Source organism: Salvelinus namaycush, chromosome 3 (assembly GCF_016432855.1).
Source record: "Salvelinus namaycush isolate Seneca chromosome 3, SaNama_1.0, whole genome shotgun sequence".
In the NCBI taxonomy this organism is placed as follows: domain Eukaryota; kingdom Metazoa; phylum Chordata; class Actinopteri; order Salmoniformes; family Salmonidae; genus Salvelinus; species Salvelinus namaycush.
The window spans coordinates 16,981,934-17,125,632 of record NC_052309.1 but is presented as its reverse complement, the minus strand read 5'-3'; the positions used below and the strand labels follow the sequence as shown (position 1 = coordinate 17,125,632).

The following is a 143,699-nucleotide window of genomic DNA, read 5'->3' as shown; positions in this document are numbered from 1 at the left end:
CCTCTCTCCACTGGGATTTTCTTTCTCAAACCCTATTACAGGGGCTGAGTCACTGGCTTACTGGTGCTCTTCCATGCCGTCCCTAGGAGGGGTGCATCACTTGAGTGGGTTGAGTCACTGACGTGATCTTCCTGTCCAGGTTGGTGCCCCCTCGGGTTCGTGCCGTGGGGGAGATCTTCGTGGGCTATACTCGGCCTTGTCTCAGGGTAGTAGGTTGGTGGTTGATGATATCCCTCTAGTGGTGTGGGGGCTGTGCTTTGGCAAAGTGGGTGGGGTTATATCCTACCTGTTTGGCCCTGTCCGGGGGTATCGTCGGACAGGGCCACAGTGTCTCCCGACCTCTCCTGTCTCAGCCTCCAGTTTTTATGCTGTAGTAGTTTATGTGTCGGGGGGCTAGGGTCAGTCTGTTATATCTGGAGTATTTCTCCTGTCTTATCTGGTGTCCTGTGCGAATTTAAGTATGCTCCCTCTCTTTCTCTCTTTCTCTCGGAGGACCTATGCCCTAGGACCATGCCTCAGGACTACCTGACCTGATGACTCCTTGCTGTCCCTAGTCCACCTGGTCATGCTGCTGCTCCAGTTTCAACTGTTCTGCCTGTGGCTATGGAACCCTGACCTGTTCACTGGACGTGCTACCTTGTCCCGGACCTGCTGTTTTGGACCCTCTCTCTACCGCACCTGCTGTCTCTAACTCTGAATGATCGGCTATGAAAAGCCAACTGACATTTAGTCCTGAGGTGCAGACCTGTTGCACCCTCTACAACCACTGTGATTATTATTATCTGACCTTGCAGGTCATTTATGAACGTTTGAGCATCTTGGCCATGTTCTGTTATAATCTTCACCCGGCACAGCCAGAAGAGGACTGGCCACCCCTCAGAGCCTGGTTCCTCTCTAGGTTTCTTCCTAGGTTCTGGCCATTCTAGGGAGTTTTTCCTAGCCAACGTGCATCTACATCTGCATTGCTTGCTGTTTGGGGTTTTAGGCTGGGTTTCTGTACAGCACTTTGTGACATCGGCTGATGTAAAAAGGGCTTTATAAATACATTTGATTGATTTAATGATTGAACACTTTTTTGGTTACTACATGATTGCATATGTGTTATTTCAAAGTTTTGATGTCTTCACTATTATTCTACAATGCAGAAAATAGTAAAAATAAAGAAAAACCCTTGAATGAGTAGGTGTATCCAAAATTTTGACCGGTACTGTATATAAAATATAGGAAAATCCCTTTTTGACTGCACTGGGCTTTTAATGTCAATTTGCTTCCTTGTGCTCTTATTTCCATCCTTCTATTGAATTGGATGCAATGGTGATGCTAACTGTTTATGGTCTTTTATATATACGTTTTTTTTAATCAACTGAGGGTCTCCTTTTCTTGTTGTCATTCCCAGGTGCCAATGCAATGTGAAAGCAATAAAAGCACATTCCAGTAATAAAAGCACACTCCAGATTAACCTTTGTGATGAGATCAATTGTCTACTTTCTAATTCAATCTGACTGATGATTTGCAGTGAAATTATATGAAACACAGAACAAACGAGGGACAGAGCTGAAACCACCTTTTGTGAGAAACAGCAAGGAACATTGGAGTGGGCCTTGTTTTCTCTGTCGTACTTCACACCTGAGGGATCACAGGGCACATTTGTGCAACGCTATTGTTCAACGTTATCCATTACTAAGAGGGTCCCGTCACCACAGCCATTTCATTTTGTGTTACACTGCCCTCTGCTGGTGTAATACCTGGCTCTTTGAAAACCCTTTGAGAAACCAGAAACATGCCTGTCAGTAGAGGGCAGCACAGGTCTATCCCATGTCACCTATTGTGCTGTTGCATCAAGTTGTTCAACCTTTAAATTGTACCTTTTACTTCGGGATAGATTGTTTAACCACAGCCTCCACGTTATCCTGTATAAATCTTTGTTTATGCGCACATTGCACAACATCGATCAGAAATACCTGACAGAAACGCTTTCATCAAAATAATATTGTCATCTTTAGTTAAACGTCCAATGCAGCTGTTTTTATCTCAATATCTAATCATTTCTGGGTAACAATTAAGTACCTTACTGTGATTGTTTTAACCCTTGTGTGATGTTCATGTTTTTGTTATTCACGCAACGTTCGCGGGTCTGATGGACCCACAACATTATTGGGTTTTTAAAACATTACAGCCATAAAAATTTATGTAAAATACTTGATACTTAGATGTTGACTTATATCAATTACAAGCAATATAGACAGCATACATGGTTAATATTTGCCATTTACCTCTGCTAGATCACGTTGACCAATAAAACCGCTATTCGTTTTTTTAAATAATGTGATTTTTGTAAACAGAAATCTATTATTATCAAGACATGGGTGAAACAAATATTAATGAAACAAGGTTTTCATCACTGTTGATATTTATTGGTTTGAACTGAACAAATTGGAACAACAAATTTTACATACAGTATTTTATGGAAATGATAAATGAGCCACATAGAACACAAATTAAGGCTGGTCTACACACGGGTCTACACACGACATGAGGGACAGAGTTTTACTCTGTGTGTTGCAAATGTATTTCTTGCACTTGATGCGTATACTGTGTCTTCCTGTCCTTCTTGGGTCCACACACATCACAGCGCTTCTTCTTGTTGCTACTGGCTGCAATCTAGAATGATCAAAATAATTAGTTCAGAAATTTTACCAACATTTCACTCACTCACATAAATTGTTACAGCAGGCCCAGGTAGGAGAGTCAGACACATACATGCAACAACATCACTCACACTTACTTCCGGTACTGGAGTTGTTGGTTCTGTGGGACAGGCGGATGGGGAACCAGCATCCTCCTCCTGAATCCTCCTCACGATGGCTGCAGAAGCTGGCGTCCTTGGGATATGTTTCCTTCTCTGGATTTGAGGTCTCACCAATGCCTTGCCCAGCTCCTCAAGAAAGAGCCGTCTCCTCTGGAGCTTCTCTCTGTTCCAATCAGGGTTCAACGCCATCCAGATGACAAATGTGTTGTACGCCGAGATGTCCAAGATGTTGAAGAATATCACAAGTGGCCAGCATAGGGTTCTTCTTTTGCAGCTGTAGCTGTAAATTGTCCACCCCTCCTTTTGTTGCATTGTAATCCATTATTATTTCTGTTTTTCATGTTCCTGGCCACAGATTATCCCATCCCTATGCAGCGTACTCATGAGTACCACAGTTTTGCCTTTCTTTTGCACATAGGACACTAGGGACGTGTCAGCCGTGAACACAAATTTAGAGGAATTGATAGGCCTGTTCAACAGCTGAGGTGGGAGCTCTGGCTTGTTTTTTCGTACTGTTCCTACCATCGTCAGCTTCCTCTTGAGAAGCTCCTGTCCCAGCTTGTACAAAGTAAAAAAGTTATCACATGTGACGGAGTCCCTGTGTCAAGTCCAGGACATCCCACATCCCTTGGTTCTTCTCAGGGGCTCCTCCATCTGGCTTCCCCATCTACACTTGCAAGTTCCATGCATATGATGAAGCAGCATCACAGGCAGCCCAGATCTTGATTCCATATTTTGTGGGTTTAGACGGTATGTACTGCCTGAAGGGGCAGCGGCCCCTAAATGGCATAAGCTGCTCATCAACAGTAACGTTAGCCCAGGGTTGTAAAACAGGGGAAGGCGGTCCACCCACTTGTCCCACACTGACCTGATTGCAGCTAGCTTGTCTCTTTGCCGCCGAGCTGGTCTGGTGTCTCGGTTATCGAAGCGGATAATCCTGGAAATTATGTGGAAGTTTTCCAGAGACATTGTTACACGGAAAAGTTCTCTACCAGTTTCTGCATCCCGCAGGCATTCTGTGGATTCCCCACTGGATCTGAAAACACCAGCAAGGATAAGAACACCAAATTATGCATGTAAGTGAGTTTGGTCCATCTCCTTCCATCTCTCTCCAAAAACACACCTTCTCCATATTAGTACAGTCCAGAATGATTTTCTGGATGGTGTCTGGGATGAACAGTTCAAAAGAAGACTTTATGTCCTGCACATGAGTAACCGCCATCCGCGTCGGCCCTGGTTGCATCCTTATCACATTGGCAGCCATGCGGGGTGGCTCATTCCTTGGGCAAGAAGACCATTCAATTTCACAATTTTTTCACAATCCATATTTCTCCTCCTGCAGGCTGCTGATGAGCTGGTTGCTGATGGGCTGGTCCTGGGGCTGGCTGCTGACTGGCTGGTCCTGGGGCTGGCTGAGAGTCAGACTCCGAATTGACAGACATGATCCTCATATTCAGAAAATTCTTCATCTTCCAAAGTGGAAGACGTTCTTTCCACACTAGCTTCTCTCTCTACAAAGATTATTGAGCAGAGATTATTTTTGCCATACTAATTGATTGTGGTAAGGAGCCACACATGCAAAGCTATTTATTTGTTGTGTCCCTCCCCAAATTTGTACATCGCTGGGGTAGAGTGTGGGAAAATACTGAATTTTTTAATAATGTATTGAAATAATGTATTATAATAACATTGTGCAGGTTCCTGCAAGATATTGTGTAGTTTCACATACTACAGAGGGTAAAGAGTGCGAGAAAAGCGGGAGACAGGCAGACAGGTAGGGAGACAGACAGGTTCTTGGGGCTATGTTGAAACAGCAGGCCCTGGGAGGAGGAAGAAAGAGTCAAGGCACACAGCAAACCTTTTTGTTTCATTTTTACATGTTTTCACCTACACACACATTTTCCCACACTTTTATTACCCTCGGTTACAGTGGACCCAAACACCACATATGTACTATAAATGTGTAGGGGGGTGCACAGTGTGCACTCAATGAAAATGTGTTCTTTTAAATGTTCTTTACAGAAAATGAGCCAAGGCCAATGAGACTAAGGTTAAAAAAATTATTGATTGTATCACTTTTCTTTTAGTAAACATTGAAAATGGGTCCCATAGACCACCACACAAGGGTTCAATTAAAACAGTAAAAAATAAACAAAAATGGCGTCTTAATAAAGAGCAATTTCTCAAGCAAGAAATTTGCTAGGACTGTCTGGGAGTGGTCTGAGTGGGGAAAACTGAAAACTAGCTGTTATTGGCAGAGAGGTTTGGAACTCTCTTTCTTATTAGCCTATTAACTAATTTACTGCCAGGCAGGCCAAAACTCCATTCCACCAAAACAGGCTGAATTTGCAGGCCTCATTTTCACAATTTCACAGTATTATTTCAACCTCAAAGTGTGGAAATATATGTAAAACACAGCAAAATCATTTTGGACTCCACTGGGCCTTTAAGGACGATATGGAATGTTCCCATATGGTAGAAATATGTTCTAAGCAAAAAAACAATACATTTATTACAAAACTCTGATCAAGGAAAAGAAGATAGAACTTCAGATTGTCTCCCACCCCCATCTCAGAGTTCAAAGAATTAAAAAAAATTGAAACATGTTAGGCAGACTTCCTAAACAATGTTTGCCTATTGCAATGAGGCAAGGAACTGTTTTATTGTTATTCTCCCCATCGTTCTCCTGCCTGTGATGTGCTGTATAATGTGCTGTATGACCACAGCAGCTGCAGCCTGATGGCTCTCATGAAGCTGTTAATCTGGCTAAGAGAGCATGTCTGGCACTCAGGCTGCCACTGGCTCTGAATAGGATGTGATGGCTTTGAACATTTCCTAATACAGAGGCAGGATTGCCTGGGAAATGTGTTTGGATGGATTCAGTGGGAAGGCCAATGAGAGAGAGAGAGAGAGAGAGAGAGAGAGAGAGAGAGAGAGAGAGAGAGAGAGAGAGAGAGAGAGAGAGAGAGAGAGAGAGAGAGAGAGAGAGAGAGAGAGAGAGAGAGAGCAGCCATACCCAGTGTCACCTCCGCGGTGGTTTTTTAAGATATACTCAGGGTGGTGTTGTGAGTTTCCATGGGGTATTCTTCAGCAATGAGGTGTAGTTTTGGTTTACAGAATAGCTCCTAAATGGAAGGGCCGGGATATTGCTCTTGAATGGTTTAAGATAGAAATGCCAAGCCAACTTTAAAATGTGCAGACAGGCTGCCTTTCGCTAGTGTGCAATATATCTTAAGGGACACTTTATGTTGCTAAAGGTCAGTGTATTATATATATTTTTTTACAATAACAAGTTTAATGGAAGATTCTTTGCCTTGGCCTATTGTCCTGTGCCCTTTATCGCATGATTCTGTAAGAAAATATAAACAGTTGGCATTTCTGTGCAGACATTTTCATTCATCACTTTGCTTAAAATAAATAGTGCTTTGGTCCCAAATCAACTTTTGTTAGAAACATTAAGCTGCCCTCAGCAGTTTTTAACCAACATGTAAAAGATCGTATGAAGTCAGATTTATGCTGCTGGTTGTTAAGCTGTACATTAATATTCTTTATGGACAATTTGGTTTGTCTGCATTTCCATGTGGTCAATTTCACCAAGCAAAGGAATAACAGTTTTACTAATGTCATTAGATGCAAATAAGGGATTTGCCAGATCCACCTATCAGATTGTAAAGATTACATGATTGTACTCCATGACATGAATGTACTCAGACCATGACAGTTCTTGGATAATTCTGGTCAAGTAAATAGAAGTATTGCCATGTCTCTATTTTTTCTTTTTCTAGCTTACAGTGCAGCTTCTTCGATGCATAATGGCATAATGGTAGCATTGTTTAACAGGACACGGCTTCAGTCCTTTATTACTGCAATATCATTTACTTCTAGCTGATGTATTTTATAATGTAAAGCATTATGCAATTTTACACATGGGGATATTTATTTTCCCTCCTTGGATGTTTGTTATTATCTTTGGATATCCTGGGACAAGCTTTATTTATTCTATATGATTTGAGGCCCCACATACTAGTCTAGACTATTGACTGTTGCCCTGAGGAACAGTTTGGCCTCTGGGTGGATTGTGTAATTATAGCAACGCACATTCAGCACCCGCCTGCTTTATGTGGGGTGCCCTGGGAAATTAGTATACAGCAAAAAACAACAGCAGCAAAACGACACAGATTTTACCTTTATTTAACTAGGCAAGTCAGTTAAGAACAAATTCTTATTTACAATGATGGCCTACCGGGGAACATTGGGTTAAGAGAGAGAGAGAGAGAGAGATTGAGAGATTGAGAGATTGAGAGAGAGAGAGAGAGAGAGAGAGAGAGAGAGATAACTGTAACAGGGATGCTTTCCATCTCTCTGTACAGAAACAGAGTGCATCGGGGCGATATCAGACATACCTTGGTTACTGGTAGCCTATATAAGCCCTTTTATCTTTACTTAACAGTCTTCATCAAGCGAGCAAGGTAACATGCGATTAAGGATTACATTCACTTCTCATTAGTAACGCCTTGGTGTTTTGTTCATGATTTTATGAAATCATCTCAAGTGGGGTGACTGAGGAGACCCAGATGGGGTATTAGCCTAGGCTACACTCGCTTCTTTTGTCCTCGATTGTACTACTGGCATCTGGAAACAAGCCCCGCGTTTAGCGCACTGGAGCGAGATATACTGCCATGCTGCTAAGGAGTAAGCAATCAGTCGCTGAGTAAGCAATCAGTTGGGGGGCAGGAGTTCGCCCGACAATATCTTCTCTCTTGAACCAATTTGGAGAGGATGCCCTGGGCAATAGAATGGAAATGTGATTCTACGTTGGCTTATTGTTTTTGACAGCCTTCTTGCCCACTCTTATCCCTGCGGCGAGGATGGTGCTGAATGAACAGCTCCTTTTATGCGCGGGAGCACTGAGGTGGCTATGACGAGACTACGTGCCAATACACATACACAAAGATTGGCCACTAAACTTGGAGTGCACGTGTTATTCTTTCATGGGTAGATGCTGACGGATTCCTCTCGGTTTCATGGCTGGGGCACGGCGGATAAAAACTTTGTTGACTGTAAACATCTGCGTTTTTGTGGGCATTATACTGTTCTCGATTTACTGCAGAATTCAGGATCGCTCAGAGGAATTCATGAAAAACGGCAGGACCACTGAGCAAAGATCTAACCGTAGAAATGGAAAAGTCACTAACTTTGTGGACAAGCAGGCTATTCTTCAAAGGCTCGAGTATCTTGAGGACGTGGTCTACCATCAATTAAACGGTAAATGATTGATTGATGTGATCATGAACATCAAGAGTCAGCTTGGTGTAACTTTATTTCACCCCATGTCTGGGCTTTATTAATGAATTGTATAGTGCTTCGAGTAAATCATGCATTTTACAGTGTTTCGTGGATTTGCCACATCTCAGGTGCCATACAACCCAATGGGTATCGTACTTATCTTATCTTGGAATAACTGATCAACGTGGCCTGCATCTACCTCATCCATATTTACAGTACCATTCCCAGCATCACTTTCAGCCCACATGTCTACCCTGCTTTTCAATCATCCAAAAATAACCTAGACAAAGGGCTGTTTTCCTTCCAAAATACTAGCATTATACAAGTCTAATCCATATGGAGAGTTATAGTTTGTTTTATATAACAATTCATTGTGGATCATTAAAACTATTACAGCATATAGACTGTGTGACTGGCCATAATTATATATTTTTCATTAGATCAGGGGTGGCCAATACTTACTGGAAGATACTAATAAGGTGCTCATCAGCAGCTTGATTAGCTGAATCAGATCAAATCAAATTTATTTATATAGCCCTTCGTACATCAGCTGATATCTCAAAGTGCTGTACAGAAACCCAGCCTAAAACCCCAAACAGCAAGCAATGCAGGTGTAGAAGCAGATGTGTTTTAGAGGACTGTGGAAAGAAAAGCCTGCACATCCAGTAGCTCTCCATGGTTAATGTCCTTGGTCCCTCTTTTTAGCACTGAAAATATGTAATAACATTGTCTTGAGGAGTATAATTAAAATCCATTACAAAGCAGTTTAGAAGGATGGATGGTGTGTCAGCCTTAATAGATGGGTCTCAATCTTGCTCCAAACAATTGTAAAGGACAACATCACCTCTTATTTTACTGCACAAGGACTAAGGACTAAAATTAATGAATAACAAAGTCACCCAAGAAGAAATCTCTATACCCCACTGTCCTGAGGTTATATAATAATAAATAATAATACATTTAATTTGTTTACTGCTTCTCATTAGTGTTATCTCAAAGCTCTACATATAGGCAAAAATACAAACAATGAATACATTTTTTTTTAAACGATATAAACATCACACATTTAGAATCAAAGCAGGAAATAGCAATTCTGAATCCTAAAAGGACTTTCCAGATTAGGACTATAAAATAGAAAGTCAGTAGAAATATGTTGTTTTAAGCAGGGGTGCAACGTTCACTGGGGACGGGGGGACATGTCCCCCCCCACATTCTGAAATGGCATTTTTGCCACCCCCCAGTTGTATCATTGAAATGTGATACAAAACAAAGTAACGGTGTGCTTTAGGACCATGCGGACTCCTCAGAGCGGTCGAGGTAGGCTGTTTGGAGTGTTTATCTGGCTGGATAAAAAAACAATAATAATAATGTATGTCCCCCCACTTCTAAAACCAAAGATGCACCCCTGATTTTAAGGCCGTTTTAAAAGATCCGATTGATGAAGCAGCTCTCAGATGGTCAGGGAGAGCATTCCATAGGCGAGGGGCAAGGGAGCAGAAGGCTCTGTCCCCCATAATATGGAGACGTGTCTTGGGGACTTGAAGAAGTAGGGAGTTGCTGGAGCGAAGAAGGCGAGGTGGATCATTTATAGAAATGAGGTCGCTGATAAAGTTGGGAGTCAATCCATTCAAGGCTTTAAACACTAGGAGGAGGATTTTAAAGTCAATCCTGTAGTTGACCGGTAGCCAGTGGAGTTCAGCAAGGATGGGGGTGATGTGGGCTGACTTCTTGGTCCTGGTCAGCACTCTGGCAGCACTATTCTGGAGAAGTTGTAGCCTCTTAAGTGATTTAGCTGGAAAACCCCGATCAGAGCGTTGCCATAGTCGATCCAGGAGATGATGAAGGTGTGGATGAGTTTCTCTGCATCTGACTGGGAGAGCGATGGTTTGAGTCGTGCAATGTTTCTTAGATGGACAAATTATGTTTTGACTGCAAAGTTATATACAGTTGAAGTCAGAAGTTTACATACACCTTAGCCAAATACATTTAAACTCAGTTTTTCACAATCTCTGACATTTAATCCTAGTAAAAATTCCCTGTCTTAGGTCAGTTAGGATCACCACTTTATTTTAAGAATGTGAAATGTCAGAATAATAGTAGAGAGAATTATTTATTTAAGCTTTTATTTCTTTCATCACATTCCCAGTGGGTCAGAAGTTTACATACACTCAATTAGTATTTGGTAGCATTGCCTTTAAATTGTTTAACTTGGGTCAAACGTTTCGGGTAGCCATCCACAAGCTTCCCATAATAAGTTGGGTGAATTTTGGCCCATTCCTCCTGACAGAGCTGGTGTAACTGAGTCAGGTTTGTAGGCCTCCTTGCTCGCACACGCTTTTTCAGTTCTGCACACACATTTTCTGTAGGATTGAGGTCAGGGCTTTGTGATGGCCACTCCAATACCTTGACTTTGTTGTTCTTAAGCCATTTTGCCACAACTTTGGAAGTATGCTTGGGGTCAATGTCCATTTGGAAGACCCATTTGCGACCAAGCTTTAACTTCCTGACTGTAGTCTTGCGATGTTACTTCAATGTATCCACATAATTTTCTTCCTCATGACGCCATCTATTTTGTGAAGTGCACCAATCCCTCCTGCAGCAAAGCACCCCCACAACATGATGCTGCCACCCCTGTGCTTCACGGTTGGGATGGTGTTCATCGGCTTGCAAGCCTCCCCCTTTTTCCTCCAAACATAACAATAGGCATTATGGCCAAACAGTTCTATTTTTGTTTCATCAGAACATTGGACATTTCTCCAAAAAGTACGATCTTTGTCCCCATGTGCAGTTGCAAACCGCAGTCTGGCTTTTTTATGGCGGTTTTGGAGCAGTGGCTTCTTCCTTGCTGAGCGGCCTTTCAGGTTATGTCGATATAGGACTCAGTTTACTGTGGATATAGATGCTTTTGTACCTGTTTCCTCCAGCATCTTCACAAGATCCTTTGCTGTTGTTCTGGGATTGGTTTGCACTTTTCGCAACAAAGTACGTTCATCTCTAGGAGACAGAACACGTCTCCTTCCTGAGCGGTATGATGGCTACGTGGTCCCATGGTGTTTATACTTGCATACTATTGTTTGTACAGATGAACGTGTTACCTTCAGGCGTTTGGAAATTGCTCCCAAGGATGAACCAGACTTGTGGAGGTCTACAATTTTGTTTCTGAGGTCTTGGCTGATTTCTTTTGATTTTCCCATGATGTCAAGCAAAGAGGCATTGAGTTTGAAGGTAGGCCGGGAAGTAAATCCACAGGTACACCTCCAATTGACTCAAATAATATCAATTAGCCTATCAGAAGCTTCTATAGCCATGATATCATTTTCTGGAATTTTCCAAGCTGTTTAAAGGCACAGTCAACTTAGTGTATGTAAACTTCTGACCCACTGGAATTGTGATACAGTGAATTATAAGTGAAATAATCTGTCTGTAAGCAATTGTTGGAAAAATGACTTGTGTCATGCACAAAGTAGATGTCCTAACCGACTTGCCAAAACTATCGTTTGTTAACAAGAAATTTGTGGAGTGGTTGAAAAAACGAGTTTTAATGACTCCAACCTAAGTGTATGTAAACTTCCGACTTCAACTGTATCAGATATAAAGTTTATATATCTGTGATGAAATTCAAGCCAGATGGTGACATTTCTGCAGCAGGTTTGGTATTTGGTATTTTATTAGGGTCCCCATTAGCTGTTGCAAAAGCAGCAGCTACTCAACCTGGTGTCCACACAAAATACTACAATATACTACTGACTACAATAGTCATTTACAACATTAACAATGTCTACACTGTATTTCTGATCAATTTGATGTTATTTTAATGGACAAAAAAATTGCTTTTCTTTAAAAAACAAGGGCATTTCTAAGTGACCCCAAACTTTCAAACGGTACTGTATGTGTTATGGCTTTTCAATCTCTGCTTTATCGTGGATTCAGAGCTATCTATCTAATATAACTCAAAGGGTTTTCTTTAATGGAAGCTTCTTTAATGTCAAACATGTAAAGTTTGGTGTACCGCAGGGCAGTTTTCTAGGCCCTCTACTCTTTTCCATTTTACCAATGACCTGCCACTGGCATTAAACAAAGCATGGGTGTCCAAGTATGCTGATGATTCAACTATGTATGCATCAGCAAACACAGCTAATGAAGTCACTGAAACCAGTAACAAAGAGTTGCAGACTGTTTTGGAATGGGTGGCCAGTAATAAACTGGTCCTGAACATCTCTAAAACGAAGAGCATTGTATTTGGTACAAATCATTCCCTAAATTCTAGACCTCAGCTGAATCTGGGAATGAATTTGTTGCTGTTGAAGAAGTCGAGGAGACTAAATTACTTGGCGTTACCTTAGATTGTAAACTGGCCTGGTCAAAACATATATATTCAATGGTTGTAAAGATGGGGAGAGGTCTGTCTGTAATAAAGATATCCTCTGCTTTTTTGACACCTAACTCCAAAAATAAAGTTCTGTTTATTCCAACAGTTTGCTAAGAGCTGGCAGCAAAATTATAGGTCTGCTGTTTGAACCAGTGAAGGCCGCTTTACCACTCTTGGGTAGCGGAATTACTTTGGCTTCCTTCCAGGCCTGAGGACAAAGACTTTCCTCTACGCTCAAATTAAAAATGTGGCTATAAGGGGAACAGGATAACGTTTTTAGAACGAATTCCTCGAATGCAGTCCTTGAGAAGATCACAAAGTTGAGATATGAATACAATACCATCCTTTCAAAATACCTGGGCTCTTTACTTGCTAGAACGCAACAAAGTTATTTTGAACTGGGTGACAAACCACATAAATTATTAGCAAGACAGCTAAGGCATGTACAGGCATCTAGAGCTCTTCACAAAATAAAAGACAAGAAGGGTAAAATAGTAACAGATCCGCAGGATATTAATAAATGCTTTGTGCAGTTTTACTCAGAGCTATATCAATCAAAATGCGATGCTACTGATCCACAAACTATGGAACGCTTTCTCACTGAATGTGAACTTTCTAAACTAGACAGGGGGGCAGCTAATTCACTCGATGCTGGGATAACTTTAGAGGAGATTAACACAGCGATAGCACAATTTCCAAACAGCAAGGCCGCTGGGCCTGATGGATATGTAATAGAATTCTATAAGAAGTACTGCGCCATTCTAGCTCTACTTATGTTGCGAATGTTTAAACAATCCAAAGAAAATGCCAAACTCCCGCAAACACTGTATGAGGCTACAATAGCACTGATCTTGAAAAAAGATAGAGATTCCATGGAGATGTCGTCTTATCTCCCCGTGTCGTTATTCCCCATAGAAAATAAGGTGTTGACAAAGATATTGGCAAACCGATTGAAAAAATATATTTCTGACATCATACACCCTGACCAGACAGGTTTTATCCCTCGCCGACATATATACTACAATTTGAGACGCCTTTTCAACGTAATGTATCATGATCATAAAGTTGAGGCAGTGGTAATAGCTCTTGATGCAGAGAAGGCGTTTGATCAGATTGAGTGGAAGTATATGATGTTGGTTCTGTAGCATTTCGGGTTTGGAAAGGAATTTATTAATTGGATAAGAATTATTTATGCACATCCAATGGCGTCCGTGGTAACCACCCAGGAAATGTCGCAGTCATTTCAAGGGCTGCCGACAGGGGGTACCCTATTTTGCCTGCTCTCTTCGCTATGGCCATGGAACCCCTTGCTACGACGCATTCGTGCATGTGCCGATATAGCTCCGGATTAAAATGAAAGACACGCAGCACAAAATGTCCCTATATGCAGACGATATTCTTTTGTTTTTATCCAAGCCTAAAACTTCTATTCCTCCTTACTTAACTTGATAAACACATTCGGCTCCTTCTCTGGCTACAAGATAAACTGGCAAAAAAGCGAATTGATGCCGATATCCCGGCCTGTGGATATGCAATTTCTGCAATCTACCTCATTTAGAACAGTGATGGACAAGTTCACAAGCCTTGGCATTGTAGTGACAAGAGACCTTGTTCAGCTATTGAAAGCAAATTGGGACATGAATATTTATCAGCTTAAACAAAATATAGATTTTTGGAAAACTCTGCCTATCTCCTTGGTTGGTCATATAAACACTATTAAAATGGTTGTCCTACCCAGGTTTCTTTACCTCTTCCAATGTCTACCCAATTTCATACCACAAAGCTATTTTAAGAAACTGGATTCAATAGTAATTCCATTTTTATGGGATAACAAGGCAGCCAGAATTTCAAAGAAGCATTTATGCAAGTACAAGATAGAGGGGGGCTTTGGCCTTCCTCACTTTAAACTGTATTATTGGGCTGCTAATCGGAACATTGTGTCTTTCGGGAGGGAAAGTTTACCTGGGAAGCGACAGAATGATATGCCTTCATGGCTTTTGATTGAGCAGGCCTCCTGTCAACGTTCCTCACTCCCGGCACTTGTTAATAGGCCATCATATGTGAAAAAAGCCACTTATGAGTCTAATCCAGTCATTTGTCATACTCTTAGGATCTGGAAACAGATGAGGTATTTTCTTAACATACCCACTGTATACATTGACAGCCTGATTTGCCTGAATCACGCTTTCCACCCTGCATTGGATGAGGGAGAAGGGGTGGAGGGAGAAGGGGTTCACAACAATTGGTAACTTATGCATTGATGGTCAGTTAGCTTCATTTCAACAACTTACAGGATAAGTTTAACATGCCAACAACACATTTTTTCAGATACCTCCAAATCAGGAATTTCTTCAGAACACATATCCCACAGTATGGCATTAAGCCAAATAGTCCTACATTAGATAGCCTGATCCTTGTCATACCTCATTCAAAAGGGTCGGTCTCTAGACTGTATGATGTGCTACAGGCCCACATAGAGGTATCCACAGACACCATTAAAAGGGCTTGGGAACAAGAACTTGGTTCAGAAATCCCAGATGAGGACTGGGTAGAAGCTCTCAGGAATATAAACCACAGTTCAGTGAATACCAGACACAACCTTGTACAGTTTAAGGTGATACACAAGTTACATTACTCAAAAGTAAAACTGCATAAAATATTCCCGGACACCTCACCACTGTGGGAGAGGTGCAAGCAGGATGAGGGGACGTTGACCCACTTATTTTGGACATGTCCTAAGTTAAATGCTTACTGGGCTCTCATTTTTGATTACTTATCCTCAATAGAGTTATAGCCCCAGACCCATTGATCGCACTGTTTGGTACAGTTGATGGGAATAACCAGGAGGGGAAGGCTGTCTCTCTTTGTACTCTATAAGCCGAAAGGCTCATATTGCAATTTTGGAAATTGGAGACTGTACCTACCTTTGAAATGTGGTTACGGGATTTAGGGAATGTAATACATATGGAAAATATTTGATACAATACCTCCAATAGAAGTCCAATGTTTTACAAAATATGGCAGCCGATACTGGATATATGGTCTAGTCCCGCTTCATAACTGGGTTGATGATCTGCTGCTACTCTGTGCTGTACTCCACTCAATATTTATTTTTGGCTTAACTACACTGCTTGTAATGACTATATGCTGTCTTCTTATACATGTACCACCTAATAGGATTTAGTTTTATTTTACGTATGTGTGAGTTAAGTTTTGTCCTCTAAATTAGCCATCCCATTCAACAGTACAATGAATGTCAATGTCTGTATTGCTGTCTTTTTTAAAGATTTTTTTTATTGGAAAATAATAAACATATTATTAAAGAAATGTGGCTATAGAGTCAGCTACCATCCTTAGTAGCTTTCCATCTAAGTTGTCAATGCCAGTAGGTTTGTCATTATTGATCGAAAACAATTTTTCCACACTAACTTTACAAAATTCCAACTTGCAATGCTTTTCTTTCATTATTTGTTTTTTTATGCATGAATACAATGGCTTACTGTTCGTTATTGGCATTTCCTGCCTAAGTTTGCCCACTTTGCCAATGAAGAAATCATTAAAATAATTGGCAACATCAAATGGTTTTGTGATGAATAAGCCATCTGATTCAATGAAAGATGGAGTTGAATTTGTCTTTCCGACAATAATTTCATTTAAAGTACTCCACATTTTTCCCCCCATCCTTCTTTATATCATTGATCGTGGCTTCATAATACAGTTTCTTCTTCTTTTTGTTGAGTTTAGTCACATAATTTCTCAATTTGCAGTAAGTCAGCCAGTCAGATATGCAGCCAGACTTATTAGCCACTCCTTTTGCCCCATCTCTTTCAACCATACAGTTTTAACATCCCTCATCAATCCATGGAGCCTTAACAGTTCTAACAGTCAGTTTCTTTACTGGTGCATGTTTATCAATAATTGAAAGAAGCAACTTCATTAATTCAAGTGCAGTGTCTGGATGCTCCTCATTAATTACATCAGACCAACAAATATTTTTAACACCATCCACATACTGTAAGAGTCACAGCTACATCTTTTGTATGATCTCTTATACACTATTTTAGCCCCAGCTGTTGGAACTTTGGCTTTCCTGGATATTGCCACTATATTGTGATCACTGCATCCAATGGGTACGGATACAGCTTAGAACACTGTTTTACAGTATTAGTAAAAATGTGATCGATGTGGATGATCTTGTTCCTGTAGTGTTTGTAAACACCCTGGTAGGTTGATTAATAACCTGAACCAGATTACAGGATCTGGTGACAGTAAGAAGCTTCCTCTTGAGCGGACAGCTTGATGAAAACCAGTCAATATTCAGGTCCCCAAGAAAGTAGACCTCTCTGTTTACATAACATACACTATCAAGCATTTCACACATATTATTTAGATACTGACTGTTCACACTTGGTGGCCTATAGCAACACCCCAAAATACAATCCTTTAGATGTGCCTGCAACCACAACATTTCAATAGCACTTGACATAAGATCTTCTCTAAGCATTACAGTGATATGTCTCTATATACAGCAACACCTCCCCCATAAGCATTTCTGTCTCTTCTGTAGATGTTATATCATTGTATTGCTACTGCTGTATCATCAAATTAATTATCTAAGTGAGTCTCAGAAATGGCTAATATATGAATGTTATCTGATGTTAGCAAGTTATTGAATTCATTATTTACATGGGCTGTTTTCAGCCCTTTCCCGGGTAGCTTATCAGAGATAGACATAATACTGAAAAGAGCAAACAAAGCAAGAGAGAAAAATATGTACATTCAGCTGTCCATTAATCAATTAATTTATATTTTTGTCCATTTAAAAGATCCTTCACCTGTATTAGAGAGACACCACTGTCCTCAACGGTACTCCCGCCGGCTTTGGTCTTTGTCATGGTAGCTAGCAAGGTAGATTACTCTGTTACTCCTCGCAGTTCCAGACAGGGCAGGTCACAGGGAAGATTGAAAACAGCAAACAGCAGGGATCTAGGCAGCCACAAAACCGGGACTATACACGGTCTCAGCCACAATGGCTAACAGCGTCGCGGGCTGTGTTCAAGCCCTCAAGAAAACCCAGCTAGCTTGATATGCAGCTAGCTAGCTGCAACGCATAGCTGCAATGCCAAATAGCTCATCAGACCTGTCCTTGATTGGCAGGATCACTGAACAGAGACTATCAGTCCCAGCAACTGATGCCAACTGCGTCGCGGGATCCAAAGGGTTTGACTATTAAGGATGTAGGATCTTAATTTGATCACTCTTTTGAAGCTGAGAATTTTCCTGAACTGCAGGATATGCAGATGAGCTTTGGGATTTACATAAATTCTCTGAAAACCCGCACTAACACACGGTTATATTAACAGTATTGCACTGTTCATGTAGCCTACTTTTGGCCAGCTAATGGCCTAACCACCGGTCAAGCAACATTATGGACTAAATGTTCAAATCCTGTTGCTGCAGGATTATTTTACTGTGACAATATAGGTCAAATTAAGATCCTACATTTGTATACCACATTTACAGATTCATCTTCAGTATCCAATGTGGTGTTTGTCTGATCCATTTGCTTTCTAAAATCCACCTCAAGGGACAAGCTAATTGAATTAATTAATTAATGCAATAATTAAGTTTCGACTATGTCACTTTGACACTTATTATCAGTGTTTAAATGTATAATCAGTTCAGAAATTGGATTAGCAAGATGCCAGGTCCTGCTGTAATACTGACAGTATAAGCCATTCTACTCACATTACAAGTCAATCATCCTGTCCCCTTGTTGTGTATTCCTCTCCACTAGTAGAGTCTAGATAAAGAATAATAATAACAACCTTGAGCTTCCTTCTACCTGGCTCTCCTGTTTGTCAGTCAGACTGGGAGTTTCTGAAGATGACTTTTAGTATTATTATATACATCCAACGGCATCCTATCTTTAACAGGGAACATGTCAATTATTTCCCCTGTCTACACTTCAATTGCCAACTCTCCAATTCATCTAGATGCTCACATTTTGTTTAGTTTCTCAACGGAAAAGAGACAGCTCAAATTATTGACGAATTGAGATGAAAGGTGTAACAGCTTGCTGGCACCTCAGACAGCAAAATAAGTCTAACATTTTCCTCTGAATTTCCACAGGGCTGGGAAAGCCGGTTGGATTGCTGGAGGGACAAATGGGTCTGAGACAGGGGCAGGCCAGGAACCCTGCAACCCTGAGAAACCCTGTCCGTGACCCAGATGGGGGAAAGTACAAAGATTATGGCTACAACGCACAGCTGAGCAATCAAATCCCGCTGGATAGATCCATTCCCGACTACAGGCCGAAAAAGTAGGTCCTAAACCCTGCCCTCACAGCTTGAAAACCAGAAGATAACATTTGAGTTTAGGGCACTGATGTGACAGCTTCTCACTAAATTGTGTTGACAGGTGCAAGCTGATGACTTACCCAGATGACCTCCCTCAGATGACGGTGGTGTTCATCTTTGTAAACGAGGCCTTGTCTGTGATCCTACGGTCAGTCCACAGCCTGGTCAATCACACACCTGCATACATCCTCAAGGAGATCATCCTGGTGGACGACAACAGTGACAGTGGTAACTCAAGGGCTTTTCCAGTGCGTGTGTGTGTGTATATGTGTGTGGACGTGTTTAACTATACTTGTGGGGACCACAAGAATTGTAAACTAATAAAAATGGACCATCTGGGGAGATTTTGGTCGTCCCCACAATGTCAAATGCTATTTGTAGGGGGTTTAGGGTTAAGGTTAGAATTAGTGTTAGTGTTAGAATTAGGTTTAGGGTTAGGAGCTAGGGTTAGTTTTAGGGTTAGGCGCTAGGTTTAGATTTAGGGTTAGGGTTAAGGTTAGGTTTTGGTGTTAAGGTTAGAGTTTGGGTTATGGTAATGTTTAGGGTTAGGGTTAGGGGTTAGGGAAAATAGGATTTTGAATGGGACTGAATTGTTTGTCCCCACAAGTTATAGTTATACAAGACTGTGTGTGTGCGTGGGTGAGTGTGTGTGTGTGTGTGTGTAAGCGTGAGAGAGATAGTGAGAGAGACTTACCTGAAATTATTGTTTTCTAGTTTTTGCTCCAACACTTGATTCTTTGTTTGTTTGTTTTTTCAGTGGACCTAAAGCTGAACCTGGATCAGTATGTGAATAAGAATTATCCAGGCCTAGTGAAGATTGTCAGAAATAGCAGACGAGAGGGACTTATACGGGCCAGAATCCTTGGATGGAAAGCAGCCACTGCACCAGTTGTCGGCTTCTTTGACGCACATGTTGAGTTCAACACAGCATGGTGAGAAAGAGATTCTTATTTTTCATGCATTATCAATCAATCAGATGCAGATTCTTCCAAACATTGCGGTGCAACACTCATATGTCCTCCAATATGTAGCAACATACTATACTATTATAAGCCTGGAATTCATTACACTGAGACCTGCTGATAGAGTTTGTGCGTCTGAGTCTTAAGACAGTCTGACAGAATAAGAGCACTCTTATTTGAATATCAGAGGTATTCCTTTCCTTCAGTAATGGAAAGACAAGGAGGTACAGTAGTCACTGCAATCCATCTTCATCACGCAACTTTGGAAAGAGCAATTCATTCAGGAAAGGTTACACTAACTCTCAGAGGTTATCCCTATTTGTTCTAAAATGATATTGCAGCTGTGAAATGTAGACTCCTTATTGGCACTCTTTGCTAATGTTATGACCGCATTGGAAAATTCTCTCTGATTGCATCAGTAAATTAGTTTTACACTTACAAAACAGAACCATGTGTCCCATGTGAGGCCATCAGCCTGAGCGTTTCACTACGTGTCCCATGTGAGGCCATCAGCCTGAGCGTTTCACTACATGTGTCCCATGTGAGGCCATCAGCCTGAGCGTTTCACTACATGTGTCCCATGTGAGGCCATCAGCCTGAGCGTTTCACTACATGTGTCCCATGTGAGGCCATCAGCCTGAGCGTTTCACTACATGTGTCCCATGTGAGGCCATCAGCCTGAGCGTTTCACTACAGCCGTAATATAGAGAACTGCTAGCTACATACATTAATATTGATTTGGTTTTGATCTCTGGAACAGGCGTGAAATGGGAAAGGAGGTGTCAAGTGTAAGGAAAGATGAGAAGTGCACCTCACTCTGCTAGCAGTGAGACGTCAGGATGTTTTGATGATGATGAAATATTTGAACAGACTGCGGTGGTCCCGTTTTCCATCTGGGAACAGATGAGATGACAGAAACATGATTTACTGTCATGCTTTCCTTTTATGTCAGCTCGTACACTACATCTACAGCAGAGGTACTCAAGTCCGCCCTTACAAAAAAACGTGACATTTGAAAACATGTCAGATTTGCAGTTTCACATGTGAAAATCAATCACGTGAAAATCTAATTTGCAGTTTCACATATAGAATTGCAACTTCACATGTGAAAATCGTATTTTCAGTTTCACATGTAAGAAACATTCACATGTGAAAATCTAGCTTTCACATGTGGAATTGCAATTCACATTTGGTGGTGAAATAATGCTATTCTCCTCACATGTGAAAAGGTGGTGTTAACATATTGCTATGGAATTGGAATTGCAAATTCTGTAATGTAATTCTGTAAAAAGGTAACTTAGCCTGCCTGAGTATAATAATAAAGTAAATAGGTAACTATAATAATAAACAATTATTTCTAATTTCTGAGCCATCAATTCAGGGTGTTACTGCTGCAGGCTCACGCCTCTCTTCTTCATATGTTGGTCAGTGACCTTTGGAAGAAGCTCAGTGAAAAGAACAGAGAAGTTAGCGCTCCGTGTCTCCTTATTTATCCTGTTTAACATGTTAAAATTAGCGCTGTCAGAGTTATCTCAAGTTAACTTTTTGCAATTTTTGTGTAAAAAAAAGATGTATTGCATTGTCTGAAAGTGTTCAAAATACCCTGAAAACATTCAGAATACATCGTCTATACAGCTATGTCAAAACAAGTCGACTTTGAGGATAAAGAAAGTTACCTGATTTTGCTAACCGTTACTTTGGACAAAATCAAAACAGCAATATTCTTGCAATACTTTTTGTATAAAACACCTTAAATTACAGCTACATTTGAGCGAATTATGAATTTGCGATTAATAGTGATTAATCACAGCAAATCCTACGATAAACTCAATTACGTTTTTGAATCGTTTGACAGCCCTAGCTGACATTAAAATGTAAAAATGCACATGTGAAAGTGTAGCGGACATGAGTCAGTCAAGTTGCTCATGGTCACGTGATGAGGTAGCCCAGCCAGCAACTTCAAAATTATTGTTGGCCCTCTTGGTCGAATGGTCAAGATGTTGACTTCTCCTGTGGTAGACTGGGTTCTAATCCCACCAGTTACAAAAGCACATGTGAAATTTATAATGTCACATGTGAAATGTTGGGAAACCACATGTCTGAGTCATGTGAAAGATTAACATGTGAAAAATCTATGTGAAACTTCACACTTGTCTGAAAATCACCTGTCTGACTCATGAACATTATACATAAAAAAATAAATAAAGATGTGATTTGTTCACACGTGTTCTTTTATCAGCACAGTAAGAAACCCCCAGTTTTAAAATGTTGGTTTTAAAGCTAATTTCCTGCAATTCTACATATTTTGCCATATCTTGTGTGTTGATATGATACCTGGCTGACTCAGCAAAATCAATGGGGTCCCCTGGCAAGGCTCCTGGGCAATTAATCTGGCCAATGTGGCTATGATACATAGCCTACAAGATGAAGATAAGTTAGGCCTACCTATCTAACATGAGGTAGTTGATCAAATGGACATTTCTGACAGGCTATAAATAGCTTTCTAAGGTCTGTCAGTGAATGGCATAACAAGAGGAAAACTGCCCATGCCCTACCACATTGTGAAATTGCACCCTGTTCATGATACTATTAAAACGCTCAACAGCAGTAAGTTGAAAGTCCGACTGAGTTCCTAAAAACATCCATATTGACCCTGTTCTGGGTCTGGATCCGGACCACTTGTTGAGTATGGTTGATATTGTACAGTTACCAGTAAACATCTCAAGCTCCTGATATTACAACATTTATAGAGGTACAACATGCGACTAAAATGTGTCTCCTTTCCTCCTTTGATAGGGCAGAGCCAATCCTAACAAGAATCATGGAGGATCGAACACGTATTATTCTGCCTTCGATCGACAACATCAAGCACAACACGTTTGAGGTGCAGCAGTATGCTAACGCGGCCCATGGCTACAACTGGGGCCTGTGGTGTATGTACATCATCCCCCCTCAGGCCTGGCTGGACAGAGGAGATCAGACGGCCCCCATCAGGTATGGGAAAAATATATATCTTAGATATTATTGGGGGCTATAAGGGCACAAGGCGAGACCCAGATGCAGACACAATATTTATTATGATCCAAAAGGGTAGGCAAGAGAATGGTCGTGGACAGGCAACAGGTCAAAACCAGTTCAGAGCCCAGGAGGTACAGAGTGGCAGGCAGGTTCGAGGTCAAGGCAGGCAGAATGGTCAGGCAGGCGGGTACAGAGTCCAAAAACAGGCAAGGGTCAAAACTGGGAGGACTAGCAAAAAGAATAGAAAAAGCAGGCGCACAGGAAAACCCCGCTGGTTGACTTGAACATACAAGACAAACTAGCACAGAGAGACAGGAAACACAGGGATAAATACACCGGGGAAAATAAGCAACACTTGGAGGGGGTGGAGACAATCACAAAGACAGGTGAAACAGATCAGGGCGTGACAGGGGGCAGGTGCTTTGGCAGCACTCTGGTGCAATACTCTGATGTATGTTGTTTTACTGTAAGGGCTTGAAAAACATGTTCTTAAAATATACAATATTTTACAACTCGCTTTTGTACTGGGTAGTTATACAATATGTAATTTCTCCTGTTCAGGACCCCTGCCATGATTGGCTGCTCCTTTGTGGTGAACAGAGAATACTTTAGAGAGATTGGCCTTCTAGACCCAGGCATGGAGGTGTATGGAGGAGAGAACATTGAGTTGGGCATGAGGGTAAGTTTCTAAGTGGTACATGCTTAAACTAAGAACTGAGGAAAATGTTGTGTAAAGTAATCCGTTAGTTTAAGCTTGGTAAGATGCAAACCCTGTGATCCATTATGTGTTAGCCTAGTACAAAGATATTATAGAGCAAGAAAATCATTAGGTCTTTGTGACTGGAGAGTTTAAGTGTTTGTGTGCTGGAAGTCATGAATGAAGTTCAATTAAGCTCCGTCACAGTAAAAAGGATGTGGGTGTGATTTAATTTGAACGTAACTACAGCAAATTATTCTCTTGATTTTGGCCTCATTTTCATTTGAGTGATCCAAACAGATTTCAAAATCTTTAAAAGGGATCGGCTGCCAAGTATGACTCAGAACAAGTTCAGTTTTACTAGAGAACAGAATGGAAAAATCCATCCTATCATTGACCTGAGGAGGTCCAAAAATAACTTAATCCTGATAGTTTCTGGTGATTTGGTATCAATGTCTTGTTATTGAAACATATGGGGCTGTTCTGACTAATGTCTCTCCCTTCATGTTGCAATCATGTTTTCTGTGTGGCTCTGCTGAGATCATTAAGTAGTCATTAGGCTCTAAGCATACAGGGAGACCAGTTGGCATGAATGTGGATGAAAGTTATCCTGCACCGTGCACCTGGTATTCTGCTGAATAACAAAAACATGCCCTTGTAGTGCACCAAAAACATTTGTGTCAAGTTATTTGTGAATTATTTATTTCACAAAAGGCCTGTACCCATTTGGATTCCTTAACTCTGCAATAATATTACTGAGATAGTTTAATTGTTTTTGGGAGAGGACTATTTTGGTTTGTAGACAGTCAAAAAGTCTGCAGTGACATTGGTGTGGAAGTTGCATCCCAGTGTGAGAATTGAATGTGATCCAGAACTCTGCAGTCACCTACCAGCGTCCCACTGGCACACAGGCTGGTGCGTTGGCATATTTTACACTTCATTGCCCCAGACATGATCGTTATGACGTGAGAGGCAGTGTGTGGGAAACGAGAGGACACACAGGAGACAGCAGGAGAGAGATGGATGTGGAGAGAGGGAGGGGTACGGAGAGGAGGAGAAGAGCCCATGTTTGCACCTATTACTGTCAGCGGGGAATACAATTCTAAAAATGTGGTCCAGGTAGAAGAGACAGTGGGAGTGGAAGAGGGAGACAGCACAACAATAGAAACTCATTGAGAGAGAGTTGATTGTATCAAAAGAGATTTAAGCCATATAATACTATTGTGAGGTACCTCTCTGTGCTGTGCTCACAGCGCTGGAGTATGGAGATGTACTCTAAAACCAACTCTCTGTGCTGTGCTCACAGCGCTGGAGTATGGAGATGTACTCTAAAACCAACTCTCTGTGCTGTGCTCACAGCGCTGGAGTATGGAGATGTACTCTAAAAACCAACTCTCTGTGCTGTGCTCACAGCGCTGGAGTATGGAGATGTACTCTAAAAACCAACTCTCTGTGCTGTGCTCACAGCGCTGGAGTATGGAGATGTACTCTAAAACCAACTCTCTGTGCTGTGCTCACAGCGCTGGAGTATGGAGATGTACTCTAAAACCAACTCTCTGTGCTGTGCTCACAGCGCTGGAGTATGGAGATGTACTCTAAAACCAACTCTCTGTGCTGTGCTCACAGCGCTGGAGTATGGAGATGTACTCTAAAACCAACTCTCTGTGCTGTGCTCACAGCGCTGGAGTATGGAGATGTACTCTAAAACCAACTCTCTGTGCTGTGCTCACAGCGCTGGAGTATGGAGATGTACTCTAAAAACCAACTCTCTGTGCTGTGCTCACAGCGCTGGAGTATGGAGATGTACTCTAAAACCAACTCTCTGTGCTGTGCTCACAGCGCTGGAGTATGGAGATGTACTCTAAAACCAACTCTCTGTGCTGTGCTCACAGCGCTGGAGTATGGAGAGGTACTCTAAAAAACAACTCTCTGGCAACACCACCAGCACAGTATAATAATACACACAATGAAGTGACCCTTTGTCTAAAAAATGTCCAAGCAATTCAGCAACTAGACAATTGCTGATTGTTAACAGCTCTCCATGTGCCTGTGGGCAATTGCCTCTGCAACTCTCTCAACAAGATTCATTTTTAGAATACAAAACTATATTGCACTTGTGCTCAGGGCAGGCTTTGGTCTTTCTTTCTTTCTTTCTTTCTTTTTCTTTCTTGAACTGTCTATGTTATTGCTTAGGTATGGCAGTGCGGAGGGAGTATGGAGGTTTTACCTTGTGCTCGGGTGGCACACATTGAACGCACCAAGAAACCCTACAACAACGACATTGATTACTATGCCAAGCGCAATGCCTTGAGGGCAGCCGAGGTATGGATGGATGACTACAAATCCCATGTATACATGGCCTGGAATATCCCCATCAATGTGAGTCTAGTGTAGTTCCCTAAAGGGGAACAATATTTTACAGCTCAATTGCGTCTACTAACTTCTGATCTTAATTGGTCATTGTTTTTGGTGCTGTGAATTGTTTTCTAACAAATCAGAACCCTGGGGTTGATTTTGGAGATGTTTCTGAGAGAATCGCCTTGAGGAAGAAATTGCAATGTCGCAGTTTCCAGTGGTATTTGCAGAATGTGTATCCAGAGATGCGAGTGTACAACGACACCATCACCTACGGCGAGATGCGGAACAGCAAGGCCAGTGGCTATTGCTTAGACCAAGGACCAGATCATGACAACAGTCCAATTCTCTACCCGTGCCACGGCATGACATCTCAGGTCAGGGGATCTTATGCTGTTTAACAATAAATTAAGTTTTTTTTTTTTACTGTGACACAGGTAGGGTATATCCCAGGATTTTTCCTGTTTAAATATAGCTGGGGGAAATATGATCTTCTGGCTTTCTCTTACACAAGCGCTTACATTAGAAAACATAAATCCCTTCCCCATACACCCTGCCCCCCTGCCCCCTCACACAAAACCACAATACATCCTCCATCCCTGCACTTTTGCTTTCAAGCCCTTCCATTGTTCATCTGACAGTGGTTGTTTGTGATGTTATCTAGCTTGCATGGTATTTCTGTGAATTCCAAATTAATATGCTTGACACAAACCAATTATACACTGTAAGGTTAGGCTATCCCTCTACTCAGAATAGTGCAGCAGCACCTGTGATGGGCTCCACCATCCTCTCTGGCATCTAGTTTCCTGAGTGTTGTTCACTATGAATAATTAAACCTTGGCTTTTGTAATCATCTGTGCCCTTCACTGTGAATGGATTGAAGCTAACTTTTGGCTTATGAAATTAAATATTAGGAGTTGTGTGAAATAACTCGGCAGATAGGATCACCGGGTGTCATTTATCAAACATTCACTCAAACAAAGGTATGTGTGGTCCATTAAACTCATAAACAATTGAGCTTTCACCTGCATGGAACATACAGTCAACGCCATATATACAGTGCATTCGGAAAGTATTCAGACCCCTTGACTTTTTCCACATTGTTACATTACAGCCTTATTCTAAAATGTATTAAATAACCCCCCCCCCCCCCATCAATCTACACACAATACCCCATATTGACAAAGTGAAAACAGGTTTTTAGAAATGTTTGCAAAAAACGGAAATACCTTATTTACATAAGTATTCAGACCCTGTCTGGTGGATGAGGGAGGAGGGCGAACGCCAAGTCTGTGATGGAGTGTCACGCTCATCACAGAGGCGTTGGGACTTTACTCAGGTAAAACTCGAAAATGTCATGGCTTGTGGGGAAACAAGGAATCCTGCTATGAGGATCTGTTATGAGACTCGAAATTGAGCTCAGGTGCATCCTGTTTCCATGGATCATCCTTGAGATGTTTCTACAACTTGATTGGAGTCAACCTGTGGTAAATTCAATTAATTAGACATGATTTGAAAAGGCACACACCTGTCTATATAAGGTCCCACAGTTAACAGTGCATGTCAAAGCAAAAACCAAGCCATGGGGTTGAAGGAATTGTCCGTAGAGCTCCGAGACAGGATTGTGTCGAGGCTCAGATTCAAATCAAATCCAAGATGCTGTAGTATAATTTTGCTTTACTGTCCAAATACATATGGTGTTGATACATGCACACATCCCTGTGATACCAAGGATACATTATCATTAGCTATTATTTCAGCCAATTACGCAGCAAAAAATTCAAGAGGCACTATTACTTACATTTGTTTATACTCAATGCGTCAAGAAAGATCTTTCTCATGAGACAGCTCAAGTATTCTGTACACAATAACATGTACCATTTTTATGTACAGATGTATTAGAAACGTTTTGTAGTGTCCAACGACTATATGGGTGCTTGCATAGGAAGAATTTGTGAAAAAAACCTTTTATGTTGACGTTTACCTGGCATTGACGTGATTTTTTTTAGCTGGCCCGTTACACCTCAGCGGGGCTTCTGCAGCTTGGTCCCCTGGGCTCCACTACGTTCCTGCCCAACACCAAGTGTCTGGTGGACGAGGGACGAGGGCGGACGCCAAGTCTAAATAAATGTGAGGGAATGTCACGCTCATCACAGAGGCTTTGGGACTTTACTCAGGTAAAAAATGTAATGGATTGTGGGGGGGAAACAAGGAATCCTGCCTGCCAAATCTATATTGCTTGTTAATACTGCAATAATAATCACAGCTTGTTCCTCTTCCCTCTGTAGAATGGCCCAATAATCAGCAGAGACACTGGTCGTTGTTTGGAAGTAGAGATGTCTAGAGAGGCCAGCTTCGGCCTGCGCCTAGTGGTCCAGAGGTGCTCTGGTCAGAGGTGGACTATTAGGAACTGGATCAAACCTCCACGACACTGAGGGCGGTCTCACACTCGAAAAGGAGGTACACCATGTACAGGCCAGCTGATGTCTACAAAGGGACATGGGACCCCTGTAGCACTTGTACTATCCTCTTCACAAAGATTGTGTTCCTTTGGATTGAGGCTATAGACTCTGTTGTCTGTCCCTAGAAAGGTCAAGGAATTTCAAAAGCATCTTAACACCAACCTTCAACATCTCAAGCACCTCAAGACCAAGTCATCACAAAGTATGGAGGACACATATCCCTACGAAGAACCATAGAATGTACCATATCCACTACAGAGATTGTCTTAGACAATGAGATTTGTGGTCTGTGATACTGAAGGATTTAGTATAAACGAACTGGCATCTCTTCACAAACCTGCACAGCAAAATCAATGGTGTACATTTAACTCTGAAATGTAAAATTTACACTATTTTCAGTGAACATATGAGTCCCACTGAACTGGTGTTCAATTAACACGTTTGAAAGTGTTAAAGATTTAACACTGTTGCAGTGCTCCCCATTCAACTCTTAAAGTGTTCAAATGAACTTGATTGTGGTGTTTGCATAGCTCTATTGTAGAAAAATAAGCAACACCTACAGTGTAAAACATAACACTTGGTTCAGAGCAGGGCTCTCCAGCGCTGTTCCTGGACAGCTACCGGCCTCTCGATTTTTGCGACAACCCTAATCTGGTGCACCTGATTCTAATAATTAGCTGGTTGATAAGATGAATCAGGTTAGTTACAACTGGGGTTGGAGCGAAAACCTACAGGAGGGTAGCTCTCCAGGAACAGGGTTAGAGAGCCCAGATTTACAGTAAACTGGACTCCCTTTGCTTAGTGCTGATGCTGTCACACTTTCTCCGTGTAAGAAATGAACAATTGTTACAGTATATCATTTTCGGGTTTTAACACTGTTTGGTGTAAAGCCTAATTTGCATATTTATTTGAGTGAATTGTAGAGTTACTACCCATGACTGTATTTGTTAGTGATTTGTTAGGGTATTGAATTCTTTCATTTTAAAGGCATGTGGCTTTCACCAAGTGAGTACCTAGGCAAATGCAATCCTTAAAATTGGACTCTATGACAATACAATACATACAGTGAGCTCCAAAAGTATTGGGACAGTGGCAAATATGTTGTTATTTTGGCTCCGTACTCCAGCACTTTGGATTTGAAATGATACAATGACTATGAGGTTAAAGTGCATACTGTCAGCTTTAATTTTATGATATTTGGATGCATTTGCTGTTTGTTTTGGTTGTGTTTCAGATGATTTTGTGCCCAATAGAAAATAATGGTAAATAGTGTATTGTGTCATTTTGAATAATTTTATTGTAAATAAGAGTGGTGTTGTAGTACTCAAGACAGTCCGGTTTCCGGACCACATATTGAGTGTCTCAGTCTTGTCTCGGTGTCGGATACATTTGTACTCGGTCTTGACTCGGTCTTGGACAGTGAGGACTCCTAATTTCTTCCCGAGGCCAGCCGAGACCAGCGGATTAAAAAGCTTCCATTCAGTCAGCGCATAAAACCGCTTTGCCAGGCCAAATATATACACTTCTTTCTTGAAACACTAATACAGTGCCTTGCAAAGTATTCGTCTCTTGGCATTTTTCCTATTTTGTTGCATTACAACCTGTTATTTGAATGGATTTTTATTTGGATTTCATGTAATGGACATACACAAAATAGTCCAAATTGGTGAAGTGAAATGAAAAATAATTACTTGTTGCAAAAATATTTTTTTAAATTAAAAAACGGAAAACTGGTGTGTGCATGTGTATTCACCCCCTTTGCTATGAAGCCTCTAAATAAGATCTGGTGCAACTAATTACTTTCAGAAGTCACATAATTATTTAAAGTCCACCTGTGTGCAATCTAAGTGTCACAGGATCTGTCACATGATCTCAGTATATATACACCTGTTCTGAAAGGCCCCAGAGTCTGCAACACCACTAAGCAAGTGGCACCATGAAGACCAAGGAGCTCTCCAAACTGGTCAGGGACAAAGTAGTGGAGAAGTACAGATCAGGGCTGGGTTATAAAAAAATATCAGAAACTTTGAACATCCCACGGAGCAATATTAAATCCATTATTAAAAAATGGAAAGAATATGGCACCACAACAAACCTGCCAAGAAAGGGCCGCCCACCAAAACTCACAGACCAGGCAAGAAGGGCATTAATCAGAGAGGCAACAAAGAGACCAAAGATAACCCTGAAGGAGCTGCAAAGCTCCACAGCGGAGATTGGAGTATCTGTCCATAGGACCACTATAAGCCGTACACTCCACAGAGCTGGGCTTTATGGAAGAGTGGCCAGAAAAAAGCCATTGCTTAAAGAAAGAAATAAGCAAACACGTTTGGTGTTCGCCAAAAGGCATGTGGGATTTTCCACAAACATATGGAAGAAGGTACTCTGGTCAAATGAGACAAAAATTTTGCTTTTTGGCCATCAAGGAAAACACTATGTCTGTTGCAAACCCAACACCTCTCATCACCCCAAGAACACCATCGGCAGTGATTGGGAAACTGGTCAGAATTGAAGGAATGATGGATGCCGCTAAATAGAGGGAAATTCTTGAGGGAAACTTGTTTCAGTCTCCCAGAGATTTGAGACTGGGACAGAGGTTCACCTTCCAGCAGGATAATGACCCTAAGCATACTGCTAAAGCAACACTCGAGTGGTTTAAGGGGAAACATTTAAATGTCTTGGAATGGCCTAGTCAAAGCTCAGACCTCAATCCAATTGAGAATCTGTGGTATGACTTAAAGATTGCTGTACAACAGGGGAACCCATCCAACTTGAAGGAGCTGGAACAGTTTTGCCTTGACGAATGGGAAGAAATCCCAGTGGCTAGATGTGCCAAGCTTTTTGAGACATACCCCAAGAGAGTTGCAGCTGTAATTGCTGCAAAAGGTGGCTCTACAAAGTATTGACTTTTGGGTGAATAGTTATGCACGCTGAAGTTATTTCTTGTTTGTTTCACAATAAAAAATATTTAGCATCTTCAAAGTGGTAGGCATGTTGTGTAAATCAATCGATACAAACCCCCCAAAAATCTATTTTAATTCCAGGTTGTAAGGCAACAAAATAGGAAAAATGCCAAGGTGGTGAATACTTTCGCAAGCCACTGTACAATATCTTAGCAGCCTTTATATCTATTACAGACGTTTTTGCACAGTGGCAAACATATAGGCCTTAAGTGTGTGACAGGTTTGTGATTCTGAAAGGACAGCAACCGTAATACCAGCTCCCTCATGTATGAGAGTGCACTTTTTGTAAAACCCAATGGGCCAGTGGTGTAGTGGAGGGTATATGCAGGTACAAACCGTACACCCACTTTTTTTTTCATTGAGCATTGCCTATACTCACTTCTTACACTTCGAACACACCGACAGCATCATTTCGCAAAATAGTACGCAGCACCATCTGGATATATATCCAACAAAAGTTCAACATTCACCTTTTCTGTCTTGTCTGTCTACGCGTACAGTTTGACGCATATGTTTGATAAATTCAACATATGCACCACACCAAACGCACTGCAACTACCTCTGCAACGCAATGCTACAAGGCAAACGCAGCGTTTCATTGGAAATTAATGTAATTCTGGTGTACCAAAATGCAATGATGCTGTCAGTGTGTTCAAAGCGGTATGCTTCGAACACACCGAGAGCGTCATTGTGCAAAATAGTACGCAGCATCATCTGGATATGTAAAAAGTTCAACATTCACTTTCTGCTACCATTTCTGTCAAGCTATCTACGCATACAGTTTGATGCATACATTCGATAAATCCAATTTATGCATCACACTGAAAGCATTCCGGTGTACCAAAATGCAACGACGACGCTGTCAGTGTGTTCGAAGCACTAATCCCTACTGATGCGTTTCAAAGTAGTGTAGTGGAGGCATACGTCAGTAGCCAGTAGGGTAGGAAAAACATTTCAATTCATGATATCTACCAGTAAATGCTAACTAAGGTGACAATGGGTATGCAAACCAGGTTACTAGGCTATTTGCAATGCACAATTGTCATCATGTGCTGTTTGCATCAGGGGCGTAGACATGGATGGGCCTGGGTGGACAGAGGCCCACTGGGGAGCCATGCCCTGACAAGCCCACCCAATCAGATTGATGTGGTTTAAGCATTGTTGTGGACTTAGACCAAAGTTTTGTATTTTTCTGTAAAAAAAGGTGTGGTTTTGAGAGTGAAAATCTAAAATATCTATAGGAAAACTCATAAAAAAGGAAATGATTTTTCACACAGGGTTCCTTTCCTTTACTGGGTAGGCATACACATATTTAGCAGATGTTATTGCGGGTGTAGCGAAATGCTTGTGTTCCTAGCTCCAACAGTGCAGTAGTAGCTAACAATTCACAACAATACACACAAATATAAAAGTAAAATAATGGAATTAAGAAATATATAAATATTAGGATGAGCAATGTTGGAATGGCATTGACTAAAATACAGTAGAATACAGTATATACATATGCAATGAGTAAAGCAGTATGTAAACATTATTAAAGTAACTAGTGTTCCATTATTAAAGTGACCAGTGATTCCATGTCCTTTATGATCTTTTTGGCCTTCCTGTGACATCGGGTGCTGTAGGTGTCCTGAGGGCAGGAAGTGTGCCCCCGGTTATGTTTTGGGCAGACCGCACCACCCTCTGGAGAACCCTGCGGTTGCGGGTGGTGCACTTGGTGATACAGGATGCTTTCAGTTGTGCATCTGTAAAAGTTTGTGAGGGTCTTAGTGGCCAAGCCGAATTTCTTCAGCCTCCTGAGGTTGAAGAGGCGCTGTTGCGCCTTCTTCACCACGCTGTCTGTGTGGGTGGACCATTTCAGTTAGTCAGTGATGTGTACTCCGTGGAACTTGAAGCTTTTCACCTTCTCCTATGTGGTCCCGTCGATGTGGATATGGGGGTGCTACCTCTGCTGTCTCCTGAAGTCCACGATCAGCTCCTTTATTTTGTTGACGTTGAGGGAGAGGTTATTTTCCTGGCATCACTCCGCCAGGGCCCTCACCACCTTGCTGTAGGCTGTCTCGTCATTGTTGGTAATCAGGCCTACTACTGTTGTGTCGTCTGCAAAGTTGATGATTGTGTTGGAGGCGTGCTTGGAGTACAGGAGGGGGCTGAGCACGCACCGTTGTGGAGCCCCTGTGTTGAGGATCAGCGTAGTGGAGGTGTTGTTTCCTACCTTCACCACCTGGGGGTGGCCCATCAGGAAGTCCAGGACCCAGTTGCACAGGGCGGGGTTCAGACCCAGGGCCCCGAGCTTAATGATGAGCTTGGAGGCCACTATGGTGTTGAAGGCTGAGCTATTGTCAATAAACAGCATTCTTACATAGGTATTCCTCTTGTCCAGATGGGATAAGGCAGTGTGCAGTACGATGGCGATTGCATCGTCTGTGGACATATTGGGGCAGTATGCAAATGTAAGTGGGTCTAGGGTGTCAGGTAAGGTGGAGGTGATATGATCCTTGACTAGCCTCTCATAGCACTTCATGATGACTGAAGTGAGTGCTATAGGGCGATAGTCATTTAGTTCAGTTACCTTTGCTTTCTTGTGTACAGGAACAATGGTGGACATCTTGAAGCAAGTGGAGACAGCAGACTGGGATAGTGAGAGATTGAATATAACACTCCAGCCAGCTGGTCTGCGCATGCTCTGAGGACGCGGCTAGGGAAGCCGTCTGGGCTGGCAGCCTTGCGAGGGTTAACACGCTTAAATGTTTTACTTACTTCGGCCACGGAGAATGAGAGCCCACAGTCCTTCGAAGTGGGCCGTGTTGGTGGCACTGTTTGATCCTGAAAGTGGGCGAAGGTGTTTAGCTTGTCCGAGAGCAAGACGTTAATGTCCGCAACGTGGCTGGTTTTCCCTTTGTAATCCGTGATTGACTGTAGACCCTGTCATATATGTCTCAATAAGCAGTCCATAATAAGCCAGTAGGTCCCAATCATAAGAATACAAAAACACAACCATTAAGCATTTCCCAATCACATTGTACAACTATTACTTCCCATTACAAAAACATTTCAAAATTAAAATCATGGTCTGGAATTGGACTCGCATTTTTCTGGTCTCAGTTTTGACTTGGTCTCGGAACCCTTGGCCCTCTCCCGGTCTCAACTCGGTCTCGCCCCCCCCTCCGGTTTGGGTCTTGACTCGCACTCTATTTGCTCCGGTCTTGGTCTTGAATCGATCTCACTTTAGGTTGTCTCGAACACAACACTGGTAAATAAGAATAGAGTGTTTCTAAACATTTCTACATTAATGTGGATGCTACCATGATTATGGACAATCCTGAATGAGTCGTGAATAATGGTGAATGAGAAAGTTATAGAGGCATAAATATCATACCAAATATTAAACTTTTGACTACTTTAATACCATAATTGAATTTGTCACAATACTTTTGGACTGTGTACAAAAAGTGCTGTAATTTCTCAATAGTCCACCAGATATGGATAAAAATACCCTCAAATTAAAGCTGACGGTCTGCACTTTTAACCTCATAGTCAATGTATCATCCAAAGTGCTGGAGTACAGAGCCAAAACAACAAAAAATGTGTCCCAATACTTTTGGAGCTCACTGTATATCATAAGGCCTTACTTTGATGGCCTAGTTTTACCCTAACACAGTGGTGTTATGAAACTCCTGGTTTACAGGCCACATCAGGCCTGCAAGTCACATCATGCTGGCTTGCAAAGTGATGTGTGATTCTTATTAGAATCCAGCCTATTAGAATCCAGTTAGGATATCCAACAACTGGAATTTGTATTCACCCTCAACCTGCATTCAGAATGACTGTCAGGGTTAGGAAAGTTGATAAGAAGACTACCTAAACCATTTAGAGCTGCAATATGTAACTTTTTGGGCTACCCGACCAAATTCCCATAGAAGTGTATGTTACAGATATGTCATTCTCATTGAAAGCAAATCTAAGAAGCGGTAGATCTGTTCTATGTGCACTATTTCTATGCTTCTCGTCTTTTACTTTTGGTTTTGTACACCAGCTTCAAAGCTGAAAATACAATATTTTTGGTTATGGAACATATATTTCACAGAGGTTTAGATGGCACAATGATTATTTACACTGTACTTGCTTGTTTTTTCACATAAATTCAAATCAAGCAAACTATTAGAATTTTTAGCAACCAGGATTTCTGCATAGTGCGTCATTAAACTCGTACAACTATTTCAGTATCGGGTGCAATAAATCTAACTAACTGATTGGATTAGTTTAGAAAATGTATGTTATTTATCTTTGTGTAGCATAAGATTAATCAATCAAGTGCCTCCCGAGTGGCGCAGCAGTCTAAGACATTGCATTGCAAGCTATGTTGCTACAGATGCTGGTTCGATACCCACCTGTGTCTCAGCCGGCCGCAACAGGGAGACCCATGAGGCGGTGCACAATTGGCCCAGCGTCGTCCGGGTTAGGGGAGGGTTTGGCTGGCCGGGATGTCCTTGTCCCATCATGCTGTAGCGACTCCTGTGTCAGCGACCGGCCTGACAAGAGGAAAAAGTGATTAAACATTTTTATGACATGTTTGTGTTCCTTCTTGACGAGTGATTTTGTATGAGAGCTACATTTTAGACTATTGTTTATCATGAAAAGTGTTGGTTTCCCACCTCCAGAGCTGGTTCCACATTCATTTATGCACATGACTGACCTTGAGTTTCCAGGCTCTCTGATTATATTTTAGAAGTGTTTCAGTCTGGCAGCATGTGAATATGCTCTGTTATCTCTGTGATCCAGCACAGGGGAGGCATGATGAGATGTGTCATGTCAGATGATGTTTCATGACGCCAACTGTCATTTTCCACCATCTGTGCACCAGAGGAGATTCAGTCCTGAGCTATCAAATTAAATATTTCTAATCACTATTGGGGTCTGTTTCATAAAAGTCTTGGTCTCTGAGTCCTATATCGAGCGAGACCTATCACCAACAGCTCTGAAAGTACTAATGGCATAAATGCAGCACGTACAGGCCAGACTTTGCATTTAAAGTTAACTGATTTAAGTGAATGGTGCTACAAGGCAAAGTCTTATCTCTTTATATGAGAGGGGCTGCTCATGCGTCCAAATCTGAACAGGTCTGAATGTGATGCGGGGGAGTAAAAGTGGGGTCAGAAATGGAAAGGTTGATTGTGACTGACAGGCTATCGAAAGAGAGCTCAATCAAACAGAGTGCTGTTGTAATTGCTTTTAGCACTTGAGTGTGATGGAGAGGGGCTGAGATTGTGAAAGGGCTCTTTATGGTTGCTGGATAGGCCATGCCTTTCCACTTGTGACAGTCACCTCTTGTTATTTGAACTTTACAGTAAGAGCAGGCCTCCATACAGAGACACAAGTGCATTCACACATACCCACACAAAGCTGCACCCACCCATATGCATAAATTGATTTATATACACAATTTCATGCTTGACATTGAAGATACCTGGTACCACCTGCTCATTTCCCCTGAAGAATCTGGTTATGCCATGACAGGTTTTTGCTGTTTGGTATTCACTACCATTGAAATGGAGCATGTGCAACCTGTGCAAAAACTATTTCAGGTTTAAAATGTTTTTCTACAGATATAGGATCGTAAATTGAACAAGTTTGCTACAGCAGGAAAAAATCCTGCATCAATATGAAATGTGAATTATTATGTGAATTATAATTAATGGACATTTTTGTAGGGGTTGATACATGTTACGTGCACAATTAAGTGGAAAATGAAGTGGAAATGACAAACCTTAGAAGCCTTTTTAAACCTCAAATACACTACAAGTTTTACATTTCCTGCATCTGTATCTCTACAATGCCTTAAAACGAGGGTAGAGCGAAAATTATATGTTAATGAAAGCATGAGTATCATGAGATACAGAGGGGGATAGCTGGGCTTTAATCTTGTGTAGAGGAATGAAAGCTGCCTCAGACCGAAGACTAATCACTTGTTCCCTACTGGGAGATGAGCCGTTACAATAAGCAATCCCTCATCATGCTATGCTGGAAGATACGGACGGGCCTCCACTTCCATTCTGTGATGAAGGGGCGACAGGTAGCCTAGAGGTTAGGGCATTGGGCCAGTAACTGAAAGCTAGCTAGTTCAAATCCCAGAGCTGACAAGGTGAAAATGTGCCCTTGAGCAAGGCACTTAACCCTAACTGCTCTAGGGTTGCCGTTGATAATGGCCGGCCGTGACCCCCACTATCCAAGGTGGCAGAATAGAACGCTGGAATATAAAATGTAGAATTAAACTGGCAGTGGATATCTTTACACTATGATAAAAGCAAGCACAGTTCCCTTTTACACTCCTCAGTACCTGTTGTGCTGCTGTGCCATGTTTTTCCAGAAAGTCTATATATTTCAGTAAGAAACATAAACAGCCAAAGTCTACAAAAGATAAATGTTATCTTAAATGTTAAAAGTGATAAATGTTACAAGTGGTTTTGTTGGAGCAGTTAGAGATAACTCTGTGAAAGTGCTTCACCTCCGAGGTAAGTCCTACAGTGATCTATTGATGTCCAAACCCTGGAATCATTGCCCATAGGAGGATGATGGGGCACGGCTTGGGTGAACCAGCTAGGAGGCTGGAGCAGGTTTATCAGAGCCCAGCAGGCAGTGTTAGCGGGTACAGGGGAGAGGATTTCTGACCTGATACCCAGAGTACTGTGGCACACCGCCACTTGGCCACAGCCTGTCAGCACAGCCTGGAGCCACATCTAAAAGCCCCTCCAGCTATTTGAGCCCAATCTGTGTGTGTGTGTGTGTGTGTGTGTGTGTGTGTGTGTGTGTGTGTGTGTGTGTGTGTGTGTGTGTGTGTGTGTGTGTGTGTATAAGAGATTTTGCATCTTTATTTCCAAAAGTTTCTGGAACAGTGTATGGATTTACTAGAAATCAAAATTGAATACAACCGCACTTCTAAATTTAGAGCGCAACGGAACACAAAGCACAACAGTATTGTTTTTGTCAAAAGATATTTGGTTGATGTGCTCATTGTCTAAAATTGCATTTCCCATAATCTAAGTCTAAGATGTGTGCTTGTTTATTCTCTTTCAGATTAAAAAAACAACCAACCATGCATGAAATCAAACAAAATTAATGTTTCCTTGAAAATAAGCACGTCCAATAAAGTAGCTTACCTAAAACATCACAATCCCTTTATCAAACTGTAGATGTCATGATACACTTCTTTGATGTTTTGTTAGTTATTTTTCCAGTGTGGAACATGGTATGATAGTGGTCTTGGTTGAAAGCTGAGCAGAGGGGAGGAGCTGCCTTCACATCACTCATCCATCCATTTCAGTTGAATACAGCACACCTTCACTGAGATGCAATGCAATTCCTGTTTCATGTGCACTGCACCCATCATCAATTAAACATGGGCTGTGTCAAAGGATATTAATTTTGCGCCAATGGAAATGCAATAACTTTGTCAAGTAGGATGCCACAGGTTGTGCAATACCAGAGGGTGAACGTTTATTATAAACTGGGTAGTTCGAGCCCTGAATGATGATTGGCTAACAACCGTGGTATATCAGACCGTATACCAAGGGTATGACCAAATATTTATTTTTACTGCTCTAATTACGTTGGTAACCAGTTTATAATAGTAATAAGGCACCTTGGGGTTTGGATAAGGGCTGTATCCAGGCACTCCACGTTGCGACGTACATAAGAAAATCCCTTAGCCGTGGTATATTGGCCATATACCACACCTCCTCGTGCCTTATTGCTTAAGTATCCCATACACAGAGACGTGCTTTAATATCATCCTCTTGCAGGAAAGCTGACTCCAAGGCACTTAACCCTAATTGCTCCTGTAAGTCGCTCTTGATAAGTGTCTGCTAAATGACTTAAATGTAAAATGAGTGACTAAAAACAACATGCTGCTTAACCCTGTCCATAGCTGTGAATCAACATGTCATCCATCAAAGTCCAGTAACAACACATCTTCTGTGTGTGCCAACAGAAGACAGACACAGCAATTTCCTGGCCTTGATTGATGTTAGGATAGCATCATCCCATTCCCCTCTACTCGACAGATAGATGGGTTTACACTAGACTAGAGCTATGTCATACACTACCCCGATGGAGCGATGCTCCAATCTCTATGATGGACTGTGTTTACTGTTCAATTCCTGAAAAGTGTCAACATGCTCTTGAGACATATCTTTTATATTTTATTTTTTAGATGCATGCCAGTAAAGCCACTCCACAACACTAAACAATACATGAATTTGACTATAACGATGACAAACGGTGCCCACAAACTGTTAGGGACTACAAAAAGCTGTCCCAACAGCAGAGTCCCAAAAGTAGTCCCAACACCTTACCACCACTACACCTGACAATCAGAAGAGCCTTGTCTGGCAGTGAAACAGTTAATTCAGCCTCATTTACTGCCTTTAAAAAAAAACATAACTGATATGGCGGACTTGCCTAAACAAATGTGGTTTCTACTGACAATTGAGATGTACAAACTATAGCATAAGGGGACAGCGAGCAGATAAGAAGCAATCTGTAATTTCGATTAAGACATTAATGAGTGAGCTAGGATGGACGTAGTCAATATAATTATTTGTTCAGCACTTTTGAAATTTACAACGAAATCACGATTTGGAATTCCGAATTGGATGACCGTTCAAAATTATTTTCCGTATTTTCCCAGTCGTAGCTAGTTTTATCTGAGTTCCCACTTGTCTTGAACTCACTGAAGTCTGAGACTTCCCAGTTCCCGAGTTTCCAGTTTTTTTGGGATGCTGAAAGTCATGCTGGATTGACACGTATTAATGTAAAACTAACATGCAAAACAGGCAACAACAAAAAACTTTGTGGCTCTGCCCTGAATGACTCGTCGCCACTGATTATCAGTACTAATTAGATTTCCTTGCTGAAGGCAACAGTTTCCCCCATAGGTGAAATTCATAGCCTGCTGTTGGAGATTATCTGTCACTGCCATCTCATCATTTCTGAATATGTGGAGGTAGCTGATGATAAAGGCTGCAGGAACAAATTGAGTGTAGAACATTTGATTACATTAGTTGTGCTCCTTAATCTCTGTTGATTTCCCCTAAATAAGATATTAAATGAATGACACATTCACATGCAAATCTTGTTTAAATCTTCAAAACCTAATTGAATATATTATCATATTTCCAGCTACATTTGGAAAGCTCATAATGAGTCAGATTTGCCAGTGTGGAGTAATTGCACCTTCTTGCCTTTGTGTAAGTGAGCAGAGCGTGTCTTTTTGTACTCTGAATCCCTTCTTTAAAAGAGCAGTGGAGGGTAGTACTTATGACGTTGGCTGTTTGCATCTTCTTTTCAAACAGACTAAATGAAAGTGTAAAAGTGATTACTCCAAGCAAGACACAAAAATAACTTTAAGTCTCAGATTTTTCTAAGGGAGTTTATTAGCTATTCACTGGTAATTACATATCATCATTGTGTCTTAATTCAGAGTCAGGTTTTTGAGTCTAAGAACTGTACCTCCCACCAAGTTTGTCTCAAGAGGGCTCTCTAGCTACAGAGGTTACCAAGGCAACTAACTGACTCCCACATGTCACCATTATGATCAATAATGGATAATGTAGGCTACAGAAATCTACGGGCTGAGAGACAAAATCTGATTAGAAAAGTGTTGTATCATAACCTGTTTTTTATAAGAGATTTTAACTGACAAACCAAAATCAAACATATTTATGATTGGTGTAACAGTACTATTGTAAGGGCTGTCGTTCTCCTCATCCTCGGACGAGGAGAGGAGAGAAGGATCAGTGGACCAATACGCAGCATTTGGGAAATAAGCCATCTCTTTATTTACAACGATGGCAACACGAAAACAAACACTTACAAATTTACAAAACAAGAAAACGACGTAGACGAAAACCTGAACTTGAACTTACTTAACTAACGTAAAACTCACGGACAGGAACAGACTACATCAAAACGAAACGAACAGCCAAACAGTCCCGTAAGGTACATACATCGACGAAACAGGAGACAATCACCCACAACGAACACTGTGACAACGCCTACCTAAATATGACTCTTAATTAGAGGAGAACGCAAAACACCTGCCTCTAATTAAGAGCCATACCAGGCAACCAAAACCAACATAGAAACAGATAACATAGACTGCCCACCCAAAACACACGCCCTGACCATAAACACATACAAAAACAACATAAAACAGGTCAGGACCGTTACAGAACCCCCCCCTCAAGGTGCGAACGCCGGGCGCACCAGCACAAAGTCCAGGGGAGGGTCTGGGTGGGCAGTTGACCACGGTGGTGGCTCCGGCTCTGGACGCTGTCCCCACACCACCATAGTCACTCCCCGCTTCTGTCTTCCCTTCCCAATGACCACCCTCAAACTAACATCCCCTAAATGAACGGCCAGCACCGGGAGAAGGGGCAGCACCGGGACAAGAGGCAGCACCGGGACAAGAGGCAGCACCGGGACAAGAGGCAGCACCGGGATAAGGGGCAGCACCGGGATAAGGGGCAGCACCGGGATAAGGACCAGCACCGGGATAAGGGGCAGCACCGGGACAAGGGGCAGCACCGGGACAAGGGGCAGCACCGGGACAAGGGGCAGCACCGGGACAAGGGGCAGCACCGGGATAAGGGGCAGCACCGGGACAAGGGGCAGGTCCCGGCTGATATACTCAGGCAGATCCTGACTGAACGGCTCTTGACGCTCATGGCTGGCTGACGGCTCTCGACGCTCATGGCTGGCTGACGGCTCTCGACGCTCATGGCTGGCTGACGGCTCTCGACGCTCATGGCAGGCTGACGGCTCTCGACGCTCATGGCAGGCTGACGGCTCTCGACGCTCATGGCAGGCTGACGGCTCTCGACGCTCATGGCAGGCTGACGGCTCTCGACGCTCATGGCAGGCTGACGGCTCTCGACGCTCATGGCAGGCTGACGGCTCTCGACGCTCATGGCAGGCTGACGGCTCTCGACGCTCATGGCAGGCTGACGGCTCTCGACGCTCATGGCAGGCTGACGGCTCTGGCTGCTCATGGCTCGCTGGCGGCTCTGGCAGATCCTGTCTGGTTGGCGGCTCTGGCAGATCCTGTCTGGTTGGCGGCTCTGGCAGATCCTGTCTGGTTGGCGGCTCTGGCAGATCCTGTCTGGTTGGCGGCTCTGGCAGATCCTGTCTGGTTGGCGGCTCTGGCAGATCCTGTCTGGTTGGCGGCTCTGGCAGATCCTGTCTGGTTGGCGGCTCTGGCAGATCCTGTCTGGCGGGCGGCTCTGGCAGATCCTGTCTGGCGGGCGGCTCTAGCGGCTCCTGTCTGGCGGACGGCTCTGTAGGCTCATGGCAGACGGGCGGCTTTGCAGGCTCATGGCAGACGGGCGGCTTTGCAGGCTCATGGCAGACGGATGGCTCAGACGGCGCTGGGGAGACGGATGGCTCAGACGGCGCTGGGGAGACGGATGGCTCAGATGGCGCTGGGGAGACGGATGGCTCAGATGGCGCTGGGGAGACGGATGGCTCAGATGGCGCTGGGGAGACGGATGGCTCAGATGGCGCTGAGGAGACGGATGGCTCTGGCCGGATAAGGCGCACTGTAGACCTGGTGCGTGGTGCCGGAACTGGAGGCACCGGGCTAAGGATAAGCACCTTCCTACTAGTGCGGGGAGCAGGGACAGGGCACACTGTACTCTCAAAGCCCACTCTATAACTGATGCGAGGTACCGGCACTGGTGACACCGGGCTGAGGACAAGCACATCAGGCTTAGTAGGGGGAGAAGATACAGTGTGTACAGGGCTCTGGAGACGCACAGGAGGCTTAGTGCGTGGTGCCGGAACTGGAGGCACCGAACTGGATACACGCACTACAGGGAGAGTGCGTGGAGGAGGAACAGGGCTCAGGAGACGCACTGGTAGCCTAGTGCGTAGTGTAGGCACTGTAGGTACTAGGCTGGGGCGGGGAGGTGGCGCCGGAAATACCGGACCGTGGAGGCATACTGGCACTCTTGAGCATTGAGCCTGCCCAACCTTACCTGGTTGAATACTCCCGGTCGCCCGACCAGTGCGGGGAGGTGGAATAACCCGCACCGGCCTATGTAGGCGAACCGGGGAAACCATGCGTAAGGCAGGTGCCATGTATGCCGGCCCGAGGAGACGCACTGGAGACCAGACGCGTTGAGCCGGCCTCATGACACCTGGCTCAATGCCCAATCTAGCCCTACCAGTGCGGGGAGGTGGAATAACCCGCACTGGGCTATGCACACGTACAGGAGACACCGTGCGCTCTACTGCGTAACACGGTGTCTGCCCGTACTCCCGCTCTCCACGGTTAGCCTGGGAAGTGGGCGCAGGTCTCCTACCTGCCCTTGGCCCACTACCCTTTAGCCCCCCCCCAAGAAATTTTTGGGAGTTACTCACGGGCTTTTCGGGCTTCCGTGCAAGACGAGTCCCCTCATAATTCCGGTTTCGAGCTTGATTCTCCGGCTTCCATCCACGTCTCCTAGCTGCCTCCTTAAACCACCGCTCCTGGGCTGTGGCTGCCTCACTCCTCTCACGAGAGCAGCGATATTCTCCAGTTTGCGCCCAGGGTCCTCTACCAGACAGGATCTCCTCCCAAGTCCAGAAGTCCTTGTTGCTCCGTCGATTTTTCCCATACCGCTTGGTCACATTTTGTTGGTGGGTGATTCTGTTAAAGCTGTCGTTCTCCTCATCCTCGGACGAGGAGAGGAGAGAAGGATCAGTGGACCAATACGCAGCATTTGGGAAATAAGCCATCTCTTTATTTACAACGATGGCAACACGAAAACAAACACTTACAAATTTACAAAACAAGAAAACGACGTAGACGAAAACCTGAACTTGAACTTACTTAACTAACGTAAAACTCACGGACAGGAACAGACTACATCAAAACGAAACGAACAGCCAAACAGTCCCGTAAGGTACATACATCGACGAAACAGGAGACAATCACCCACAACGAACACTGTGACAACGCCTACCTAAATATGACTCTTAATTAGAGGAGAACGCAAAACACCTGCCTCTAATTAAGAGCCATACCAGGCAACCAAAACCAACATAGAAACAGATAACATAGACTGCCCACCCAAAACACACGCCCTGACCATAAACACATACAAAAACAACATAAAACAGGTCAGGACCGTTACAACTATCATATCATTTGAAACAGCAGAAAATTGTTATTATTTCATGCACTGTTTGGAGTGCCATGAATACAGAGTTCACTGTGTGAATAATTTTTAAAGTGGTTTTAGCACTGTTGCTTTAAAACAAAGCATGCCATTAATTGTATGTTTACTTCATTGATTTCAGCATGGAGTTTTGGCCTCTGGGGACTGGCTCATGAGAAAGAGGTCTTACAGTGTATTGGTCTGGTGGGTGGTTTACCACTCTCTGGACACATGCACAGGATAATTGAATACCTTAAGCGGAGGTCAGTCGGTTTTCAACAGCATCTCCTTGTACCAATTAAGTAATACATCATAGCCTCTTACAGCTTCTGAAAACTATAAAAACAAAATATGTGTAGATCCCTGGCCATTGCCTGCTAAAAACGACAGGCTAAAGAGATTAATACATTTGACAGATGATAAAGATCAAGACACAATCTATTACTGAATGATACATTTCTATTATGTACAGTATGGGAGTTGTACAAGAAAATGCCCCAACGTGTTGGTGGTGCTAAATAACCACAATCAACCACACAGGAGACAGATGGCTTAACAGCACCCAAAGTTATGAATCAACCGTATTTATAATGAGAAATTGTGAATAACTTGAGTTAACACAGGCCAATAGAATAATGTATTATATTCTCACTGTGGTGTGTAATTAATGCATTACCATGGAAAAAGGGAATTACTTGTCACCTCCACGGTTTGTAATGATATTCTTCATCAGCTCACTCACAGTTCAAGGTGCTGATATTTTTTCTTTTGTGAGGTTTTTAATCTGTATGGCAGCTAGAGCCACCCACGCCCAACATACAGCCTTATTACTCAACTGTGAAAATAGGGTCCAAAATACACAAACACTGTTGAGTGAATTAGTCAACTGAGGACAAGCATGCAGAACTGTGTTATCATAATGACCTTTGCTACCATTTCTCAACAAAGATGCCTGTAAATGTTAGTTACCGAAAGGTTATGTGACACTGGACTGTTGAGCACAACCCGTAACTCATATTGGTAAAAATCTAGTAATTGCAGCTAGCTGGAAGCCTCTCTGTACATTGTATAATACAGTATCAAGGACAGGCTAGTGGTAAACAAACAGTCAAACATCAGGATGGGAAGAGCCTCTTACTTAGCTGTGATTTTCATCTGTTTGGTTTCCAGTAGCAGGATATCTGGTAGGTAGTGGAAACTTTGTCATACTAAATCTATTAATGGTGGTTCCACATGCGACTTGAAAAGGACAAAATATGTTGCAGCTCAAGGTTCTTGGTTGGTAGTTGTTTTCAGTGGTGAAAAAAGTACCCAATTGTCATACTTGAGTAAAAGTAAAGATACCTTAATTGAAAATGACTCAAGTAAAAGTAAAAGTCACCCAGTAAAATTCTACTTGAGTAAAAGTCTGAGTATTTGTTTTGAAATATACATAAGTATCAAAAGTAAATGTAATTGCTAAAAAATACTTAAGTATCAAAAGTAAAAGTATAAATAATTTCAAATTCCTTATATTAAGCAAACAAGATGGCACAATTTTTTATTTTTTGAAGTTTACGGATAGCCAGGGGCACACTCAAACATTCAGACATAATTTACAAAAGAAGCCTGTGTGTCTAGTGAGTCCACCAGATCAGTGGCAGTAGGGATGACGAATGATATTCTGTTGATAAGTGCATGAATTGGACCATTTTCCTGTGCTGCTAAGCATTCAAAATGTAACGAGTACTTTTGGGTGTCAAAGAAAATGTATGAAGTAAAAAGTACATTATTTTATTTAGGAATGTAGTGAAGTAAAAGTACAAGTTGTTCAAAATATAAATAGTAAAGTACAGATACCCCAAAGAAAGACTTAAGTAGTACTTTTAAGTATTTTTACTTAAGTACTTTACACCACTGGTTGTGTTATACTGTAACACCACACTTTATTTTTCTCCACTCTCATTTCACATGTAATTTCATATTTTTCTTACAGGACAGTCATGTGAAGGAAAATGTGGTGGCAAATTAGATTCCTGTTCTTGCCATGCCACTTGTGTATCTCTGGAAAGCTGCTGTGCGGACTATGGGGAGTACTGTGTCGATGTCACTCCATATTCCGGATCAATATTTGGTGGAACTGACTTTGTTGTCCTCAAAGCAACTTTTAATGAGCGCTCCCAAATAATCTGCAGGTAGATGCAAAATACTTATTTCACTTCACTTACCTAACACATTGCTGAGTTTTACATTCTAAGTTCTGTGAATGTATGGCTGGTAGATATGCATATTAAATCTACTGAAAACTGTCTTTTTAATTGAAGGTTCAATGATGAAATCACAACGGTGGGCTATGTGGACACAGACAGCAGAGGCCACTGCATATCACCTCTACTGTATGAAACAGGGATGGTTCCTCTTCAGATCTCTACAGACAATGGAACAACCTTCACCAGACATGGAGCTTGGCTATCAGGTAGGGAGAGCCTGTGCACCTGATATATGGCTGCTATTTATCACAAAATCCGACCAGATACACTTATTTAAAATGTGTCAATCAACCTTTCTTACCAACTTACAGTAAAATGCATTCATACTCCGTTTGTGTTTTTTAATCTACAGTCCATCCTGGAAAGGTAGATCCTAGTTTCAAAGCTACTATAATCAACGCAACCCAGTGGCAGTACTACGGCACCCCAAAAGTTGGAGGCCCGCTGGACATGACATGGAACACCTCACAGGTCAGAGCAGAAAAGGTCAACATAGAACTCTGGGGATACATGGAGAAAGGTGAGTAACAGCTAAGTCCTTCCAAAATATTTTGCAGTCAACTGCTGTCAGTGCATTTTTTTTATTTCACCTTTATTTAACCAGGTAGGTTCTCATTTACAACTGCGACCTGGCCAAGATAAAGCAAAGCAGCGCGACAAAAACAACAACACAGAGTTACACATAAACAAACGTACAGTCAATAAAATAATTAAAATATATGTACAGTGTGTGCAAATGTAGAAGAGTAGGGAGGTAGGCAATAAATAGGCTCTAGAGGCCTAAATAATTACTACTTAGCATTATTACTGGAATGATAGATGTGCAGATGATGATGTGCAAGTAGAGATACTGGGGTGCAAAAGAGCAAGAGGGTAAGTAATAATATGGGGATGAGGCAGCCGGGGGTGCTATTTACAGATTGGCTGTGTACAGGTACAGTGATCGGTAAACTGCTCAGACAGCTGATGCGTAAAGTTAGAGAGGGAGATATAAGACTCCAGCTTCAGAGGTTTTGCAATTCGTTCCAGTCATTGGCAGCAGAGAACTGGAAGGAAAGGCGGCCAAAGGAAGTTTTGGCTTTGGAGATGACCAGTGAAATATACCTGCTGGAGCGCGTGCTACGGGTGGGTGTTGCTATGGTGACCAGTGAGCTGAGATAAGGCAGGGTTTTACCTAGCAAAGACTGATAGATGACCTGGAGCCAGTGGGTTTGTCGACGGATATGTAGTGAGGGCCAGCCAACGAGAGCACACAGGTCGCAGTGGTGGGTAGTATATGGGGCTTTGGAGATAAAACGGATGGCACTGTGACAGACTACATCCAGTTTGCTGAGTAGAGTGTTGGGGGCTATTTTGTAAATGACATCTCCGAAGTCAAGGATCGGTAGGATAGTCAGTTTTACGAGGGGATGTTTGGCGGCATGAGTGAAGGAGGCTTTGTTGTGAAATAGGAAGCCGATTCTAGATTTCATTTGGAGATGCTGAAAAACTTCTTAGGGATAGGCGTGCCGCTAGCGGGACACCAGCCGACAACATCCGGTGAAATTCGAGGGCGCACAATTCAAATAAATAATCGTAATATTAAACATTCATCAACATACAAGTATCTTAAATCATTTAAAAGCTTAAATTATTGTTAATCTAACTGTGTTGCCCGATTTCAAATATGCTTTACGGCGAAAGCATACCATACGATTGTCTGAGGACGGCGCCCCTCATCAACATATTTTTCAACCAGCACAGGCTTCATAAAAAATCACAAATAGCGATTAAATAAATCACTTACTTCTGAAGATATTCCTCGGTTTGCAATTCCACGTGTCCCAGCTACAGCATGAATGGTTGTTTTTTCAGATAAAATCCTTCTTTATATCCCAAAAAGTCTGTTTAGTTGGCGCCAATGATTTCAGTAATCCACTCGTTCAACATGCAGACATAGGAGTCCAAAAAGCTACCGCTAAACTTCGACCAAACAAGTCAAATGACATTTCTATTGAATCCTCAGGTACTCTAAAATGTACATAAACTATAATATTTCATACGGAAAGTAGTATGTTCAATAGGAAAGGAAAATTAGTAAGCAAGCGCCCTCTCCCTCGCGCCGAAAGACTGATATTGTTCCGGTGCTCTTCTCACCAAAAATCCAAATTATTGCTTGTTTTTCAAAAAACAAGCCTGAAACCTTGAATAAGACTGTTGACATCTAGTGTAAGCCATATGAATTACAATCTGTGAGACGGATTTACATAGAAACAATAGGTTTCCATTATAAGAGTCTGGGAGCTCAAAAAACAAACATTTCCGGTTGGATTTTCTTTGGATTTTCGCCTGCCATATCAATTCTGTTATAGTCTCAGATATTATTGTAACAGTTTTAGAAACTTCGAAGTTTTTTTCTATCCAATGCTACCAATTATATGCATATCCTGGCTTCTGGGCCTGAGTAAGAGGCAGTTTACTTTGGGCACGTCAGTCAGGCGGAAATTCACAAAACTAGACCCTATCTCTAAGATTACAGTCTAACCAGACACCTAGGTATTTGTAGTTGTCCACATATTCTAGGTCAGAACCGTCCAGAGTAGTGATGCTAGTCGGGTGGGAGGGTGCGGGCAGCAATCGGTTGAAGAGCATGCACTTAGTTTTACTAGTATTTAAAAGCAGTTGAAGTCCACGGAAAGAGTGTTGGGTGGCGTTGAAGCTCGTTTGGAGGTTTGTTAGCACAGTGTCCAAAGAAGGGCCCGATGTATACAGAATGGTGTCGTCTGCGTAGAGGTGGATCAGAGAATCACCAGCAGCAAGAACAACATCACTGATATTTACAGAGAAAAGAGTCGGCCCAAGAATTGAACCCTGTGGCACCCCCGTAGAGACTGCCAGAGGTCCGGACAACAGGCCCTCCGATTTGACACACTGAACTCTGTCTGAGAAGTAGTTGGTGAACCAGGCGAGGCAGTCATTTGAGAAGCCAAAGCTATTGAGTCTGCCGATAAGAATGCGGTGATTGACAGAGTCGAAAGCCTTTGCCAGGTCGATGAAGACGGCTGCACAGTACTGTCTTTTATCGATGGCGGTTATGATATCATTTAGGACATTGAGCCTGGCTGAGGTGCACCCATGACCAGCTCAGAAACCAGATTGCATAGTGGAGAAGGTACGGTGGGATTTGAAATGGTCGGTGATCTGTTTATTAACTTGGCTTTCGAAGATTTTAGAAAGGCAGGCAGGATGGATATAGGTCTATAACAGTTTGGGTCTAGAGTGTCTCCCCCTTTGAATAGGGGATGACCGCGGCAGCTTTCCAATCTTTGGGGATCTCAGACGATACGAAAGAGAGGTTGAATAGGCTAGTAATATGGGTTGCAACAATTTCTGCAGATAATTTTAGAAGGAGAGGGTCCAGATTGTCTAGCCCAGCTGATTTGTAGGGATCCAGCTGTCTGGATTTGGGTGAAGGAGAAGCAAGGGGGGGGGGGCAAGTTGCTGCAGGGGGTGCTGAGATGTTGGCCAATGTAGGGGTAGCCAGGTGAAAAGCATGGCCAGCCGCGGAAGAATGCTTATTGAAATGATCGATTTCGATTATTGTAGATTTATCGGTGGTGACAGTGTTTCCTATCCTCAGTGCAGTCGGCAGCTGGGAGGATGTGCTCTTATTCTCCATGGACTTTACAGTGTCCCAAAATTTTGGGAATTAGTGCTACAGGAAGCAAATTTCTGTTTGAAAAAGCTAGCCTTAGCTTTCCGAACTGACTGAATATATTGGTTCCTGACTTCCCTGAAAAGTTGCATATCACGGGGGCTATTCGATGCTAATGCAGAACGCCACAGGATGTTTTTGTGCTGTTCAAGGGCAGTCAAGTCTGGGGTGAACCAAGGGCTATGTCTGTTCTTAGTTCTACATTTTCTGAAAGGGGAATGCTTATTTAAGCTGGAGAGGAAAGCACTTTTGAAGAGCAACCAGGCATGCTCTACTGACGGGATGAGGTCAATATCCTTCCAGGATACCGGGCCAGGTCGATTAGAAAGGCCTGCTCAATGAAGTGTTTTAGGGAGCGTTTGGCAGTGATGAGGCAGGCAATGAGGCAGTGATCGCTGAGATCCTGGTTGAAGACAGCAGAGTTGTATTTAGAGGGCAAGTTGGTCAGGATGATATAGCCCATGGTTACTGATTTAGGGTTGTACCTGGTAGGTTCCTTGATGATTTGTGTGGGATTGAGGGCATCTAGCTTAGATTGTAGGACGGCCGGGGTGTTAAGCATGTCCCAGTTTAGGTCACCTAACAGTACGAACTCTGAAGATAGATGGGGGGGGGGGGGACGAACAATTCACATATGGTGTCCAGGGCACAACTGGGGTCCGAGGGGGGTCTATAACAAGCGGCAACGCTGAGAGACTTGTTTCTGGAAAGGTGGATTTTTAAAAGCTCGAATTGTTTGGGCACAGATGTGGATAGAATGACAGAACTCTGCAGGCTATCTCTGCAGTAGATTGCAACTCCGCCCCCTTTGGCAGTTCTATCTTGTCGGAAAATGTTACAGTTAGGGATAGAAATTTCAGGATTTTTGGCATTCCAAGGATACTCACTGATTTTTCATGTCATAGGGGATCCCTACTCAGAGTCCTGGCAGGGTAAATGGGAGTACCTGTACTCTCTTGGGAGGGACCAGCCTAACAGTGGTGCCTTTAGATTTGTGCCCAAGACAGCAGGGAAGCCTTTCTCAGACTGGGAGGTCGGCTGTCTACGCATCAGCCCCAGTACTCACCCAGATGGAACATGGTACGTCAAAAGACTCGACACACTCATATTTAAACTGATAACAAAAAAACCATTTTTTGCAGCACAACCTACCAGTGGTGGAAAAAGTACCCAAGTGTCCTACTAAAAGTAAAGATACCTAATAGAAAATGACTCAAGTAAAAGTGAATGTCACCCAGTAAAATACTACTTGAGTAAAAGTCTAAAAGTATTTGGTTTTTAATATACTTAAGTATCAAAAGTAATTGGAATTGCTCAAATATACTTAAGTATTGAAAGTAAAAGTAAAAGTATGAATCTATATTAAGCAAACCAGACGGCCACATTTTCTAGTTTTTGTATTTACGGATAGCCAGGGGCACACTTCAACACTCAGACATCATGTATAAACGATGCATGTGTGTTTAGTGAGTCCACCAGAACAGAGGCAATAGGGATGACCAGGGATTTTCTCTTGATAAGTGCATCAATTTTACAATTTTCCTGTCTTGCTAGCCATTCAAAATGTAACGAGTACTTTTGGGTGTCAGAGAAAATGTATGGAGTAAAAAGTATGTCATTTTCTTTAGAAATGTAGTGAAGTAATAGTATAAATGGTAAAGTAACGTACAGATACCCCCAAAAACTACTTAAGTAGTATTTTAAAGTATTTTTATGTAAGTACTTTACACCACTGGAACCTACTATACTTGGAGGACATATTGTTGTAACTGCCCTAGCTACCTAGTCATAAACCACATACATGTTGTTGTAACTGCCCTAGCTACCTAGTCATAAACCACATACATGTTGTTGTAACTGCCCTAGCTACCTAGTCATAAACCACATACATGTTGTTGTAACTGCCCTAGCTAGCTAGTCATAAACCACATACATGTTGTTGTAACTGCCCTAGCTACCTAGTCATAAACTGCATACATGTTGTTGTAACTGCGCTAGCTACCTAGTCATAAACCACATACATGTTGTTGTAACTGCCCTAGCTACCTAGTCATAAACCGCATACATGTTGTTGTAACTGCCCTAGCTACCTAGTCATAAACCACATACATGTTGTTGTAACTGCCCTAGCTACCTAGTCATAAACCACATACATGTTGTTGTAACTGCGCTAGCTACCTAGTCATAAACCACATACATGTTGTTGTAACTGCCCTAGCTACCTAGTCATAAACCACATACATGTTGTTGTAACTGAGCTAGCTACCTAGTCATAAACCACATGCATGTTGTTGTAACTGCGCTAGCTACCTAGTCATAAACCACATGCATGTTGTTGTAACTGCGCTAGCTACCTAGTCATAAACCACATACATGTTGTTGTAACTGCCCTAGCTACCTAGTCATAAACCACATACATGTTGTTGTAACTGCGCTAGCTACCTAGTCATAAACCACATACATGTTGTTGTAACTGCCCTAGCTACCTAGTCATAAACCACATACATGTTGTTGTAACTGCCCTAGCTACCTAGTCATAAACCACATACATGTTGTTGTAACTGCCCTAGCTACCTAGTCATAAACCACATACATGTTGTTGTAACTGCGCTAGCTACCTAGTCATAAACCACATACATGTTGTTGTAACTGCGCTAGCTACCTAGTCATAAACCACATACATGTTGTTGTAACTGCCCTAGCTACCTAGTCATAAACCACATACATGTTGTTGTAACTTCCCTAGCTACCTAGTCATAAACCACATACATGTTGTTGTAACTGCGCTAGCTACCTAGTCATAAACCACATACATGTTGTTGTAACTCCCCTAGCTACCTAGTCATAAACCACATACATGTTGTTATAACTGCCCTAGCTACCTAGTCATAAACCGCATACATGTTGTTGTAACTGCGCTAGCTACCTAGTCATAAACCACATACATGTTGTTGTAACTGCGCTAGCTACCTAGTCATAAACCACATACATGTTGTTGTAACTGAGCTAGCTACCTAGTCATAAACCGCATACATGTTGTTGTAACTGAGCTAGCTACCTAGTCATAAACCACATACATGTTGTTGTAACTGCGCTAGCTACCTAGTCATAAACCACATACATGTTGTTGTAACTGCCCTAGCTACCTAGTCATAAACCACATACATGTTGTTGTAACTGAGCTAGCTACCTAGTCATAAACCACATACATGTTGTTGTAACTGCCCTAGCTACCTAGTCATAAACCGCATACATGTTGTTGTAACTGAGCTAGCTACCTAGTCATAAACCACATGCATGTTGTTGTAACTGAGCTAGCTACCTAGTCATAAACCACATACATGTTGTTGTAACTGAGCTAGCTACCTAGTCATAAACCACATACATGTTGTTGTAACTGCGCTAGCTACCTAGTCATAAACCACATACATGTTGTTGTAACTGCGCTAGCTACCTAGTCATAAACCACATACATGTTGTTGTAACTGAGCTAGCTACCTAGTCATAAACCACATACATGTTGTTGTAACTGCCCTAGCTACCTAGTCATAAACCGCATACATGTTGTTGTAACTGAGCTAGCTACCTAGTCATAAACCACATACATGTTGTTGTAACTGCGCTAGCTACCTAGTCATAAACCACATACATGTTGTTGTAACTGCCCTAGCTACCTAGTCATAAACCACATACATGTTGTTGTAACTGCGCTAGCTACCTAGTCATAAACCGCATACATATTGTTGTAACTGCCCTAGCTACCTAGTCATAAACCACATACATGTTGTTGTAACTGCGCTAGCTACCTAGTCATAAACCACATACATGTTGTTATAACTGCGCTAGCTACCTAGTCATAAACCACATACATGTTGTTGAAACTGCCCTAGCTACCTAGTCATAAACCACATACATGTTGTTGTAACTGCCCTAGCTACCTAGTCATAAACCACATACATGTTGTTATAACTGCCCTAGCTACCTAGTCATAAACCACATACATGTTGTTATAACTGCGCTAGCTACCTAGTCATAAACCACATACATGTTGTTGTAACTGCCCTAGCTACCTAGTCATAAACCACATACATGTTGTTGTAACTGCCCTAGCTACCTAGTCATAAACCACATACATGTTGTTATAACTGCCCTAGCTACCTAGTCATAAACCACATACATGTTGTTGTAACTGCCCTAGCTACCTAGTCATAAACCACATACATGTTGTTATAACTGAGCTAGCTACCTAGTCATAAACCACATACATGTTGTTATAACTGAGCTAGCTACCTAGTCATAAACCACATACATGTTGTTGTAACTGCCCTAGCTACCTAGTCATAAACCACATACATGTTGTTGTAACTGCCCTAGCTACCTAGTCATAAACCACATACATGTTGTTGTAACTGCCCTAGCTACCTAGTCATAAACCACATACATGTTGTTGTAACTGCCCTAGCTACCTAGTCATAAACCACATACATGTTGTTGTAACTGCCCTAGCTACCTAGTCATAAACCACATACATGTTGTTGTAACTGCCCTAGCTACAAAGTCATAAACCACATACATGTTGTTGTAACTGCCCTAGCTACCTAGTCATAAACCACATACATGTTGTTGTAACTGCGCTAGCTACCTAGTCATAAACCACATACATGTTGTTGTAACTGAGCTAGCTACCTAGTCATAAACCACATACATGTTGTTGTAACTGCCCTAGCTACCTAGTCATAAACGACATACATGTTGTTGTAACTGCCCTAGCTACCTAGTCATAAACCACATACATGTTGTTGTAACTGAGCTAGCTACCTAGTCATAAACCACATACATGTTGTTGTAACTGCCCTAGCTACCTAGTCATAAACCACATACATGTTGTTGTAACTGCCCTAGCTACCTAGTCATAAACCACATACATGTTGTTGTAACTGCCCTAGCTACCTAGTCATAAACCACATACATGTTGTTGTAACTGCCCTAGCTACCTAGTCATAAACCGCATACATGTTGTTGTAACTGCCCTAGCTACCTAGTCATAAACCACATACATGTTGTTGTAACTTCCCTAGCTACCTAGTCATAAACCACATACATGTTGTAGTAACTGCGCTAGCTACCTAGTCATAAACCACATACATGTTGTTGTAACTGCCCTAGCTACCTAGTCATAAACCACATACATGTTGTTGTAACTGCCCTAGCTACCTAGTCATAAACCACATACATGTTGTTATAACTGCCCTAGCTACCTAGTCATAAACCGCATACATGTTGTTGTAACTGCGCTAGCTACCTAGTCATAAACCACATACATGTTGTTGTAACTGCGCTAGCTACCTAGTCATAAATCACATACATGTTGTTGTAACTGAGCTAGCTACCTAGTCATAAACCGCATACATGTTGTTGTAACTGAGCTAGCTACCTAGTCATAAACCACATACATGTTGTTGTAACTGCGCTAGCTACCTAGTCATAAACCACATACATGTTGTTGTAACTGCCCTAGCTACCTAGTCATAAACCACATACATGTTGTTGTAACTGAGCTAGCTACCTAGTCATAAACCACATACATGTTGTTGTAACTGCCCTAGCTACCTAGTCATAAACCGCATACATGTTGTTATAACTGAGCTAGCTACCTAGTCATAAACCACATGCATGTTGTTGTAACTGAGCTAGCTACCTAGTCATAAACCACATACATGTTGTTGTAACTGAGCTAGCTACCTAGTCATAAACCACATACATGTTGTTGTAACTGCGCTAGCTACCTAGTCATAAACCACATACATGTTGTTGTAACTGCGCTAGCTACCTAGTCATAAACCACATACATGTTGTTGTAACTGAGCTAGCTACCTAGTCATAAACCACATACATGTTGTTGTAACTGCGCTAGCTACCTAGTCATAAACCACATACATGTTGTTGTAACTGAGCTAGCTACCTAGTCATAAACCACATACATGTTGTTGTAACTGCCCTAGCTACCTAGTCATAAACCGCATACATGTTGTTGTAACTGAGCTAGCTACCTAGTCATAAACCACATACATGTTGTTGTAACTGCGCTAGCTACCTAGTCATAAACCACATACATGTTGTTGTAACTGCCCTAGCTACCTAGTCATAAACCACATACATGTTGTTGTAACTGCGCTAGCTACCTAGTCATAAACCGCATACATATTGTTGTAACTCCCCTAGCTACCTAGTCATAAACCACATACATGTTGTTGTAACTGCGCTAGCTACCTAGTCATAAACCACATACATGTTGTTATAACTGCGCTAGCTACCTAGTCATAAACCACATACATGTTGTTGAAACTGCCCTAGCTACCTAGTCATAAACCACATACATGTTGTTGTAACTGCCCTAGCTACCTAGTCATAAACCACATACATGTTGTTATAACTGCCCTAGCTACCTAGTCATAAACCACATACATGTTGTTATAACTGCGCTAGCTACCTAGTCATAAACCACATACATGTTGTTGTAACTGCCCTAGCTACCTAGTCATAAACCACATACATGTTGTTGTAACTGCCCTAGCTACCTAGTCATAAACCACATACATGTTGTTATAACTGCCCTAGCTACCTAGTCATAAACCACATACATGTTGTTGTAACTGCCCTAGCTACCTAGTCATAAACCACATACATGTTGTTATAACTGAGCTAGCTACCTAGTCATAAACCACATACATGTTGTTATAACTGAGCTAGCTACCTAGTCATAAACCACATACATGTTGTTGTAACTGCCCTAGCTACCTAGTCATAAACCACATACATGTTGTTGTAACTGCCCTAGCTACCTAGTCATAAACCACATACATGTTGTTGTAACTGCCCTAGCTACCTAGTCATAAACCACATACATGTTGTTGTAACTGCCCTAGCTACCTAGTCATAAACCACATACATGTTGTTGTAACTGCCCTAGCTACCTAGTCATAAACCACATACATGTTGTTGTAACTGCCCTAGCTACAAAGTCATAAACCACATACATGTTGTTGTAACTGCCCTAGCTACCTAGTCATAAACCACATACATGTTGTTGTAACTGCGCTAGCTACCTAGTCATAAACCACATACATGTTGTTGTAACTGAGCTAGCTACCTAGTCATAAACCACATACATGTTGTTGTAACTGCCCTAGCTACCTAGTCATAAACGACATACATGTTGTTGTAACTGCCCTAGCTACCTAGTCATAAACCACATACATGTTGTTGTAACTGAGCTAGCTACCTAGTCATAAACCACATACATGTTGTTGTAACTGCCCTAGCTACCTAGTCATAAACCACATACATGTTGTTGTAACTGCCCTAGCTACCTAGTCATAAACCACATACATGTTGTTGTAACTGCCCTAGCTACCTAGTCATAAACCACATACATGTTGTTGTAACTGCCCTAGCTACCTAGTCATAAACCGCATACATGTTGTTGTAACTGCCCTAGCTACCTAGTCATAAACCACATACATGTTGTTGTAACTGCCCTAGCTACCTAGTCATAAACCACATACATGTTGTAGTAACTGCGCTAGCTACCTAGTCATAAACCACATACATGTTGTTGTAACTGCGCTAGCTACCTAGTCATAAACCACATACATGTTGTTGTAACTGCCCTAGCTACCTAGTCATAAACCACATACATGTTGTTATAACTGCCCTAGCTACCTAGTCATAAACCGCATACATGTTGTTGTAACTGCGCTAGCTACCTAGTCATAAACCACATACATGTTGTTGTAACTGCGCTAGCTACCTAGTCATAAATCACATACATGTTGTTGTAACTGAGCTAGCTACCTAGTCATAAACCGCATACATGTTGTTGTAACTGAGCTAGCTACCTAGTCATAAACCACATACATGTTGTTGTAACTGCGCTAGCTACCTAGTCATAAACCACATACATGTTGTTGTAACTGCCCTAGCTACCTAGTCATAAACCACATACATGTTGTTGTAACTGAGCTAGCTACCTAGTCATAAACCACATACATGTTGTTGTAACTGCCCTAGCTACCTAGTCATAAACCGCATACATGTTGTTATAACTGAGCTAGCTACCTAGTCATAAACCACATGCATGTTGTTGTAACTGAGCTAGCTACCTAGTCATAAACCACATACATGTTGTTGTAACTGAGCTAGCTACCTAGTCATAAACCACATACATGTTGTTGTAACTGCGCTAGCTACCTAGTCATAAACCACATACATGTTGTTGTAACTGCGCTAGCTACCTAGTCATAAACCACATACATGTTGTTGTAACTGAGCTAGCTACCTAGTCATAAACCACATACATGTTGTTGTAACTGCGCTAGCTACCTAGTCATAAACCACATACATGTTGTTGTAACTGCGCTAGCTACCTAGTCATAAACCACATACATGTTGTTGTAACTGAGCTAGCTACCTAGTCATAAACCACATACATGTTGTTGTAACTGCGCTAGCTACCTAGTCATAAACCACATACATGTTGTTGTAACTGCCCTAGCTACCTAGTCATAAACCACATACATGTTGTTGTAACTGCGCTAGCTACCTAGTCATAAACCGCATACATATTGTTGTAACTGCCCTAGCTACCTAGTCATAAACCACATACATGTTGTTGTAACTGCACTAGCTACCTAGTCATAAACCACATACATGTTGTTATAACTGCCCTAGCTACCTAGTCATAAACCACATACATGTTGTTGTAACTGCCCTAGCTACCTAGTCATAAACCACATACATGTTGTTATAACTGCCCTAGCTACCTAGTCATAAACCACATACATGTTGTTATAACTGCGCTAGCTACCTAGTCATAAACCACATACATGTTGTTATAACTGCGCTAGCTACCTAGTCATAAACCACATACATGTTGTTGTAACTGCCCTAGCTACCTAGTCATAAACCACATACATGTTGTTGTAACTGCCCTAGCTACCTAGTCATAAACCACATACATGTTGTTGTAACTGAGCTAGCTACCTAGTCATAAACCACATACATGTTGTTATAACTGCGCTAGCTACCTAGTCATAAACCACATACATGTTGTTATAACTGAGCTAGCTACCTAGTCATAAACCACATACATGTTGTTGTAACTGCCCTAGCTACCTAGTCATAAACCACATACATGTTGTTGTAACTGCCCTAGCTACCTAGTCATAAACCACATACATGTTGTTGTAACTGCCCTAGCTACCTAGTCATAAACCACATACATGTTGTTGTAACTGCCCTAGCTACCTAGTCATAAACCACATACATGTTGTTGTAACTGCCCTAGCTACCTAGTCATAAACCACATACATGTTGTTGTAACTGCCCTAGCTACAAAGTCATAAACCACATACATGTTGTTGTAACTGCCCTAGCTACCTAGTCATAAACCACATACATGTTGTTGTAACTGCGCTAGCTACCTAGTCATAAACCACATACATGTTGTTGTAACTGAGCTAGCTACCTAGTCATAAACCACATACATGTTGTTGTAACTGCCCTAGCTACCTAGTCATAAACCACATACATGTTGTTGTAACTGCCCTAGCTACCTAGTCATAAACCACATACATGTTGTTGTAACTGAGCTAGCTACCTAGTCATAAACCACATGCATGTTGTTGTAACTGCGCTAGCTACCTAGTCATAAACCACATACATGTTGTTGTAACTGCCCTAGCTACCTAGTCATAAACCGCATACATGTTGTTATAACTGAGCTAGCTACCTAGTCATAAACCACATGCATGTTGTTGTAACTGAGCTAGCTACCTAGTCATAAACCACATACATGTTGTTGTAACTGAGCTAGCTACCTAGTCATAAACCACATACATGTTGTTGTAACTGCGCTAGCTACCTAGTCATAAACCACATACATGTTGTTGTAACTGCGCTAGCTACCTAGTCATAAACCACATACATGTTGTTGTAACTGAGCTAGCTACCTAGTCATAAACCACATACATGTTGTTGTAACTGCGCTAGCTACCTAGTCATAAACCACATACATGTTGTTGTAACTGAGCTAGCTACCTAGTCATAAACCACATACATGTTGTTGTAACTGCCCTAGCTACCTAGTCATAAACCGCATACATGTTGTTGTAACTGAGCTAGCTACCTAGTGATAAACCACATACATGTTGTTGTAACTGCGCTAGCTACCTAGTCATAAACCACATACATGTTGTTGTAACTGCCCTAGCTACCTAGTCATAAACCACATACATGTTGTTGTAACTGCGCTAGCTACCTAGTCATAAACCGCATACATATTGTTGTAACTGCCCTAGCTACCTAGTCATAAACCACATACATGTTGTTGTAACTGCGCTAGCTACCTAGTCATAAACCACATACATGTTGTTATAACTGCGCTAGCTACCTAGTCATAAACCACATACATGTTGTTGAAACTGCCCTAGCTACCTAGTCATAAACCACATACATGTTGTTGTAACTGCCCTAGCTACCTAGTCATAAACCACATACATGTTGTTATAACTGCCCTAGCTACCTAGTCATAAACCACATACATGTTGTTATAACTGCGCTAGCTACCTAGTCATAAACCACATACATGTTGTTGTAACTGCCCTAGCTACCTAGTCATAAACCACATACATGTTGTTGTAACTGCCCTAGCTACCTAGTCATAAACCACATACATGTTGTTATAACTGCCCTAGCTACCTAGTCATAAACCACATACATGTTGTTGTAACTGCCCTAGCTACCTAGTCATAAACCACATACATGTTGTTATAACTGAGCTAGCTACCTAGTCATAAACCACATACATGTTGTTATAACTGAGCTAGCTACCTAGTCATAAACCACATACATGTTGTTGTAACTGCCCTAGCTACCTAGTCATAAACCACATACATGTTGTTATAACTGCGCTAGCTACCTAGTCATAAACCACATACATGTTGTTGTAACTGCCCTAGCTACCTAGTCATAAACCACATACATGTTGTTAAAACTGAGCTAGCGACCTAGTCATAAACCACATACATGTTGTTGTAACTGCCCTAGCTACCTAGTCATAAACCACATACATGTTGTTAAAACTGAGCTAGCGACCTAGTCATAAACCGCATACATGTTGTTGTAACTGCCCTAGCTACCTAGTCATAAACCACATACATGTTGTTGTAACTGCCCTAGCTACCTAGTCATAAACCACATACATGTTGTTGTAACTGAGCTAGCTACCTAGTCATAAACCACATACATGTTGTTGTAACTGCCCTAGCTACCTAGTCATAAACCACATACATGTTGTTATAACTGCGCTAGCTACCTAGTCATAAACCACATACATGTTGTTGTAACTGCCCTAGCTACCTAGTCATAAACCACATACATGTTGTTAAAACTGAGCTAGCGACCTAGTCATAAACCACCTACATGTTGTTGTAACTGAGCTAGCTACCTAGTCATAAACCACATACATGTTGTTAAAACTGAGCTAGCGACCTAGTCATAAACCGCATACATGTTGTTGTAACTGCCCTAGCTACCTAGTCATAAACCACATACATGTTGTTGTAACTGCCCTAGCTACCTAGTCATAAACCACATACATGTTGTTGTAACTGAGCTAGCTACCTAGTCATAAACCACATACATGTTGTTGTAACTGCCCTAGCTACCTAGTCATTAACCACATACATGTTGTTATAACTGCGCTAGCTACCTAGTCATAAACCACATACATGTTGTTGTAACTGAGCTAGCTACCTAGTCATAAACCACATACATGTTGTTATAACTGCGTTAGCTACCTAGTCATAAACCACATACATGTTGTTGTAACTGCCCTAGCTACCTAGTCATAAACCACATACATGTTGTTGTAACTGCCCTAGCTACAAAGCCATAAACCACATACATGTTGTTGTAACTGCCCTAGCTACCTAGTCATAAACCACATACATGTTGTTGTAACTGCGCTAGCTACCTAGTCATAAACCACATACATGTTGTTGTAACTGAGCTAGCTACCTAGTCATAAACCACATACATGTTGTTGTAACTGCCCTAGCTACCTAGTCATAAACCACATACATGTTGTTGTAACTGCCCTAGCTACCTAGTCATAAACCACATACATGTTGTTGTAACTGAGCTAGCTACCTAGTCATAAACCACATACATGTTGTTGTAACTGCCCTAGCTACCTAGTCATAAACCACATACATGTTGTTGTAACTGCCCTAGCTACCTAGTCATAAACCACATACATGTTGTTGTAACTGCCCTAGCTACCTAGTCATAAACCACATACATGTTGTTGTAACTGCCCTAGCTACCTAGTCATAAACCGCATACATGTTGTTGTAACTGCCCTAGCTACCTAGTCATAAACCACATACATGTTGTTGTAACTGCCCTAGCTACCTAGTCATAAACCACATACATGTTGTAGTAACTGCGCTAGCTACCTAGTCATAAACCACATACATGTTGTTGTAACTGAGCTAGCTACCTAGTCATAAACCACATACATGTTGTAGTAACTGCGCTAGCTACCTAGTCATAAACCACATACATGTTGTTATAACTGAGCTAGCTACCTAGTCATAAACCACATACATGTTGTTGTAACTGCCCTAGCTACCTAGTCATAAACCACATACATGTTGTTATAACTGCGCTAGCTACCTAGTCATAAACCACATACATGTTGTTGTAACTGCCCTAGCTACCTAGTCATAAACCACATACATGTTGTTAAAACTGAGCTAGCGACCTAGTCATAAACCACCTACATGTTGTTGTAACTGAGCTAGCTACCTAGTCATAAACCACATACATGTTGTTAAAACTGAGCTAGCGACCTAGTCATAAACCGCATACATGTTGTTGTAACTGCCCTAGCTACCTAGTCATAAACCACATACATGTTGTTGTAACTGCCCTAGCTACCTAGTCATAAACCACATACATGTTGTTGTAACTGAGCTAGCTACCTAGTCATAAACCACATACATGTTGTTGTAACTGCCCTAGCTACCTAGTCATTAACCACATACATGTTGTTATAACTGCGCTAGCTACCTAGTCATAAACCACATACATGTTGTTGTAACTGAGCTAGCTACCTAGTCATAAACCACATACATTTTGTTATAACTGCGTTAGCTACCTAGTCATAAACCACATACATGTTGTTGTAACTGAGCTAGCTACCTAGTCATAAACCACATGCATGTTGTTGTAACTGCGCTAGCTACCTAGTCATAAACCACATACATGTTGTTGTAACTGCCCTAGCTACCTAGTCATAAACCGCATACATGTTGTTATAACTGAGCTAGCTACCTAGTCATAAACCACATGCATGTTGTTGTAACTGAGCTAGCTACCTAGTCATAAACCACATACATGTTGTTGTAACTGAGCTAGCTACCTAGTCATAAACCACATACATGTTGTTGTAACTGCGCTAGCTACCTAGTCATAAACCACATACATGTTGTTGTAACTGCGCTAGCTACCTAGTCATAAACCACATACATGTTGTTGTAACTGAGCTAGCTACCTAGTCATAAACCACATACATGTTGTTGTAACTGCGCTAGCTACCTAGTCATAAACCACATACATGTTGTTGTAACTGAGCTAGCTACCTAGTCATAAACCACATACATGTTGTTGTAACTGCCCTAGCTACCTAGTCATAAACCGCATACATGTTGTTGTAACTGAGCTAGCTACCTAGTGATAAACCACATACATGTTGTTGTAACTGCGCTAGCTACCTAGTCATAAACCACATACATGTTGTTGTAACTGCCCTAGCTACCTAGTCATAAACCACATACATGTTGTTGTAACTGCGCTAGCTACCTAGTCATAAACCGCATACATATTGTTGTAACTGCCCTAGCTACCTAGTCATAAACCACATACATGTTGTTGTAACTGCGCTAGCTACCTAGTCATAAACCACATACATGTTGTTATAACTGCGCTAGCTACCTAGTCATAAACCACATACATGTTGTTGAAACTGCCCTAGCTACCTAGTCATAAACCACATACATGTTGTTGTAACTGCCCTAGCTACCTAGTCATAAACCACATACATGTTGTTATAACTGCCCTAGCTACCTAGTCATAAACCACATACATGTTGTTATAACTGCGCTAGCTACCTAGTCATAAACCACATACATGTTGTTGTAACTGCCCTAGCTACCTAGTCATAAACCACATACATGTTGTTGTAACTGCCCTAGCTACCTAGTCATAAACCACATACATGTTGTTATAACTGCCCTAGCTACCTAGTCATAAACCACATACATGTTGTTGTAACTGCCCTAGCTACCTAGTCATAAACCACATACATGTTGTTATAACTGAGCTAGCTACCTAGTCATAAACCACATACATGTTGTTATAACTGAGCTAGCTACCTAGTCATAAACCACATACATGTTGTTGTAACTGCCCTAGCTACCTAGTCATAAACCACATACATGTTGTTATAACTGCGCTAGCTACCTAGTCATAAACCACATACATGTTGTTGTAACTGCCCTAGCTACCTAGTCATAAACCACATACATGTTGTTAAAACTGAGCTAGCGACCTAGTCATAAACCACCTACATGTTGTTGTAACTGAGCTAGCTACCTAGTCATAAACCACATACATGTTGTTAAAACTGAGCTAGCGACCTAGTCATAAACCGCATACATGTTGTTGTAACTGCCCTAGCTACCTAGTCATAAACCACATACATGTTGTTGTAACTGCCCTAGCTACCTAGTCATAAACCACATACATGTTGTTGTAACTGAGCTAGCTACCTAGTCATAAACCACATACATGTTGTTGTAACTGCCCTAGCTACCTAGTCATAAACCACATACATGTTGTTATAACTGCGCTAGCTACCTAGTCATAAACCACATACATGTTGTTGTAACTGCCCTAGCTACCTAGTCATAAACCACATACATGTTGTTAAAACTGAGCTAGCGACCTAGTCATAAACCACCTACATGTTGTTGTAACTGAGCTAGCTACCTAGTCATAAACCACATACATGTTGTTAAAACTGAGCTAGCGACCTAGTCATAAACCGCATACATGTTGTTGTAACTGCCCTAGCTACCTAGTCATAAACCACATACATGTTGTTGTAACTGCCCTAGCTACCTAGTCATAAACCACATACATGTTGTTGTAACTGAGCTAGCTACCTAGTCATAAACCACATACATGTTGTTGTAACTGCCCTAGCTACCTAGTCATTAACCACATACATGTTGTTATAACTGCGCTAGCTACCTAGTCATAAACCACATACATGTTGTTGTAACTGAGCTAGCTACCTAGTCATAAACCACATACATGTTGTTATAACTGCGTTAGCTACCTAGTCATAAACCACATACATGTTGTTGTAACTGCCCTAGCTACCTAGTCATAAACCACATACATGTTGTTGTAACTGCCCTAGCTACAAAGCCATAAACCACATACATGTTGTTGTAACTGCCCTAGCTACCTAGTCATAAACCACATACATGTTGTTGTAACTGCGCTAGCTACCTAGTCATAAACCACATACATGTTGTTGTAACTGAGCTAGCTACCTAGTCATAAACCACATACATGTTGTTGTAACTGCCCTAGCTACCTAGTCATAAACCACATACATGTTGTTGTAACTGCCCTAGCTACCTAGTCATAAACCACATACATGTTGTTGTAACTGAGCTAGCTACCTAGTCATAAACCACATACATGTTGTTGTAACTGCCCTAGCTACCTAGTCATAAACCACATACATGTTGTTGTAACTGCCCTAGCTACCTAGTCATAAACCACATACATGTTGTTGTAACTGCCCTAGCTACCTAGTCATAAACCACATACATGTTGTTGTAACTGCCCTAGCTACCTAGTCATAAACCGCATACATGTTGTTGTAACTGCCCTAGCTACCTAGTCATAAACCACATACATGTTGTTGTAACTGCCCTAGCTACCTAGTCATAAACCACATACATGTTGTAGTAACTGCGCTAGCTACCTAGTCATAAACCACATACATGTTGTTGTAACTGAGCTAGCTACCTAGTCATAAACCACATACATGTTGTAGTAACTGCGCTAGCTACCTAGTCATAAACCACATACATGTTGTTATAACTGAGCTAGCTACCTAGTCATAAACCACATACATGTTGTTGTAACTGCCCTAGCTACCTAGTCATAAACCACATACATGTTGTTATAACTGCGCTAGCTACCTAGTCATAAACCACATACATGTTGTTGTAACTGCCCTAGCTACCTAGTCATAAACCACATACATGTTGTTAAAACTGAGCTAGCGACCTAGTCATAAACCACCTACATGTTGTTGTAACTGAGCTAGCTACCTAGTCATAAACCACATACATGTTGTTAAAACTGAGCTAGCGACCTAGTCATAAACCGCATACATGTTGTTGTAACTGCCCTAGCTACCTAGTCATAAACCACATACATGTTGTTGTAACTGCCCTAGCTACCTAGTCATAAACCACATACATGTTGTTGTAACTGAGCTAGCTACCTAGTCATAAACCACATACATGTTGTTGTAACTGCCCTAGCTACCTAGTCATTAACCACATACATGTTGTTATAACTGCGCTAGCTACCTAGTCATAAACCACATACATGTTGTTGTAACTGAGCTAGCTACCTAGTCATAAACCACATACATGTTGTTATAACTGCGTTAGCTACCTAGTCATAAACCACATACATGTTGTTGTAACTGCCCTAGCTACCTAGTCATAAACCACATACATGTTGTTGTAACTGCCCTAGCTACCTAGTCATAAACCACATACATGTTGTTGTAACTGCGCTAGCTACCTAGTCATAAACCACATACATGTTGTTGTAACTGCGTTAGCTACCTAGTCATAAACCACATACATGTTGTTATAACTGCGTTAGCTACCTAGTCATAAACCACATACATGTTGTTATAACTGCGTTAGCTGTCTCCGTGATATGAATGTCCTATAGGAATGTCCAGGCAGTGTGGACTGAGGACCATGCTCTAGCCTGGCATCTGGAGGACAAGTTCAGGCAGGACTCAGCCGTCTGGGCACTGGATAAGTGTAAAGCCTGGGACCAGCTGGAGGAGACACTGCCAGACTTCCTCTCTGAAATTATTGACTGTCCATGCACACTGGCTCAGGCTAGAGCAGACACTGGGAGGTTTCATGTAAGTCAAAGCAGTAAACTATGGTATAGATGTAGGATCTTAATTTGATCACCATGTTGCAGGAGAATTGTCCACGTATTTGAGGTTTAAAAATGCTTCTGAAGTTTCAAATAAAATCAAATTGTATTTGTCACATGCGCCGAATATAACAGGTGTAGACCTTACAGTGAAATACTTACTTACAAGCCCTTAACCAACAGTGCAGTTTTAAGAAAATACAACCCCCCAAAAAGTAAGAGAAAATAATAACAAATAATTAAAGAGCAGCAGTAAATAACAATAACGGGGCTATATGCAGGGGGTACCGGTACAGAGTCAATGTGCGATGGCACCGGTGTCGAGGTAATTGAGGTAATATGTACATGGTAGGTAGAGTTATTAAAGTGACTATGCATAGATAATAAGACAGAGTAGCAGCAGCATAGAAGAGGGTGGGGTGGCAATGCAAAAAGTCTACTAGTCAACTACAGGTAAAAGAGGACCGAGCACGCCCCCATTCTCATCAACGGGGCTGCAGTGGAGCAGGTTGAGAGCTTCAAGATTTTTGGTGTCCACATCACCAACAAACTAACATGGTCCAAGCACACCATGACAGTCGTGAAGAGGGCATGACAAAACCTATTCCCCCTCAGGAGACTGAAAAGATTTGGCATGGCTCTTCAGATCCTCAAAAGGTTCTACAGCTGCACCATCGAGAGCATCCTGACTGGTTGCATCACTGCCTGGTATGGCAACTGCTCGGCCTCTGACCGCAAGGCACTACAGAGGGTAGTGTGAACGGCCCAGTACATCACTGGGGCCAAGCTTCCTGCCATCCAGGACCTCTATACCAGGCGGTGTCAGAGGAAGGCCCTAAAAATTGTCAAAGACTCCAGCCACCCTAGTCATAGACTGTTCTCTCTGCTACCGCACGGCAAGCGGTACCGGAGTGCCAAGTCTAGGTCCAAGAGGCTTCTAAACAGCTTCTACCCCCAAGCCATAAGACTCCTGAACATCTAGTCAAATGACTACCCAGACTATTTGCATTGCCCCCCTCCCCTTTCACACCACTGCCACTCTCTGTTGTCATCTATGCATAGTCACTTTAATATTAACTCTACCTACATGTACATACTACCTCAACTAACCGGTGTCCCCGCACATTGACTCTGTCCCGGCAACCCCCTGTATATATTGTTATTTTTTACTGCTGCTCTTTAATTACTTGTTACTTTTATCTCTTATTCTTATCCCTATTTTTTGAAACTGCAATGTTGGTTAGGGGCTCGTAAGTAAGCATTTCACTGTAAGGTCTACACCTGTGGTATTCGGCGCATATGACTAATAACATTTGATTTGATGAGTCGTCCCTGGTCGTGCAGTCATGAGTGAACAGGGAGTACAGGAGGGGACTGAGCACGCGCCTGTGTTGGGGATCAGCGTAGTCAATGAATAGCATTCTCACATAGGTGTTCCTTTTGTCCAGGTGTGAAAGGGCAGTGTGGAGTGCAATAGAGATTGCATCATCTGTGGGTCTGTTGGTGCGGTATGCAAATTGGAGTGGGTCTATGGTTTCTGGGATAATGATGTTGATGTGAGCCATGACCAAACTTTTAAGGCATTTTATGGCTACAGACGTGAGTGCTACGGGTCGGTAGTCATTTAGGCATTTTACCTTGGTGTTCTTAGGCACAGGGACTATGATGGTCTGCTTGAAGCATGTTTGTATTACAGACTCAGACAGGGAGAGGTTGAAAATGTCAGTGAAGACACATGCCAGTTGGGCAGCGCATGCTCGGAGTACACGTCCTGGTAATCCGTCTGGCTCTGCGGCCTTGTGAATTTTGACCTGTTTTAAGGTCTTACCCACATCGGCTGCGGAGAGCGTGATCAGACTTGATTTTCCCACACGAAGAATGTATCAACCTCTATAAATATGTCCATTAATTACAATCCACATAATTCACATTTCCTGTTGCTGCAGGATTATTTTCCTGCTGTAGCAACTGGCACAAATTAAGATCCTACACCTAAGATCCTACACCTGTACCTTGTACCTTATTATGTTTGTGCTCCCAACTGTGCAGGCACAGCATACAGACAGTATTGCTTTACATGTATGATAGATACCAGTAAAGGAAAAGAGTATGATACAGTTTGCTTTGTGCATTTTAATTGATGCTTTCCCTTTCACCCACAGACAGATTATGGCTGTGATATAGAGAAGGGGAGTGTGTGTACCTACCACCCAGGAAGTGTGCACTGTGTGCGGGCCATACAAGCCAGGTAAGTCCCATAACAATCTAATGATTTGTCAGTTATTAAGAGTCCTCAAGGCCTATTTGGATCCTGTGTTTCATATTCACTGTTGACAGCCCCAAGTTTGCAGCAGGACAGCAGTGTTGCTATGACCACACGGGGGCCCAGGTTTTGACAGATGACTCCATTGGTGGGAGTACCCCAGACAGAGCCCATGACTGGGGCTCACCCCCATTTGTAAAGCCCCCCAGAGTCCCTGGGTTCTCCCACTGGCTCTACGACGTCCTCAGCTTCTACTACTGCTGCCTGTGGTCTGACAACTGTCACTACTACTTCAAACGCAGACCCTCCAGTGACTGCAGGACCTACCAAGTACCAAAAGCAGGTGAGAAAATGGCTCTGGCCTATAGTATGACTGTCTGATTCATGACATTACAGCTGTCTGAACATAATATTATACAGTGTCTAAAATGTAGATCTTTTTTTCTGTTATTTATTATTGTTTCAATGTCATTTTAGAATAATTTATAATAATGGTATTGGATTTTTTATCACTAGGTGTGGTGTTTGGAGACCCCCACTTCATAACATTTGATGGCGTCAGTTACTCCTTCAATGGAAAGGGGGAATACACCATTATGGTCTCAGAAAGCAAGGAACTGACAATACAGGGCAGAACAGAGCCGGTAATACTGACAAATGGTGAGTTTTTAAGAAAACTTATAGTTAGAATGAAAGAGACAAGAAATTCAGAGGATCTCAGTTGACCTCAAATTTTGGCAAATTATTATTACATTGATTATTATTCCTAAACATTAATTTCACAGGCAGCATGGTGAAAGCAACAAAGCTGTCAGCGGTTGCCATGAGAGAGGGGACCTCTGACATCATTGAGGTGCGACTCGGCAACCCTCAGGACCACCTACAGGTGCTGCAGAACCAAACCTCCCTCTCCTTCTCTGAGCAGAGCTGGATGGATCTGAAGGGTGAGACCTTGGGCTTTTTTAATTGACCTTTGGATTCATAGAAGAGCTATTGTTTTCATAAATTAATAAATGCAGTGGAGAGATAATGCAGCAGAGATAAGGCTGAGCTGGCTCACTGGTGAAGAGATATAAGGGCTGTCTATGCCCTTGTGAAATTACTAACAGATATTTACAACTGCTTTAAAGTCCTAGCTTCCCTGCGTAAAGAGAATGATTCAACTTTCATTTCAAGTTCAAATGTTTGACAGCAGTATTCACCAAGTCTGCACTGAGCTGTAAATGTGGATGTAGAATCTAGAATGGAGATTCTATTTTCTAAAATGTCAACCAGATAAGATAAGGAAAATATGCAATTCTAAGATATGGATCTATCATACTTATTTTCCAGGTGTGTTTGTATTTTCACCCAACCCTACAAATGTGACTGTCATGTTCCCCTCTGGAGCTGGAGTGGAACTGAGACTGAGAGGGGGAACCATGACAACCACAGTGCTTCTACCGGAGGTGTTTAAGGATTTTACCCGTGGACTGTTAGGAAAGATGAACGGTGATCCCAAAGATGACCTGGTTACCAGTGATGGTCAGACTGAGTCTGATCAAGGCAATGCAGAGGGGCTATTTAATTTCGGGGCAAGCTGTGAGTAAATACAAAGTCTGCATCTAATTAATATCATACATGTTCTCCAGACAGATTACAGAGATATTGTTAATTACTAACTAAGGTTCAGTGTACTCATAATGCAATTGCACACAGTTGTCATGTGCACAACAAATGCAGTCAATACATTTTTTACTCAGTAAAAATATGCTTTAACTTACATTTTTCCAGGGGCTATATTGAACGAGTCCACGCTCTTCACGTACGATTCGGAACACTTGTTGAACTCATATCTCCATGCTCCAAAACACGACGCCAGTTTCCGTCCAGTGTTTTCCATCCCTGAGGATCCAAATGATCCTCTCGGCAGCCAGGCCTCTGAGCTGTGCTCTGGAGAGGGCTCTCTGTACTGTAGGTACAACAAGCATGGATCAGAGGAATCTAGCTAGACATCTGCCATCCTCTGTTATCACACACAGGACACTGAGACACTATACTTTTTTATAGCTAAAGAGACATAATGTTCTCTTCTGTTTATTGCTTGAAATATCTCATCATAATTGCATTGTAGATATGATACGCTGATGGCTCGTAGTCTGGAGATGGGCAATGCCACCAGGGTATCTTTTCAGAGCCACAGGTCTGTAGTGGAGGATCTAGAGCCAGGTAGGTAACCTACTGTATAACAAAATAACAATGAACATAAGCACATTTGCACCGTTAGTCATAGAATTAATATAGCAGAAAATTAAGCCCATCTTATCTCATTCTCTACAGTGGTGTCCTGTGGCTGGCTTTCTCCACCCACAAATGGAAAGAAGGAGGGGACCAGATATTTACAGGGAGCTGTGGTGAAGCTGTCCTGTGACTCTGGCTATGTCCTCTGGGGGTCAGAGGAGCACACATGCCTGGGGACTGGTCAATGGTCTGGTGAAACCACGACCTGTGTGGCTGGTATGGACCATCGCTGAAATCAACAGCAAAATTCTATGCTACTGGTTTGAATCATCGCTGAAATCAACAGCAACATGATATACGCTCCTGGTATGTAGGAAATACCAGTACGAAAAAGTATGAAAATGTATTGTGGCAGACCAGGGGGTTGGGTCAAAAGCTCAGTTTCAAAGGTATTTATTAAAATAATAGTCCAAAAGAAAAGAATGGGTCTCCCCCATGAGACCCTCTCCGGGATACCGTCTTCTGGGCTCCGGGTCTTGCTGTATCCTGTGGAGATCAAAAACTGAACCCTATCCTGTTACCTCTGGTACTGTCCCCAACTATACAGGAGTCCTTTCTTCCCCCAGTCTCTTCCCTGTGTGCTGCCTTTCTGGCAGCTTTATGGGACTTGTACAGCTGGTGAGCAATCAGCCCTTGATTACTCACCAATCCCCAATCAGCCCCAATTAGTCCTGGCCGGAGAGCCGTCGAGATCTGGCCTCATGATGTATACTCCGTCTGTCACCAGGCCTCGACGAGTCTCCCCCTGGTGGCTGACCTGCTGTACGCCACAGTATGCACTCACTATTGGAAGTCGCTCTGAATAAGAGTGTCTGCTAAATGACAAAAATGTAAATGTAAAAATGTATTTATCATCGCTGAAATCAACAGCAAAATGCTCTATAATTCTGGTAAAAATGATCACTAAAATCAACAGCAAAATGCTCAATAATTCTAGTAACAAATTATCACTAAAACGTTACTGCAAAATGAAATCAATATTGGCTGAGGATCAATATCATGGGTTTATTGCCAGTGAGGTCACATCAACTTTACCATGCTTAATGTTTGAAATCAGTTGCTTTTTTATGTACGGCGTGTCCTGTCTTCCTTTGATTTCCCAAAATTATTTAAAAAATCATAACTTCACCACTACATGTGCTTTGTTTTAACCCCTTTTACAATCCCTCCACTAATACTGTTGACATGAGTTGGCAGGGACAGATATGGGGGCATATTGCTATGGCAATGAGACCAGACTGTGAATTTGAATCATCACATACAGTATAATTGACAAAATGATTGAAATATTCATAGCATAGGCTAGCTACAGTACTGTTATGTTACTGAAGGATGCTGTAGCCACTATACTATTATTTACAGTGCGTGAGCCCCCCATCATGAATAACATAGGGATGAAATTGAGTATCTGAAAATCAAAGGTTTGCATTCTCCTTTTTGACTGTGGACAAGCTGATAATGGCTCCTCCTTTATCGAAAAGGGAAGCATTTCAAAGCCCTTTACAACTCTCTCTCAACAAAATGATTTATCTTTCCCTCTAAAGCCACACTTAAATTACAGTATATGCTCTTTGTTTTGCAGATAATCTCAAGGGAATTGTGGTTGTTTCAGTTATTGGAGCACTAGCATTAATCCTAATGATAGTAACACTCATAATTAACAGCAGACAACATAAAAGGTAGGGTATAGTGATCTTCAGTGCCATACATTTTTGTTTACACACTTCCTCTGAAAAATACACATTTTACACTATACATGTACCTTCAAGGTTGTGAGCTCAATGCTACAGCAGTTAAACATGTCTGTTTTCTTATTTTTCTGTTCAGAGAAACTGCAGCGTCTGCTGTGTCAGATGATGGACAAGATCAGATCAGTGTGGTTTTCTAATAGACATTCTGCAGGATCCATAGAATAGTTGGTTTAAGAATACCAGCACAGAGAATGACTGTGTCACAGAAAGCCTCGACTGTCTCACAGAAAGCCTTTCAGTAAACTTCATTACTAGGCTATATTCTTCAATAGACACACTCCATAAATGTTTGTATGTAACCCACCTTTGCATAAAGGACTCAGATATGTCTCAAGGTTAGAGTTGCAAACATATACATTTGTTCTACTGCTGATAGTGAAAGTAGAGTTAATTGCACCATAATGTATCTAGTTATATGGCAAAACACAATACCTGTTGACTTAAAACAGTACTGTACCTAATGACATGCATATATCCACACTTCTAACTCTGTAATGCAAAATATGAATGTATGGCATGTAATAATATCAGCAATGAAATTCATGATATCTCTTCCACTACCATACTAATAAATGGTATCACTGTACACTCACGGTACTGATTGAGTCAGGTGTGAGGTTCATTGTTTGAATTATTTATGACAGATGTTTTATTTATGACAGATGTTTGGGGCTTTGTTTGAGCCAAGGTTATTATAGTTTTGTGTTTAATATTAATTTTTATTTCTATTAGTTGTCATATTTTCATTTGAAATTCAGTTTAGTTTCAGTTAATTCAGGTTTTTATTTAGTTTAAGTTTTATAGAAATATTTATATATTCATATTATTTCATTTCCATTTTAGTTTTAGTGTTAGGGACAGAAAGTAGCCTATGCATGGGAGGCCAGGAGCCATTTACTGTATAGTTGTATAAGTTTTGTATTTTTGGGGATGTCACTTCTTTCACTTCTGTGGTGCAGTAATGCATTTGGTGATGGGTCAGATCTTAGGTTAGGTTTAAAGGTAGACTCAGTGAGATGACGTCGATGCACAAAGTGAATAGTTTCCGCAACAACCAGGAGCGTTGAAGCGCAAGGCTAAACTTCTCTGTTGTTTTGGTCCAGTAGCTACCACGTTGTAGTAGAGTGAAGCACACCCGTACACATGGTGTGAGAGCAAAGTCTTGCATTGTGCTCATGTTCAAGCTGATCACTTTTGCCAAGTCGGTGACTTTTCAAAGTGTGTTGCATTCTGGGGACTTGCGCCTACATATCAACTGCATAAACTTGACAAAAATCATGTGCCCAAAAGGTCATCAAGTTTTGACTGCAGTCGACTGCGAGTTTCTGCTGTTGCTCTTCACCAACTTCATCCTGCAGCCATCGCCTGCATTGTGGAAAGCTCTTTAGTCAATCAATCATTAGGGTGTTTTTATATGACCCACGCGTGAGCAAAGACATGGCTGAAACAGGAACCAATTTACCCTGATTTATATGTACAGTGGATATGGGGTTTAGATACAGTGCATGTTTATTTCGACAATGGCAACACTGCCATGTTGCTTTTGGGAAACTACATTAATGTCCAACTTAACGCTTACGCAGATGCACCTTCTTCGACTTCATTCCTCCACTTTCATCTAGAGTCGGTTGATTTAGACTTACCACTCAAACGCAACCAATATCTGTGGTGCTGCTCGTTGGCAACGTCATCTCATTGAATCTACCTTTAAATTATAAAGTTAATCTTAATGTGACCCGCCAGATTCAGAAGCTTGAAAACCCCTTTGGAAAACCTATTCAATTTTTGACCCCTCCCCCCAAAAATAGAACTGAACATAATTCAGGATCATTTTTTATTTTAGTTCATTTTGGAGTCAAAGATAATAGTTAACGTTTTTCTAATGGGTTTGTTCATTATTTTATTTCAGTTTACTAGATTGTTTTTTCATGATTAGTTTTCATTTTAGTTTCAGTTGAGCTGTAAAGATTAAGAGTGTGTGACTTATGTCACATTCCAAATATTTTACTCTGTAATAAATGTAGCCATCTGGCGTAATATTGACCCACATTTCCCTACTACAGTACTACGGTATCAACTAAAGGCAGGTAGCTAGCGGTTAAGAGCGTTGAGCCAGTAACCGACAGGTCACTGGTTTGCGTCCCTAAGCCGACTAGGTGAACACAAATTGGCCGATGTACCCTTGAGTAAGGCACTTAACCCTAATTACTCCTGTAAGTCGTTCTGGATAAGAGCGTCTGCTAAATGACTAAAATGTAAATGTAAAATGGAGTTTAGGGGGCCGAGTGGCGCAGCGGTCTAAGGCGCTGCATCGCAGTGCTAGAGGTGTCACTACAGAACCGGGTTTGATCCTGGGCTGTATCACAACCGATCGGGGGTCCCATAGGGCGGCACACAATTGGTCCGCGTTAGGGGAGGGTTTGGCCAGGGTAGGCCGTCATTGTAAAAAATAATTTGTTCTTAACTGACTTGCCTAGTTAAATAACATTGAGTTATCGATTACGTGGGAGAGAAACATAAACAAGTGGAACTTCACCCAAGAGACTGGAGTTGAGCATAATGAATGGAGAGGGCTTGAGGTGCTGACATTATGTTAGATCATCTGATACACTGGCGCAGGCTTATTAGATTCATTCCCCTCTGAAAGTGAGTGAAGCAGGGAAACCCAGAGGACAGACCTACAGGCTCGTCATATCAAAATTCTCCACCTCCTCTCTATAGCGTCAGTCTTTCTATTAGAACTACATCACTCCCTCAGATGTAGGAGCCACAGGGTCAACATGTGAGTGAATGTTACATGCCCATAGATGTACATAGAAGTTGAAGTCACTGCAAAATAACCGTATGAACATATTAGGTATCTGAGTATACCAAAGCTCCAACAGTGGTGTAAACAGAAAGGTAATGTTTTGAGGCTGGAACCCCCACCCCCTGTTTATACTGTAGCTCAGGGGTTGCTTAGCAGTTTCTGTGGTGAATGTACATGCTGTCCCTGCACATAGCAGAGCAATACGATTACTATGGAGAGGACAAAGAGCACCAGTATATGACAAGACTGCAGAGGCCAATCACTGAATAAACCCCATCGTTGCTGTTGCCGGATTCATCCACCAACTACTTGCCATTTGCGCTATAAATACAATTCGAGTTATCCTCTGCAGGTCCCATGGCAACAGAGGAGCAACACCACTGTTCCAACCATGCCTATCAACTCATCCCATGGATAACACTTACTGCTTGATAGGTGCTAGAATGGATCAGCTGGGTATATAAATGTTGTGAGTGATGCTGATTTGTCCAGGGCAATCCATCCCACTATGAGGCAGCCTTCCTGAACTCTTTGGGGGAAAATATAGCTGCTCTTTTGTATGGCGAGTCTAAGTCATTAAGCCGGACTTAGCCATTGTAATTAAATAGAGATTGAATAACATTAGCTAGCCAAGGGGAAACTAAGAGAGGAGACAGGTTCCACCCCCCAGTACCACTCTCAGAAGGTGATTCAGAAGACCATGGCTGACCACAACAAGGTATTACCACGTCCTCTTTTCCGCCGAGATGTAAATTGGGATCCTTTCCGTGAGTGGACACAGCCTAGCCACATGATCATGGAGAAGGACTTTGGCCTCCCTCCTTTCCTGGATCCAGGCAATGTGAGCTGGATAGATTGGGCTAGGAATACATTGGCATCATCCTCCTGGCCAGGGTACACACGCTATCCCCTCTTCAGCCTCAGCACTGTTCTCCCTGCTGCAGTGGCACCCCAGACTTCAGCCAGGCTTCAGAGGCAACTGTCTGGAGGAGTGTCAGAGATCAGGACGGGACAGGGCAGTTGGAGGATCACCCTGGATGTTAATCACTTCTCACCAGAGGAGATATCAATCAAAACCAAGGGGGGCTTCCTGGAGATTGCAGGTAGGAACATTATTTCTCTGGTAAAAAAAAAAAACGGAATATGGTTTTTGGAACATCCATTGATAAATATCTTTGACAATTTACTGTTGAAATGTTGTTAAGATGTCCACATGCTCCATATTCCATTACTTCAATAATTGTTCTCAACTTATATTTTAAGGTCAACATGATGAAAGGGAAGACGAACATGGATCAGTCTCAAGGTGCTTTATAAGGAAATACAAGTAAGTTGTAATGGTTGAATAGGAAACAAGGTCTCTCACAATGTTATGGCAAAGACATCTCCCGGTAATGAAACTAAGAAGTTAATAAATAATGTGTGCAATTGAAAGTCTTTGTGTTGATTGTTATAGGAGATATTAAATAATTTCCCACGGTTTAATTAAATTTGTTAAAACAGATGACATGCAGCCATTTGAACCACAGTAAACCCATTGTAGCCTGTCTGTGTTGTAAGCAAATTGTTGTTGTTTGTTTGTTGAAGGCTGCTCCCTGGTGTGGACTTGCAGCACATCAGCTCATCTCTGTCTGGTGAAGGGGTTCTCTTAGTAGAAGCACCTCTACCAGGCTCAGCTACCACCATCCTCCCCAGTGACATGGTCATCCCCATTCAGATCAAGCACGAGCAGGAGGGGAAAGAGTGAATCCAGTTGTCCAGATGTTGAGATCCATCACAATTAGATTAGAAGCGAATGACAGTGTTGACAACTTTTGACAAAAATGTGATTGTGTATTAGGTCTTGGTCATTCAAAATGACAGACATAGTGGCTTCTATTGCTGTTGAAACCCTATAACTTAATTTACTCTCACTGTAACCACAAGGTTGTCAGGTTTTTCTATGCATTTTGGTTAATCATGTTCCATGATTTAACTAGCAAAACCAAGATAAACAGAAATAATCAAGACTGATGAAATGTACTTTCTCATTTGTCAAATGATAGATTAATTGGGAGTAAAAGTTACCATGCGTAGGGCTAGGCGTCCCGCTAGCGGGACAACTTCCGGTGAATCTGGAGGGCGCGCAATTCAAATAAATAATCATAAAAATTATGGATATTAAACATTTAGGTACATACAAGTGTCTTATATTGGTTGAAAGCTTAAATTATTGTTAATCTAACTGCATTGTTCGATTTACAGTAGCTATTACAGCAAAGGTATGCCATGCGATTGTTTGAGTGCGGCGCCCCAAATCAAAATATTTTTCCACCGGCATAGGTTTCATAAATTCACAAATAGCGATTAAATATTCACTTAATTCTTGAAAATCTTCCTCCGATTTGTCATCTAAAGGGTCCCAGCTATAACACGTAGTGTCGTTTTGTTAGATAAAATTCTTCTAAATATCCCAAAAAGTCTGTTTAGTTGGCGCCATCGATTTGAGTAATCCACTAGTTCAACATGCAGAGAAAGAAATCCGAAAATCTACCCCTAAACTTTGTTTCAACAAGTCAAAATACGTTTCAATTTACTCCTCAGATACCCTAAAATGTTATCAAGCTATAATATTTCTTACGGAAAGAAGTATGTTCAATAGGAAACCAATTTTAGCAGGTGTGTCTTGTCTTAATGGCGCGCCCAAGCATGAATTTCCAAGACTGTGTCTCTCTACTAAAACTGATATTTCTTATTCGTTTTGGAAGTTACAAGCCTGAAACCTTAAACATAGACTGCTGATACCCTATGGGAGCTAGAATTCAGTATGCCCCTATACTTTCCATTGTAAGAGCATGGTCTCGCTCCCCCAAAAAATTCTGGTTGGTTTTTCTTTGGATTTTCTCCTGCCATATCTATTGTGTTATATTCTCCTACATTATTTTAACATTTCTACAAACTTCCATGTGTTTTCTTTCCAATGGTACCAATATGCATATTCTGGCTTCAGGACCTGAGCAACATACAGTTTACCTTGGGCATGTCATTCAGGCGGAAATTGAGAAAAAAGGGGCCTAGTCCTAAGAAGTTCTAAGAATGCTGAAACAGTTCTACAAATCATACATTTCAATATTGCTATTTCTATGAATGTAATATTTAAAAATAAATAAAAGCAATTAACAATCCATGGCAAAACTACCCATATTGAGGAGGGTTGGGGGCACTTATGTAAGCTGTTAAATTCTTTGTATACAAACTACTGATGGTCATACCAATGATCATAAAGCCAATTGATTTTAAATTTTAGGTGCTCTGTAAGTATAAATATATATATATTTTTTTATTATTAAATTACTACAATAGACCATAGAAATGCATTGAATAACACATTCATGAATGGCAAAAAAGACAGTCAAAAAATAAATCATAAGAATTAAGGTTTGAAGTGTCTGTCCTATATCTAGGAGATATAAGAAAGCTCAGGAAATATATTTTTGGACACATATTTAACCCCTTTTTTTGTTGCCACAAAACCACCTCCATACTTCCATTTATTTGTATAGGTTACCTTCAGACGAGTCCAGTGACACTTTAAAAAATATACATACAGTGGCAAGAAAAAGTATGTGAACCCTTTGGAAATACCTGGATTTCTGCATGAATTGGTCATAAAATCTGATCTGATCTTCATCTATGGCCACAACAATAGACAAACACAGTCTGCTTAATCTAATAAAGGGTTGATTTAGCAAGCTAGCTACTGCAGGACATCAACACAAGCAGACGAGAAACAGACATGTTTTCTGACGATGATGACGTTTTGCTTACGATGTGATTTGATTGGTGTGCAGCCAAATCCAAACTGGCCTCTCTTGGGGGGCTTTTTGCTACACCAGGACAACCCACAGTTTGGCTAATTATATAATATTTTATTTATCAAGGGAGGCCAAATGCTTGCTGGCATCAATCAGTTAAATGCTACGGTGGCAACATGTCATACTATTTTGTTCCAGACAGCATCAGATACATGAGCTACACATACAGAGACAAGGGGGCGCTGTTTCCCTTGCTTGGATGATTTCTCCAGTGAGATTCAGCCACTTGCGAATTGTCTGAAAATTGTTGAAAAATTATGAAAACACCGAAAAATATTGCAATACTGGTATCGTCCTGGCCCTATTGTATATACATTTGGCCTACTATAAATTTGATGATTTACCTCAGGTGAGACTTGTGTCCAGAAGCGGAGTCGAGCTTGAACAAGACAATCCTATGTTTGGGGCATCACAGGAAACTAGTCCTAGTGCCTTCAGCCCCATAAACCCCTGGAAGCCCCAGTCAGTGTCAGCTGAATATCATGTCTGCATTTGTTATCCTATTTCTGGCAGTGTAAGAATCCATAACAACATGCTTTAGGCATAAATTTTGAATAAAAACAAATATGTACATTCTGTCTGTAAGACAAGACTAGACTTACTAGATTTGTTATAAACAGTATTCAGACCCCTTGACTTTTTCCACATTTTGTTAAGTTACAGCCCTATTCTAAAATGTATTAAAATAAAAAATCCTCAGCAATCTACACACAATGTCCCATAATGACAAAGCGAAAACAGGTTTTTAGAAATGTTTCCATTGATCATGCTTGAGATGTTTCTACAACTTGATTGGAGTCCCTCTGTGGTAAATAAAATGTATTGGACATGATTTGGAAAGGCACACACCTGTCTATACAAGGTCCCACAGTTGACAGTGCATGTCAGAGCAAAAACCAAGCCATGAGGTAGAAGGAATTGTCCGTAGAGCTCCGAGACAGGATTGTGTCGAGGCACAGATCTGGGGTAGGGTGGCAACAAAAATTCTACAGTATTAAAGGTTGCCAAGAAAGCAGTGGCTTCCATCATTCTGAAATGGAAGAAGTATGGAACCACCAAGACTCTTCCTAGAGCTGGCCGCCCGGCCAAACTGAACAATCGGGGGAGAAGGGCTTGGTCAGGGAGGTGACCAAGAACCCAATGGTCACTCTGACAGAGCTCTAGAGTTCCTCTGCGTAGATAGGATAATCTTCCAGAAGTACAACCATCTCTGCAGCACTCCACCAATCAGGCCTTTATGGTAGAGGGGCCAGACGGAAGCCACTCCTCAGTAAAAGGCACATGACAGCTCGCTTGGAGTTTGCCAAAAGTCACCTAAAGAATCTCAGACCATGAAAAACAAGATTCTCTAGTCTGATGAAACAAAGATTGAACTCTTTGGCCTGAATGCCAGGTGTCAAGTCTGTAGGAAACCTTGCACCATCCCTATGGTGAAGCATGGTGGTGGCAGCATCATGCTGTTGTGATGTTTTTTAGCGACAGGGACTGGACTTTAACCAGATCAAAAATCTCTGGAAAGACGTGAAAATAGCTGTGCCGCCACACTCCCCATCCAACCTGACAGAGCTTGAGAGGATCTGCACAGAAGAACGGAAGAAACTCCCCAAAAACACGTGTGCCAAGCTTGTAGCGTTATACCCAAGAATGGAGGCTGTAATCGCTGCCAAAGGTTCTTCAACAAAGTACTGATTAAAGGGTCTGAATACTTATGTAAATGTCATATTTCAGTTTTAAATGTTTTAAAATTAGCAAAGATTTCTAAAAACATGTCTTTGCTTTGTCATTATACGGTATTGTGTGAAGATTGATGAGGGAAAAAACGATTTAATAAATTTTAGAGTAAGACTGTAACCTAACAAAACGTGGAACAAGTAAAAAGGGCCTGAATACTTTCTGAAGGCACTGTATGTATGTAAGAACATGTTTTATTAACCAAAAGAAGGTATCATTTAAGAAAACATATTCTGCTTGGTGTTTTTCCCAGTGTCAAGTTACTTTAAGTAGAAAACATAAAGGTCTCCTTTGATGGAGTACAGCCAGGATAACACAACTTTCAATTACTTTCCTTACTGTGTTCCCAGCCAATAAAATGAATATCAAATGCTTTAAATGGCCACACAACCTTTAGAGTGGTGGTGTGAGAGGGATGTTTAAATGGTGCTGATGGTGTTGGCATTTGGTGCAGCACTACTGGCAAAGCAGTAGAACATGAGAGGCATGGGAGCCTTGTTACCCAGTCTAAATTCTCCTCCTCATGTCTCACAGGCTATTAAAAACAGCTCCAATAACTGATCCCATGTGGTAGAGATTTCAAGATCTTCCCAGTTACAGAACGAAATGAGTTAGTCATTATCACCACCCATCCTACTTTCCTATCCATGGTACTTGACAAAATGTGTTGACATGATATGAAAATGGAAACAGGACAAATATGATTGATGGTGAGACATGGTTTCCTCAAATGAATTAATAAGAGTCACAATCTGTAATATTTTCAGTCACCCCTTGATTTGTGAATATTACTTATTTACAGTAACACCACATAGTATCCACTGGGCTTGATATATCACGTGTGCATAAGATATTTTAAATCCATAGGCCTTGACCTCCTTCCCTGGTCTGGGAGTAATTAGTTGTGCTTAGTATGGGATTTGAAATAAGAGACGCTCGTATGCCTCCCGAGTGGTGCAGTGGTCTAAGGCACTGCATCGCAGTGCTAGCTGTGCCACTAGAGATTCTGGGTTGGAGTCCAGGCTCTGTCACAGCCGGCCGCGACCGGGAGACCCATGGTGCAGCGCACAATTGGCCCAGTGTCGTCCGGGTTAGGGGAGGGTTTGGCCGGCAGAGATGTCCTTGTCCCATTGCGCACCTGCGACTCCTGTGGCGGGCCGGGCGCAGTGCACGCTGACACGATTGCCAGATGTACGGTGTTTCCTCCGACACGTTGGTGCGGCTGGCTTCCGGGTTAAGTGGGCATTGCGTTATGAAGCAGTGCGGCTTGGTTGGGTTATGTTTCAGGGGACACACGGCTCTTGACCTTCGCCTCTCCCGAGTGTGTACGGGAGTTGCAGCGATGAGACAAGACTATAACTACCAATTGGATACCATGAAATTGGGGAGAAAAAGGGGCAAAACATTTTAAAAAATTAAATTTTAAAAACAGACGCTCACTGATTATGGTTTAATGAGAAGTTCTACTATTTAAATAACCATTCCAGTGGCTATGACAGGGGTTTTCATCATGGACAATGAGGGCTACCAAAAACAAAGGACTAATGTGGGAGATGAGTGATGTGTACTGTAAGGATAAAGCTCAGCAACTCAGAAAGACCACGGGAAGAGGTGACAACTAAATTAGCAGCACACTTTAAACAGGCAGAATAAACTATTGTTTTTCTTAGGATATGAGTTCCAGTTAAATTTACAATATTATAGGTTACAATATTTTTCATACTTTATGTAGGCCTAAGAAGCCCTACGAACATGAATCAAATCAAAATGTATTGGTCGCGTACACAGATTTGCAGGTGTTATAGGAGGTGCAGTGAAATGCGTATGTTACTATCAGTGCAGTAGAATGTTTCGTAAATACACCAAAGTAATAAGTAAAGTGATATTTTAAATAAATCGTATTATATGGCTTTTCAACACTGCCACCTGCAAGGATATTCTGTTGCATTATCCAAATATGATTTTCCACTTGTGTCACAGAAATAGTTTGGTGTGTGATGATATGGAACACTTGCCTTAGGCTATAATTTTATGTTGACAGCTGTACGATACTGTAGACTGAAGTATGCACTGTGATAGCCCACTCCAACTCCCACTTGAATTTTGTCAAATGTCCAGATGTCCAAATCCCACATAATCTGATCTATATTTCACGTGTCTCAGGCCTAATCTGTTTCCAAATTAAATAGGAAATAGTAAACATGTCCAGGCTAGAGCTCAATTAAGCAAAAGGTGAAGTCGATAGGAAGCTTGCTGAGAAGGATGAGATGTAGCAGATCAAGAGGGTGACTGACTCCCTGCAGAGCACATCTATTAACTATCTTGTCCCCCTAAATGAAATGAAAATGAGAGTATACCCACTTCTGCGTGGCTGTAGTGCAGCGGGTCGAGAGCTTCAAGTTCCTTGGTGTCCATATCACCAACAAACTATCATGGTCGAAACACACCCAGACAGTTGTGAAGAGTGCACGACAACACCTTTTCCCCCTCAGGAGACTGAAAAGATTTGGCATGGGTCCCCAGATCGTCAAAAAGTTCTACAGCTGCACCATCGAGAGCATCCTGACCGGTTGCAACACCGCCTGGTATGGCAACTGCTCGGCATCTGACCGCAAGGCGCTAGAGAGGGTAGTGCGTACGGCCCAGTACATCACTGGGGCCAAGCTTCCTGCCATCCAGGACCTATATAATAATTGGTGTCAGAGGAAAGCCCCAACATTTTTCAGAGACTCCAGTCACCCAAGTCATAGACTGTTTTCTCTGCTACCGCACAGCAAGCGGTACCAGAGCGCCACGTCTAGAACCAAAAGGCTCAAGCCATAAGAATGCTGAACAATTAATCAAATGACCACTGGACTATTTACATTGACCCCCCCCCCCCCATCCATTTGTTTTGTACACTGCTGCTACTCTCTGTTTATTATCTATGCATAGTCACTTCACCCCTACCTACATGCACAAATTACCTCGACTAACCTGTACCCTTGCACATTGACTCGGTACCGGTACTCCCTGTATATAGAATCATTATTGTTATTTTATTGTGTTACTTTTTATTATTTCTTACTTTAGTTTATTTGGTAAATATTTTCTTAACTCTTCTTGAACTGCACTGTTGGTTAAGGGCTTGTAAGTAAGCATTTCACGGTAAGGTCCACACTTGTTGTATTCGGCGCATGTGACAAATACAGTTTGATTTGATTTGATTCTCCAGGCACCACTACACTACTGCTCACAGGCCTACTGCACCGCAACAAAGATTATGAATATACTGACAAGATACAAGTCTCTCTGCCCTAACAATGGGAGTCGTTGTCCACAAAGCGGCACGGCAGGCTGTCTAGCTCCCGCCTATCCTTTCTTTGGATTGGTGGATACATCTCATTATTGTAAAATATGCATAGCCATCACAAGACAACGTTGCCGGGATGTCACGTGTCCTACTTATATCAGTATACTCGTAACAACTTAATAAGCATTATGAAACATCTATTCGATCAAATAAACATCACGTAGCAAATAAGACATACATTTTTTGGGGACCAAATTCGACACTCTCTCATTGACCTCCATACAAAGGTCACTAGGCCAGATAATATTTTAGCTATGGTGAATAGGTTTGTTGCTGACAGACATAGTACAGTGCATTCAGAAAGCATTCAGACCCTTCACAGCCTTATTCTAAAATTCATTCAATAAAACATTTTCCTCATCAATCTATACACAATACCCATAATGACAACTCAAGGTTTTTTAAAATGTTTGCACATTTATAAAAAATAAATAAACAGAAATACATTATTTACATAAGTATTCAAATCCTTTGCTATGAGACTCAAAATTGAGCTCAGGTGCATCCTGTTTCCATTGATCATCTTTGAGATGTTTCTACACCTTGATTGGAGTCCACCTGTGGTAAATTCAGTTGATTTGACATGATTTAGAAAGGCACACACCTGTCAATATAAGGTATCACAGTTGACAGTGCATGTCAGCAAAAGCCATGAGGTCGAAGGAATTGTCCGTAGAGCTCCGAGACAGGATTGTGTCGAGGTACAGACCTGGGGAAGGTTAACAAAATATTTCTGCAGCATTGAAGGTCCCCAAGAAAACGGGGGCCTTCATCATTCTTAAATGGAAGACGTTTGGAACCACCAAGACTCTTCCTAGAGCTGGCCTCCCGGGCCAAACTGAGTAATCAGGGGAGAAGGGCCTTGGTCAGGGAGGTGACCAAGAACCCGATGGTCACTCTGACAGAGCTCCAGAGTTCCGTTACTGAAACCAGACCCTAGTCACTGTGTTGCCTATGGTCGGGTTTGAGAGACTATCTGCTTATCAGTCTGCTTATCGTGGACAGAATTTTACATGAGTGATGTCCCAAGTTGCTGTTGTTGGCTTGCACAGTTGTAGGCTACAACTACATAGCCGATGCAGAGCAGGCAATTTTTCCACCAAGGGATTGCAGGGGGTTTAACCAGATAAATGTTAAAAAGGTCCAAGACAGCCGTTTTTATCTCAATATCAAATCATTTCTGGGTAACAATTAAGTACCTTACTGTGATTTTTTAAAATTATAATGGTCAATAACAAACTAAAATAGTTTCTTAGCAAAGCAATTTCTCAAGCAAGAATTTTGCTAGGACTGTCTGGGAGTGATCTGAGTGGGGAAAACTGAAAACTAGCTGTTATTGGCAGAGAGGTTTGGAACTATCTTTCTTATTGGTTTATTAACTAATTTAGCCAAAACTCCATCCCACCAAAACAGGTTGAAATGTATCATAATTTTCACAATTTCACAGTTATTCCAACCTCGTAGTATGGAAATACATATAAAACACAGGGAAACTGGGCCTTTAAATAGGTGGTGCAAGCTAGCAAAAGGCCATTTTTTGAATGGCTTGAGTATCTGCATGAGTGCCTGGACATTGGTAGACCTACACATCACATGAGTTGAGATGATTTTGCCCAGTGTCCACTGAAACTGTACTTAGGCCACATCAGAATCGTCATTTTTTGTATGTCATTATTGCCTGTTTGTCATATTGATATGATATTGCATGAATTGATATATGTTATATTGTGATTCTGTTATGTTATCACATTTATGATTCCCATTGTTTTTGGAGGGGTCCTTCAGTCAAGAGTGATGAATCAATTCCTGAGGGCAAGGTAGGTCAAATGCACTTATAACTTTATTATTCGACCTATAAGAATTATGCATTCGATCATTTGGTTGAAAATATATTTTGAAATACATTAATTTCAGTTAAAGAATTATCAAAACTGCAGAGATGATATTGTTTAATATTTTAAACAATGCACATAAAGACTTTCACAATGGCAATCATTGTATGAGCAGTTTTGAGAAAACTTCAGTAGCATTGTTGATGAACACTTCTTTATTCAGCTTCTTTTGTTTCCTGGAAATACACAAATGAATCATACAAACAACCAGATTTATTTCCACAAATGGGGAAATAAACCCCTTGGGATGTTAAGAGGGAGTTTCATGCAAAACGAATAATACTGGTGCGATTAACGGTTTAATACACTTTCACATTGACTTTCATATTATATGAAACACAGAAAGGCATCAGGAACTTGTTCCTTGCACACTCGTCTTTGGAGAATGGAATAAAATGTAAAATAGGATAACTTTTCCATTAAACAGAATGTAACGTCAAAATGACCTTTTCCATAGTCACAACTCTTGGCTCTCAGCTGGGACTCAGTAATGTCAGCACGCTCCTCAGCTTCCTCCAGTCCATGCTGCACCTTCCTGAACTTGGCCAGGTGAGTGTTGGCTTGTTCTTCCTGAAAGGACAATAAGAAATAGTTGTAATTAGAAGGCTAAGGGTGGTACAGTTCAGGTTTACCATGTTTTGTAGAATAATTAGAGATGAATTTGCTTTTAAGTGACTTACCGCTTCCTCAGCCTGCCTCTTGTAGGCCTTAACGTTCAACTGCAGCTTGTCCACCAAATCCTACAGCCTGGTAACATTCTTCTTGTCCTACTCAGTTTGAGGGAGGTGTGACATTAGTTTTATTTTAGATGCTGAGAGTCTAATAATTTTCTAGCCATTTGTTCAACACAGACAATTAACTTACCTGGTAGGTGAGCTCCTTCACTCTCCACTCACATTTGCGGACACCTTTAATAGTATCTATCCACCTACCAGGCAAGACTCCAGTTCACGCACCTTGATTTAGGAATCGATATTTTGATTAGAATTCTGCTCATTATGTACATATACTGTATAGCTATCCCCTTTCAAATGTTAGCGCCTGTTATCAATAATTAATCAATCATTAACTTACTTCCCACCCGGACGGACCTGCAGGTCCTTGACTGTTACCTTCAGGTTATTCTTCATCCTCTCCAGGTGAGTGCTGGTGTCCTGCTCCTTCTTCAGCTCCTCAGCTATCAATGCAGCATGGTTTGTGACATCATATTTGTTTATAGAAAGTTTTAGGTAATTAATACATACATATTTTATTTTACTCCCATCAGTGATGGCCTTCTTGGCCTTCTCCTCTGCATTTCTGACTTTGTGAACAGTGTCTTCCACCTCACCTTGGACCTGAAACCAAGTAACCGCAAGCTTCTTCTTGGTGCTCAGAAGAATTGTCTTCAAGACAAATCATGTAAAGAACAAGTTCATCAAAATTAGGATAAAATGTAAACAAAAGGTATAAATGAAATGACTACCTGAGAGCAGCAGTCCAACCTGTTCACTGGCATCCACCAGCTCTTGTTTGGCCACTTGGTGGCCTCTCTCTGTCTGCTCCAGAGCAGCCCTCAGCTCCTCAATCTCAGCCAACATCAGGGCGTTCCTGCGCTCCACCATGGCTGCCTGCTCCTTCATGTCATCCTGTCCTCTGATTGCATCATCAAGGTGCAGTTTGGCATCCTAATAATAAAGATGTTATGGAACAAACGTAGAGGCTGCTGTCTATAAGCATAGACTGGAAATCACTGGCCATTTTAAAGAATGGAACACTAGTCACTTTAATAATGTTTACATATCTTGCATTACTCATCTCATATGTATATACTGTATTCTATACTATGGTATCTTAGTCACTTAATAATGTTTACATATGTCACGTTCTGACCTTAATTCTTTTGTTATTTCTTTGTTTTAGTATGGTCAGGGCGTGAGTTGGGTGGGTTATCTGTGTTCGTTTTCTATGTTGGTTTTTTCGTTTGGCCTGGTATGATTCTCAATCAGAGGCAGGTGTCGTTAGTTGTCTCTGATTGAGAATCATACTTAGGTATCCTTTTTCCACCTGTGTTTCGTGGGTGCTTATTTTCTGTCTTTGTGTATGTCACCAGACAGGACTGTTTCGTTTCGTGTCATTCTCGTTTATCGTTAGTTTTGTTGTTTTGTTCGAGTTTCGTTTTCATTAAAAGGCATAATGAATACTTACCACGCTGCACCTTGGTCCTCCGATCCTTACTACTCCTCCTCGTTAGAGGAGGAGGAAGACAGCCGTTACAACATATCTGACATTACTCATCTCATATGTATGTATATACTGTTTTCTATACTTCTACGGTATCTTCGTCACTTAATAATGTGTACATATCTTGCATTACTCATCTCATATGTATATACTGTATGCTATACTATTCTACAGTATCTTAGTCCGTTCCGCTCTGACATCGCTCGTCCATATATGTATAAAGTCTTAATTCATTCCTACTTAGATTTGTGTCTATTGGGTATATGTTGTGTAGATATTACTTGTTAGATATTACTGCACTGTTGGAGCTAGAAGCACAAGCATTTCGCAACACCCGCAATAACATCTGTTAATCACGTGTATGTGACCAATACAATTTGATTTGATTCGATATGATTTGAAATATGGGGTAGTCGTTAAGTGATTGACTTTGTAAACAAATGTTGATCAAAAAGCTTACCTTGTCTTTGAGTTGTCCCTGGAAGTACCGTTGCTGTTTCTGTGCCTCAGCAGCTTGGTGGTTGGCATGACTCATCTGAATCTCCATCTCATTGAGGTCTCCCTTCTTATTGACTCTCAGGGTCCAGATTGCTCTGCATGGGTTAATCACCATCTGGCTGTTCCTCTTGATCTGTTCCATCTCCTCATCCTTCTTTGCAAGCTTTCTGTCGACTTCACCCTTGTCCTGGTTGAGTTCCAGCTGGAAACGCGGAATCTTGGATTTATCATGTTCCAGAGGTTCCTATGTATTACACAAGAAACAAATTATATACATTTTTCGACTAAGCTTACTGGGCCTATTCATGCATATGACTCCTAACCTCAGCTTCTTCCAGAGCAGTCTGGATCTCTGCCTTCTCAGACTCTGCAGTATTCTTGGCCTTTTCCGGCTCATGAATGCTCTTTCCAGTCTCTCTTATCTGTTCAGTCAGGTCTGAGATCTTCTTTGCAGATACACAGAAAGTGTTTGATTCAACTAGACACATTAAAACCTGCTATAACCCCCTGTACCGCCTACATTTTGGAATTTTTGTTTGTTTTTGGGATAAGTCTGTAGGTCGTAGAATTTTACATTTTTAAAACACCTGAAACAGCTTTTTCCTGTAATCCAGAGCCATAATCATAATGCCTAATTCTATGTAAAAAAATATAAAGTGTATTTTTCTGCATAGGTTGTCTAACTATACCTTTTACCTGTTCAATTGTCATTTAAATGAATGATGCACATTGATTCTTTAAGAACTTTTATGCCTTTGGAGTTTAGTACAACTGCCACACTGGCATATAGTATTATAACCCAAGAATTAAAGCAATTTTTGTATTTTCTAAAGCAACAATGCTAGCAGGGATGCCAGCTAAGATAGTCAGACAAACTACTCTAACTTTATTAAAACGCTGTATGTGTCACTCAACACTCGCTCCTCCTCCACTGACGATACTGTCTGCATGCACTAGAGTATCTAGCATCTTGCCTAGCATTTGCTGTGTGGTGCACCTTGGAATGAACCACCTACTAGGTAGAATAGGGTTTTGGGTGCTCTTTGTCTGATCCAGTCAATGTGCCCCCGCCACAAAATACAGCTGACAGATCTTATAAATAATTATGATAAAACGTGGGATTAAAAATCCAGTTAATTAAACATTTTAATTAATTTAACGTCTGAAAAACAGGACAAATCTGAGGGGACACGCGCACTGGTGCCTTTTACGGGCATGACGCCTCTGATCTTTACATAATTGAAATCACACGGATTCAAGCTAACAGTATAAAACATCCCTGTTATCATTTACACATGCCTTCTTGAATATCAATTTTTAGCTAGCTAGCTACTAAAAAGAAAAAAAAAAAGAAAAAAAAAAGAGGTACATACTGTATTAGTTGTTACTTTTGAACACACTTTACCTCCTCAAGCTCTTCAGTACACTGGATTGCATCAGTTTCATACTTGATTCTCCACTGAGCTACCTCACTGTTGGCCTTGGACATTACACACTGCAGCACAGCCTTGGCCTCCTGTTCGTCCTCAAACTGCTCCCTCAGCATATCACAGTCATGGCTGGCTGATTACAAACAATGGGCTAGGGTTTAGCCTTTAAGAAGGAAAAACAAGTAATTGGTTATAATAAAGTTACAAATGAAAATGTATGAATTAATTGTTTGTAATGACAGGTCCTTACCTTGACCTCCTCCTTAATGTGTATCTTCACCTCCTCAATCTGCTGAGTGTGTGCCTGCTTCCCTCTGGTCAGCTGAGAAACAAGAGCTTCTTTCTCTTCAAGCTGCTGTCTATATTCACCTGGTGTAAATGCACATCACTCATGATTGAAATTACATTCATATTAATTGGTGTCCTCTAAGATACTGTAACATGAGAGATCATCAATCTCCATTTTGTATTCATTCTTCTCCTTCTCAAGCTTCTGCTTGATGCGCTGAAGGTTGCATATCTGCTCTCCCAGCTCTGCTACGCTGTCAGCCTGCTTCTTGTGGAGAGCAGCAGCGGTATCTTCATGCTGCAGGGTGGATTCCTCAAAGTCCAGGCGCAGCTTCTGGAACTCATCCTCACGCTTCTTGTTCATCTCAATTTGAGCAGCAGTTGCACCACCAGCCTCTTCAAACCTCTCACTGATCTCTTCAAGTTCCCTGGAAAGATCAGCTCTCTGCTTTTCAACCTTAGCGTGGGCAGTACGTTCTGCCTCAATCTCTTCTTCCAGTTCCTCAATACAGGCCTAAGATGAAAAGGTTAATGCAATTGAGTCCACCTTTCACACATATATAAATTATTGAATGAAAATAAATACATTATAAACTGCATACTTCACACCTAGAACGCCTTGATTTTCTTCTGTAGCTGAGACCCCAAAGATTGCTCATCTTTAATCTTGCTTAGAAGCTGGCTGGTTTCAAAGTCCTTCCTGTTATAGACATAGGCAATGTTGACAGTTAAGCCTAATAAAAAGTATATGTTGATACAGTAGATGATTTACTAAATTGCAGTCCATGTTATTTTTTGATCTTCTCTTCTGACTGCTGCTTGTCATTCTCTAGATCCATTATGGATTCCTGGGCCAGTTTTAGGTCACCCTCAAGCTTCCTCTAGGCTCTCTCAATTTCCATGTGGAGCTTCTTCTCTTGCTCCTGAAAACCCTCAAGCTATACAATTAGAGAACATATTTGTTAAATGTAATTCTGAGCCGGTTTTATTCCAGCTATTTGATCAAAATCTAAACTCACATCATCCACTTGATGCTCAAGCTTGGTCTTGGATTTAGTCAGTGTTAACTTTGTCGTCCTCTGCCTGGAGATCCACCAGGGTCTGCGGATGGCTCTTGGAGGGCTTTTTCTCCTTGGTTAGTTTGCTAATGCTCTCATCTTGAGAGGCCATTTCCTCTGTCAGATTTTTAACCTGGTTAAAGTGAACGAGAGTCGAACTGTGTTGATACCAAATCAAAATGTAATTTTCATCATTCCATTCACATTACCAGGTTGAATTTACAATGAAACAATATAATCTATTACGCCATACCTTGTTTTCTGTTACATGTTTCTTCTTCTCCACTTTAGCCAGAGGTGCTCTAAGTCATCAATGTCTTTCTTGAGCTCGTAGCACTCATCCTCCAGCTTCTTCTTCTTGGTAGTCAGCTCAACATTCATTTCCTCCTCATCCTCCAGTCTCTCGGTTGTCTCTTTGAGTTTGGCCTCAAGCTGGATCTTACTCTTGATGAGTCCCTCACATCTCTCCTCAGCATCTGTGAGATTCTCAGATTCCTGCTGTCGTAACAAGAGTACATGTACAGTTTATTTAATGACACAATATCAATGAATTGATGCAACGGTATCTTTGAAACATTTTGAAATGTTCATCAGCTAATGATTGTGTTCTATGAAAAATGCTCACTCAAAGATGCTACTTGGAGTTGCAAGTCATTCATCTCTTGCAGAAGAGATACCCTATTTCCTCAATCGCCTTCTTCCTCACCTCAGCCTTGGCCAAATTCGCTTTGCATTTTGAAAAGTCTTATTTCATGTTAGCCAGTTCCTTCTCTGTTTTAACACACTCCAGAAAATGCTTGATCTTGTAGTACACCTTCATCCATGGTCAGTCATAGGTTCTAAGTTTCTGGTACAATGATCCAGAAGAACTCCATTTAAATCTCATGCTAAATTTATGAAACCACACTGGGACAGCTGCAGTGGCGATTTTAGCATGTAAATCTTGGTGGGGCATGCCAGCAAAGCCACTACACAACACTAAACAATAATTGGACTATAACGATAACAAACGGTGCCCACAAACTGTTAGGGCCTACATAATGCTGTCCCAACAGCAATCCCAACACCTTACCACTGCTACACATGGCTATCAGTGGAGCCTTGTCTGGCAGCGAAACAGTTCATTCAGCCTCATTTACTGCCTTTAAAAAAAACATAGCTGATATGGCTGACTTACGTTAAACAAATGTGGTTTCTACTGACAATTAAGATGTACAAACTATGGCATAAGGGGATGACGAGCGGATAAGAGGCAATACGTAATTTTGATTAAGACATTAATGAGCGAGCTAGGACGGATGTAGTCAATATAACTATTTGTTCAGCACTTTTGAAATGTACAGCGACAGAATTCAGAACATGGACCATTCTTACTGTATTCTTCCTGTACACCAAGTCCGAACCATAGGATAAATAAAGGGGGCATACTCTTACTGACAGTTGTGGCTGCTTTGTGTGATGTATCGTTGTCTCTACCTTCTTGCCCTTTGTGCTGTTGTCTGTGCCCAATAATGTTTGTACCTTGTTTTGTGTTGCTACCATGTTGTTACGTTGTGTTGCTAACATGCTGTGGTCATGTGTTTCTGCCTTGCTATGTTGTTGTCTTAGGCCTCTCGTTATGTAGTGCTGTGTTGTCTCTCTTTTTGTGATGTGTGTTTTGTCCTATATTTATATTGTATTTATTTATTTTAATTCCAGGCCCCGTCCCCACAGGAAGCCTTTTGCCTTTTGGTAGGCCGTCCTTGTAAATAAGGAATCCCCATCCAACCTGACAGAGGTTGAGAGGATCTGCAGAGTAGAATGGGAGAACCTCCCTCTCATACCCAAGAAGACTTGAGGCTGTAATCGCTGCCAAGGGTGCTTCAACAAGGTACTGACCTGTTTTTAATTTGTCATTATAGGGTATTGTGTGTAGAATGATGAGAATAAGGCTAACGTAACACAATGTGGAAAAAGTCAAGGAATCTGAATACTTTCCGAATGCACTGTATAACTCACATTTCTATGTGAATTTGGTCAGGTTGCCCAAAAAGTTACATATTGCAGCTTTAACAAATAATATACATATTTATAAACAGCGTACCTATTAATGAATTACAATGACATTATTTGTAAACATTTTAAGCATGTATAAACATAATTACAATTCAGAAGCAATTATGGCATGCATAATAATTTACAAAACACATATAAACATTTATAATGGCTTATTCATGAACGTTATTGTAAAGGGTAATCAAGTTATCTGTACAGCAGGTTACCTACAGCCAGCCCTTTGAACTAGTATTCGTTTTAAGTAGTTTTTACAATACTACTATTGTATGACTTTTATAATGACCTTGTTGTTTATTCAGAAATGTTTACAAATCTGTATCAAGAATCAACAACATTCTATTAAATGAAGGAAGCCACACCATATAATGAATTTAAAGAATCGTTGTACAGCTTCCATCAAGTATGTGAAACATTGCAGTGTCTCTTTAAAAATAAAGTGGGAGTGTGAAAGATGGCTAGTGAGAGAGCTGGAGAGATCAATAGAAGGCACTAGAAACAACCATTTAAGAAAGAGCACAATGTATTTTGACTGAAAATGATTTGGAATATATAATAAATATCTAGCTGATTAGTATCGTTATAGGAGAAATATGCCTTGGATGGATCTCTGTTTGATTTGCATAGTTTCATAGATCACCTAACATTTCATATCATCATGGGAATACAAGAAAAGGAATACTGCCCATAATCTTTTAATTTTATTTTGAGTTCGGGAGGAGTGTAACAATCTCTCTTTATAATTTCCCTCCTCTTCTTTTTGCCCTGATTGTATGTTATAGGCATTGTATATTTCACCCTTTCCCACCGGATCCATTTGGTTCCTCCTCCTCAGGAAGTGGAAACGCCAGAGACAAGGACTGCCTTCAGCTGCTGCCTTCCTGGCGGGGCCCGCTATCACTCTGCGATGCCCTGTTCATTTCTAGCGAGGAGCTGCAGGCAGTAGCGAGGGACCACGCAGGGGAAGGATGCATTTAAAGCAGGATGTGTGCTGGATGCTGGGAGACACGGCAGCGATAGCAGCAGCAACAGCGAGCACGGAGGGCCTGGGAAGCGCCCACCCCCTCTCTCTCCTACTTTTCCTCCCCCCCTGCAGGACCATGCTTGCGTGAGGGATGAGGCTGTGCACAGGGACGCCAGGCCAGAGCTGTGGCCTACTTCTTCTCACAAGAGCCGGGCTCTCGACTGCAAGATCTGTGAATGCTTTGCCACCATCAAATCATCAGCATCTTTGGTAGGCAGGCTCCCTCTCCCCGCTGTTTGCATAAGAAAAATGGGGGGGGATCTCTCCGCCCTCTCAGCTGCACATCTGTAGTCATGGCAACCGGATCCCGTTAATAAGTGTAATTCTTTCAATCCTCCGTTTCCCCCCTCTGCCTGTGCGTTTATATGTGTGTAATCGTTTGGATTTCTATCAAAACTCTTTCGATATCGGTTTATCATGATTTCAAGTGTTTTTGTTATTTATTTACAAGCTGTACCTTTACCATTCAATAGTAGGCCTGCAAACCAGGCTCACACCGCTCCATTTGTGGCTACATATACAGTATGTACGTGACAGATATATTAGCACGAGGAACACCACATTGACGTTCAAGGCACCCTCTTTATGTTAATGTATGTAGCAACCATAATTGATGATGCATGTGCTATGTTTCTAGCATGAAATCTGAGCCAAGCAGCAATGATCAATCAGTGAAGAGGAACAGTGTGCATTATTTCCTGCCCTGGAAAATGCTATCCACAAATACTGTAGCTAATAATCCCCAGGAATGTCCACCAAATAACAATTGTGTGCATGTGCCTTTGCGTGTGTGTTTTATGTGTCAAATTTATGACAGGATTTGTGATAGGTGGTCATAGAGGCCATCTTTAGTTATAATTGATTGGAATTTACATGTTGGACTAGAACGCAGATTATATTTGGTATATTCTGGAATTAATTTAGTTATACTACATCAAGGGTGAAATTCAGAGAATGCTCTCTAGAGTAAGAGCAAATACATAGAACCAAATAAATACTCTAGTTAGCTTTAGGTCTACTGTATATAGTCTTTGTGAGGACTCTCTATTCAATTTAAGGTATTCTTGCAAAGACAATAAAATATGTTAAGTTATGTTTCAGATTCACAAAGAACATTGTTCTACTGTATTTTAAGGTCTATTACTGAGTATGACTAGGATACTCGTCCATGTTGAACGACACAGTACATTTTAATTTTACAGTCGTCTTCCTTCACAGGCCCTCTTGCTTTTCACCCCTGACCGTTCTCTCTGTGGCCTCCGACCCCTGTGTCCAGGTTACCAGGTAGATCCAGGAGCATGAGCAGGACTCTGAGCTGCGGGAGCAGATGTCTGGTTATAAGCGCATGCGGCGGCAGCACCAGAAGCAGCTGATCGCCCTGGAGAACAGGCTGAAGGCGGAGATGGATGAGCTTAGGCTCCGGTTGCAGAAAGAAGTGGAGACCCACGCCAACAACACTTACATAGAACTGGAGAGACTGGCCAAACGGCACACCGTTCACACAGACAAAGAGGTGAATGATGTACTGTCGTCTGGTAGGACAGTAGGTCCTGATTGGTATGAATGAGGTGTAAACTGAAGATGTTCAACTCCTTGATTAGATAGCATCCTTAGAATGTTGCCCTTTCAGCATAATGTCAGAATTTTAAACAGAACATCGAAGGGAGGTGATAAACCTTTAATATGTTCCCGTACAGTTAAAGGCAGCTACAGCAGAGGAGAAGAGGATCCAGCAACAGATCATTGCCCAGCAAAAGAAGGAGCTGACCACCTTCTTAGACAACCAGAAGAGAGAGTACAGGCTCTGTAAAGAGAAGATCAAAGAGGTAAATGTATGAATCATTAACAAATTTGTGTGAAATTGTTTGCATTTTCCATGCATTTTCTCCCATGACCCACTAAGCCCTGGTTCTTGTCTGGGTGTTGCAGGAGATGAATGAGGACCCCAGTACACCCAAGGAGGAGAAGCAGGAGCGTCTGTCCAGGCACAAGGAGACGGTGCAGCGCTCACAGGCTGATGATGAGGCCCATCTCCTTGACCAGCAGAGGCTGGTCTATGACAGGAGTTGCCGGGCCATGAAACGCAGGACACTGGTCAGGAGGCACGAGTTTGAACAGGAGCAAATGAGAGAGGTACAGTTGCTCTCTGAGATTTAGTTAGCTAACTGAACTCACTACATGCAGGGTCCATGATGCTGATAGATGTGCGCTTTTATATCCCTTCTTTATCAGTCTGTTGTATGATTGCTTTCTTCAACTTTGCCTCATAGTTCCCGGTAAAATAGTCATCTCAACCTCTTTTGTTAAATGGCCTAATTTGCATTGTACAAATCTGAAGAACTGTATATTTAAAATGAAATGGAAAGATGAGGAATATGTCCCGTCCCAGGAGCTGAATAAGAAGAAGACCCAGAAGGAGATGGAGCAGGCCCTGATGATCCGACAGGACGAGTCCACTCAGGAGCTGGAGCGCAGGCAGCTGCAGACACTGCAGAGGCTCCGTGTTGAGCTGATCCGCCTGCAGCACCAGACCGAGTTGGAGAACCAGGAGGAGTACAACGGCCGGCGGCAGAGAGAGCTGCACAGGAAGCACGCCCTAGAGCAGAGGCAGCAGCCCCGGAACCTCAAGGTGCATAGAATCTATACTGCAGCTTGTTGCACTGTAAATTTGGTTTAGTAAGAGCCAATGGTAAATCATTGTATGCCTGTACATCTAGGCAAAGACCCTTTAGTTAAAGTTGTACCCCTGGTCAGACTGAAGCTCAGCCAGCACCCAAAACTGGCAAATTTATTGGTTCTTACTGTATATTTCTTACAATTTTTCTTTCCATTTGTCCTTCTGGAGATGTTGGAGATGCAGATCAAGAAACAGTTCCAGGACACGTGTAAGGTGCAGACCAAGCAGTACAAAGCCCTGAGGAACCATCAGCTTGAGGTCTCTCCTAAGAGTGAGCACAAAGCCATCCTAAAGTCACTGAAGGAGGAGCAGACACGCAAGCTCGCCGTGCTGGCCGAGCAGTACGAGCAGAGCATCAACGAGATGATGGCCTCACAAGCGGTAAGGGGACTTACCCTGAACCTCCAAACAGTCACACAATCTCTGCTGGTACATGCATTACATTTTTTGCCAACTCGGTGGCCTTGTGGTTAGAGTGTTCGACTTGAGATGGGAAGGTCGGAAGTTCGATCCCCGGCCGAGTCATACCAAAGACAAAAAAAATTGGACCCGATGAGTCTGCTTGTCACTCAGCATTAAGGAGATGGATTGGGTTAAGGCCCTGCGATAGACTAGTGTCCTGCCCAGTGGTGTATTTGCACATCAAGCTGCCTCACGCTACAGAAACAGGAGATAAGCTTTTGCTCCTATGAGTCGTTCCAGCTCGTGCAAGGCTACTTTACTTACATGTATTTTTAACCCCTCTCGCTCTCGTCTCTGTGGTCCTCCAGATGCGTCTGGAGGAGGAGCAGCAAGGAGAGTGCCAGGCATTGAAGCAGCAGCTGCAGCAGGAGATGGAGCTCCTGGATGCCTACCAGAACAAGACCAAGGCCCAGACAGAAGCCCAACATGAGCGGGAGCTGCAGAAGCTGGAGCAGGAAGTCTCCTTACGCAGGGCCCACCTGGAACAAAAGGTATGTTTTGATTATTTTATAAGTAACACAGACTCACCTCTTTAAACTGACCACTTCACTTATTTTATTGTTTAATATTCAACATGGATTCAGATTGAAGAGGAGCTGGCCTCACTTCAGAAGGAACGCACTGAAAGGATCAAGCACCTGTTTGAACGGCAAGAGAGGGAGATGGACGCTTTCGATGCAGAGAGCGCTAAGCTGGGGTTTGAGAGCTTAGGATCACTGGACTTCCCCAAGGAGGACGACAGATGAAAATGGATGTGTGTGTGGAGGACTCTTCCCTTCTGGTGTATGGTGTAGACACGTGCTTGCACGGTCTCACTGTCGACTTGACCATCGTCAACCTCCACAGTGACAACGCTGGATAACTCTCTCTCTCCCTTTCTCTCTCTAGTCTTTTAGATACCACATCATAGCATAGTGCTGTCATGTGCCAGGGGAACTACTTTTGTGCAATTTAAAAAGGGGGAAAATAAAACAAGATTCATTCAAAACACAAGACAAACCAAGAAACTAATGCTTATCAAAAATAAGAACTGACTCTTTCCTCCATGCCGTCACAGCTCCTTTTGGTATAAAATTCAGGAAATTTTAGTAAAAATGAGCACTTTGATATGTTTAAGTATTAACCATCATGTTCATATAATGCTTAATGCGTATGTTGCATTGCGATTGTGGAATGTGAGCTGCGGACGACACCGTGATGTTTAGCTGCTTCATCTTCTCAGAGAATGTGAAAAATACTGGATGTGAAAACTGTGAGCTAAAAAGAGGGTATGGGGACGGTGTCAGATGTTGTATGTACAGTTATGGAGAGCTTTTACTTAATTCCATATTGCGCTAAAGAATATAGTCCTTCACTTTTTTTAAACAATTACGGTATTTATTTCCCATTGTTCAGTATTTAGGATTTATTGGTATCAGTTTGATCAAGGTGTGTATTTTATCACAATGATTCAACTCAGTAAAACTGCTTATTGTTGCATGCACTTTAAAGACACATTCAGGTTGTGAAGTAAAGCATGAATCTGTCAAGAGATTTTAGCCGTTTGTAAATAAAAGTGGTCATAGCATTTTTGTTTTAATGCCTATTGATACTGAACATAAGCGCCATATTAGATATGACAATTTCACAAATGCCTTTATTTAAGTTGTGCCTATGAAGCGGTTTTGATTTGTCGTTGTTCTTTCATGTTTGTTTAGCACGGCCAACACCATTGTTTGTTCCATCCCAATTTGTGAATAATTTAATGTTCACTAATCAAAGCTATTGTAAAGGAAATGGTGAGAATTGTGCTGTATAACTTTTGATATAAATATTTGTATTTGAGAACCTAACTAGGAGATACAGAAGATTTGGTCAATTACTGATGAAGGAACTTAACATTATAATTGGAAATATGTTTTTTTTTGTCACAAATAGAACTGACATGGTAATACAGTAGATCAACATACTGAATACGAATCACTGCAGACTTATCAGATTGTATAAAAACAGTTTAATGGTACCACAGAATTACTGTAAATACATATTTTTTAAAGATGTCTGGCAGGTGGTTGCTTTGTTCTGGGTTGCATTCAAGTCATAGCTGTTTAGCTACCAGATGTACAATGTTTTGCAGTGTTCACTGTTGTTATTGCACATAAGGTTGCACAATGTGTCCATTACAGTGACTGGGAAAGAAATTGTTTGGTGCTTGATTTCTAATATCACCATCAGCCTTTGTGATCCTGTGACACAGACAGAAGACCAGATTGAATGTCTGTCTATGGATGTTACAAACTATTTCAAAGTGTCCAGGGTGAACAGTTTCAAAAGATTTCTTGAATGCAACCCTGGTATTTTGACAGTTGCCTCCAAACTCTCCTGTTCCCTATACATTGATAAGTGATGGAAATCATGCTCTTCATAGTGGTGGGCTGGGCAAGTGAGATTGAGAATGGTATAATATCTGACAAATGCAAGAGAACTAACTATGGAATTCGAAATACATGAATAAACAACTCATATTTTCAATGTGAACAACCCAGTATGGCATTGTTGATACCCCCAGACTTATGGCTCCTTGCAAGAATTCAAGTGTCAAAGTTATTTAGTAGGCCTCATTTTTGGAATGATTTGCTGTAAATTACTCCTTTGAAAGCAAAATATTTTGAGTTTGGAGGGTTTTTCAGATTGTAACTTTTGTTGACAAATGGTTTAGATCCATATGCTATTTTCTCTGGGTTGGTTGAAAATGGTTTAAACCTGTTATGAACCAAAGTGTTTATGTGGACTTCAGTTATAAAGAAATATGTATTTAGCTAGAATAAAGGGGACTTTCCTAAACTAAGCCAAGCAGCATTTCCTGTGTGGCACAGAAAAAATAAAAGAGATTCTCTTGAAACATGATGACTGCATCAACATCCTGCATCCAATTTCAGTGAATGAATGTGCAATTATTTTATTATTTCCTGTATTGTTACCATATGCGTTATATACAGTATACACCCTGACCTGACAAAGTGTTATTGACCAGAGCAACCGCATACTGTAAGGAGTCACAAGAAATACAAAAATAATAATAGCATGTCAGATTCACTAGAAGGGACACTCCAAATGTCCCACAGTGCTGTGTGTGATCTGCTGGTGAGGGAAGTTACACGGCAGTGCTTCCTGTGTTTCCTCGATGCCCTGTGGTCTACCATTTACCATGCAGACTGTGCATCTCTTTTGATCTGGCTGTAGGGGAGGGACATTCTCACTGACTTCAAGTCTGTATTCACTGGCAAGAATTCAACTGTAAGTTCCTCGAAGTGTTGACTGGCTGTGGTATCAGCAGCAGCCTTTTAAACATTGGCCAAATGGAAAGTACCCTGGGATGAATGGTAGAGGAGTTGTGGTGGAGGCACTTTCCCCTTACCTGAGTTGTGCTGACAGGGATGTGGTCGTATGAGTTCCCCCTCACTTTTCTCAAGCAGTCAGTCATCTGATAGAACTAGAGTCCCTGCTGATGTAAATCAGAATAAAATGCTCACCTCCAAAAACATTGCTGAGTTGAAATGGGAACATGTGGATCATAATCATTAAAGGGAAATTAGTGTACATAAGTAAATGCATTCTCATGTAACACACACACTGGGCAAAAACTGGTTCAATCAACATTGTTTCCACATCATTCCAACAAAAAAATCAATGTGATGATGTTGAATCAATGTGGAAAACAGATTGGATTTGAAAAAAGTTGTCAAATGTAAGGAAATTTTGTATTTTTTTCACCAAACCTAAACACAATGACAGTGATATTTTTCGTAGGTTTCACGTTGAATTCATATTAGTTGACAACTCAACCAAATATATATCAAAACTAGATGTTGAACTGACATCTGTGCCCAGCGGGCAATGACTTAACAGGAACCAGGATTGAAACGTCATGTTATTCATATAGCATAAAGCAATGGTGTAGGTCAGTGGTTCCCAAACTTTTTATAGTCCTGTACCCCTTCAAACATTCAACCTCCAGCTGCGTACCCCCTCTAGCACCAAGGTTAGCGCACTCTCAAATGTTGTTTTTTGCCATAATTGTAAGCCTGCCACACACATACTATACGATACATTTAAACATAACAATGAGTGTGAGTTTGTCACAATCTGGCTCGTGGGAAGTGACAAAGCGCTCTTATAGGACCCGGACACAAATAATAATATAATAATAATCAATCATTTTGCTCTTTATTTAATCATCTTACATATAAAAACGTATTTGCTCATCGAAAATTGTGAATAACTCATCACAGGTTAATGAGAAGGGTGTGCTTGAAAGGATGCACATAACTCTGCAATGTTGGGTTGTATTGGAGAGTCTCAGTCTTAAATAATTTTCCACACACAGTCTGTGCCTCCTGTATTTAGTTTTCATTCACATAGGTACGTGGCTGCAAAGGGCATCGGTGTCTTAACAGCGCGATTTGCCAAGGCAGGATACTCTGAGCGCAGCCCAATCCAGAAATCTGTCAGTGGCTTCTGATTAAATTACAATTTTCACAGAACCACTTGTTGCAATTTCGATGAGGCTCTCTTGTTCAGATATCGGTAAGTGTACTAGAGGCAGGGCATGAAAGGTATAACGAAACCAGTTGTTTGTGTCATCCGTTTCGGGAAAGTACCTGTCTAATTGCGCAACCAACTCATTCAGGTGCTTCGCTATATCACATTTGACATTGTCCATAAGCTTGAGTTCATTTGCACACAAAAAAATCATACAATGATGGAAAGACGTGTGTGTTGTCCTTGTTAATGCAGAGAGAGAAGAGCTCCAACTTCTTAATCATAGCCTCAATTTTATCCCGCACATTGAATATAGTTGCGGAGAGTCCCTGTAATCCTAGATTCAGATCATTGAGTGAGAAAAAACATCACCCAGATAGGCCAGTCGTGTGAGAAACTCGTCATCATGCAAGCGGTCAGACAAGTGAAAATGATGGTCAGTAAAAACTTTAAGCTCGTCTCTCAATTAAAAAAACATGTCAATACTTTGCCCCTTGATAACCAGCGTGATTCTGTATGTTGTAAAAGCATTACATGGTTGTTGCCCGTTTCATTGCATAGTGCATAGTGCAAATACATGAGAGTTCAGGGGCCTTGCTTTAACCATTTTCACTGTATTGTCCAAAACGTCTTTCAAGCTGTCAGGCATTTCCTTGGCAGCAAGAGCCTCTCGGTGGATGCTACAGTGTACCCAAGTGGCGTCGGGAGCAACTACTTGCACACGCGTTACCACTCCACTATGTCTCACTGTCATGGCTTTTGCGCCATCAGGACAGATACCAACACATCTTGAACCCCACAGTCCATTTGATGTCACAAAGCTGTCCAAAATATTCTCTCCTGTTGTCCTGGTTTCCAGAAGAGGATGTCTCCTTAATTGACCCCCCATAAACGTAACAGACGTATACCAGGAGCTGTGCCAGGCCCGCCACATCTGTTGATTCATCCAGCTGTAACGCATAGAATTCACTGGCTTTTAAGCGAAGCAGTAATTGTTTCAAAACATCTCCTGCCATGTCACTGATGCATCGTGAAACAGTGTTGTTTGATGAGGGCATTGTCTATAGTTTTTTTGGCCTTTTCCCCCAGCATTGTCCCAGCCATATCCGTGGCAGCAGGAAGAATTAAGTCCTCCACAATAGTATGGGGCTTGCCTGTCCTTGCCACTCGGTAACTCACCATATAAGACGCTTCTAGCCCCTTCTCATTAATGGTATCTGTTGCTTTTATACATGTCTTACTACTCAAAAGCAATCTTAATTATTGCAAAAAAAACCTCCAGTGACTTATTTTTCTAATTGGTATGTTTTGCTTCTAAATGTCTGCGCAAGAGTGAAGGTTTCATCGAGTTGTGAGATAGTATTTTTGCACATATAACACACCGTGGCTGAGGAAAGGCACTACTCCAAATATACACTACCGTTCAAAAGTTTGGGGTTACTTAGAAATGTCCTTTTTTTTGAAAGAAAAGCTCATTTTTTGTCCATTAAAATAACAACAAATTGATCAGAAACACAGTGTAGACAATGTTAATGTTGTAAATGACTATTGTAGCTGGAAACGGCTGATTTTTAATGGAATATCTACATAGGCGTACAGAGGCCCATTATCAGCAACCATCCCTCCTGTGTTCCAATGGCACGTTGTGTTAGCTAATCCAAGTTTATAATTTTAAAAAGCTAATTGATCATTAGAAAACCCTTTTGCAATTATGATAGCACAGCTGAAAACTGTTGTCCTGATTAAAGAAGCAATAAAACTGTCCTTCTTTAAACTAGTTGAGGATCTGGAGCATCAGCATTTGTGTTTTTTTTTTACAGGCTCAAAACAAAGAACTTTCTTCTGAAACTCGTCAGTCTATTCTTGTTCTGAGAAATTAAGGCTATTCGATGCGAGAAATTTCCAAGAAACGAAAGATCTCATACAACGCTGTGTACTACTCCCTTCACAGAACAGCGCAAACTGGCTCTAACAAGACTAGAAAGAGGAGTGGGAGGCCCCGGTGCACAACTGAGCAAGAGGACAAGTACATTAGAGTGTCTAGTTTGAGAAACAGACGCCTCACAAGTCCTCAACTGGCAGCTTCATTAAATTGTACGCGCAAAACACCAGTCTCAACGTCAACAGTGAAGAGGCGACTCTGGGATGCTGTCCTTCTAGGCAGAGTTCCTCTGTCCAGTGTCTGTGTTCTTTTGCCCATCTTAATCTTTTCTTTTTATTGGCCAGTCTGAGATATGGCTTTTTCTTTGCATCTCTGTCTGTGATAAACTTGGATTAGCTAACACAACGTGCCATTGGAACACAGGAGTACTGGTTGCTGATAAATGGGCCTCTGTACGCCTATGTAGATATTCCATAACAAATCTGCCGTTTCCAACTACAATAGTCATTTACAACATTAACAATGTCTACACTGTATTTCTGATCAATTTGATGTTATTTTAAAATGGACCAAAAAAATTGCTTTTCTTTCAAAAACAAGGACATTTCTAAGTGACCCCAAACTTTTGAACGGTAGTGTAAGTGAACCCCAAATCAATGTAGTTCTCATCATATTTGCACCTTTCGATGGTCCAACTCCGTCTGTTGTTCGGTGCTTCCCCGGGTAAGGGGGCAGTAGCTCTTCGGCTGCATTAGATTCACAACTGTCAGTGCCCATGCTAGATGGGCTAAGAACAAATGTAGAATTACTGATACTAGCATTGGATGTTCTCATGGAAGCAGAACAACTTGTGTCGTCGACAGGTGCATGTGTAGTACTGCTGGTAGTAGCAGTACTACACCTGTACCAACTGGTAGTAGAGCTGGTATGTGTCTCTATGGACGCAGGCCTTACTTTTTTTAACCATTCATCAATTTTCGAGCAAAAGGAATGAGCAGCAGCTACGTTTGGCTACATATGGACCGTTAGTGGAATTCCCGCGAGAGAGTAACGGTTAATGTGATTGGATGTTAATTATTTGACTAGGCTACCTGTATTTGACATTGTGTTGTTATTTCGCTGAACACTAGAAGGTTTAATTTTTATTTTTGGCAGTGAAACGAGGCTACTCAGGCGAGAAAAAAAACAACCTCTGTTTGAAAATGTGAATCACATTTTATTTGGCGTACCCCTGACGGCATTGCTAGGTGATTATGACAACCCGTCTGAGTCAAGCAGAAATGAAGCAACATGCATCATTCTTACATCATGTCATGAGTGAGTAAAATGTCTCTCTTAAAAATAAATGACTGTTTTCAGTACTTGTCCCATTTTGGTGATTCATTTCACAAATGTCATCACTGAAAATTCATAATTGTTTGGGTCATTCAAATATTTGGGGATTGTGGTTGAAAATGGAGAAGCATGCTTTTTTTATTGGCTATAAACAACAATCTGATAAGTAATTGGACAATCATCATCTGATGAAAAAAGGGCCTCCCTGAAATATATTTACCTAACAGGAGTTTCCTGACAAAATAAACTTTTGTAGGTTTCAACAGCCTTCGAGGTATGGCTTGGTTTGGTGCCAGGGACAGAGACCGACACTACAGGTAGAAGAGACAGGGGTTAGTTGTTACTTTGTGTATTTTTCAGCACCAGTATAGCTTACAAAACTATTTATGCTCATAACTCTAAGATACTCTATGAGGATAAAAGGGTCCCCATCTCAATCCTGGTTCCTGTTAAGTCACTACCCAATGGGAACAGACAACAGTTCAACATCTAGTTTGGATTTATATTTGGTTGAGTTGTCAACTAATGTGAATTCAATATGAAATCTACGAAAAAGATCACTGTGTTTTTGCATTTAGGTTAAAAGTTGAGTGAAAAAAATACTACATTTCCTGAAGTTGATGACTTTTTTTCACACTGATTCAACACCACCACACTGTATTTTTTGTTGTTGAAATTACGTGGAAACACAGTTGACAAGCAGGTCCGGACCGGAACCAATCATTGACTGAATTGACAATAATAATGGCGGACGGAAGACAGGGTGGTGCGGCAGTGCCGCTTCTCAAACGAATGCTGTTATTTTATCTAAAACATCAGGTGTACGCCGACCCCAGCTAAGTAACTCATGCAAAGAGTTAAAGCGCAATTATGTGTTTTATCTCCAGTACTTTGCCATGATTGTCAGTTATGTAGCTGCTCTACTGATAATCTCAGTGCGTCCTTGCTGGGATGACACAATAAATCTACTGCCGGAGAATATCAACACCAAACACATTGGTTCACCGTTCCACGGGAGCGGACAGTACACAGCATACCATAATGTTCTGAATAATGGCCAAGTCTACCTCGCTCCCTATTCCACTGACCCGTTTAGGCGTAACAAACACAAGTCCAACATTTATCGGAAACTGTTAAACTACCTGTTCACTACACTCCTGCTCTCCAGGGATGTGCAACTCAATCCTGGGCCTAACATCACCGAGCCAGCGATACTCACCGGAGTGGAAAGCAGTGGATGGCCTCGTCCACTGATCGTCGCCGCTGTGGAAGTGGGTGAGTGCTATGGTCCCATGGTTTCTCTCGACTCACCCGGCTCCAGGATAGATTTAGACTCTAAGTCGCTATATGCGATTCCTGACTCTGCTTCTGGTACGCAAGCTGTTTTAATTAGTTCCCAGCATCCTGTGCAGGCGGGAGCGATTGTTAATTGCGCTACCGAACTGCCCTTAATCAAAACGAAACAAAACGGCCTAAACCCAGCCGTCATAAAACACAGAAAATGTAACTTTTTTCAATGTGTCAATCACTCTCGAGTCATCTGGGACCCACGAGCTAAGCCCAAGGGACTACTAGGGGGGCACTTGAATATTCGTAGTGTCATTCCAAAAAGTGATCAAATTCAACATCTACTCACAGATTCCAAACTTGACTTCCTCTGCCTCTCAGAGACATGGCTCCATAAAAACTCTCCATATGCTGCTTTGATTGTGCCTGGCTACAATGTTTTCAGGAGAGCCAGGATTGAAGGAAGAGGAGGGGGTGTGATGATTTACATTAAAGAACATATCCGATGTGAACAAATTGAGTGGTCCTGTGATAATGAACTAGAATGTATTGGCCTGAACGTTACACTGTCCCCCCAAATGTCTTTTACCCTTATTAGAATGTATAGGCCACCTTCCACCAAAAGTGTGTTTTTTGATCAGTTTAATAACATGCTTAGGGAATGTGATTTTGGGAAAGAGGTCATCTTAATGGGAGATTTTAACATTAATTATGAAGACACGTCTTGTAGGAAAACCCTCAAACGGATCACTAATACCTTTGACCTTACACAGCTAGTTAAAGGGCCAACCAGGGTGACTTGTTGCTCTAAAACACAGATTGATTTGGTGTTCAGTAATAAACCAGAGAGAGTGACTAAATCATTCAATATGGTTACTGGGCTATCTGATCATAATCTGACACTTATAGCCAGAAAGCTGTCTAAGAGCAGGTTTAACCTCTCTACTGTTAGAAAGCCGGATCAACTAAGAATACCTAAAACTGAATTAAACTATTTTGAAAACGCAATTAAGGGAATTAACTGGAATGATCTCTTGTCCTATACAGACGTGGAAGCTGATAGTCAGGTTTTTCTGTCCACAGTCCAGACTACAATAAATGGTTTCCTAAAGAAAAGAAAATCCAAAACTGGCCAAAAGAGCACTCTTCCTTGGCTAAATGGAGAAATCTGGAAATTGATGAAAGAATGAGATTATGCTCTAAAAATAGCCCTAAGATCCAAATTAGAGCATGACAGATGTAGGTTTACCATGTTGAGAAATAAGGTGATGAAAGAAATCAGACAGGCCAAGGCAAACTTTTTTATTAACATAATTGGTGAAGCAAAGGGAAATTCTAAATTGATCTGGGAGAATCTAAAAAAGTTAACAGGGAAAGACCATAGTAACACTGCAAAAAGACTAGAAATCATGGTGAATAACAATCTAACACAGGATGCAGTCGAAATAGCAATAGCCTTCGATTCCTACTTTATTGACTCTGTCAGGGTACTGACACAGAACCCCTCCACTGGTTTCTTGGGCTCAGTGCTAGTGAATGACGCTCAACCTGTCTTCATCATAAGGGAGGTTTCTGAGTCAAAGGTGAACAAGGTGATTAGCTCACTAAAGAACTCTAAAGCCAAAGATGTGTTTGGGCTGGACTCTACCTTTCTTAAAAACTACAAAGAGTCACTCATTGGCCCCATTACTAAGGTCACCAACACATCTATTGGTCTCGGGGTGTTTCCAAGGGTATGATGTCGGCCATAATAACGGCCATCTTTAAATCGGGCGACCCTGCTGACGTGAGTAACTACAGGCCCATTAGTATACTACCTGTGGTGTCAAAGGTTGTTGAGAAATGTGTAGCAGAACAACTGATTGCCCACCTCAACAACAGCCCCTTCACATTACACTCCATGCAGTTTGGCTTCAGAGCGAAACACTCCACAGAAACGGCCAACTGCTTTTTTCTGAAAAATGTGAAGTCCAAGATGGACAAAGGGGGCGTTGTTGGGGCTGTATTTCTGGACCTAAGGAAGGCTCTTGATACTGTTAACCATGAGATTCTCATCACAAAATTGTCCAAGTTCAACTTCTCCCCCGATGCCTTGAGATGGATGAAATCATACCTTGAAGGCAGAACTCAGTGTGTCAAAGTGAGCAATGAGCTGTCGCCCACTCTTAGCTATGATGTGGGCGTGCCCCAAGGGTAAATACTGGGGCCCCTCCTGTTCAGCATGTACATTAATGATCTGCCTTCTGTCTGTACTGGGTCTGAAGTTCAAATGTATGCAGATGATACAGTGATATATGTGCATGCAAAGAGCAAACAACAAGCTGCACAAGAACTCACTACTGTAATGGTCCAGGTTACAAAGTGGCTCAGTGACTCGTGTTTGCATCTCAATGTGAAAAAAACTGTTTGCATGTTCTTCACAAAGAGGGCAACAGATGCTACTGAGCCAGATGTCTATGTGTCAGGGGAGAAGCTCCAGGTGGTATCTGATTTTAAGTACCTTGGCATCATACTTGATTCCAACCTCTCTTTTAAAAAGCATGTGAAAAAGGTAATTCAGATAACCAAATTCAACCTAGCTAATTTCTGATTTATATGAAATTGTTTGACTACAGAGGTAGCAAAACTGTACTTCAAATCTATGATACTCCCCCACTTAACATACTGCTTGACTAGTTGGGCCCAAGCTTGCTGTACAACATTAAAACCTATTCAGCCTGTCTACAAACAGGCTCTCAAAGTGCTTGATAGGAAGCCCAATAGCCATCATCACTGTTACATCCTCAGAAAGCATGAGCTCTTGAGTTGGGAAAATCTTGTGCAATACACCGACGCATGTCTTGTATTCAAGATCCTAAATGGCCTGGCTCCCCCTCCACTCAGTATTTTTGTTAAACAGAAAACCCAAACATACGGCAGCAGATCCACAAGGTCTGCCTATAGAGGTGACTGTATAGTTTCCTTAAGGAAAAGCACCTTTAGTAAATCCGCTTTCTCTGTGAGAGCTTCCCATGTCTGGAATACACTGCCATCAGACACACATAACTGCACCACATATCACACTTTCACAAAAAACATGAAGACATGGCTAAAGGTCAATCAGATTTGTGAACATAATCCCTAGCTGTGTATTGCTGCTTTCCATGTTGTCTGTAGCTTGTGAGGTGTGGAAACACTTTGTTGCTTTTATGAATTTTGTCTTGCTGGTTTTTGTTCTATGTTGCTCTTGTCTGTATGCTACGTCTTGCTTGTCCTATGTTGCTCTGTCTGTATGCTATGTCTTGCTTGTCCTATGTTGCTCTGCGTGTTCACTGCTCAATGATTGTCTATATTGTAATTGTTTTTAATAACCTGCCCAGGGACTGCGGTTGAAAATTAGCCGACTGGCTAAAACCAGCACTTTTACTGAAACGTTGATTAATGTGCACTGTCCCTGTAAAAATTTAATAAACTCAACTCATAGATGTTTATGTTTCACAAGTTCGGACAGCACAGAATACAGTAGAGCACAGCAGAGTACAGTAAAGAAAAATTATGTATTCAGTAGAATACTGTTGAGTACAGTAAAGAAAATAAAAGTAGCGTATTCAGTACAACACAGTAAAGAGACTCAAATTAAAGTATAGTTCTGGACAGTACAGCAAAGTAGGATACAGTACAGTGGAGTTCAGTATAATGTACTGTATTGTATCCTTCTGTACTCTACTGAATTAAACTCAACTGTACTATACTTTGGTCTATACTGTACTCTACTGAATTAAACTCAACTGTACTCTGTTGAATTCAACTACTGGACTGTACTGTGCTGTCCAAGCATTTGAAAAGTGGATGTCTTTTCAATGTACACTAAAATAAGTATAGTAGGAGTCTTTTCAACGTCATTTAGCTTACTTGGTACATTGTTACAATGTGGATGGTTGTCATATTGTGACATGCAATCCCAACATCAATGTGACAACTATCCCTCAACCACACCCCCAATGCTAATTATGATGATAGTTAACACATGGATTGACCTAGGAACTTACAAATAGGCTTTAAATAAAGCACTCCCTTTACTCTTTCAATAATAGTAATTGTCTATGGATAGTCCCATAATATACTTACAGTGCATTTGGAAAGTATTCAGACCCCTTGACTTTTTCCACATTTTGTTATGCCTTATTCTAAAATGGATTTAAAAAAAAAATATTCCCTCAATCTACACACAATACCCCATAATGATAACGCAAAAAAGAAAATAATATTTATAATCAGTATTCAGACCCTTTACTCAGTACTGTGTTGAAACACCTTTGGCAGCGATTACAGCATTGAGTCTTCTTGGGTATGACGCTACACGCTTTGCACACCGGTATTTGGGGAGTTTCTCCCATTCTACTCTGCAGATCCTCTCAAGCTCTATCAGGTTGTATGGGGAGTGTCACTGCACAGCTATTTTTCGGTCTCTCCAGAGATGTTCGATCAGGTTCAAGTCCGGCCTCTGGCTGGGCCACTCAAGGACATTCAGAGATTTGTCCCGAAGCCACTCCTGCGTTGTTTTGGCTGTGTGCTTAGGGTCATTGTCCTGTTGGGAAGGTGAACCTTTGCCCCAGTCTGAGGTCCTGAGCGCTCTGGAGCAGGTTTTGTCAGGAGAATTTTTATCCCAATGGTTGAACTCAACTATCACTATAGCTTTGACCAATTCCCAGAAGTTTGTAAGACCCTGGTTAATGAAGAATTAGACAAAGCCCCCAGTCTGCAATAGATCAATCCTTTATTCAGAGTACTCTTTAGTAAAAAATTCAAACAATCATTTTATAACTCCCACCCACCCACCCCCACCTACATACACACACACACACACACAGTTTATCACTTTTCTACCAGCCTGGCAGTTTCTAGCCGTTCCTCTCCTCCCTAGATTAGAGGGGCCTTGGAAGGGCCCTCTTTCCTGTTGTCAGTTTTCAGAGTTATCACAAGTCGACAGTTCAGTTGGCCTTGAATGTCTCAACTCTACCCAGCTCATATTGCGAAATAGTAACACAATGGTCTAGTCACACACATTATTAAATTATGACTCTAACACATTTCATACAATTATATGATTTCAGGGTGGAATACTTTAGTCATTACTTTAAACATATAAATTCCTTTATCAGGTTTTCATCAATGATCTATGTACTTTTCTCCATTCATCTTTCCTTCAATCCTGACTAGTCTCCCAGTCCCTGCTGCTGAAAAACATCCCCACTGCATGATGCTGCCATCACCAAGCTTCACCGTAGGGATGGTGCCAGGTTTCCTCCAGACTTGACGCTTGGTATCTAGGCCAAAGAGTTCAATCTTGGTTGATCAGACCAGATATTCTTGTTTCTCATGGTCTGAGTTCTTTAGGTGCCTTTTGACAAACTCCAAGTGGGCTGTCATGTGGCTTTTACTGAGGAGTGGCTTCCGTCTGGCCAGTCATTCATAAAGGCTTGATTGGTGGAGAGCTGCAGAGATGGTTGTCCTTCTGGAAGCTTCTCCCATCTCCATAGAGGAACTCTGGAGCTCTGTCAGAGTGACCATTGGGTTCTTGGTCACCTCCCTGACCCATGCACTTCTCCCCAGATTGCTCAGTTTGGCCGGGCGGCCAGATCTAGGAAGAGTCTTGGTGGTTCCAAACTTCTTCCATTTAAGAATGGTTGGAAGCCAATGTGTTCTTGGCGACCTTCAATGCTGCAGAAATGTTTTGGTACCTTTCCCCAGATCTGTGCCTCAACACAATCCTGTCTCGGAGCTCAATGGACAATTCCTTCGACCTCATGGCTTGGTTCTTGCTCTGACATGCACTGTCAACTGTGGGATCTTATATAGACAGGTGTGTGCCTTTCCAAATCATGTCCAATCAATTGAATTTACCACAGGTGGACTCCAATCAAGTTGTAATAACATCTCAAGGATGATAAATGGAAACAGGATGCATATGAGCTTAATTTTGAGTCTCATAGCAAAGGGTCTGAATATTTAAGTAAGGTATTTGTTTTACATTTTTTATACATTTTCAAATAATTCTAAAAACCTGTTTTTGCTTTGTCATTTTGGGGTATTGATGGAATTAAAAAAGAATCAATTTAGAATAAGGCTAACGTCAAGGGGTCTGAATACTTTCTGAATGCACCGTTTGTACTGATATGTAGGTTGTGTGTGACATTATAAATGTAGGTATTTTAGTTCTCCACTAATAATGTTCTGTACTATGTATTGTTTCATGTGGACCCCAGGAAGAGTGTCTGATGCTTTTACAGCAGCTAATTGGGATCCTAATTAATACCAAATACCCCTCCTAGATTCTGAGTAATAAGCATTGTGACAACCAACCCCGGGCTCCTCTAATAATCACGATGTGGTAATGTTGTCTCATGGCCTAATTTGGTGACTCTGAACCATTCTTTACTCTGTCTTTTACGCACTGGTGAAAGTCTCCTATTGAGACACTCTTCCTGTGCGTTGACAGCTTCCCGTAAGGCCACATGCAAGGGTTTCTCATGAACATGAAAATGGTCTTAACTGACGTAAGCAACCACTGTGCGCTCACTCTGTTTTGTTTCCTCTATTGACAAGAGCACAGCTTTACAGTATTTTCTATACTCCATGCACCTCCTGTGTGTAACTACAAGGTAATCAACAATGTATCATTATATGATACCCAAACTCAGATTGCAACACTGCATGCATCGATTTACTGTAAAACTTCACAACCACTTACTCTAGGTGGCGACAGTACTATGTACAATGAATTGTGTCAGAGTGGGTTGACCTCTTGTGACTGGTATAAAACAAATGACCTCACATATGCATAGGTTATTACATTAATATTTGTTAACTCAGCACTTACAGTACCTCATAGTATAATCCATTGACAGTTATGCTGTTTGTAAATGTATGTGCTGAATATACACAACTGAATACACATTTGTTGTAGATAGATCTGGTATTCATTAAGATTTGACATCAGACAGAGAAAATAATTCAGGTCTGAAAAAATACATTCTGGGGAAATTGGGTTGCTTCACAAAGAAAGAGCCGAGCACGTCATTTCCTCCAATGACAAATGCGTGGTTTCAGTCTTTTAAAAGGTTTTTCAGGGGAGTGATCATGACTAGTTTGTGTCTGACACTTGGCCTATGTCACTGTATGAGAAATGAGTGGTCATGTAAAGAATATGTATCCTCAGCTGTCCATATCACAAGCAGCAAGAAGTAAGTACAATTACATTATACAACCAAGATAACTATATTTCAACTATTTTCATTCTCTAATTGTACATTCAACCATCTGCATACTGTACTTTAATTTGCTGTAATGTCTCTAGTATTTATAGAACATCAATGTGCAGACTTGAATGTATGATGCTGTGCACATAATTGCATATTGATTTTTGTTTTTGTGTATGAATGACTACTCAGTGCACAGGTGCAAACTTAGTACAGATGTAGGATCTTAAATTTGAGCTAGTTTGATACAACAGGGGTTGAAACAAATTCTCAGCAACAAAAGAGCGATCAAATTAAGATCCTACATCTGTATATGTACACTCAACTTGTGTCCTTTGCTCATGTATACATTTTACATATTGTAACCGTTACCACAGCTACTTATCGCAACATATCTATTTCAGAACTTCATACTTCTAATTTAGATTTTCATGTAACACTGCTAAGGTAGCATGATTAAGTGTCTGTGATAGAGGTGTTGGCGTCATCAAATCACATCTATTTATAAAGCCCTTTCTACATCAGAAGTTGTCACAAAATGCTTAAACAGAAACCCAGCCTAAAACCCCAAAGAGCAAGCAATGCAGACGTAGATTTCAAATTGTGTCATATCTTGCTCCTCAGCATTGCTCTCCCTGTTACTGGTGGCTGCCATTGATTCAGTGAATGCTGGAATAGCATGTAGGAACCAACAGTGTGAGAGTCACATACAAAGAAGTTCCAAGCTAACCAGACTCATACATATGGAATCTGTGGACCTCTTAAAAATATATGTAAGTAGAAAATCAATGCCATAACATTTATCCAGAATTATTGCCTAGTGTAACATGCATACAATGAAATTGTCCACAGTCTAATGGGAAATGTAAAACTGCTTTAAAGCTACATTATTGCCAAATCATAACACATTATACTTGTGCTACCAACAACTTCTTGATCTCCAGAAAGCCAGTCAAGGAGACATGTCAGAGCTGTTCTGCCAGATGCCAACCAACATTGTTCCTGACCCAAATATCTCTGGCCTGGACCCCTCAGAGCGGATGCTGAGCATCTACTCCCACTGTAAGGCTTTCCTACCACACCTGAAGAGAGTCACTGAGCAACAGAGAGACTTACAGCCACCCTCCAGCCCCCTGCTAAACAACCTCACCACTGCCCAGTACCGCACTAGTGGTCTGGCCAACCAAATAAACTGCATTTACCAAAACCTCTTTCCAAACCTGCCCATCCCACTTGAACCTGTAGACGGACCGACGTCAATACACCCCTCCCAAAACGTGTTCCAACAGAAGGTCTATGGTTGTGTGGTTCTGAAGAATTTCAAGGAGCTCCTGTCACAGATGAGACATGAACTAAGGACCTTAAAGAACCAAATGTGCAAAAGTAGGACATTTGCATACACAAATGCACTGTTCTGAGGCCAACTTTCTATTATATTTTATTTATTATTTATTTGGACACGTGTTCAGAAGTTACGGAAGCTTATTGCTGCCACTGAAAAAAAACTCTGCACAAATGTTCGACTTTGAATAACTTAATTAATTCTCAACACAAACAAAATGTATTTAACTTAACTTGTGTGTTAAAATTGCCCTGCAGTATTCTTGTAGACTACTGTGAGATTTTAAAATTAATGTCTTTTGTCAAATCTGAGTCACTTTGATAGTTTTGTCCATTTTAAGTTGTGAGCAAATTAAAAAGTATTCTCGCAGCCTGTGCTCAAGTGAAGTCTGTGACTGTGACGTTAACCTTAGACTGCAGAACGTCAACACAGTGGTCCCAACATGAGATATGCCAGGAAGCAATTGAGACACAGTCTGTGATCTCATCTCACAATGACATGTCTTTAAGACAGCACAGCATCTGATAGGAAAGATTTTGTGAAAGTTGCGGGCTTCTGTCTGGCCTCTGTCTGGCCAGTCACAAGGTGTGGGTGTGTATAGGTCAGATTATGTGTGTGTTCTGGGGTGATGCGTTCACATAGATGTAATGGTTCTCTTCATCACTCCCTATAAGGCAGACCTGGACTGGGACGAAATTCAAGAGTTTCATGATTTTACATTCTATATAAAACTAATCAATAGACTGTCAGTTTACTTTATCAAATGTCAAATACAACCAAGTATGTTGCATGGGTGGAAAAAGGTAGTAAGTAAACTTTTTGCAGTTGACACAATGAATGTAACTGATAGTTTGTAATAGTGTGTGCATCTTTAGAAATACTATCCAAATAAGCAACAGACAAATGCCATCAGAACTATTCTAAGCTTTCCTTAGATCACAAGCTCGTGCAAAACTGGAAATTGAGGAGGGATACATTCTAGGTCATGAATCAAGTTCCCTGTTTCAACCCAGAACTTTATTTAAAACCAAGAGACAAGGGGGTAAGTCTGGGCAACAACTGAAATCCTCAAACATTTACTGGAATGAAAGGTCATTGACACAGATTCCCTTTGTGATGATAATCATAAGTCTTATAATTGATAATCATAAGTCTTCAGGGGAACCAAAGCACTAACTGGCTTTCTCTTTATCATGTTATTTTCTATATCCATGAAAAGGTGAAAGGTCATATACATACAGGAAAAATGGGAGGATGATAAAAGCTGCTATAATCAGCTAAAAGTCTGTCTGCTCATGAGGGACAGACAGAAAAAAACTCCCTTCAGATAAATTGAGCACATTTTATGGGAGTACCAGGAACGCTACAATAACATGCTACTTTGGCAGATAATTATGTAAATATTTCATGTTAACCATACTGTACTGAAAACTACAAATTACATCAAATTACAGTCAACTGTGCTAAACCACCACTAATTTACAATAAAATAAATTTTGATCAGTATGTAGGTTACCTGAGAGAAAAACCTGAGATTAATAGAAAACCCATCAGATGGGCAGTGAGGTCTGTCATAAGGTAAGGTAAGGGGGGGACCATCCTCACCGCAGCATATACACTATGACAGAGGGAGTAATGCCATAACTGAGGTCTGTGGGGAAATATGAGGTCTGGTGAAGTTAAAGAGATTCACCGGTACTTTTACATACTTTCAGCCAGTTTATTTAATTTAAAAAAAATGTTACCTTTATTTAACTAGGCAAGTCAGTGAAGAACAAATTCTTATTTACAATGACAGCCTACCGGGGAACAGTGGGTTAACTGCCTTGTTCAGGGGCAGAACGACAGATTTTTACCTTGTCAGCCAGTAGTTCTGAAAGTAGTGCTCACGAGCCAAAAGTGGTCCCTGAAAATTGCTTACTACGTCACATTTATGAAGAGACGATTGTGGACTACAGGAAAAAGAGGATCGAGCACGCCCCCATTCTCACCGACGGGGCTGTAGTGGAGCAGGTTGAGAGCGTCAAGTTTCTTGGCGTCCACATCACCAACAAACTATCATGGTCCAAGCACACCAAGACAGTCGTGAAGAGGGCACGACAAAACCTATTCCCCCTCAGGAGACTGAAAAGATTTGGCATGGGTCCTCAGATCTTTAAAAGGTTTTACTGCTGCACCATCGAGAGCATCCTGACAGGTTGCATCACTGCCTGGTATGGCAACTGCTCAGCCTCCGACCACAAGGCACTACAGAGGGTAGTGCGTACGGCCCAGTACATCACCGGGGCCAAGCTTCCTGCCATCTAGGACCTCTATACCAGGCGGTGTCAGAGGAAGGCCTTAAAAATTGTCAAAGACTCGAGCCACCTTAGTCATAGACTGTTCTCTCTGCTACCGCCCGGCAAACGGTACCAGAGCTCCAAGAGGCTTCTAAACAGCTTCTACCCCCAAGCCATATGTCTCCTGAACAGCTAATCAAATGGCTACCCAGACTATTTGCATTGCCCCCCTCCCCCTTCTACACTGCTGCTACTCTCTATTATCTATGCATAGTCACTTTAATAACTCTACCTACATGTACATATTACCTCAATACCGGTGTCCCCGCACATTGACTCTGTACCGGTACCCCCTGTATATAATGTAGCCCCGCTATTGTTATTTACTGCTGCACTTTAATTATTTGTTATTCTTATCTCTTACTTTTTTGGGGGTATTTTCTTAAAACGGCATTGTTGGTTAAGAGCTTGTAAGTAAGCACTTCACTGTAAGGGTTGCCAGTGTGTGCGTGTTGTATTCGGCAAATACAATTTGATATGAGCACCACATCAGTACTCTCTCGTCGCCAAAGATACAGAGCATGTCTTTAAAGGTTTTTGAGAAGGTAAGTACATAAATTCACTTTGATTAAGATCACTTTATTGGTCAATTGCAAACAAGGTCCAACTAATATATATATATATATATATATATATAGCTTCCAGAAAAACAGTTGATTTCAAACTAGGGATTTCATATGAACAAAACATTGACACATTCAGCCCAAAGCGGAAACACACACACACACACACAACCCTCCGGTTGCTGGCTCACGCCTCTAACCCCTAGGCTATGTGCTGCCCCCACTTGATTTGATTAAGCTCAAAGCAAATTCAAGTTTCATTATAGATCCCTCTCCAAGGCTGTCTGATAATACAATTATTTTCTTAAAAGCAAACTAAACACAATCCAATTCCTACAGTACATAATCATTCAAACATTATACACTTTTGGTGAGCGGTTTCCTATTTTAATGTTCTCAATAAAAAGAGAAGGCCACATCATTTACATTATTCCTTGCTACAATAACATCCCAAATCGGAATGAAAATATTGTATTTTACAGTACAAATATACAGTGTGTATGGATATTCAAAGACCAAGACATGCTACAATCTGTAGATGCAATCAAGATATCGGCAGGCTGCAGTATTTGCTGGTGCCTACTTAAAATACATTTTATCTGCAACTGATTAAGGCCAAATTAATTCAATGAATGCATGCCATTTAGTCCACAGGAGGCTGCTGAGGGGAGAACGGCTCATAATAAATGGCAGGAATGGAGCAAATGGAATGACATCAAACACCTGGAAACCATGTGTTTGATGTCATTCCAACTGTTCACTCCAGTCATTAGAATGAGGTGCCACCAACCTCCTGTGATTTAGTCATTTAAGTGTAGATGAAGAACAATAATCAAATATTTATCTTGATGGAAGTCACACAATTGTACAAATTTAAAAAAATAAAATAGGTAGTATAGAGATGATTAAATGTGGGAATGAGATATATTTCACATTCTTTGGTCTCTAGAGGGCAGCACAGACAAGTTGCATATCATTGTTCCTATTTCTAACAGTCAACAAATGCTTGGTAATATGGGCTTGATTCTTAAAACATTTGCACAAGTCTGATGCACATTTTACTTGAAACTACCATCTCAATATGAGGAGGGTCTTGCCATAGGAAATGTGCAGTATGCTATACTGCTAGGCTGGTCAGTTGTACTTTGTTTCTATTGGTCAGTGACTTTTTAATGTACATGGAAATTCTAACCTGTTTTGATTCCAAACTGATGGCAGTGGCAGCAAAACAGTTTAGGTGTGATGGTGGTATAGAAGAGATGTGCAAATGTTTGTAGCCTATTCCACACAGTGCCCTAGATATACTAGGAGGTAAATTGCATTCACTTCAATCATGGAGCTGCATAATTGGCTATCGCTTTATTACTGGCTTATTACATTGTTATTACTGGATTGCATTATTATTGAATTTATTATTGATTCATGGCATTTAGAGCATTGTGAATACTCTTGAATAAAATATGGAGTGATAGATACAGGCATGCTAAATTCATAACATACCTACTGCTAACCTGTGTATATTTGCATAGTTGCACATATATATTGTTTTATCCAATACATTTGTAAAAACATAAAGTGTGTGTTAGAGGCTACTAGATAGTAGAAGCTTAAACCGTCACCCAAAACTATTAAACAGAGCTTTGTAATAGTTGGTCAGAGAAGGTAAAGTATGCCCTAACTGGCCACTAAATAAAAAAGACCATAGAAGAGTGCTTGTGCATCATAGTAATAAAAAAAAGTGGAAGATCCTCACTTGCACAGGGTCATCGTGTCCATATTCAAAAAGCGAATGTTCATTCTCGTCTCGATCTCGATATCTTTCAGTATCTGAAAAGAAAATGTTGTTTTACTACCAGTATAGTACTTAGTTACTAAACTCTGACGATACCTTAAACTATTGTGTACTTTAATAACAAGAACAACAATTGTGCTGCTATTGTTTGTGTTAAAGGGACAATCTGCAGTTTTGTCAAACAGCAGAGAGATAGGGCTGGAGAAATGTAACCACTTTAGATTTTCAAAGACAGAGCTATAGATGCAAGGTCTGACCATCCACCAGAAATGTAAATTATAGTTTTAACCATGTTTTGATGCTATACAGTATTTGTTTGCAATATCATTGTTTACAAACAACGGTGTAAAACAAGCTTATATTTTGGGTTCTAATGGGATGTGACAGTTGAACTATGGTCATGCGGCATTTAAAAGTTATAATTAAGCAATAAGGCCCGGGGGGTGTGGTATATGACCAATATACCACGGCTAAGGGCTGTTATAACGCGGAGTGCCTGGATACAGCCCTTAGCCGTGGTATATTATTGCTATTATAAACTGGTTACCAACGTAATTAGAGCAGTTTTGTCATACCTATGGTATATGGTCTGATATACCACGGTTGTCAGCCAATCAGCATTCAGGGCTCCAACCACCCAGTTTATAATCTTCATTAATCAATGGGCATATATCGTTAATTTAAAAGTAAAAAAATGGATGTAAGGAGTGCAGATTACGCCTTTAAAGAAGTGATGATTTAATGGGCTCTCCAGCGAAGCTCACTTAAATAATCTATACTTTGTTTATTTAATAATAAAAACCTTTTAAAAAGAAAACTATAGCCATGACTTTTACCAACAACAAACAAACAATTTTATTAGACACAAAATAATGTTTTATAACAAACCTTCAGAAAATGTTCAAAAGTGATCCCCTCGTAAAACTCATCTGGTTCCTGAGAATGAGATTATTGAATATGGTATTGAAAAAAAACTTTTATAATAGTCAGATGTCATATAGCAGCTGATTCCAGATGTAAAACTCAGAATGAGGAAAAAAACATTTACAAGATGTAAAAAAGCAGCCGTACCATGTGACCCATGGAAATACTGGCTACCTCCAGCATGGCAGCATCTGCTATTCCTTTAGCCGTTTCCTTTCCCAGGGCTCCGCTCCGAGACAGCAGCTCCTCCACTACCTACAGTACACTCAGAGGAAAGGCAGTCATGGTTACAATACATAGTGATAGGCAGATAGGGTATTTGAAAGATAGGGCTGAGCAGTGGCTTACATGTCGATACTCCTCCAGAGTGATTGTTCCATCGTTGTCTGTGTCGTGCATATTAAACAGGACTGGGAAAGAAAATAAAGAAAATCTTACACGAACTCTTTACAAATATTTGCTTACCTGCATGTGTCATGAGGCATCACTGTAATGCATTTGCTGATTAATGCTGTATATGGGATATAGATCTGTTGTATGCGTACCTGCTATCCCAGCAGAACGTTTACAGATAATTGATTCCTGTATGGATTCCAGTCACAGTGTCAGCCATAGTACACATCAAACCATGTACAGTGTTCTGAATGCCATTGTAGAAAGTACATAAGCTAATAAGGAACTAACAAGGAACTGAATCCACATGTGCTGTCTGCTGTATTTATTGCTTGTGATTCATGTATGTATTTACGCACCTGTTGTGTGTCCCGAAAGAGACACAAAGAATTATATCCATTTATATATATCTCTTAATAATATATTTTTATATATTATTATATCAATTTCAGCACATTGTTTCATTTGGTAGTGAAACTATACTATAATGCAAAACATCCATCTTAACACCAGTCCACACTAACATTTTAATAACGGTACTCACAGCGGAGTTTCTCCCTCCTGACCTTCTCTCTCTGTTCCTCTGTCATGTTCAGTGCTGGAGGTCTGAAGTGGGACATCACCACAAGGAACTCCTCAAAGCTGATCTCCTCGACCGTCCCGTCACCATTCTGATGGAAGTTTCTATAGCGGTATAAAAGCAAGGAACATAAATATCTCTATCTTGTGGACAGATGAGGTCACTGCATGACATCCTAGGCACGTCATGGATACTGAAAAGGATACTGTACGCAATATGGTAGTAGCTCGACTTCGCCTATTGCTAGCTAAGGTTGTATTATTGTCATATAGATTATAAACTCAGTGAAAAAAGAAAACGTCCCTTTTTCAGGACCCTGTCTTTCAAAGATAATTCGTAAAAATCCAAATAACTTCACAGATCTTCATTGTAAAGGGCTTAAAACACTGTTTCCCATGCTTGTTTAATGAACCATAAACAATTAATGAACATGCACCTGTGGAACGGTCGTTAATTGCCTACCGTCTGTAAGCTGTTAGTGTCTTAAGGTCACAGTTATGAAAACTTAGGACACTAAAGAGGCCTTTCTACTGACTCTGAAAAACACCCCAGGGTCCCTGCTCATCTGCGTGAACTTGCCTTAGGCATGCTGCAAGGTGGCATGAGGACTGCAGATGTGGCCAGGGCAATAAATTGCAATGTCCGTACTGTGAGACGCCTAAGACAGCGCTACAGGAAGACAGGACGGATCGTCCTTGCATTGGCAGACCACGTGTAACAACACCTGCACAGGATCGGTACATCTGAACAGCACACATGCGGGACAGGTACAGAATGGCAACAACAACTGCCTGAGTTACGCCAGGAACGCACAATCTCTCCATCAGTGCTCAGACTGTCCGCAATAGGCTGAGAGAGGCTGGACTGAGGGCTTGTAGGCCTGTTGTAAGGCAGGTCCTCACCAGACATCACCGGCAACAACGTCGCCTATGGGCACAAACCCACCATCGCTGGCAGGACTGGCAAAAAGTGCTCTTCGCTGACGAGTTGTGGTTTTGTCTCACCAGGGGTAACGGTCAGATACGCGTTTATCATCGAAGGAATGAGCGTTAAACCGAGACCTGTACTCTGAAGCGGGATTGATTTGGACATGGATGGTCCGCCATGGTCTGGGGCGGTGTGTCACAGCATCATCGGACTGAGCTTGTTGTCATTGCAGGCAATCTCAACGCCGTGCGTTACAGGGAAGACAACCTCCTCCCTCATGCGGTACCCTTCCTGCAGGCTCATCCTGACATGACCCTCCAACATGACAATACCACCAGCCATACTGCTCGTTCTGTGTGTGATTTCCTGCAAGACAGGAATGTCAGTGTTCTACCATGGCCAGCGAAGAGCCTGGATCTCAATCCCATTGAGCACATCTGGAACCTGTTGGATCGGAGGGTGAGGGCTAGGGCCATTCCCCCCAGAAATGTCGAGGAACTTGCAGGTGCCTTGGTGGAAGAGTGGGGTAACATCTCACAGCAAGAATTGGCAAATCTGGTGCAGTCCATGAGGAGATGCACTGCAGTACTTAAGCAGGTGGTGGTCATACAAGAGCTAAATGTTACTTTTCATTTTGACCCCCCCTTTGTTCAGGGACACATTATTCCATTTCTGTTAGTCACATGTCTGTGGAACTTCTTCAGTTTATGTCTCAGTTGTTGAATCTTGTTATATTCATACACATATTTACACATGTTAAGTTTGCTGAAAATAAAGCAGTTGACAGCGAGAGGACATTTCTTTTTTTCCCAAAACACCAGAAATGATTGCTTATCGGTACATTCATGTGGGTGTAAACCATTCTCAGATTTTAATTATTAGGATTTAGGTGTGTATTACATTTTATAATTTTTTGGGCAAAATGCTATACAGTGCATTCGGAAAGTATTCAGACCACTTCCCTTTTCCCACATTTTGTTACGTTACAGCCTCATTCTAAATTGATTAAAAACATGTTTTTCCCTACACACAACACCCCATAATGTCAAAGCAAAAAAAGGTTTAGACATTTTTGCAAATGTATTAAAAATAAAATACCTTACTTATTTACATAAGTATTCAGACCCTTTGCTATGAGACTCGAAATTCATCTCTGGTGCATCCTGTTTCCATTGATCAACCTTGAAATGTTTCTACAACTTGATTGGAGTCCACCTGTGGTAAATTCAATTGATTGGACATGGTTTGGAAAGGCACACACCTGTCTATATAAGGTCCCACAGTTGACAGTGCATGTCAGAGCAAAAACCAAGCCATGAGGTTGAAGGAATTGTCCATAGAGCTCCGAGACAGGATTGTGTTGAGACACAGATCTGGGGAAGGGTACCAAACAATGTCTGCAGCATTGAAGGTCCCCAAGAACACAGTGGCCTCCATCATTCTTAAATGGAAGAAGTTTGGAACCACCAAGACTCTTCCTAGAGCTGGCCGCCCGGTCAAACTGAGCAATCGGGGGAGAAGGGCCTTGGTCAGGGAGGTGACCAAGAACCCAATGGTCACTCCGATAGAGCTTCAGTTCCTCTGTGGAGATGGGAGAACTTTCCAGAAAGACAACCAGCCCTGCAGCACTCCACCAATCAGGCCTTTATGGTAGAGTGGCAAAACAGAAGCCACTCCTCAGTAAAAGGCACATGACAGCCCGCTTAGAGAGTTTGCCAAAGGCACATAAAGGACTCTCAGACCATAAGAAACAAGATTCTCTGGTCTGATGAAACCAAGATTGAACTCAGCCTGAATGCCAAGCGTCACGTCTGGAGGAAACCTGGCACCATCCCTACGGTGAAGCATGGTGGTGGCAGCATCGAATCAAATAAAATTGTATTTGTCACATGCGTCGAATACAACAGGTGTAGACCTTACAGTGAAATGCTTACTTACAAGCCCATAACACTTAATTTTCTTAAAACTGCATTGTTGGTTAAGTTAAAAAAATTGATAAACAGAAAAGTAAAAGTAACAAATAATAGGTGTGCCAAGCATGTACCGTCATACCCAAGAAGACTCGAGGCTGTAATAGCTGCTAAAGGTGCTTCAACAAAGTATTGAGTAAAGGGTCTGAATACTTATGTAAATGTGATATTTCAGTTTTTTTTTAAACCAGTTTTTGCTTTGTCATTATTTAATCAATTTTAGAATAAGGCTGTAATGTAACAGAATGTGGAAAAAGTCAAGGGGTCTGAAAACTTCTCGAAAGCACTGTACATAGGCCAGCAGTCTTTAAGGTGCAGGGTTGAGTACCGGGTGGTAGCCGGCTAGTGACAGTGTCTAAGGTTCAGGGCAGGGTACCGGTGCGGAGGACGGCTAGTGATGACTGTTTAACAGTCTGATGGCCTGGAGATCGAAGCTGTTTCAAAGTCTCTCGGTCCCAGCTTTGATGCACCTGTCCTGTCTCCGCCTTCTAGATGGTAGCGGGGTGAACAAGCCGTGGCTCAGGTGGCTGACGTCCTTGATGAGCTTCTTGGCCTTCCTGTGACACCAGGTGCTGTAGATGTCCAGGAGGGCAGGCAGTGTGCCCCCGGTGATGCGTTGGACTGACCGCATCACCCTCTGGAGATCCCTGCGGATGTAGGTGGTGCAATTGCCGTATCATACGGTGATACAGCCTGCCAGAATGCTCTGGTCCATAACTAGCCTCTCAAAAATAACTAGCCTCTCAAAAATGATGACAGAAGTGAGTGCTACATGGCGATCAAATCAAATAAAAGTTTATTTGTCACGTGCGCCGAATACAGGTGTACAGGTGTAGACCTTACAGTGAAATGCTTACTTACAAGCCCTTAACACTTATTTTTCTTAAAACTGCATTGTTGTTTAGGTAAAAAAATTGATAAATAGAAAATAAAAGTAACAAATAATTAAACAGCAGCAGTAAAACAACAATAGCGAGGCTATATACAGGGGGTACCGGTACAGAGTCAATGTGCGGGGGCACTGGTTAGTCAAGGTAATTCAGGTAATATGTACATGTAGGTAGAGTTAAAGTGACTATGCATAGATAATGAACAGAGAGTAGCAGCGTAAAAGAGGGGTCTGGGTAGCCCTTTGTTGTGGGGATGTTTTTCAGCGGCAGGACCTGGGAGACTAGTCAGGATATAATGATATATAGGTGCCGGAGGGGATAGCTGCCGTTTTAAGGGCTCCTAACCAACTGAGCTATTGTGTTTTTTCGCATTGTTTGTAACTTATTTGTACATAAAGTTGCTGCTACTGTCTCACAACGGAAAAGAGCTTCTGGACATCAGAACAGTGATTACTCACCTCGAATTGGACGAAAATGTTTTCTTTAATGAGTCTGATGTGAAGGATATGCTACTTTCCTGAGACCAGGCCCAAATCCCTGTCATTCGCGTGAAGAAAATGCAGAGATACAGAGGGAGGAGGTGGGGATGCCTTGTGAGGATTCGGAGGAGAGTGAGTAAATCGCCACTACCATCGATTCAAATCAAATCAAAGTGTATCTGTCAAGTGCGCCGAATACAACAGGTGTAGACCTTACAGTGAAATGCTTACTTACAGGCTCTAACTAATAGTGCAAAAAAGGTATTAGGTGAACAATAGGTAAGTAAAGAAATAAAACAACAGTAAAAAGACAGTGAAAAATAACAGTAGCGAGGCTACATACAGACACCGGTTAGTCAGGCTGATTGAGGTAGTATGTACATGTAGATATGGTTAAAGTGACTATGCATATATGATGAACAAAGAGTAGCTAGCGTAAAAGAGGGGTTGGCGGGTGGTGGGTGGCGGGACACAATGCAGATAGCCCGGTTAGCCATTTGATACCTGTTCAGGAGTCTAATTGGCCAACGATCAATCACTGGAAAACAAACTTGATGAACTACGGTCGAGACTATCCTACCAACGGGACATTAAAAACTATAATATCTTATGTTCCAGTCTAATCTGGTAATGAATGGTGTGGCTGTTGAACAAGTTGAGGAGACTAAATTACTTGGCGTTACCTTAGATTGTAAGCTGTCATGGTCAAAACATATATATTCAATGGTTGCAAAGATGGGGAGAGGTCTAGTCGTAATAAAGAGATGCTCTGCTTTTTTGACACCACACTCCAAAAAGCAAGTTCTGCAGGCTCTAGTTTTGTCTAATCTTGATTATTGTCCAGTTGTGTGGTCCAGTGCGGCAAGGAAAGACCTAATTAAAGCTGGAGCTGGCCCAGAACAGAGCGGCACGTTTTGCTCTTAATTGTAATCAGAGGGCTGACATAAATACTATGCATGCCAGTCTCTCTTGGCTAAGAGTTGAGGAGAGACTGACTGCATCACTTCTTTTTATAAGAAACATTAATGTGTTGAAAATCCCAAATTGTTCACATAGTCATCTTACACAGCTCTGACACACACACTTCTCCCACCAGCCATGCCACCAGGGGTCTTTCCATAGTCCCCAAATCCAGAACAAATTCAAGAAAACGTACAGTATTATATAGAGCCCTTATTGCATGGAACTTCCATCTCATATTGCTCAAATAAACAGTAAACCTGGTTTCAAAAAAACAGATAAAGCAACACCTCGTGGCACAACGCCTCTCCCCTATTTGACCTAGATAGTTTGTGTGTATGAATTGATATGTAGACTACGGGTGCCTTTTTAAAAATGTATGTAGTTCTGTCCTTGAGCTGTTCTTGTGATGTTCTGTATTATGTCGTTCTGTATTATGTCATTCTGTATTATGTTTCCTGTTTTGTGTGGACCCTAGGAAGAGTAGCTGCTGCTTTTGCAACAGCTAATGGGGATCCTAATAAAATACCAAATACCACCGACACAAATAATATTGAGCTGGCTGGGTTTTCCGTGCATCGGCAGGACAGAGCAGCTATGTCTGGTAAGACAAGGGGCGGGGGTGATTGTCCATTTGTCAATAACTGCTGGTGCGCGATGTCTAATACTAAAGAAGTCTCGAGGTATTGCTTGCCTGAGGTAGAGTACCTCATGATAAACTGTAGACCACACTATCTACCAAGAGAGTTATCATCTATATTATTAGTAGCCGTCTATTTACCACCCCAAACCAATGCTGGCACTAAGACCACACTCAACGAGCTGTATAAAGTCAAAAGTAAACAAGAAAATGCTCATTCAGAAGAGGCACTCCTAGTGGCCGGGGAATTTAATGCAGGCAAACTTAAATCCATTTGACCTAATTTATACCAGCATATCACATGTCCAACTAGAGACAAAAATCTTTTTGCACCTTTACTCCACACAGAGACACATACAAAGTTCTCCCTTGCCCTCCATTTGGCAAATCTGACCACAATTCTATCCTCCTAATTCGTGCTTACAAGCAAAAACTAAAGCAGAAAGTACCAGTGACTCGCTCAATACAGAAGTGGTCAGATGACACGGATGCTACGCTACAGGACTGTTTTGCTAGCACAGACTGGAATACGTTCCGTGATTCATCCAATGGCATTGAGGAGTATACCACCACAGTCACCGGCATCATCAATAAGTGCATCGACGACATCGTCCCCACAGTGACTGTACATACATATCCCAACCAGAAGTTATGGATTACAGGCAATATCCACACCGAGCTAAAGGCTAGAGCTGCCACTTTCAAGGAGCGGGAGACTAATCCGGACGCTTATTAGAAATCCCACTATGCCCTGAGACGAACCATCAAACAGGCAAAGCATTAATACAGGACTAAGTTTGAATCCTACTACACTGGCTCTGACACTCGTCGGATGTGGCAGGGCTTGCAAACTATTACGGACTTCAAAGGGAAATCCAGCCGCGAGATGCCCAGTAACACAAGCCTACCAGACGAGCTAAATGCCTTTTATGCTCGTTTCGAGGCAAGCAACACTGAAGCGTGCACCAGAGCACCAACCATGTGTGCAAGACCTTTAAAAAGGTCAACATTCACAAGGCTGTGGAGCCAGATGGATTACCAGGGCGTGTACTCAGAGCATAAGCGGACCAACTGGCAAGTGTCTTCACTGACATTTTCAACCTCTCCCTGACCGAGTCTGTAATACCTACATGTTTCAGGCAGACCACCATAGTCCCTGTGCCCAAGGAAGCGAAGGTAACCTGCCTAAATTGCTACAGCCCGTAGCACTCACATCGGTAGCCATGAAGTGCTTTGAAAGGCTGGTCATGGCTCACATCAACACCATCATCCCGGAAACCCTAGACCCACTCCAATTCGCATACCACCTAAAACAGATCCACATATGACGCAATCTCACATCTTTCACACCTGGACAAAAGGAACACCTACAGTATGTGAGAATGCTATTCATTGACTACAGCTCAGCGTTCAACACCATAGTGCCCTCAAAGCTCATCACTAAGCTAAGGACCCTGGGACTAAACACCTCCCTCTGCAACTGGATCCTGGACTTCCTGACGGGCCGCCCCCCAGGTGGTAAGGGGAGGCAACAACACATCTGCCATGCTGATCTTCAACACCGGGAGCCCTCAGAGGTGCATGCCTAGTTCCCTCCTGTACTCTCCGTTCACCCACGACTGCGTGGCCAAACACGACTCCAACACCATCATTAAGTTTGCTGACGACACAACAGCGGTAGGCCTGATCACCAACAGTGATGAGACAGCCTATAGGGAGGAGGTCAGAGACCTGGCAGTGTGAAGTCAGGACAACAACCTCTCCCTCAATGTGAGCAAGACAAAGGAGCTGATCGTGGACTACAGGAAAAGAAGGGCCGAACAGGCCCCCATTAACATTGTTGGGCTGCATTGGAGAGGTGGAGAGTTTCAAGTTAACCAACAAACTATCATGGTCCAAACACACCAAGACAATCGTGAAGAGGGCATGACAACACATATTCCCCCTCAGGAGACTGAAAAGATTTGGCATGGATCAGATCCTCTAAAAGTTCCACAGCTGCACCAGAGAGCATCCTGACCGGTTGCGTCACCGTCTGTTATGGCAACTGCTCGGCATCCAACCGTAAGGCGCTACAGATGGTAGTGCGTACAGCCCTATACATCACTGGGGCCAAGCTTCCTGCCATCCAGGACCTATATACTAGGCGGTGTCAATTTTTTTTTGTCAAAGACTCCAGTGACCAAAGTCTTAGACTGTTCTCTCTGCTACCGCACATTATTGTTATGTAATTCTATTGTGAAGACTTTTATAAAAAAGTTTATTTTACTTTTTTTAGTAAATATTTTCTTAAGTCAATTTCTTCAACTGCATTGCTGGTTAACTTCTTATGGCTGGGGGTGCTATTTTCACATTCGGATGAAAAGCGTGCGCCAAATACAATTTGATTTGATTGAGCGAAAGATGAACAGAGCAAAGCACAGAGAGATCCTTGATTAAAAACTGCTCTAGAGCGGTCTGGACCTCAGACTGTGGAGAAGGTTCACCTTCCAACATGACAATGACCCTAAGGCAGATACACTATATATACACAATAGTATGTGGACACCCCTTCAAATTAGTTGATTCGGCTATATCAGCCACACCCAGGTGTATCAAATCGAGCACACAGCCATGCAATCTCCATAGATAAAACATTGGCAGTAGAATGGCCTTAATGAAGAGCTCAGTGAATTTCAACGTGACACCGTCATAGGATGCCACCTTTCCAATAAGTCAGTTTGTCAACTGTCTGCCCTGCTTGAGCTGCCCCGGTCAACTGTAAGTGTTGTTATTGTGAAGTGGAAACGTCTAGGAACAACGGCTCAGCCACAAAGTGGTAGGCCACACAAGCTCACAGGAAGGGACCGCCAAGTGTTGAAGTGCCATGCCTTAAATCACATTGCACAATAACAAGCGTCGGCTGGAGTGGTGTAAAGCTTGCCACCATTGGACTCTGGAGCAGTGGAAAGACGTTTTCTGGAGTGATGAATCACGGTTCACCATCTGGCAGTCCTACGGACGAATCTGGGTTTTGCGGATGCCAGGAGAACGCTACCTGCCTGAATGCATCGTGCCAACTGTAAAGTTTGGGGGAGGAGGAATAATGGTCTGGGGCTGTTTTTCATGGTTCGGGCCACGCCCCTTAGTTCCAGTGAAGGGAAATCTTAACACTACAGCATACAATGACATTCTAGACGATTCTGTACTTCCAACTTTGTGGAAGGCCCTTTCCTGTTTCAGCATGACAATGCCCCCAAGCACAAAATGAGGTCTATACAGAAATGGTTTGTGGAGATCGGTGTGGAAGACCTTTCACTGGCCTACACAAAGCCTTGACCTCTACCCCATCAAACACCTTTGAGATGAATTGGAACGCCGACTGCGAGCCAGACCTAATCAACCTACATCAGTGCCCGACCTTACTAACACTCGTGGCTGAATGGAAGCAAGTCCCCGCAGCAATTTTCCAACCTCTAGTGGAAAGCCTTCCCAGAAGAGTTGAGGCTGTTATAGCAGAAAATGGGGGGACCAACGCCATATTAATGCCCATGAATTTGGAATGAGACGTTCCTAATATTGAATTGTCCCCCCAAAGCGTTCCATAGGGATGCTGGACATTTTGACTCCAATGCTTCCCACAGCTGTGTCAAGTTGGCTTGATGTCCTTTGGGTGGTGGACCATTCTTGATACACACAGGAAAATGTTGAGCGTGAAAAACCCAGCAGCATTGCAGTTCTTGACACATACCAGTGTGCCTGGCACCTACTACCATACCCCGTTCAAAGACACTTAAATCTTTTGTCTTGCCCATTCACCCTCTGAATGGCACACAATCCATTTCTCAATTGTTTCAATGCTTAAAAATCCTTCTTTAACCTGTCTCCTTCCCTTAATCTACACTGATTGAAGTGGATTTAACAAGTGACATCAATAAGGGATCATAGCTTTCACCTGGATACACCTGGTCAGTCTGTCATGGAAAGAGGAAGTTTTCTTAATATTTTGTATACTTTTCGTTTTGCTGAAAAAACATTATTATTTGTCTCTCTGAAATGAAACCATCAAGTGATTGAAGATAAATTCATGCCTATCTGTCATTGAGCAACACTATGCCATGATTAGATTGGTGTTTTTTTTCACTCTTTCATAAGTTCTTTAAAACAATAAAAGCTAATTTATTAAGATTTCTGAAAATGGATATATATCATTTTGGAAAGAAACTTAATATTCAAACCTTTCCGGTCTACACAAGTGCTAGGTGGTAGTGGCTAACGGCGAGGGGCTAAAGGCTAGGGGTTGTTTCTAGATGAGGCTGACATTTGACATCTCTGTGAGGCACCACCAAACCTACTGTTTAATGAAAATCACACTATGTAGGTAGATAGGTTATAGCTAGGAGCATCTTGAGAGAAGTTCACTTTTTGGGGTTCTATTTTCGACTGGTGTTAAGCCAGCCCAATTGTCAAAAGCACGCTCGTTAGCAATTTCGATTTGTTAAAGCCGGCGCTCTGCTATTTTCCAAACCTTGCGCCAGGATTGGTAATTGACGTGTCTAATATCAGCTCACTTGCGTTGAGGTGGGAGGGTAAGAAATATCTGAGGTGTGCCCTTAAAAAACATGCGCAAAAGGGCACATTTCAGGCAACGCTAGTGGGGATATTTATTTAGTTGGTTATGGCATGGATCTTGCCAGCGGAGGCACACAGTAGACTAATCAATATAATAGCCTATCCCCAATGTTATATTAAAATAGCACTTTTGGGAGCAGCAAAAACTGTCAACACCCTTTTCTTCTTTTACTTGTCCATTCGGACAACTTAAATCTATATTCTTCTTGTCCAACATTTTTATTTACCGGAGTTGCGTTAATCCTGAATGTGTGTCTAAAAAACCCAATGTGTCTTGAAACCCCAAAGTCTCATTATAGGCTATGGATATTATTTATATCCAGCTCCTGTGAAACTTTGGACCCATTATGCGCGATGCCCATTGAATGAAATATGCCTATTTAGAAACATCAAGTTGTTAAAGTCTAATTACTGTTTTTCATTTATATAAAAAGAAAAAGCATCTTCTACTGTCATCTGTTGGATCTGAATGTCAAATTGCAGGAATTCCAATCGCTGTCCGTGGTGTGGAATCAACTATTGATAAATGCCTGTTTCTTTGCCTTTAAAATTCAACTTCGCCATATCAACGTCGAAGGTAGACTAATCTTATTATAACATTTACAAATCTTGTTACAAGTTGAAGCAACCACATAAAAAGCGTTAGAGCATGTTTTCATTGGCCAGTGAGTGATCAAGCCCTCGTCACACCAACAATTTATATTAATTCAAAGAATGCCTGCCCCTTTACGCTAACACCAGGTGTTACGCCCATTATTCCCGCTGTCAAAATAGCCCAAATATTTCAGACACACCACCACTCAACTGCGCCGCGCAAGTGAGCTAAGATTTACTTTGCGTTTGGTTTGTTAAAATAGAGCCCTTAGTCTTGTACTTATTGAGGTACTTAACGGGAACACAATAATCTACCTTTTGTCAAAGAAGGCCTCTATAATTTGGATGCGGATTGGATTGCATGCCAGGTCTGGAATTGTGTCGAGGTCAGCTCTCCTACAAGTGAAAAGACAAGGAGATAATTAAAAGGTGTGCACCAGGAAGCTGGTCACTTATAACATCTTGCTAAACAAAAGCCAAACCAAAACCTGTTAGGCTAGTTTATTATAAAGAAATGGGAAGAACCACTTCACCAGAAATGTATTATGCCAGGATACACCCATGTGTGTCCCCATAGTAACAGCACAAGTTAAAAATAAAGTGTGTTAGAATGGGCCTTTACAGAGTGTATGAATGTCAAACATTATTAGGGAGTCCTACCTCAGCATGTCTTCATTGTGGCTCAACTGCTTGAATCTTTTGTGCAGGATTCCAATTTGCTCAAAGGAAACTGAGGAACAAAAAAAGGACTGTCATGAGTCCAAGACAGAGAGGGACATCCTGCCAGCCTACCACAGCAGGTTAGAGACATACATGGATGAAGGAGAACTCACATGTAACTTCAAGAGGCCTCTTATTAGCAAAATGCCAGGCAGCACATCAGTTAACACTGAATGAGCAAGAAACCATGACGGATTGCAGAGTAATGATGTTAACGGAACACAATTGTTTTTTAACTTTTGCCAACTACAATTTATGTTTGTGTCTTGTTGTCATGTCTAATTTATCATTCAGTTTGCCTAATTTGACATCCTCAGGACTAACACTGTATACACACACACAGTATAAGCAGAGAGTAGGGCTGAATGTTTATTCAGCATCTATTTTTAGTTGATGCCAGTGGATTTGTATATTCAAATGGAAAAACGATTTCACATTGCATTCTCTCATTGTAGTTTAGAGAAAGACCGTAATAAATGTGTATTAAACTGCGTATTACATGTAATGATGAGCTCAAAGTATTCAAATGCATTCAAACAAGGACTGATATCTAATATCTATCTATCTAAATCGCCACAATATTTGAAATAAGAGTGTGTGTGAGTGAGTGAGTGCGAGTGTTTCAGTGTGTGAAAAAGAGGCCGAGGGAAGGACAGCTCATAATAACGGCTGGAACAGAGTGAATGGAATGGTATCAACCATATCTTGGATGAGTTATTTACCATTCCATTCAATCCATTCTAGCCATTACTATGAGTCCGTCCTCCCCAATTATGGGGCGACCAGCCGCATGTGATACATTCCTAGGTATATTGTATGGGCATACCAGTATGTGAAGATCTAATATTGGATTACCAGTGGTATGAGGAAACTCACTGAGGGTGGGGATTTCAGACAATAGAGATGGTGAAGAAAAAAGGTCTGTTCATGGCCTCATTGCTTGCATGTTTTTCTGAAGCTATACACAAAGTATCTAATCTATTATTCATGGTGGCTCAGTCAGGCCTACACTGTTATTTGTTTATTTGGATCCCCATTAGCTTTTGCAGAAGCTACTCTTCCTGGGGTTCACAAAAAACATGACATGCAACAAAACACTGATACACAAGGACAGTCACACAAATTTAAAATACAACGATATACAAACAATACAACAAAAATGGTGTGTTAGAGTGTGTCTGTGTTTGTCCCCTCACTGTCCCCACCGTTCCATGAGATATAATTCATTATTAAAATAATAATAGTTATTATTTTTTAAGGTAATTCTGCTGTTTGCTTGAGTTGGAAGGGAGTTCCATGTGATCATGGCTCTGTATAATACAGTGCATTGTCATGAACTCGTTTTGGACTTGGGGACTGAAGAAACCCCTGATGGCATGTCTTGTGGGGTATGCATGCGTGTCTGAGCTGAATATTATTTGATTGTGCAGACAATCTGGAATCTTCATCGCAGTAATATTTCTCATAACTAGAAGAAATCTAACAACACAGCTTCAACTATCATCTTATTATCCATTTATTTTAACCAATCATCTGTCATCGGAGTCAGCGCAGTACAAGGTGAGTGCTCTACCCCAATTTTCGGGGTATCCAAAAGGAAATGCCGGCGTTACAGAGGCAAGAGAGGGGAGTCCTGGCAAGATTAAGGCCAAGGGAGAACCAGCCACCTCTTCCTCCATTCTATAACATGGATTACCTCTGATTGCGGATTTGCTACCAATGGGACTCTCGTAACTGTAATACTCCCTGCTTTTCTGAAAAATTGCTTTCAGACAAGAACCCCCCAATGGCTATCCGAACTCGATGGATTCTCCACATAGATGACACAATGTCAATTACACTCCACACTGCCCTCACCCACCTAGAAAAGAGGAATACCTATGTGAGAATAATGTTCATTGACTACAGCTAAGCTTTCAACACCATTTTCCCCTCCAAGCTCGTCACCAAGCTTAGGACCCTGGGACTGAACATCTCTCTCTGCAACTGGATACTGGACTTCCTGATGGCCGAACCCAGGTGAAGAGGGTAGGCAACATCACCTCTGCCACGCTTACCCCACAGGGGTGTAAGCTTAGTCCCCTTCTGTTCACCCACGATTGCGCCAACACCATCATCAAGTTTGCTGAAGACACGACAGTGGTAGGCCTGATCACTGGCGACGATGAGACTGGGAGGAGGTCAGTGACCTGGCAGCGTGGTGCCGGGACAACAACCGCTCCCTCAACGTCAGTAAGACCAAAGAGCTGATCATGGACTACAGGAAATGGGGGGAGCATGCCCCCATCCACATCGACAGGGCTGAAGTGGAGCATGTCGAGAGCTTCAAGCTCTATGGTGTCCAAATCACTAAGGACTTAAAATAGTTCACACACACGTGCGCACAGTCGTGAAGAAGGTGCGACAGTGCCGCTTCCCCCTCAACAGGTTGAAAAGTTTTGGCGTGGGCCCTCAAATCCTCAAACAGTTATACAGCTGCACCATTGAGAGCATCCTGACTGGCTGCATCACTGCTTGTTATGGCAGCAGCACTGTCCTGGATCACATGGCAATGTGAGGGTGGTACAGACAGCCCAGTGCATGGCAGGGGCCGAGTGCCCTGCCATCCAGGACCTCTTACCAGGCGGTGTGAAAGGAAGGCCTGAAAAATCGTTAAAGACTCCACCCAAGCCATAGACTGTTCTCTCTGCTTCCGCACGGCAAGAGGTACCGGTGCATCAAGTCTGACACAAACAGGCTCCTGAACAGTTTATATCCCCAAGCCTTAAGACTGCTAAATAGCTACACAGACTACCTGTCCCTTGTATTTTATTTTTTCCCTGTCTCTAGCACACTGACAGGATTCTACACACTACCGCACACTGACACTCCAACACACACACATTTATACTGACTCTACAAACGCACGCACTCACATACACCCACACACTGTTATTTTTTCATATACCCCTATACATACAGTATCTACCTTAAATCACTCCAGTAGGGTGCTTTACTATTTTTAGGCAGTAGAATTACTTTAGCATACTTCCACATCTGTGGACACACACACACACACACACACACCTTTAGGCTTTGGTTAAATATATAGCAAATAGGGGTGGCAATAGATTCTGCTACCATACTCAATAGTTTCCCATCAATGCTGTCTATACCTGGTGGCTTGTCATTATTGATGGATAACAATAGTTTTTCCACCTGTCCCACACTAACTTGACTAAATCAAAACAGCAATCCTTCGCTTTCATTATTAGATATTTTATACAAAAATATGATGGATCACTGTTTAATGTTTTCATTTCACTTCTGGGTTTTTCCACTTTACTAGCAAAACAGTAATTGAAAAGATTGGCATTATCGAAAGCGTTTATTATAAATTAACTATCAACTTAAATGAACGATGGAGATTAATTGTATTTTCTGCCCATTATATCATTTAAGATACTCCAAAATCTTTGTCCATTGTGTTTTATGTCATTTATCTTTGTTTGGAAATATAATTGATTCTTCTTTTAGTTAAGTCACAAAATGTCTCAGTTTACAGTATATCAACCAATCAGATGAGCAGCCTGACTTGTTTGCCACCTCTTTTGCATAATTTCTTTGAACCATAACATTTTTCAATTCATCATCCATCCAGGGGGCTCTAACAGTTCTCACAGTTCATTTCTTAATTAACAGGTGCATGCTTTTCAACAATTGGCATTAATAATTTAACAAATACTTCCAACGCTGCATCTGGATTCACCTCCTCATACACATCAGACCAACATACATTTTCAACAAAAGAATCCTGAGAAAACATTATAAATTACTTTAGGCCCAACCTTTGGCACTTCGGCTTTCCTTATTATTGCCACAATGTTATGGTCACTACAGCTATTTGACCAAGGAGAGTGATGAGGTGCTGCATCAGATGACCTGGCCTCCACAATCACGAGACCTCAACCCAATTGAGATGGTTTGGGATAAGTTGGACTGAAGAGTGAAGGAAAAGGTTTGAATCCAGGCTGTATCATAACCGGTCATGATGGGAGTCCCATAGGGCGTCGCACAATTGGCCCCGCGTCGTCCTGGTTTGGCCGGTGTAGGCCGTTATTGTAAATAAAAATGTGTTCTTAAATGACTTGCCTAGTTAAATAAAGGTTACATACATTTTTACAACAACAAAAAAAGCAGCCAACAAGTGCTCAGCATATGTGGGAACTCTTTCTAGACTGTTGGAAAAACATTCCTCGTGAAGCTGGTTGAGAGAATGCCAAGAGTGTGCAAAGCTATCAAAGGCAAAGGGTAGCTACTTTGAAGAATCTCAAATATAAAATATATTTTGATTTGTTTAACACTTTTTTAGTTACTAAATGATTTGATATGTGTTATTTCATAGTGTTGATGTCTTCACTATTATTCTACAATGTAGAAAATAGTAAAAATAAAGAAAAACCCTGGAATGAGTAGATGTGTCCAAACTTTTGACTGGTACTGTATAGTGTATGTCAGTCAGTCAGGTGGCTAGCTGCCGGGAGCGACGTTGAAGGGCTTTGGCTAGTATTACTTTGCCAGATAGAAGGATGAAGTAAGAAGCTAACGTTAAACGGAGCCTACCTCAGCAGGAGCAGAAAATAGGCTACTGAGTTGTCATAATAGCTTTGCTTCACAGAGAGTAGCCTACTGAGACAGATAGCGATGTGGCGCTCAGTGGTGAGGCTGAGTCAGGCTGCAATGCATGCAGGAGGAAGCAGAAGAGAAAGAGAGGAAGCAAGCAGAGAGCGAGGTTATAGCAGTGGTTCCCAAACTTGGAGTTGTTCATGTTGAAAGAATTCAATATGAACATCTCCACATGGCCCATCTTCCCTATAGGCCGACATTAAAATGCAAACAATACAATTCTAAAAATGTCATTTGTTTTTTGTTATATTGGTGGTTGTTCGTCTTATCTCCATCGCCCACTGGAGTTTATAGTTCCCATTACCCACCTTTTTTTACCACTACATCAATGATATTAATACAGAATCGTAAGTAATATTCTAATAATTTATGTGAATGTGATAATACAATCATCTGTGTGCTCCATTGATGTCTGTTTGTTAGGAGCTTGATTAGTAATGCCTAGGAATACAAATGTGAACACTATGTAATTTGAGAAAAGAGAGCCTATCAATGTATAGAATATATGATTTTATGCAATTCATCATTACAACTGACTGAACAATCCCTGATGCTATGTGTGAATCATTTCTCATATTTACCCCCTTCCAGGGGTAGGCCTATAACATTACAAATTGTAAAGCTAATAGGCTATTTGTTTGTAGATCGACTGAGGTGAATGAACCTAAAGCAGCCAAGGTGATAATGGCTTGAGCCATTTTTGCTGTACTCCAAATAACACTTTAAAAAAAAAATGTTTTATTTTATTGTATAGAAATCCAGTAAATGAGCTTCAACTTCCAAAAAATGTCCTCTGATCAAAGCTTAAGAATTATCAGAGAGCCCACTATGGAAATGTTATATACTTGTAGAGTATATTGTTCTAAACAATGTCTTGAAATAAACAAAATCAAAAAGGGTACTTTGATCTATTAACATTAATATTTTTAGTGTTGAATAAATTCATATGAAAATTTGACATACTCCATATTTCAGAGCACACTATAAGAAGTATAATGACACCAAGATGTTGTTACAGGAGACATGTATAGGTCTTAATCCACAAATGGTTTGTGATACAAATGGAAAAAGCATGTCAAACATCCAATGAAGTTTCTACGTGAAAATTGCCAGAACAATTGGCGATACAAAAATATTTTCGGCTACACTGGCGTGGAATTGCCCTTTTAAGATTTAATCGTTTTAGCAACCATTTCCTGGTTGCTAAAATTCTAATAGTTCACCTAATTTCAGTTTATGTGACAAAACAAGAAAGTATAGTGTAGAGAATCATTCTACCATCTAAATTTGCTGTGAAATATATTTTCCATTACCAAAAATATTGTATTTTCAGCTGTTTGAAGATAGTGTACAAAACCGAAAGTAAAAGATGCAAAAGCTAAATTTAAGAATGGGAAGCATAGAAATAGCGCACATAGAACCGATCTACCGCTTCTTAGACTTGCTTTCAATGAGAAAGAAATGTGAGTTATCTGTTAATGTGAATTTGGTCAGGTAGCCCAAAAAGTTACATATTGCAGCTTTTAAAAAATATAGGCGATTAATCTGGTCTAATACGATTATCAAGTCTCATTTCTTTCATCTGACTTTAGTCACAAGGACATTCCATATTTGATCAAACAGTCTTCTCATTGTTCTGCTTTTAATTTGGACATGGTAGCTCATCTCATTGCAGGGTATCAGGAAAGACACTGCAGTAGGCCTACTAGATGCCTGACAATCATCAGACTGTGATACCTCAGGTTCACAGTCTGAGATTAATGCCATACATTTGATTTGAAAATGTCCTCTCACAAGCCAGAATGCTGAATACAATTGCATTTCAATGTATTCTACCAGTAGTCTGTACGGGTTGTCCTTTTGTGGGTAGGAATTTGAGCAGAAATATCCACAGGAAAGTAATAAAGTATTATTAAACTGACTTTCCAAACACTGGTACCTCCATTGATATTTATATCCCCTGGCACATGCGCAAAACAATGTAAACAAACGTCTACAGGAGGCCTCTAGACAAGTATGCATGCATTGCCTGCGCATGTTTCAGGTGATCTGAACGCACTACCAGGCTTTTAAAAGTTAGTTTAATTATACTTTCATGTGGATATTGTCTCAAATTCCGCACTATACAAGAACCAACCCGACAAACAATCAGCAGAGTAAGTTCAAATAGAATTTTATTCAACATTCGTGACACAGTGGACATGAAACTAGCTTTCCGGTTATGTCAAAGCCTTTTGCGCGCTGACAGCATCGGCGCCAACTAGCAGGAAAGATACTCATACTAGTGCTGTAGCCTACAGCAATATATAACTCATGCTGTTCTGCTATGGAAATAGCCCCCAGAACACTTACCGCTACACTTGATGACGTGTATTATGAAGATACTCATTATTGAGAATGGGGTTACTTATTGTGGGGGCGTTTCATTTCACAATAATGATACATTTTAGCGCAGGATTACATAATCCCATAAAAATGCGTATTCTCAACAATTGTAATCGTATACTACAAAAAACAAACGTAATACTCACAACCCGTCTTCTCTGCCAATTCTCTGTATTCGGGTTCATCAGATAATGACTGTAATGCGCCCATAACTCGAGAAACGCGCCAGCCGACCAATCCAGACGCATGGAAATACCGATTGGTCTCGCTCAGGACAACGTTGGTAACTACTGAAATCGAAACAGCGTCAGTTCAGTGGAACAGATATTTTTCATTAGCACATCCCCAACACCAACTCATGTTATTGGTCGATACCGGCTCCTCTCATAATTAAGTAATACGCCAGTTTCTTCAAGGTCCTAATGCATTTCAAGGTGTCATTCTCTGCAGACAGAGCGCGCACTTCCGCAACTTGGCAACTTCTCCTTTGATCTAGTTGTCTCACTACTTCTTCTTTGTCTGGTTTTCTGGCAGACAGCCGCTTCGTTGTGTATTGCTGCCTTTCAGTTTGGAAAGTGCATTGTATTGCACATTTTGTTCACAGAAAAGGGAAATAAAAAAAATAGGAAATTGCATCCCCATCTATATATATATACCACTATCTCCAACACACCCGTCCACCCCTGCCCAATACTTTGGCCCCAACAGATCCTACAGCAGGTCATCAGCCTGGGAGGCTGGAACCCCTTCTCTCAAAACCCCCTGTAGTTTTTCTGCACTAAAATCTCTGATACCCAAACACATCTATGCTTCTGCTACTACCAATTCAATCTTCTGGGACTTCCTTCCCATCTGTGTGGTAAAATTAATGACCATAGCAATAAATTCCAAGAAGCCAACCTTACTAAAGCACAAACTGTTCTGGTCACTCTGTACTGACCTACTTTCCCATTCCTTTAACACACCATCCTCTACTTTCCTCACTGCCTCAGCATGTGACACTTTCTGCGCTCCTCTCACCCTGGAAACTTCAATCTGTCTTACTCGCACAGGACATTTCTGATCCCCAGCAACATGGCCACCACTACTATTTTGAAACTCCCAACCTTTTCCCTGAAACTACACACTCTTTTGTCACAAGCCCTCCTGCACACTTCTCACATCTTTGAATCTCCCTCCTACGTACTGCTGCAACATGACCAGAAACTTGGCACCGGAAACACCGTAGTGGGTTCCGAATGTTCTCTTATTACTGTCAGCAGTGG

General features: G+C 41.6%; 6 protein-coding genes and 1 pseudogene across 10 annotated transcripts; 5 read left to right on the top strand and 2 right to left on the bottom strand.

Annotated features, from left to right (window-relative positions):
• The first annotated feature begins 7,833 nt into the window (after positions 1-7,833).
• Positions 7,834-28,533, top strand: LOC120045018 (polypeptide N-acetylgalactosaminyltransferase 9-like). Its single transcript, XM_038989833.1, has 10 exons — positions 7,834-8,074; positions 18,597-18,786; positions 18,885-19,051; positions 19,581-19,755; positions 22,582-22,779; positions 23,365-23,482; positions 25,694-25,879; positions 25,999-26,232; positions 27,865-28,032; positions 28,144-28,533. The coding sequence occupies exons 1-10, from the start codon at positions 7,834-7,836 to the stop codon at positions 28,288-28,290; spliced, it is 1,824 nt and encodes a 607-aa protein (XP_038845761.1). The 3' UTR covers positions 28,291-28,533.
• Positions 28,534-45,451: 16,918 nt separating this feature from the next.
• Positions 45,452-74,644, top strand: LOC120045017 (sushi domain-containing protein 2-like). 5 transcript variants are annotated; one of them, XR_005476611.1, is made up of 16 exons: positions 45,452-45,657; positions 46,449-46,647; positions 46,777-46,928; positions 47,075-47,242; positions 51,322-51,496; positions 67,535-67,736; positions 69,916-70,001; positions 70,091-70,359; positions 70,533-70,676; positions 70,802-70,960; positions 71,349-71,597; positions 71,790-71,973; positions 72,130-72,224; positions 72,336-72,602; positions 73,879-73,975; positions 74,124-74,644. XR_005476611.1 is itself a non-coding variant. In XM_038989832.1 (14 exons), exons 1-14 carry the CDS (start codon positions 45,594-45,596, stop codon positions 72,527-72,529), a joined length of 2,340 nt encoding a protein of 779 aa, XP_038845760.1. In that variant the 5' UTR covers positions 45,452-45,593; the 3' UTR covers positions 72,530-74,644. The 5 variants fall into 5 exon arrangements, 1 of the variants encoding a protein (XP_038845760.1); XR_005476609.1 differs by having other exon boundaries at positions 73,879-74,644; XR_005476610.1 differs by having other exon boundaries at positions 72,336-73,975.
• Positions 74,645-76,446: 1,802 nt separating this feature from the next.
• Positions 76,447-79,029, top strand: LOC120045029 (heat shock protein beta-1-like). Its single transcript, XM_038989848.1, has 3 exons — positions 76,447-77,959; positions 78,120-78,183; positions 78,444-79,029. The coding sequence occupies exons 1-3, from the start codon at positions 77,557-77,559 to the stop codon at positions 78,601-78,603; spliced, it is 627 nt and encodes a 208-aa protein (XP_038845776.1). The 5' UTR covers positions 76,447-77,556; the 3' UTR covers positions 78,604-79,029.
• Positions 79,030-87,947: 8,918 nt separating this feature from the next.
• On the bottom strand, positions 87,948-94,005 carry LOC120043077 (annotated as a pseudogene).
• A 3,565-nt stretch (positions 94,006-97,570) lies between these two features.
• Positions 97,571-101,269, top strand: LOC120045028 (serine/threonine-protein kinase TAO3-like). The gene is made up of 7 exons (XM_038989847.1): positions 97,571-97,771; positions 97,956-98,084; positions 98,188-98,391; positions 98,648-98,887; positions 99,104-99,316; positions 99,706-99,888; positions 99,982-101,269. The coding sequence occupies exons 1-7, from the start codon at positions 97,586-97,588 to the stop codon at positions 100,141-100,143; spliced, it is 1,317 nt and encodes a 438-aa protein (XP_038845775.1). The 5' UTR covers positions 97,571-97,585; the 3' UTR covers positions 100,144-101,269.
• A 14,287-nt stretch (positions 101,270-115,556) lies between these two features.
• LOC120044239 lies at positions 115,557-117,371 on the top strand. Its single transcript, XM_038988845.1, has 3 exons — positions 115,557-115,645; positions 116,285-116,433; positions 116,605-117,371. The coding sequence occupies exons 1-3, from the start codon at positions 115,588-115,590 to the stop codon at positions 117,076-117,078; spliced, it is 681 nt and encodes a 226-aa protein (XP_038844773.1). The 5' UTR covers positions 115,557-115,587; the 3' UTR covers positions 117,079-117,371.
• A 2,606-nt stretch (positions 117,372-119,977) lies between these two features.
• On the bottom strand, positions 119,978-142,882 carry LOC120044238 (calcineurin B homologous protein 3-like). Its single transcript, XM_038988844.1, has 8 exons — positions 142,581-142,882; positions 135,325-135,394; positions 134,980-135,060; positions 123,558-123,697; positions 122,969-123,030; positions 122,768-122,875; positions 122,585-122,632; positions 119,978-121,731 (listed from the first exon to the last, which is right to left on the bottom strand). The coding sequence occupies exons 1-8, from the start codon at positions 142,642-142,644 to the stop codon at positions 121,654-121,656; spliced, it is 651 nt and encodes a 216-aa protein (XP_038844772.1). The 5' UTR covers positions 142,645-142,882; the 3' UTR covers positions 119,978-121,653.
• Positions 142,883-143,699: the final 817 nt, after the last annotated feature.

Bases quoted from the DNA above. Each gene is read 5' to 3' on its own strand.
- LOC120045018 (XM_038989833.1), top strand. From the start codon at position 7,834: ATGGCTGGGGCACGGCGGATAAAAACTTTGTTGACTGTAAACATCTGC. The intron at 8,075-18,596 runs GTAAATGATTGA...GAATTTCCACAG, and splicing joins GGTCTACCATCAATTAAACG to GGCTGGGAAAGCCGGTTGGA. The intron at 26,233-27,864 runs GTCAGGGGATCT...GATTTTTTTTAG, and splicing joins GCCACGGCATGACATCTCAG to CTGGCCCGTTACACCTCAGC.
- LOC120045017 (XM_038989832.1), top strand. From the start codon at position 45,594: ATGGGAAGAGCCTCTTACTTAGCTGTGATTTTCATCTGTTTGGTTTCC. The intron at 71,598-71,789 runs GTGAGTAAATAC...ACATTTTTCCAG, and splicing joins ATTTAATTTCGGGGCAAGCT to GGGCTATATTGAACGAGTCC. The intron at 71,974-72,129 runs GTACAACAAGCA...ATTGCATTGTAG, and splicing joins GAGGGCTCTCTGTACTGTAG to ATATGATACGCTGATGGCTC.
- LOC120045029 (XM_038989848.1), top strand. From the start codon at position 77,557: ATGGCTGACCACAACAAGGTATTACCACGTCCTCTTTTCCGCCGAGAT. The intron at 77,960-78,119 runs GTAGGAACATTA...TTATATTTTAAG, and splicing joins GGGCTTCCTGGAGATTGCAG to GTCAACATGATGAAAGGGAA. The intron at 78,184-78,443 runs GTAAGTTGTAAT...TGTTTGTTGAAG, and splicing joins TGCTTTATAAGGAAATACAA to GCTGCTCCCTGGTGTGGACT.
- LOC120045028 (XM_038989847.1), top strand. From the start codon at position 97,586: ATGTCTGGTTATAAGCGCATGCGGCGGCAGCACCAGAAGCAGCTGATC. The intron at 97,772-97,955 runs GTGAATGATGTA...GTTCCCGTACAG, and splicing joins CCGTTCACACAGACAAAGAG to TTAAAGGCAGCTACAGCAGA. The intron at 98,888-99,103 runs GTGCATAGAATC...GTCCTTCTGGAG, and splicing joins AGCAGCCCCGGAACCTCAAG to ATGTTGGAGATGCAGATCAA.
- LOC120044239 (XM_038988845.1), top strand. From the start codon at position 115,588: ATGAGTGGTCATGTAAAGAATATGTATCCTCAGCTGTCCATATCACAA. The intron at 115,646-116,284 runs GTAAGTACAATT...CTTGCTCCTCAG, and splicing joins CATATCACAAGCAGCAAGAA to CATTGCTCTCCCTGTTACTG. The intron at 116,434-116,604 runs GTAAGTAGAAAA...CTTGATCTCCAG, and splicing joins TGGACCTCTTAAAAATATAT to AAAGCCAGTCAAGGAGACAT.
- LOC120044238 (XM_038988844.1), bottom strand. From the start codon at position 142,644: ATGGGCGCATTACAGTCATTATCTGATGAACCCGAATACAGAGAATTG. The intron at 135,395-142,580 runs GTGAGTATTACG...TTTGTTCCTCAG, and splicing joins ATTGGCAGAGAAGACGGGTT to TTTCCTTTGAGCAAATTGGA. The intron at 122,876-122,968 runs GTAAGCCACTGC...AGTGTACTGTAG, and splicing joins CTCTGGAGGAGTATCGACAT to GTAGTGGAGGAGCTGCTGTC.